At 41.0% G+C, this 143,136-nt stretch overlaps 6 protein-coding genes and 1 long non-coding RNA gene across 14 annotated transcripts in view; 3 read left to right on the top strand and 4 right to left on the bottom strand.

The window, feature by feature from the left end:
* The window catches only part of LOC146567192 (uncharacterized), a 3,805-nt gene extending 2,522 nt beyond the window's left edge, over positions 1-1,283 (top strand). Inside the window, exon 5 of the long non-coding RNA XR_014893888.1 lies at positions 1,120-1,283. This is a non-coding gene — a long non-coding RNA (uncharacterized LOC146567192). The remainder of the gene's footprint in view (positions 1-1,119) is intronic.
* Positions 1,064-8,225, bottom strand: cdv3 (carnitine deficiency-associated gene expressed in ventricle 3). 3 transcript variants are annotated; one of them, XM_085286870.1, is made up of 5 exons: positions 7,754-8,225; positions 7,070-7,146; positions 4,635-4,768; positions 4,294-4,459; positions 1,064-3,136 (listed from the first exon to the last, which is right to left on the bottom strand). In XM_085286870.1, the coding sequence occupies exons 1-5, from the start codon at positions 7,937-7,939 to the stop codon at positions 3,010-3,012; spliced, it is 690 nt and encodes a 229-aa protein (XP_085142996.1). In that variant the 5' UTR covers positions 7,940-8,225; the 3' UTR covers positions 1,064-3,009. The 3 variants fall into 3 exon arrangements, with proteins under 3 accessions (XP_085142996.1, XP_085142995.1, XP_085142994.1); XM_085286869.1 differs by having other exon boundaries at positions 4,294-4,462; positions 7,070-7,143; positions 7,754-8,224; XM_085286868.1 differs by having other exon boundaries at positions 4,294-4,462; positions 7,754-8,223.
* Positions 8,226-13,291: 5,066 nt separating this feature from the next.
* On the bottom strand, positions 13,292-71,804 carry tmem108 (transmembrane protein 108). The gene is made up of 5 exons (XM_085286867.1): positions 71,209-71,804; positions 39,359-39,442; positions 19,645-20,856; positions 18,465-18,616; positions 13,292-15,736 (listed from the first exon to the last, which is right to left on the bottom strand). Exons 2-5 carry the CDS (start codon positions 39,396-39,398, stop codon positions 15,620-15,622), a joined length of 1,521 nt encoding a protein of 506 aa, XP_085142993.1. The 5' UTR covers positions 39,399-39,442; positions 71,209-71,804; the 3' UTR covers positions 13,292-15,619.
* A 1,678-nt stretch (positions 71,805-73,482) lies between these two features.
* On the bottom strand, positions 73,483-87,434 carry topbp1 (DNA topoisomerase II binding protein 1). Its single transcript, XM_085286866.1, has 28 exons — positions 87,028-87,434; positions 86,756-86,849; positions 86,528-86,662; positions 86,292-86,435; positions 86,029-86,210; positions 85,705-85,898; positions 85,444-85,620; positions 85,180-85,349; positions 84,881-85,044; positions 82,417-82,661; positions 81,954-82,288; positions 81,703-81,875; positions 81,103-81,314; positions 80,423-80,739; positions 80,143-80,328; positions 79,853-79,968; positions 79,243-79,366; positions 78,489-78,647; positions 78,236-78,332; positions 77,826-78,018; positions 77,254-77,477; positions 76,814-76,956; positions 76,479-76,572; positions 75,340-75,503; positions 74,971-75,099; positions 74,799-74,888; positions 74,261-74,422; positions 73,483-74,105 (listed from the first exon to the last, which is right to left on the bottom strand). Exons 2-28 carry the CDS (start codon positions 86,840-86,842, stop codon positions 73,977-73,979), a joined length of 4,545 nt encoding a protein of 1,514 aa, XP_085142992.1. The 5' UTR covers positions 86,843-86,849; positions 87,028-87,434; the 3' UTR covers positions 73,483-73,976.
* Positions 87,435-88,027: 593 nt separating this feature from the next.
* Positions 88,028-119,518, bottom strand: dnajc13 (dnaJ homolog subfamily C member 13). 4 transcript variants are annotated; one of them, XM_085286865.1, is made up of 58 exons: positions 119,347-119,518; positions 116,520-116,600; positions 108,882-108,957; positions 108,401-108,550; positions 107,961-108,002; positions 107,104-107,304; positions 106,783-106,989; positions 106,509-106,604; positions 106,236-106,327; positions 105,041-105,207; positions 104,262-104,341; positions 103,994-104,163; positions 103,864-103,896; positions 103,066-103,165; positions 102,557-102,664; positions 102,249-102,404; positions 102,070-102,126; positions 101,855-101,976; positions 101,594-101,669; positions 101,324-101,419; positions 101,089-101,229; positions 100,105-100,122; positions 99,088-99,170; positions 98,544-98,697; positions 98,226-98,329; positions 97,970-98,129; positions 97,826-97,888; positions 97,634-97,735; positions 96,775-96,879; positions 96,228-96,430; positions 96,020-96,104; positions 95,774-95,928; positions 95,611-95,656; positions 95,366-95,520; positions 95,039-95,240; positions 94,833-94,948; positions 94,581-94,659; positions 94,348-94,483; positions 94,033-94,217; positions 93,813-93,887; positions 93,586-93,705; positions 93,092-93,487; positions 92,873-92,986; positions 92,663-92,779; positions 92,391-92,568; positions 92,210-92,301; positions 92,030-92,129; positions 91,855-91,929; positions 91,628-91,740; positions 91,334-91,503; positions 91,194-91,236; positions 90,936-91,109; positions 90,667-90,846; positions 90,405-90,545; positions 90,181-90,324; positions 89,989-90,088; positions 89,633-89,737; positions 88,028-89,180 (listed from the first exon to the last, which is right to left on the bottom strand). In XM_085286865.1, exons 2-57 carry the CDS (start codon positions 116,585-116,587, stop codon positions 89,682-89,684), a joined length of 6,777 nt encoding a protein of 2,258 aa, XP_085142991.1. In that variant the 5' UTR covers positions 116,588-116,600; positions 119,347-119,518; the 3' UTR covers positions 88,028-89,180; positions 89,633-89,681. The 4 variants fall into 4 exon arrangements, with proteins under 4 accessions (XP_085142991.1, XP_085142987.1, XP_085142989.1 ...); XM_085286861.1 differs by lacking the exon at positions 89,633-89,737 and having other exon boundaries at positions 119,347-119,517; XM_085286863.1 differs by lacking the exons at positions 89,633-89,737; positions 100,105-100,122 and having other exon boundaries at positions 119,347-119,517.
* Positions 119,519-123,287: 3,769 nt separating this feature from the next.
* Positions 123,288-130,911, top strand: lztfl1 (leucine zipper transcription factor-like 1). 3 transcript variants are annotated; one of them, XM_085286859.1, is made up of 10 exons: positions 123,288-123,557; positions 123,876-124,000; positions 124,136-124,330; positions 127,832-127,889; positions 128,303-128,374; positions 128,488-128,553; positions 128,646-128,723; positions 129,036-129,194; positions 129,621-129,724; positions 129,904-130,911. In XM_085286859.1, exons 1-10 carry the CDS (start codon positions 123,555-123,557, stop codon positions 129,920-129,922), a joined length of 879 nt encoding a protein of 292 aa, XP_085142985.1. In that variant the 5' UTR covers positions 123,288-123,554; the 3' UTR covers positions 129,923-130,911. The 3 variants fall into 3 exon arrangements, with proteins under 3 accessions (XP_085142985.1, XP_085142984.1, XP_085142986.1); XM_085286858.1 differs by having other exon boundaries at positions 129,018-129,194; XM_085286860.1 differs by lacking the exon at positions 123,288-123,557 and adding an exon at positions 123,624-123,772 and having other exon boundaries at positions 129,018-129,194.
* Positions 130,912-136,623: 5,712 nt separating this feature from the next.
* On the top strand, positions 136,624-140,379 carry LOC146567186 (C-C chemokine receptor type 9-like). Its single transcript, XM_085286857.1, has 4 exons — positions 136,624-136,668; positions 137,870-137,961; positions 138,158-138,204; positions 139,027-140,379. The coding sequence occupies exons 3-4, from the start codon at positions 138,163-138,165 to the stop codon at positions 140,062-140,064; spliced, it is 1,080 nt and encodes a 359-aa protein (XP_085142983.1). The 5' UTR covers positions 136,624-136,668; positions 137,870-137,961; positions 138,158-138,162; the 3' UTR covers positions 140,065-140,379.
* Positions 140,380-143,136: the final 2,757 nt, after the last annotated feature.

Genomic DNA, 143,136 nt, shown 5'->3' with positions numbered 1-143,136 from the left:
AAAGCTGTTTCTGTGCTGTGATGAGCTCTGAAACCTGACTGAAACTCTTCAGATAAGCCATTCCTCTGCAGATGATCTGTTAGCTGTTTGACAACTACTCTTTCAAGGATGTTTGATATGAAAGGAAGGTTGGAGATTGGCCTATAATTACCTAAAACAGCTGAGGCAAGTGATGGCTTTTTAAGTAGTGGCTTAATTACTGTGAGCTTGAAGGGCTGTGGTACATAGCCGATTATTAGAGATAGGTTGATCATATTTAAGATTGAAGAATTAATTAATGGCAGGACTTCTTTGCGGAGTCTTGCAGGAATTAGGTCTAAAAGACACGTTGATGGTTTGGAGGAATAATTACTGAAGTTAAGATCAATTGGAGAAATAGACTAAATAAATATTAATGGTATTGAAAGTAGCTGTAGATAATGTTACTTCTAGAGACTGAGGTTATGAATAATTTTTTCTATAAACATTTTCTTTTAGAATTTTATTTGCAAATAAATTCATCAAGTTATTAATAGTTAAGGTTAAATGAATGCCCCGCTCAGAGTTGTTTTTATTTTCTTCAATCGCTGATGAGTAGTAAGATGTTCTAGCTTTACGGGGCTTTTTACAAAAATACAAATAAAACAAATTAATGACACGCCAGTTCCACAGCAGCTTACGAGTCATCTGCTTTAAAATGCAAATTTAAGAGTCAAGTATGTCTGATTTATGGTTTTGCTTTGTTTTATTTTTTTCCTTTCAGAGTCATACGCAGTGTAGATGTAAAAGTATTAAGATAATCAACCTCTGTGGGAGGAGACTTGGGAGTAAAATGTTCGAGTTGTACGTCAAATCCAGACCCTGAGTGTGTTGGGTGGGGGGTGGGTTCTTTTAAATTTTGAAAGTCAGTTGAGTCATTTGGCTGTCAGCGGATGCACGATCCTATGAGGCGTTTCCTCATAGGATCGTGCATCCGCTTTAAAAGTAATTCTACTCCCTCAACAGAGGTAACAGACCATCAGCACAGATTTCATGTCTTACAACAGCATTTTATCTGAAATAACATGGACAAGACAGCTGAGACTGTGTGGCAATTAACTGAAATCATTTTATTTATTTTTTCCTCTGTATACTTTATAGACTGTTCATCACAACATGTCATTGGAAGCAACAGCGAAAGAAGACGTATCCAAGAGACGCTAAAAAGATGAAAACATGAAACCTCCCAGAGACAGACCACAAAATCTGTTAGTTTCACTGCCTTCTCTGAATAAACATTAAAAGGCTGTATTTAAAACAAAGAAGACGTTTCTCTTATTTGTTGTTATGCATGTATAAGGTCATTTAAAATGTGTTTTTCACCCAAGAGCTGGAACTTTTGTGTCGGGACAAAAAACATCTACTCTGACAAAATGAGACAATATAGGAATCGATAATCGAGGGGACATCAGATTAACACAAGTCAGGCGTTTACAGCTTCAAGGATTCAGACAAGACTAAATTCACAAGGATCACTTTATTTTTTTTCTGTGTTGAGGGTCTTTTTCATCACAAATATTACCCAGCAGGATGTCCCAGCAGGTATCAATGCTCCCTAACATATTCATGGGAAGAACATACACAACATAACTTCATTTCTTTATGTTTCTAAACACACTGCTTTAAAGCCCACTGGATATTAACTGGGTGTCGCACAGCTGCACAAGCTACCTGTTTTACATGAGGACTGCGATTTTTGGATTACCTGTGAGGAAAAAACACAAAAGCCTTAAAAATCGGGGGGGTTTAGTCAGTATGGTCAAACATCATCTAGAAATCAGCATTTGAAAGTGGTTTCCAATCACTCAGACCACAGGAAAGCATTTGTTACCAAAAGGCTGGTTTCAGATTAGAAACAAGCTTTAATGACTCGTCTGATGTTCAATGAGAAAAAGGGCAGCAGAATCAAACAGTGGATATGAAAGACAGTTAGTAGTTGTAATCATCAGGCAAACTAAAACAGCACTACATTCTTGAGTTTGTTTTTCTTTTGCATGTTTTTTGTGTCTTTTTTTTAGCAAAGTGGTGAGATCCGGAGGCAGGCAACAGCCCGTTGAGACAGCACTTCACTTCAGATGACAATGCAGTTTCTTTCTACCAGTAAGGCCACTTTATAAAGAAACATCTAAATGAGGACCGCAACCTATCGCTTCTTGTCCATTGCTCTCTGCAGAGTGTTGTCATCGTGAATTTAAAAGGAAAAGAGAAGAAGAAAAAGAACAATGTTTCAAGTTTCTAAATTAAAGAGCCTGATGGTCAGCTTGTAAGCAGAGGGAGGGGAAGGGGGTGAGGGGAGGTTGGTGTTCGCCCCTCCCCCCTTCCCATCTCCACCACAGTGAGGGTAGGAAAAAAAAAAAAAAAAAGAAGAAGCTCAGTCCACATGGTCACCACCAGCTATGCTGCTGAGGTAGTATCCCCGCTCTCAAAGTCCCAACCGCAACTCAAGAAAAAAAGAACAAAAATACACCTCAAAATAACCGCGGGTTATAGCGATCTTGCAAAAAAATAGATATTCTCACATAAGTTTGTAAAATCATCTTGCCTAAAGTCATCTTCGATCCTCTGTGGCTTTTCTCAAAGCAAGTCCAGAGAGAAGTTGCGCCACACAACCGCTGCTCTGAGTACAATCCACAAAGGACACCTGTGTCGCCTTTTTGTTGCTGCTGCAGTGCCGTACGTTTGGGTGTATTTCCTAATTCCGTTTCGGTGGTTCCCTCTTTCAGCCCCTTCAGATGCAGTCCTTCAGTTTTGCCAACCAAACGTATGTGAAGTGTGTTTACTGATCTTTTTAAAGGGCGTGTCACTGTATGTGCTGCAGTGGTGGGGTGTTGTGTGTGTGTGAGTGTGTGTATGGGGCTGTGTGTTGTGTGTGGTGATGGTGGCATCGTGAGCTCTGTCAGGACTGCAGTCCACACAGCTTTGGGATCAGCTTCCTTCAAAGGGGCTGGGCAGGACCGTGCTGGAGGGGCCAGGGGACAGAGGGACGCCGCTCTACTTATCCCCCAGGATGGCGTACTGGTTGTCGAGCTGCAAGTGCTGCATAGAAGCGCCACCGGTCTCCTCTCTGCCACGGTTCCTGTGTTTCACAACCTCGAAGGTCTTCTCCATTTCTCTGTCCCTGAAACACAAACATCAGGTCATTCAAGGAGCGAAAGCAGCATTACTTACTGTAATTATGGTGGCACCACAGTATAATCATTCCTGCATAACTGAGCCTTTAGACACTTTATGTCCAGTGAAAAACTAAGTACCCCTTTACTACTTTCGTAGCTATCGAGAAGATCAGTAGCAGCTGGCTGCTGCTAATCAAATGACTTTGATCAACTGAGCATCAGTAAGTGTGAGCACCTCTATAACATGAGAAGCTTTGGCAGTTTGCTGGTCTGGAGCATTCAGGTGTGTGTTAACACAAAGCCAAGGACGAAAGACATCAGCAATGATCTCAGAGAAGCAACTGTTGCTGCCCATCAATCTGGGAAGGTTTACGAACAATATGAAGTCCATCACTCTGCAGTTAGAATGATTATTAACAAGTGGAAAATATTCAGTTGCTAATATGGCAACTTTTCACTCAAAGGTCACCACACACCACACCTCAGACTCTACAGGCCTCACTTAGCTTGTTAAAAGTTCAAAGTTCATGAGAGCACAAAGACTGAACACGTTTGGCTTGTTTGGAAGGTTGCAAGTGAACAAACCACAAGACTTCTGGAACAATGTTGTTATGACAAAGTGCACAGAGCCACATTTGGCTAATCAGCACAAATGGCTCACGCACAGTGGTGAAGGGGTGATGATTTGGGCTTGTTTTTCAGACTGTGAGTAACCATGAACTTGTCTAAATACCAGAGTATTCTAAACATGAGGCCATGTGTCCAATAATGAAAGCATCAGGACAATGATAACAAGCCTAAGAACAAAGTTTAGTACATATTTAAATACCATATTGGAAATAAAAATTACAAATAAAATAAAGCCAGAAAATCAAAACAACTACTGTTAACAAAAATGGATTATGTGGCACACAAAGGCTAGATGCTACAGCACAAACAGGAGAAAATAAGGATGTGATGACTACAGCGCTAACATCATTGTGAGACAAGAATACACTGCCACGTAAAACTAGCACAGCAGAAGTCAACCCTAACACAGATGCGAGAGTGAAATAAGTGATCTACAAAGAATCGCCAAGCAGTTCCCAGAGCTGAAGAATATTTTGCCCTTAGGCTCATCCAGATACGTTATTATAACGGTTTTCCTGTAAACTCTGCTTACTTGCGTGTCTCAACGTGCTTGGCGGTGGCCAGTAGAGAGGGGAACTGTGTGTCACTGAAGATTTCAGGAGGGCCCTGGGTCGGGCCTCGTTTGGTGGTGGTAAGTCGAGCTCCCGGAGGGCGATATACACCAGCGGGCTTCGCCTCAGGTACCTCTACATTCTCTACTGCTGAAATGAAATGCATCAAAAAACAAAAATCACTGTGCTGCTCAAAAAAAACAATGGAAAAGCTGAATTTAGATGACTGAAACAAAAAAGGTTTTGAGGGTTTCCTTAACAAATAAAGGCCCTCAGGTCCCCCAGGAAGAAAAAAAGGTCGATTTTACATCGGTTTACTCACCCACAGGAGCAGGAGGAGGCGCGGCACCAGACTTGTTCCAGGGACCTTTTTCACCTCGTTCTCCACTGACGAGAATGATCTCTCCATCCTCACCAACCTCCTCCTTCTCGTACTCCTCTTCCTCTTTCTCGTCACTACAAACAACCAGGAGGCAGTAAAGCATAGGTGAACACATGCTGCTGATATAACTGAATGCATCAAAGCTGATAAGGTTAGGACAGAAACCTCCATGTCCTGTGTGTCCCTGTACATTTACTACACAGCAAAACAAAGATGCTTCCTTTTATTTCCATCACCAGAATGACAGCATTCAAATATGGCTGATTTAGAGTTTTGGGTTCAGAGCCAAAGACTCACAAAAAAAACAGATTTGGCTTCCATCCCCACTGCAGTGCACCTCCACGCTGTTTTAATACTATGGATATTGATACTTCTTGATCACTCTGTGAAAGTCCTGTTCTGGGCCATCTGGCTTGGGCCCTTCAGTGTGCAGAAACCTCCACCTCTGTGTCAAACTGACCTGTCATATTTAATCGCTGGTGATGCTGGACCTCCAGCTACATATCAACAAGCAACAAGTAGTGTCGACCGTGCCCAGGCCCAAAAGCGTTACATCGGATGCCTGTTCTGTGAAGTAGGACCAACCCAATCACTGCTTACGACCAACTCTACTCACCAGACTTTGTCTTCTTCCTCAAAATGAAACAGAAGATTAACAGTTGCTGTTTTAATACAGTGGAGGAGACATAGTGTGCATTGCTGCAAGAACAGGACTTCCAGGGAATGATCTAAAAATAGCAGGAACACTGGAAGAGGTCCAGAGGTGCACAAGGACATTGCCTGCTATCCCCTTTTAAGGTCAACTTAAATTGGGCATGATTTTTGGATCTTGAGGTTAAAGTTGCACCTTGCGAAATGTTCGGAACTGTTTGTGTGGACAAATTCGTCCATCCTATTTTAGAGAAGTCCGATTGTGAAATTCTAAGTCGGTACCAATAAATAACAATCAGGATGGCAGTGGAGAGGTTTTTTTGTGTGTTTGTTCTGTTTCTAATCAGCCACTGACAGTGGCGCATGTCAGCTGATTAGCATTTCTTTCACCACTCCCTCTGTTTAACCTCACAGCTAAAACAGCTGTTCTTTTATTTATTCACTCAAGGGTTCAAATTATTTATACTGTGGAGGTTCAGAACAGAAACTCTTAAAAAAATAAAACCAAGGCCCGGAGCCCAGAAACAGCCCGGCGGGGCTTCAGTCCACCCCGCAGGATGCCTTAACTCTTTACTCCTTGAAAATGTTCTAGGAGAAAACCTTGAGGCTCTTTTCTGAATTGAGTGGTTACTGGCATTTTTTCAGACCTTCTTGTAGAACAAAACTGCCTGTGAATCAGAAGTTAGAGAGGGTGGTCTCTGTCTATGCAGTTACCCCTGGAAAGACCCGAAAACTATTCCAGTGGTCGTCAAACCACGCCTTTAATGATATATACTGAGGTGTCAAAACTCGCCATTGAGGGTACAGGTGAGGTCGTCAGATGTCACCTTTACATCTCGTTGTGATCCAAAGTGATGATCTAACCTGAGCCAGAGGTCTGACTCAGAATTGGTTTTACTACCAAACACCAGCCATTGCCCGCTATACTACACCAATGTATATGAGTAACAGATTCGGCTCTTCACCTGTCACAGATTTATTATCGTTTCTATTTATTTAAAAAAAATAAATAAATAGGATGTTTTTGACAGTTTAGCACAATATTTCTGTTTTCACCTGCAGAACAAACTCCAGGTAACGAGTTTCTGATGGATTTCTTGGTGTTACCACAGTAGCATTTTTCTGTAATAACATTTGACTGAATGTTGAAACGGCACTAATTTTTCTTAGGACATAATGTTTTATGAATTAACAGTTATTATGAAATGTCTGAACTATTTTAAATCAAACTGAGCTGTTTGTGGCTTAGTAATAAAATAGTATGACATCTGTTCTACAGAGGCAATTTATTATAAGTTCAATTAAATTGTATTTATCTAGCAGCAAAAAACCCCCCACAAAACAGCTGTCTTAAGGGGTTTTATAATGTAAAGTACAGACCCTACAATAATACATAGAAAAACAACAATCAGATGAGTAAGCAGTTGGCGACAGTGGGGAGAAAAAAAACAACCCTTTTAATAGGAAGAAATCTCCAGCTCAACCAGGTTCAGAGAGGGGCAGCCATCTCCTGCGACCAGTTGTGGGTCTGCTGAGGGGGTCAACTTGTGTTTCTCAGCATTTAATCCATGAATTAATTCATTGAAAACAGGAAGGATGCGCTGTTGCTGTTTGAAAATTTGACTTCTCTTTCCACCCTCTGTCCCAAAAACATCTGTATGGGAGTGTTATCTCCTGCAAGCTTCTGCTGAAGCACAGCTTAACCAAACATGTTTTAACCTCACCTTATCTGCAAAGCCTGGAGTCGAAGCCCGCTGTAGTCCACTTCTTTGTGCTCAAATTCTTTCCACTCCTCGTCCTCCTGGGCAGAGGAAAACATTAATTCGTGCACCTCACAGTGAAATCACACTTTAACAGGCCTCTAAGATCACTGTAGTCCAGTCATCATTGTGTGTGTGACAAGTCGTCAAAGCTAATCGATAACACAGCTGTATCACCTGATCATATCCTGATGTTATTAAGTGCTAAAAAGATGCTGATCTGCTAACAACTTATAACAAATGGCGGCTCGGCCTTGTTGAGAAACCACGATACAAAGAGGAGGGCTGTCAGCTTTACCTCCTGCCGGCACATGATTAACATGTGGATTTAAAATGTTTACATCTAATCTTATAAGTCAGAACATATTTAAAAGATCGCACTCGAAGTCAGAGATCGTGAAAAAAAAAAGCTCAAAACGTGCGTCGTGGCACATTGTGGTTATATGCCGGCTTTTCCTTACATCATCCTAGAAAATAAACTCACGTTATTACCCCGACCTTATAAAACAACGTACGGAGGGGGGGGAGGCTGCCGCCAAGCAGGGCTTCTCTCCCAGAGGCTCTAATTCTGATCCGGGAGCAAACACCCGGCCGGACACCGGTGTGTGGTAGCGATGTGAAAAGTTATCGCAGAGCAGCGCCGGTTACCTTATCGATCTGAGCGTCCTGGTTCTCGTTTTTAGTCGATTTCTCCTTCTCCTTCTTGGTCTTCTTCAGTGCCGCCGATGTGGGCCCCGCGGCGGACTCCTTCCCCTTCCCCTTCTCTTTCTTCTTCTTTTTATCCCTCTTGGCAAAGAAATCGTCCAGGCTCTTCTCAGTTGGTACATCCGCCATTTTCAAAGAGCAGCGTTAACTAGCTTCAGTCAGACAACCGAGCAATGACAAACGTGAAAATAAGCACTCAGACCGAGAGGACAGCGGGTGAAGCGAGCAGAGGAGATGGAGTTACTCTGGAGTCCTTTCACTTCTTAGCTTCTGTTACAAGCTGACTTAAAAAAAAAGGTTCACTCCGGTCCTCTGCCCGAATCGTTAGCTATCCTGTCAACCATGCCATGCAGAGGCTATTTGACAAATCTGTACCGTCAACCGGAAGCACTTCTCCTCGCTTCCGCTTTCTTCTTCTTCGCGGTTAACAGCAACAAGGTGAATTAGCGCCACCTACTTGCCCAGCAACTTGCCTGGGAACGTTTAAGATCAAACAAAACACAGTTTTAAAAGTAAAATTGTGTTGATTTATTATTAATGGAACCTACTTGGCCCTATGTGGAAAAGTAAACGTCCCTTAAACCTAATAACTGGCTGTGCCACCAATGGCAGCAAGAACTGCAATTAAGAATTTGCAGTGAGTCTTTCACATCACTGTGGAGGAATTTTGTAATAATAATAATAATAATAATAATAATAATAATGCATTTTATTTGAGGGTGCCTTTCTTAATCTCAAGGTCACCTTACAAAGAGAAAAGAAATCAATAAAACAGTAGATTAAAATAGATTCTAATAAATTAAAATACAGAAACCAGCAAAATACAACCACAAACAACAAATAAAAATAAACCCCCCCAACAAAAACAGCAAGCAAAATCTGTATTAAAGCGAGTAAGCCAGTTTAAACAAGTAGGTTTTGAGTTGTGACTTAAACAAGGGAAGGGAATCTATATTTCTTAAGGCTGAAAGAAGTGAGTTCCCGAGCTGAGGAGCAGAGCGACTGAAAGCTCTGTGCCCCATAGTGGTAAGGCGAGCAGGTGTGGCAGATGAAGATCTGAGAGAGCGGGAAACTGTGGTGATATGAAGCAGATCACAGAGATAAGGAGGGGTAAATCTTTTTTGCAGAGTTGTTTTAATTTATCTACAATGGAAGGTTTTCCAGCATGAACAGCCTGTTTAAGGTCATGCCAAAGCAAGAAGTCCCAGACCATCACACTGCCACCACCACGTTTGACTGTTGGTATGAATTTCTTTTTATGAAATGCTGTGTTAGTTTTACTCCAGATGCAACGGGGTGAAAACCTTGTAAAAGGTTCAGCTTTTGCCTTGTTGGTCCACATATTTTTTTGGAAAACGTGAAATGACTCTTTGTGTTCTTTTTTGGTCAGCAGTGGTTTTCTCCTTTGGACTTTCCCATGGATACCCAGTCTCTTTCTTATTCTTGAATAAAACTATTGTTGTATTGTTGAATGCTGCATGGTCTTTAGACGTCTTTTGCAATCTCCTGGATAGGTCATCAGTGTACTCTTAGAGTAATTTTGGTAGAGCGTTCACTCCTGGGAAGGTTTACCACTGTTCCCCTAATTATAAAAAGCAGAGCTGGGCTCATATGTCAGCACATGTTATCCAGAAGCAAGGAAAGAGCTTAAACTAACCACAAGGTGTGTAACAAATGCGATCACTGGTGTAAATAAGTGCATGGGTGAAGAAATGATGTATGCAATGTTGTTTATTTGCACCAAAATCCAAAAGATGTCTCAGGGAGGGGAGCCACACAGCATCTGAGCACTGAGGGCGTTTATAAAGAACAATGGCTCACTGAGCCCTGGTTTAACCATTGTCACCAACTGGAAATGAGCCACACCACCTCTGCAGATGAGACCAGCCACACAAACAGGCCAATAGGAAAGCAGGGTGGAGTGTGGCATCACAATAGTTGGAAAAAACGCTTTAATTGCTTTTATTTGTCCTTCATTTGAGTGATGTAGAACCTGTAATCACAATAGTTTACCTCTTTTTTTTTCTTAAAGTTAGGTATATCAAAATGTCATGATTTAAACAAACTCAGGGCTCGACATTTAATTTGGTGGGATCTGGTCACCCCACAAAGTCTGTCGAGCGCAGCTTTTATTTGCAGTACCCTCACTTGCACTGTCTGCAACCCATAAAACAGAGGCCTGTCCTCTAGAAGCAAGTCTCAATACTGCTATCTTGGTAAAAGCTCGGGTTAAATATTTGGCAATTATTTTGAACGCTGTCTAAATTAGCTTTAATTCAGTTGGTTAACAGAACATAAAATCTGCATATCTGGAATAAAATTTGAACAAGTTTGATGATTTTGTTCTATGGTAAGGTTTAAAAGCTTTTTTTTCCCTCCACCAAATTTCAATGCCAACTCCTTGCTGTATTTTCCTTCCTTCCATCCTTCTTGGGTATTATGTCTCTTTCTTATAATGTCTTTGGCTCTAATAGCTTGTATGGGTTGGTTTCTATTATATAAAAATAATGTTTATATTTTTGCTGTACTGTATCCACATAATAGTAATTATAACTTGCTTGGATAAACTGATTGGCCAATTTATTCCTGGAAAATTGAAAGTGGCAAAATTAGAAATGAAAATAAAATAATGAAACAAGTAGTGCTGTGATTCCACTGGGACGACATCACAATGGATCGTATATTTTAACATTTTGTATTTTTTTTCCTTCCAGAATAATAATTTGGACAAAATAAAAGTGTGTGTTTTTGTCAAGGACCAAACCAGATCTGGACTCAAATACAGGAATAAAAGTTTAACAGGTTTATTGAACTCACAAAAAAGTCAATTGTTTGGTGTCTTCTGAGTGAAGCAGGTGGGTGATATCTGGAGACTTTCTCCCACACAGACTTCCCCTACATGTGGCGAGGGAGTATCTGCACAGCAGAGAATCATTTAAGCTCAAAGATAAAGCTGAAGTTCTCACAAAATCAAACACACTACCCATGCTGCACCTCATGTACTCCCACTACCACAGCAAGTGCAACACCCCAGCAATTTCTTCTGGGAACTGTTCCACCTTAAGTAGTCGCTGAGTAATCATCAGATTGCACCCAGGTGAGTGATTGCTCAACAGCTTGCAGGTGTGGCCTGCCAGCAGAGGACACACAAGAAGGCTCAGCCTCTGAAGCCGACAAGCAGAATTACAAACACACACCCCCACGTGCACACAGCGAGATAGAGGGAAATGTAGGTTGGCACAGGAGGACGAGGGGACCATGACAGTTCCTTTGTTATGAAGATTTAATCGTTCTGAAAATTACTGCATTTTCAAGCACGTCCTGAATGCAGATAACATGTTGTCGTGTCTCTTTTAGTTATAGATAATTCAGATAAGAGAACTGTTCTGGAAGTTGTCAGAGTGTTTTTAAGAAAGAGGCTATTCCAGCTTCACAGAACAACTCAAACTGGCTCCAACCAAACCAACCAACAAAACAACAAACAGGCCCTAAAGAAGTACACAACTGGCTTTGTTAAGTGCTACCTTCAAAATGCATGCAGTCACTGGCATATTTAAAAAGACAAAGCCCAACCAGACTGACCAACAAAAGGAAGAGATTACGGTGGGCAAAAAAGACAAACCCAAGAGGCCTTTACTCCAGAAACTAAACTAGCCAACAGTTTTCAGCTGGCCTGACATGAGCGGTGAATGATTGATTAGTCTTTTAATGTGCTGAGCCTGCATTAGGTAACACAGTCTACTGCTGGAAAACAGTAATGACCGTTTCTGGGTCTCTGATATGCCTACGCAGAATAATTATTAATGAGTATGATTCATATCTACAGTTATTGTTATGGTAATTTGGGGGCTTTGAAATGTTCCCTTTCCTTTTACATCAGTGGTTTTTTTTAAGGTTTTTGTGTGTTTCTATTTGATGTGACTACTAAGAAAAGCTGGGATGCAGTTCAAGATACGAATAAATCAGAATGCAGAATTAGTTAAAGCTTGTGTTAAAAAATGAAAAATGTTGCAAGGACAAAATATCAACCTATAAGTTTGCTTGTTTGTTTTAAATAAATTGGCTCATTTCGAATTTGTTGCCAACAACAAGCTGCAAAAAAGTCACATTGTGTCTTATTCTAACATTTTAGTTAAAAGTTTTCAAATTCTTGCTTGATATAAGATTTCAGCTTCTCAACGGATGAGAAAGATGAGAAGAAATGTCCTCCTGTGACTCACTTTTTGTTTTATATTAAGTCAGATGGGTGATTGTGGTCCATTGTTACCTGGACTTCTTTACATTAACGCAAAGAAAAGCTGTATTGTTTTAATTCAAGCAGAAAAGGTGTTATTAAATATTTTTGAGCCCTTGATTTGAGATTGATTTCTTGATTTTTGGTCAGCTATCTAGGTGTGCCGAGGACACAACAGAAGCTCAGAAGGAACAGAGCTTTTGCCTGTGACAGTGGTGGATCTTAGACGGGCTTCTTCACTCTCCACTTCTTAAAACCCGTCTCTTTTCATTGGCAAGAGTGTGAGAGCTGATTTTTAATTGTCCCTTTGGTCAGTACTTGCTGTTTTAAAGCCCTTTATGAATAAAGTTAGCTTGACTTTGCTCTTCTTGGCAGAATTGGTTCATTTAAATTGATTGCTTTTCTGGCACAGACCTGGCTTTTAAAAATAGCCCACACATTTTAATAGTGTTGAGGCTGGGGCTTTGGGGAGGCTATTCCAGAAGCTTAATGTTAGCTCCCAGTTCATGGCAGACTTGTGCTTTGATGGTTCATGGGTTGTTCCTGAACATCCCAACCAGTTTCCTCTTATCTAAGGATGACGGTTTGGGTCTTCTTCCAGACTTCGGCAAAGTTGTGACACATCCAAATAACTTGCACTTACATACTTGGCTCCAGGAGACCATCCCAAGTTGTGTAAATATATAATTCGCCTTTTAAACGTTTCTCCGAGTTCTTTGGACTTTCCCATTAATCTCAGTATTGCTCAAACCAGTGAGTGCTGTCAAACAAATCCTTTTTATTTGGCCAAGAGAAAGTACCAGCTGTAGTAAATAATGCCTATGTGTATGTGTGTGTGAACTTCTAACCCCAATTTTATATTAAATATCAGTAATGATGGTTAAAGTTAGAATGTGTTTTCCTTTCAAAAATAAGGATATTGGAAAAAAACTAGCAAAACAATTAGTCATTAATTAATTTACAAAGACTTTCTACAAAGCCAACAAATGGGTGAATAACACTGACTTTAAAATAAGCTTCCTCTCAGCAGTAAAGCAGGCTTGTAAACAGATTACCGAACTGACGTCAGCATCCCGAGCCAGAGGTCACTTGACCAGATGCAGCACCAGTGCACAAAGAGAAAAATCCAGCTCGCTGCCTCAATGGATGTGCTGTACTCGGCAAGACTGTTTACAGTGCGCGTTGCGTAATCAACAAACAGGTAGCAGCTAACTAGTCAGAACAAATCAGACAAACAGAGTAATCCATGGGTTTTTTCCCCATTGTTTTATTGCTCAGCAGTAAAAAGTACAGTGTGTATACGACAGTACAAAAAATACATAATGTTGAACACTGCTCCACCGTGCCACTGAACATTTTTGTAAAATATCCACTTTTTGAGCGTGCAAAAAAACAACAAGCCCGGCTGTGAGCATCCAATGCGGGAAATATCAATTAGCTGTGTTGTTCGCCATCACCTCTTCACCAGGTGATCTCAGAACAACATCATACAATACGGAGAATCTTCAGCGACAGTAGAGGCAGACAGCATTGATTACTGAAAAAAACGGCAGCGATGCAAAAGTAAAAACAAATGACAGAAGGACCACAGATTTAATAATGAAACTAAATAACGCACTTTTGATTAAATCGCCTCTGTACGTGCTCACAGCATTCTTCATTTGTCTCAGCATATATTTTTTTTAATTTTTTGTTTTTATTGCCTCTAACACAGCCTTTGACACGGTTTGCAATACTGGATAAACACGCCGTCTATGGAGGGAGACACTTACAGTAGCAAGGGTGGTCTAAATGTTTCCTACAGCAGCGAGGAACTCTTTCTCGCACATGACCGGTAGCTACTCCACGATATACACGAGAGACAAACAGACGGGACAAACGTACAGAGGCACCCACAGGAACGGACGCACAAAAACTGAGCTGAACGTCGCACAGAGTCTCAATTAAACTTTAAAGTAACCGTGACATTTGGTTAAAGGGGGCGGCACGTCGCAGCTCGCCTGCTCACACGCACGCCTCAGTGCACCTACATGCACACGCATACTGATATATAAAGGGCCAACGTAAGGAATTAAGACATCTATGTGGTCCCTCTTCGCAGAAGCTGGTGACGCATGAAGGGGAAAGGCCATTTTAAGTCCGCTCCATTTTTATTGAGAGCTGAAAGCTGCTATTCAAAACTGCTGGATGCTGGACTCCACATCGCCCAAAGACCTGCTCAGACTGACCGATAAGATCCAAGCCTGTATTTATCAAACTGCCGAGGGTTAAAATTCACCTAAAAACAAACTGCAGAACTGGTGAACTTGTGTGTTTCCATGCTATCACTGTCTGCTGCACAGCACAGCTCCGGTCTTCACTGTTTTTGACTGTTTTTCTGAGGCTAAGGTGTTTGGAATCATCATCATGCACTGCTGCCTGCGTCAAAGCCCCTTAGCTGCTATATAATTCCTAGAATGTATCTCAAAGTGTAGCAGCTGTATACCTGATTTCATCTAATGTTTAAATTTCTGTTTAGAATAATATTTTTTTAAAAACCAAAGTGAATCAGTGAATTCATAAAGGGCCCAGCTCCCAGAAACATCTTTTCACTTTAGCGAGTTTTTATTGCTTTGCTTAAATTGTGACCATGAGGTTTAATTCTTACTTTCACAATAGAAACGTATTGACTCTACAAATTAATTTGAATGTTTTATTTTATGTATGTTTAATAACCAGGATGCCACTACAGCTTTACACCGTCCCCTCAGACCCCCTAGTCCCCTCGATACCTGGCAAAGCTTGTCTGTCTCTGTGTTTTAGGCCTGTGATTGACTGGCTCCAACCTCTCAGTGAACCCGGGCTGGATAAATGGCCAAAAAAAAATAGATGGATGTTTAATCATCTTCTTAATTAGAACATTACCAGATAAAAGAACATACATTTTTAATATTAAAATCAATCTGTATCTGACTAGTCTGAGCAAACTGATCATTTGAAAGCCACTCTTAAGGGTTGAGTCATTTTAATGCCAGTCTTTACTTTTAGTTCTAAATGATCATTTTTAGTAAGTTTGATAAATACAGGCTCAGATTTCACAACCATTATTCCTCCACATATCCCTGCCTCTCCTCCCCCCGACTTATCTAGGTGCTTATTCAAGTTCAACAGGCTGTAAGTATTCAGGGATTGATTTTAAAGGAAAGTTAAACTTACAAAGAACAGCTTTAATCTTTTTTATAGCACATGTGTCTCTCTCTAAAGCAGATTTTGTGTGGCAACATCCACAGTGCACTCACCATCAAGCCACTGCAAAGAAACAAAACCACATATACTCTGTAATTTTATAAAGACAATAAAAACCTTTATCACAATTAAGCCTTTTGTAGAAAATGTACATCAGAAAAATACGCAGGTGCATCCTCGTAGTAAATAAGCATCTGTTTACGCCGCGCTTCTTTCAGGTTGCTCTTTGTGTTTGTGATATACAGTATAAAGTCGAAGTCTCTGAATATTTACCACATATATAAAATAGACAAGAACAGCAGGGGGAGAGGAGGACGAGGATCTGCAGAGCTTCTCGCCCCTCTGTGTCTCTATATGGCAGAAGCTTTGTCTCTGTTGATGAAGAGGGTCTCCTGGCAGAAAGGGTTAACCAGGACCACGCTGCTGCCGCTGTAGTCTCCATTAGGGGGTAGACAGGTGTCATGATCCTGCAAAAAGTACATGCACAAAATAAGACGTAGTGGAAAAAAAAGGAAAGGAGGTGTAACTGTTAAGCAGCAGCTCTAATTCATGATTCACGCTTCAGGGCTCACCGTTAGCGCACACACTACTGTATCTGAGTCTCTCTACAGGCGACGAGCAGCAAGCAAGCAGCAAGTGGAAGAGGACAGATAAAATATGGGTTTTGTGCACATCAGGGCTTTTAAGGAGATGGTGAACAAAGATATGTGGAAAAAAGCTCAGCGATCAGAGATACAAAGGGGAGGTGGTGGGGAAGATGTAAGAGCCTCACAAGTGGAGGAATAAAAAGGGAGAATGACTCAGAAGAAGGCAGCAGAGGGTGTTAATCTAAGTGTGCTGGGTGATGGTGAGTCAGCAGTAATGAGGTGGTGCAGGAGGTCGTTTTGAAAAAGTCCTTTTTCATCCAATCACATGGAACTACAGGAACACCATCATCATCACCATCACCATCACCATCATCAGGTTTACAGTCATTTCTGTCATTTTCCTATAGCACCAGGGAGGCTACAGTACGAGGCTTCTGCTCTACGGACACGTGCAAAGCTGGAAACAACACCTGGGTGTCACCAAGGGCATCCTACACACGATCCTCAGCTTCCCTCTCCTGACACCTCCGACAGGCGGCAAAGGAATGCAAATTGAGGAGGCAGAGAAATAAAATAAAGGAAACACACAGAGAAGATAATAAACATGCAAAGAGAGCAAGCAATGGTACATAAAAATATACGGTTAAAAAGAATAGAGGGGGGAATTTGCAGAGAGTATAATATGCCTCTGTTATATCCCATCTTTTCCAACAGATGGCGCTGCCATGCACCTAAAAACAACATATTACACTTTCTGCTTTGAGCTGGACTTGAGCCTACAAAGCCTTAGTTTTGCATAAATATGAATGGGTTAGTTAAAAATAAAATAAAATAAAATAAATAAAATTGCATGCTGCCTAAAAGTTTCCAAGCCCCCTTTAAAAAGCACACCGATTAGGGGAATGTGTGTAAAATTATCATCATTAAGTGCAGAATATTTCTAATTAGTGGGAGACAGTAGCTTAAAAATGACCTGGTTTGCAGATTTTACAGTGTAAAAGCCTCATATCACTTCATTAAAAACCTGGGAGCTTCTGGTGTGGAGCGTGATATCAGATATAATGATTTGCAGAAGCAAAGAGGATACACAGGATTTAAAGAGTTTAAAGTGTCAGATAAAAATCTTAAGTCAAATATGTTGGACATCTTGTTATATTTATAGGCAATGTCTGACAAATTATAGGAAAGTGAGTTTACGGAAACTTCATGTAGCTTATGGACGACGCTGTGAGGTGAATACTGAAGAATCCAGATTTGTCTTTATCTTGTGTTATGTGATTTGTTTTGGAATGAATAAAGACTGAATTCATGCCAGAACACTATTTTAAACAAATGATATAATACAGTTGGGAACAAGATGATTTTACCAATCCCAAAGCTACTTACAGCAAAAACTAAGTGGGAACACGTGTGCTGAAAGATTAAGCTGTGAATTTACTGAGTAAATGGAAACGCTGCCAATTAGTAGAATTTCTTGGTTCAGAAGATTTCTACCAGAGCTCAAAGTGACATGAGAATTAAAGAGACCAAAGTTTAGCTTGGATTATCCATTTGTTCACAACAAAACATAAAATACGTAACATGACGGAGAAGGAAAGATATGGAAGACATGTTATTTACCACAAGAAGATGATACAGACCTTTTAAAATGAAAACGCAGACCTCATCAGCTGTTGTTTTATTGATCTGTGAAGCCTAAATGTGTTTTTCTGTTCTGTAAAGCAATTTTTAAAATAATATAAACGCATCATTGCTTCAAAGATTTTTTTTATGTAGTCAAAAATCCTCAACCAGACCAAAAACATTATAAAAACAGCTCAGTGTCATTTTATTAAATACACATACCTGATCATTAAATTTCATCATTAAATGAGTCTTTCTGATAATTTGAGAATGACTGAAGATCTTTGATCTTTCTTAAGGTTTATTTATTGATTAAGCTTGACAGATTTTTGTCTTTTATTCACATTTTTTTGTCTGCAGTAATCTGAAGCACCTGCAGTGGGTCCCACCACTCGTGTTTATGAAACACTGATCTTGGCTTATTAATGCTTTTCTTTTAAACAGATTTAAATATAATGAATGCTTGTTGGATGCCTCAAAAATATCAGAAAATTAACTTTTAATCTTTGGATTTTTATACACTGGTTTCTATCTTTTGAGCATGCACAGACCGATATTATTGATAAATATAACTAAAATGATGCTTCACTGAAAGTTTGCAGTCTTGTATGTAATTAAACCCGCTCAGCTGAGGTTTATTGATTACTAATACCAAGTTACTAATAATGTATCAGTAAAGACTACTCAGTATACTGACACTGAAGCCAGTCTTTGAGATTCAGTTGCTGCTGTAAGTTTAAGTGAATACTTGATGTGAAGAACTGTCTAAGAATCAGATGCCCTGAGGAAAAATTTGAAAAAATCCTCGTTAATCGCAGCGGCACAGCGTCATGCTCATGGACATGGATCCTCTTGTTGTTTCCATATTCATTAAATGCATTCTGCTGACTGATAGCGAAACATCAAGTAAATGTGCGGCCTCTTTAAGTGTCTGCGGTGCAGAGCAGTAACAGAAAGGCAGCCTAACAGTGTCAGTAGTTTGTACCTCACTCTCCAGAGTGTGTATCTCTCTGGGCAGCTCCACGGCGTGTCTGCTGAAGTAGTCCATGGTGATGGCGTTGTTCCAGTAACTGAGGTTGTTCTCCTGACTTGAAGACTTTTTCTTCCTCCTCATGCAGCACACAGTCAACAGCACAGCTACAGCGGGCAGAGGAAAAAAACGAGGCTCAGCACAGAAACGGGAATAGCTGCTGCTTCAAAAAGCCTCTGAAATCACCCACACCTGCTGCTCAGCAAGAGCCTGTCATGTTTCAGGACAACATGCTGCAGTTGGAAATCAATACTGCAAATTCTGAGCTGCCAGTCGTTCGGTGAAAATATACGAGAAGGCTTTCAGGAACCAGAAAGTAAAAGTACTTCATTTTCAGTGGGCTGGAGTGCACAAAATTATATTTTGGTGGAATAGCTTTTCACCAGTGAAAACCTTTTAAACCAAATTAATTTCATAAGGAACGGCCCTGAAGTGTAACTGGAGGCAGTCAAAAGGGATTCTGGGAAATCTAGAAGCTGACTGAGATAAACAAAGACAAGAAAAGTCAAAACTTAAGAATGAATTAAACTCACTTCAGAAATGTAATAAAATTACTAATAATGGTTAAAATATGCATGTGTTATAACAATGTGATCTACAATATAAAATACTGTGACCTGGTGCGGTGTCATTTTTTCCAATAGTGAGATGAGAGGATTAACACATAGGCTGCTGCTAAACCATTAAGGGTTGAGCACAAGCACATTAAAAACCAAAAAACACACAAGATGTTACCTTTTAAATGATTTTCATGCAGCTTTTCTTAAACTTTTTAACTATGGCATGTGTAAACTTAAATTGGATGAAAGAAGGTGGAAGCTAAATCGATAAAAAACAGGTCACCACAAGCAGGTGAATGTAAAGAGGTTAAATATGAATCTCAAGCCACAACCAAACAAGGGAAACCCACTAACTTAGATATGCCTATCTAACTAAGCCCATTTCTCTTTTTCTTCCCACTCTTTATGTGAAACTACACGGTGGCTTCTGTGGCTTCTTATTAAATATACAAGTGTGAAGGTGGTATAAACTCTCTGCAGTGCAGCAGACGATTGAGATTTTTTAAATACCAAACCATTTCTTTCAGACAGAATGTGACTCTCTTTGTTTTCCAAGCTGTTCTGGTTTTACTTACAACACGAGGACACGAGCACACTGATGGCCAGCACGATCCACACGATGGCCATCCTGCTAAAGCAGATGTCCTTTTGGGATGACGTGGAGTCGATAGCAGTGCCTGGGTTGTGGCTAGGTGTCGCGGTGGTGATTGGCAACTGTGTGATCTGGAAGTTCCCGCTGGTTGTGGAAGTGGGCTCTGAGCTGTTTGCCTGCTGTTCCATCTTGACTGATGTGCTCTTGGAGAAGTGCTCCCCATATGCAGTTGCATTCCCTAGCAGGTCAGTGCTGTTACCTTGAACAGAACCTTGAGACTGACTTTCCACAGTGGGGATGTCGTTCGCTGCAGTGCGAGTGGCGGGCGTGAGTGTTGAATTCTGTGTTGTGACGCCCGTCACGGTGGACGGGGCGCTGGACGCAGTGAAAGTTTGATTCTGTGGTGGGCTCTTGACAGTGACAACCAACTGAGCAGTGGGGGGCTCGTCCACTCCATGCACCTCGCGAAGGGTGATGGCGTGGTGCGAGGATCCTACAGCGTGATTCCTGAGTTTCAGGCCTCGTGCAGCATCAGCATCGACTGAGAGTGAAGAGGGGGGCTGCAGGCGTGGAGCATACCGCTGCCCGAGTTCCTCTACACTCAGCTTCTGAGGCCCTGTGTGGTTTGCATCGAGTGCATCCCCTTTTTCTGCTCCAGAGCTGGACAGAGGTGCTAGGGGGTTTGGGGCCCCTATAGCAGCAGATTCCACATCTATATTTGGCCTCTCTGCATTAGGAAATTTAGGACTGCTGCTGCTGCTGGCCTGGTTAGTGCTGACTGTAACTGGGTTATGGGCCCTGACCAATTTGTGCATGAGACTTCTGTTTACAACATCAGAGCTGGGCTCTTTGGGGTGATTCACATGACTGCCAGTGCTCACAGTGTTTGGGGTGACTCTGTCATAACTGGGAGGATCCTCACGAGCTAAGTTGGAAGCTTGGGCAAGCCGATGCAAGTGTAAAGGGGGAAGAGCAGACGTAGGAAGGAGGGCATTTGTGGGTTGCATGCCTTTGGGTGACCATTCCCCGCTACTCGACCCCTCCTGATGCCAGTCCAGGGGTGGAGGTTTGGGTGAGGACAAGGGGCTGCTGTGTGTGACTGCCATGTAGACAGAGTCCTGGGATGTGTGGCTGAGGTACAGCTCCTGTGCTGATGACACCAGTCCTGCTGGCAGTGCTAGGAATGCTAGAACACCTGCAGAAGCAAACAGAATAACATAGAAATCCTTTTTAGTCTCACGAACTCTTGATTGTTTCCTGTAAAGTTGATTTTTTAAAACTCTTTTTTTTCTCCTGTGCATTTTGTTTAGCAAACCTTGATGAAGCTGCAGCCCTGCAGCTATAACTGACTGCTCGGCTGTTTAGTTGATAAGTGTGGCATTGTCTTGCATTCATTATGCTTCTTAGCCTTTAATCTACTGAAGCGTTATGCGTGTCAGTCACCTAGTTTAACTAGATTGCTTTATTAACTGCATTATTCACTAGAACAGCGCTACTGCGTGTATCTGTGCATGGATAAGGTGGCAGCTGGGACGGAGAGGATGCTTCTCTCCTTGGACACGCAGTTCTCTTGTAATAAAACAGTAAGATATAGCTGCAAATAATATTCTTAGCAATCCAGTTTCTATAAATGTTCTTGTTTAAAGCAAGACATCAGGAAAAAAACAAGTTTTCTCATGTGTAAGTCATTAATTTGTCCTTTCAGACAACATTTAGATTTATTTTTTTACACATTTACCATTGGACAGCCGCACAAAATACCCGAGTAACCAGTAAAGTACCACATCTATATTAGTTAGTCCATCAGTTAAAACTTGGTTATTTCCTAATTTATGAAGTGTTACAAACCTTTGAGTTTGGAATGTCAACAAGCTGAAACTAGAATTTTTAACCTTACTTTAACCAAAGTTTACGGGGAATTATGCACTCTGGTACATTAAATATATAAGGTCTCATTTGCATATTTAGACATGACATAAAAAAATAGAAAAATAGTAATAGAAAAAGATGATTTATCATAAAGGAAAAATGCTTACTCTGTTCACCTCTTACACTGTCCTTTGTCATCATAAAATAGAGTCAACAGTCAGATGGTGAAATGTGTCTTGTTAGTAGACATAATGACTTCTAATGATTTTCCTACAATTAATACAGTAGATTGATTTATGACAGTCTCAGTGTCAGTATGGCCTACTTAAAATGCTAAAGCCATCTCTAAGAGCTTGACAGATTTGCTTTCTCAAGCTCAATCCCGTAAGGAGGCTGCGTAGTGACAAGACATTAGCAGGTGCCAGCGGGGAATAGTGTTATCTAGACAGCTAGAAAGTCATAGAGGGAGGAATGTGAAAGGGCTTATTAATTTCCACATTAACTCTCTCCTTTCCACCCCTTATTTATACTTAATCACAACTAATCCGACACATTAGCAGAGTCCCCACTGTGCAGACTCTATATTCAGACATCAGACTACGCAACAATAAATATCATCTAAATTCTTGTCTGGTATACAGTCATAGCACAAAGAAAGCACAACACGGTCTTCAATTTGAAGGTTTTACATATCAAGACATAATAAAAACATCTAGTCCTTAGCTGGTCTTATAATTAGGTAAATATAAGCTCAGATAAATTACAAAACAAGACATATAACAGTTTCTGAAAACCTAAGAACATCCTCATTGCTTCCAAAGGAATTAAGAGACTAGGTAGAAGCCAGAAGCTGCTAATTAAATGCTCTTGATTAACTGTTAATCAGCAAGTGTGAGCATCTTTATGAAAGCAGAACATCTTGTCAGATGCTAAGGAGGCATGAGAAGCAACTGGTGCCGCCCATCAATCTGGGAAAGGTTAAAAGGCCATTTCCAAACAATGTGAAGTCCATAACTCTACAGTTGGAAAAAGATTATTCACCAGTGGGAAACACTGAAGACAGTTTACAATCTTTGCAAGAGTGCACATCCCAGAAAATTTACCCCAAGGCCAGACACTACAAAAAACAAAACCCACAAGAACTACATCTCAGATTCTAAATTCTTCAGTTAGCGTGTTAAATGTTAAAGTTCATGAAATTACAATTAGGAAAACAATAAAGAAGCATAGGAAGGCAGAAGAAAGCAGCTTTTTTTTCTAAGAACATGGCAGCACAGCTTAGGTTTGCAAAGTTGCATCTGAACAAACTACAAGACTTCTGGAACAATGGCCTTTGGATGGATGAGACCAATGTGGAGATGGCTGGCCATAATGCACAGCACCACACTAGCCAAAAACCAAACAGCATATCGGCACAAACACCTAATGCTGACTGTCAAGCACGGTGGTGGAGGGGTAATGATTTGGGCTTGTTTTGCAGCCACAGGACCCGGGTGCATTGCAGTCATTGAGTTGAAGTCCTTTATATAGTTAAGTGAGTAAGTAAGGCAAAAAATTATTTATAATTTTTCAAGACAAGAATCACAAAGTGTTTCACAAAAAAAAAAAAAAAAAAGAAAAATCCAGGGCATTTAAAGCAACACAGACAAAAAGTAAGACAAATGCAATTCACAGAGTCCACAGATCGTAGCTGTATTAGCAACGGTGTAAAATGCGAGTACGTAGCAGATTTGGTCAGAAGTCTATCTGCGGCGTTTGAACAACCTGCAGACGTTCCAAGGAGTTTTTGCTTAGACGTATAAACAATGAATTACAGTATGCTTGGCCCGATGCACAATGCACAGCAGCAAATCTGCAGAAAGGATGAAAACGAAAAGAATCAAAGTGCTGTGATGGCCAGTCAAAGTCCAGACCTCTGCCTGACTGAAATGCTGGGAACTTTAGAGACAGTAGAAAGTACATAAACAAATGCCTGCGAAGTACTGAAGCTATGGTGTACAGAAGAGCCGGCAAAATTCCTCCACAACTATGTGAGAGACTGATAAAGTAATACAAAAAAAGAATTACTTTAAATTACTTTTGCTAAAGGTGCCTCTACAAACTACCGAATCATAAGTGATGTTTAGTTTTTGACACAGTGCTTCTCCAGTTTGTCTTCGTTATTGTTAAATGAATATGACATGGTGTGATATTTCATCCGTGACTGATCATCTGAGGTTTATTTACCTTATTTTAAAATCTGTTAAGGGCTAGATCGACTATATCTTGATCATTAGGAATGATACAGGATGATTTCTTTTTAAAACGACTGCACGTTAGTGTGTTTTAGTCACGGTTACTGAAATAGGGAAGCGATTAAGTTAGTCTGACACCAATCACTGGCTTATTGCTTCAAGGTTAAGACCAGCATTACTTAACATTTATCTTAATGACAACAAATGCCACAAACAGACCATTATCAGTGTGAGATCACTCTTCAACTTCTCAGACCTGTCTGTGGCACTTGGGTCAAATGTCATTCCTTCCGTCTGCGGATGTCCAAAGTAGGAATGTCGAAAGATTCCCTAAACACTCAAGAAATAGTGTATTTGATAGAGGCCATATATTTATTTGCTGCTGATAAAGTGGGGTTCTATGTTGTTTTTTTTTTGTCATTAATAGGAAAGCATGTCAGCTTATTTTAGTGGCTCATTTGAATGTTTCTACCAGTTTATGGTAAATCGAGTGCTGTGACACATGCGAATGAGCTCTATCAGGCTTTAGTGGGATCAGATTTGACTGATTACACTAACGATCATCATTCACAATCTTTTATTAAAAACTGGCTTAAAGATTAGACGGAAAAAAGGAAAATACAAAATATTTATTCTGTTTAAATCTTATTCAATTTTTATGTCTATTATAACCTTAATAATATGCAATGGTCATGCTGATGACAAACGAAAACCTCAACAAATAAAAATGGAAAGGGAAAGAAAACAGCTTGTGTACACAGGCAGAGCTGTAGACCCTCAAACAAGTAAATTTGAGGTTAATTCATTAAAAAAATACCTCAAAACACAGTCACGAGGTACTAATATGACTGAGAGGTTATGACCATCATTAAGGAGCAATGGATAAAGACAGAAACAGAAATCTGGGTAGAACGTACAACAAAGAGCTGCAGTAAGAGATCAAATATTATTAGTAGTATAATTTATTCGCCACAGGAATATTTTTTCCATTTTCTTCCATGAGGGGTTTAAAATACACTCGGGCAGAACCCCAAAGCACTGACTATTTAAACTCAGCCTCTGAATCATTAATCATATTCCTCCATACTCAATCACACAGACTTGCAGGAGAGAGGGTCCAGGCACTGCCTTCCATTAACCAGGTCTGTCACGTCTCTAATCCACAGAGCCCGCTCCAGACCAATGTCTGGGGAGACAACACGCGGGGCCATTGTTGATTTATGGATGCTCTATTTTCCCTCAAATTATCTTTTAAGCAGGAGAATAAAATGCAGCCTGTCAACTGTAAGGTGTTTAGTCTTTTACTGATGCTGGGTAATGTGAATCGTGTGCATATTAGGACAAAAATCAACCTCCGAAACGAGGCCGAATCACTGAATCGGGACGAATTAAATAGTGACTCCTTGGATAGGTAGGTGTAAGATGTCTCCGTGCAAACTGAAACCACGTAGATGCAAGAAGGCTTTAAATAAGGAGATAAAAGAGGTAACGGAGGCCGATTAAGAGAGAGGATGTTTATCATGACGGGGTCTGGCTTGAGTCATGCCTTCAATCAGTACACAAGCCTGGCTGTCACAACCCGGCAACCTGACACTCTGCTGCTGAATAAAACATAGCGTCCTTTTATAAAGTTATGTCAGAAATGAACAAACTAAATGCACTGGCACAGATTCTCCCAGCTAGTTCAAACATGGGCTTCTCTGATCTGTAACCAGCGTGGAGATTAATATTCATTTAGGACTTTGCAGTTTAGTCGAATTATATTTTATTAAACATCACATCTAAAATGTGAAAAGGGCCAAAACTGATTTTTTTTTTTAAAGTTAGCATGCACTGATGTCTGACTGCCCAAATATTAATTAGTGCAGGACACAAAATGAGGTCAACCTTTAGATTCTGTTTTAGAGGTGTGGAGATTTATGATTTATTAGCTTTTCTGAGTGACGCTCTTTCTGATGTAACCATGACATTTACTTTTATAATTACTGGGGACCAGTATGCTTTTACACTGGTGGATTCTCATATTAAACGTGGCTAAAGGTTCAAATATTAAGGTCAGTGCAAGCCGACCTGCTGTAAACACTCGACACTTGGCTCTGTATGATGTCAAAGAGAGGATTCCCTTAATGTCGTCGTGTCAGGTGCAGAGCTCTGTCCTCCAGTGAGGGGCAAAGAAAGTTGGCTAAAATGGATCAGGTGGCCAAAGAAGGCGGCAGGCATGCTTCCAATTCTGTGATCATGTGAGATGAAAGAAAAAAAACATTACAGGACTCCTTCAAGGCTCTCTAATTGAAATTAGTTTTGTGTGGCAAGGTGTTTCAGTGGCTAGCACTACTGCCTCACAGCAAGATGGTTCCTGATTTGAGTCTGTGGCCTTCCTGTGTGGTTTGCATGTCCTCCCTCTGCCTCCATAGGTTTCCTCCAACAGTCCAGAGAAAATTAGGTTTAACTGGTGATCCTAAATTAGCCGCCATCGATGGGCAGAATCAGAGCTCTGAATGGTGCAGAGAAATGACACGTGGTGGAGTTTCTCACCGAACCAGAAGAAGTATAACTCAATAGAAAGGAAATAGATTTATTTGGAGTGACTGCATGAAGAGTCACTGCTGCTGAGTTTCTTTGAAATACATTTTCTGAACACCACAAGGCAACTTCAATTTAGTGGCATTATATTTAAAAGAAGACGGGCATCTCCACAACAGTTATCTCCAGATACCATAAATATCAAAACTGGACAGCTAGCAACAAAACAATTCAAGTAGTGCCAGAGGCCAGAGGAAAACAGATATTTGATTTTGTGGGGAGCAGTTATGAGACCCTCATGGCAGATAACTTATGCAATAACTTATGCTATATTGTGGCTGTAGCTTTGCCTGTGCATAATTAATACATTATTATGAACAAGGTGGTTTATTATACTGTAATACTAAGAAATCAATGGGCAGCCACCAAAAAGGCTTTACTGCACCTCAGCACTGATCATTGAACCTGCAGGCCTCTGCAGGTGGAATTCTTACATTATTCCCTCATTTTGCTTTGATGACTGTGCTGCCTAACACGTCGGTCAAATACAGTTTAAATCTGGGGATGTCCACAACACACTCATCAATCCATTCTGCTAGTTTTAAGGGTTAGTTTGCAGTGATCCTCACAGCAAATGAGAGCCAACAGGTCCCCTCATTGTTGACTGCTTTGGATTTTTACGTTTTGTGATATTTTTCTATGCAGTATAGCATAAACTGACTTTCTTATTAAACAGTGGTGTGTTTGTGGTTTGAAAAAAAAAAGAGCTGAGACATGAGGAGCACCTCCAACGTCTTGCTTGTTGCTGTATCCCTACAACTGACTCTTCTGTGTTCAGCTGAAGACTAAAAGTAGCAGCAGTTAAATATAAAAGCATACACAATGACACAGCACGGCTGAAGGAAAATGTCGGCACTCCAACTGATGGTTTAGCCTTATTGGGCAGATTTAATAGGAATAAAATAAATGGAAGATGGTGACGGGGTAGTATGTTTATTCCTTTCTCTCTGAAATAGACTTTATATGCAATGCACCCTCTGACGTCTGCTTTACATAAACCCAGATTGCACAGGAAAAGTTACGTGTTTAAAACCAGGAAATATAATAATATAATAGGTGAGTTATCGTGTTTTCTGCCCTCTGCTACACCTGCATCTTTATTTTTTTCTGAAAACAGGAAATCAACCTATTCCCGACCTGTACAGTCTGTGTTGTTGAATTTCTGTGTCTGCAGTGATTACATGTACCTGCTTGTCTTTACACATACACTGTGCTGCACACTGAGCCAAATGGGTGTAATTTGTCATGACGGCTGTGTGTCCGGCGAATGGAGAGAGAGTGTGAGCAGGCAGAGAGCCTGGACTGGCCTCCACAAAGACACATAGAGGGGTATTAACAAGAGAAATTATTGAAAAGACCAGGGAAGTATCCTGAGCTTCACAGACATCCATTACTGAGTAGAAGCACTGAAAAGAAAATGAGAAAACGGAGTGCAAAGAGGGGAAAAAAGGGTGGAAAATGTGCACGAGTGGGCCCGATCGTGCACCTTTTCCTGTGTGTTTGATCATGCTAAGACGTGGACAAAAGCAAAAAGGTTAGACATGAAAAACTGAGCTGGAGCAGGGCACACAGAGAAGCATTTGTCATAGTCAGCGGCACCCGTTTACTCAGCATGCTTTTTTTCCCCTCCCACCCTCGTGCATGTTGGCTGTTTTCAGTCTGACATGATATTTTCTCGCAAGCAGAAAAACCCCCACAAAAGGAGTCAGACCACTTTCAGTGGCGATGATGAAAGAAGGAGTGAGGAGGCGAGTGCGGAGTTTGAACCTTCGCTGGTGAACTGAGGCTTTTTCTCCTTTCACGAGGAGGAGCCCGTTTATCACTCGCACCAACCTGTTGCCTTCGCTATCTATGTCACTCAGACGATCACCATCAAGAAAAGCACATGCTAATATCATGAAGACAAATAACGGCCCGGCTAAAACTACTGCGAGACTGTGCCCTCGTTTATTTGACTAATGGTGTCAACCTGTTTTCCATTATAAAAGCGCAGGGTGTACAGAGGCAGAGAGGGAGGGAGGGGCAATTTATGCAAGAAAACCTGCTGAATTAGGGCTCTTTTGAGTGCATAGGAAAACCGGTGACATTCGCTGAAGTCCTCCATTGAAGCCACGAGGGACATCAATAAATCATGTTGCAAAGCAGGCACCTGTGCGCTGATCCAAAGCAGGCTTTGTCCCACTACTCATTCACAATTAGATTGAGAGGCCAAAGCCTCTGACTCCGAATCTAAAGTTACACTGTGATAAACTAACATTTGCTCCTGAAGCTGAGGAATCCTGCCTTATGTTTTGAAGCCACTCATAAGCTAAGACTTCAGTCCCACGGAACAATAATCTTCAGGTGCAGTGCATCATGAATCTTTTGGCTTAATCAATCATACCGATGCACTTAGTGTACGGCATGCAGGCTATCAGTGCTTATGCACTAGCCTGGCTGCATGATCAATCCTAAAGGGGGGGTGGGGGCTACTCGCAGAGGAGGCTGGGATATTTATCTTTCTTTCCAGGGGTCACCTCCTGCTACGTGCGACGGAGAATGATGTGGCTATGACGTGTACGGCGACAATCTGCCTATGAAGCGGGTTCTGGAGGCAGGCTGGTTGTGCCGTATCATCAGTGGGCAGCTGCCAGTGCCACTATTCAAACTGGAGGCTCTACAGGAAGCCAAAAATAGGAGCTGCAAAATCATCCATCAATAAGACTCGTGAGTCGTGGTTCGTCAGGCTGTACTTCTGAAATCCTTCTGTTCTGTCATCTCCCTGCTCAGCAGCATAGCGGGGAGTAACAGAACAGTACGCAGGGAACAAAAAGCCTAGATTCAATGAGAACCTAGACCAAGGTCAGGTTTATAAAGAAAAAGAACTGCAGCGCAAAGTTGCATTAAGATAAAATACCTGACAAGATAAGAGATAAGATAAGATAGAACTTTATTAATCCCTCGGGTGGGTTCCTCTGGGAAATTCGACTTCCAAAAAAAAGCACAGCAACGACCGAAGTTACAGTTACAGAATTGTTTTATATATATATATATATATATATATATATATATATATATATATATATATATATATATATATATATATATATATATATATATATATATATGTGTGTGTACATATACATACATACATATATATACACACATATACATACATACATATATATACACACATATACATACATACATATATATACACACATACATACATATATATACACACATACATACATATATATATATATATATGTATATATATATATATATGTATATATATATATATATGTATATATATATATATGTATATATATATATATATATATATATATATATATATATATATATATATATATATATATATATATATATATATATATACACACACACACACACACACACATATAAATACAGAGACAAATATAAATAAAATATACAAAGGGGATAAATAGAATAAATAGGAATAAAAAATAAAAATACAAGTGAATTGCACATTTCAAGTATTGAGTCTATTGCACTGTTGACTATTTACAAAAAGTATTGTACAGTGAGGTGAAGAGGCACTACAGCTTAGTTGTACATTTTCTGTCTATTTCTGCTCTGGGTGCTGTTAAAAATAACTGTATAAGCAGTCTGTCTGTTATCCAATAGAAAAATAATTTGGGTGTAAACTGAATCCTTAGTTAATCAGTTAGGATAACATCTATTGATACCAATACTATTTTAACTTCATTTCAACTTTTCTGTCAGAAAACATTTTCTGTCTCTAAACAAAGTACAAAAACAAACACCTGTGATGTGATTTGTGACTCTCAACGCTTTATTTAATACTTGAGAGGAAATAGATGAAAAATAAATATAAATATCAGCTATTTATATAAAATAACATCACGTCACAGACTATTTTAGCTCCAGACTGTGGTGGTTCTAAAATGTCTTATGTAGACAGTAGTTACCAAAATTATTAGATTAGAAAACTGTCAAAAACTTTGACAAAACTGAAAATAAGATTTTTATTTATTAGTCAAATAATGAAGTGAATTCATCTTTTTATACCCAAATATTGTGCTCAGTTAAAGTCAAAAATTAATCAAGCACAATATTTAACTAAATTTGTCTCTTCAGGAATGCAAGTAAATAACTCTAAGTTGACATCTTAATAAAAATAATAATAATTTGCTTAACTATACTATTTACAGTTATATATTTATATATTCATTTATTTATATTTTTCCATTAAAAGTATAATTTCCAAACCCTACCAACCCTACTTGTGGATTAACCATCACAGAAACATCAAAAATGATTTTGGTAATTACCAATACTGGTACTTTAGGGCAGCTGTGGCATAAACCTTACATTTTGTGCTGGTCTAATACGTTTGTTAAACTTTGTATTTTGATTTGTAAACCAATAATCTGTCTACATTTTCCTAGTTTCCAGCTTAGATAGCAGCTGTTTTACTTCAGAATTTCAAGAACTTGGTACATTTCAAAGGTTTTACTCCTTCATACACTGAACAAAAATATAAACGCAACACCTTTGTTACTGCTCCCATTCCCCACGGGATGGACGTAGAGACCTAAAATTCATTCCAGATACACAATATAACCATCCCTCCCAAACAGTGGTCACAAATCAGTCCAAATGTGTGGTAGTGGGCACATCTGCCATATTGAGATAATCCATCCCACCTCACAGGTGTGCCACATCAGGATGCTGATCTGACATCATGAGTAGTGCACAGGTGTACCTCAGACTGCCCACAACAAAAGGCCACCCTGGAATGTGCAGTTTTGTCTCACAGCAAAATGCCACAGATGCCACAAGCAATGAGGGAGCGTGCAATTGGCATGCTGACAGCAGGAATGTCAACCAGATCTGTCGCCCGTGCATTGAATGTTCATTTCTCAACCATAAGCCGTCTCCACAGGCGTTTCAGAGAATATGGCAGCACATCCAACTGGCCTCACAACCGCAGACCTCGTGTAACCACACCAGCCCAGGACCTCCACATCCAGCAGGTTCACCTCCAAGATCGTCTGAGACCAGCCACCCAGACAGCTGCTGGAACAATTGGTTTGCACAACCAAACAATTTCTGCACAAACTGTCAGAAACCGTCTCAGGGACGCTCAACTGCATGCCCGTCGTCCTCATCGGGGTCTTGACCTGACTCCAGCTCGTCGCCGTAACAGACTTGTGTGGGCAAATGCTCACATTCGATGGCGTCTGGCACGTTGGAGAGGTGTGCGCTTCATGGATGAATCATGGTTCACATTGTTCAGGGCAGTTGGCAGCTGAGTTGGCAGCTCCCAGTTCTTGCATGGCCAGCATACTCACCGGACATGTCACCCATTGAGCATGTTCGGGATGTGCTTGACCGGCGTATACGACAGCGTGTACCAGTTCTCACGAATATCCAACAACCTCGCACAGCCATTGAAGTGGAGTGGACCAACATTCCACAGGCCACAATTGACAATCTGATAGACTCCATGCGACGATGTGTTGCACTGCATGAGGCAAATGGTGGTCACACCAGATACTGACCGGTTCTGGGTCCCCAGACCCCCAATAGCGCAAAAAACTGCACATTCCAGGGTGGCCTTTTGTTGTGGGCAGTCTGAGGTACACCTGTGCACTACTCATGATGTCAGATCAGCATCCTGATGTGGCACACCTGTGAGGTGGGATGGATTATCTCAATATAGCAGATGTGCCCACTACCACACATTTGGACTGATTTGTGACCACTGTTTGGGAGGGATGGTTATATTGTGTATCTGGAATGAATTTTAGGTCTCTACGTCCATCCCATGGGGAATGGGAGCAAAAACAAAAGTGTTGCGTTTATATTTTTGTTGAGTGTAAAAACCTCTTCAGAGCTTTTTGGTGTCAATTAGAATAAAAAAGGTTGAGCTGACATGTTACATGTCGCTTCAACAGGCCGATGACACGTGCAGGTGCACAGTGCTGTGCACGTCTGAGGATTACCCTTTGATGGCTCTGTGATATACACAACTAGATCCAGTGCCAGTTTAGTGGATTTCATCCACCTCTCTCATTCCTGTCATTAATTAAAGACGGAAAACCATTTACTGTCACACCGACGGCCACTATAGGATCACCAGTTACACTGACAAGTATCTTTGGACAGGTTCAAAGATAGAGGCTTCCTCTGGAAGGCGACTGACGCACCACTGTGCTGCACAGCTATTTGTTATATTGGTTAATTTAACTACACTATTAAGGTTATTTAGTCTTCTCTGCTTTCTACCTTCTCTTAGTTTAGTCCAAGGTAAATGGACTGTAATTTATACAGCCCTCTTTTACTATCACTGTGAACCCAAAGCTCTTTTTACACTGCAAGCAGAATCCACACACACATTTCCAATCTTCACCCAGGTAAACATCAGAGGGTACTTAGGGTTTAATATCTTGTCCAAGGACTGTTTGACCTGAAGCCCCGCGGTGTTTCTGAGGTTCCTCCTTAAAAATGACAGGCCCAAAGTGAATCAACTGTTTCTCTGCGATTACAAGCTCTGTGTAAACTATATTGGTATCAAAATAAAGCTGACACTTGTGAGACTTCATCAGCAGTGCAAGCAGAGGCCATTCTGTCAAACTAACTGAGGATAAAACACAGAAAAGTATAAAGGAGTTTTTCCTGGCTTGGTCTTTTATAGCATATAGCTCTCTTGAAAATTTGATGCAGTAGATCCTTTGGGGTTCAACAGGTTAATACAGAATTTGGGAGCTGGGGATTGAACTGTCAACCTTCCTAATAGTAGGCAACCTATTCTAAACTCTAAGCCATCATAACTGACAAGCTTTTGGGTGGAGGTGGGAGCTCTGTGATTGGAACAAATAGAATTACTTGCACTATTGCACACTATCCACACATCTGTTAACCTATTTTTATTTACAAAAACAAACAAAGAAACAAAAAAAACAACAACTTCAGAGCAATTTCAGATTCTAAAGTCGACTTCCACAGTTGATTGTGCATAATTAGACTAGACTAGATTAGACTAGATAATTAGTCTTGATTAGACTTTATTGAAAAAGTGGTAAATGGGCTAGTTCTTTGCTGAATAACGCTTCTCTACTCTACTTGAACAATTTAAAGCACTTTATATAACATGCCTCACAAGCACTTTTTTCTGTCATCCACACATTCATACTCTGATGAATGCATCGGAAAGCAGCACAGGGTTCAGTATCTTGCCCAAGGATAATTAGGCATGGAGAGCCCGGAGCACTCTGGGACAGAACAGCCAACTTTCCAATTAGTAGATGGCCTGTTCCACCTCAGGAACAACAGGCTAAACCACAGGGAAAGTCACAAAAAGTGACGATAAAAGAGTATTGGTACCAATTTTTGGTACTTTTACCTGCTTGTGAACAATTCCCTTGGAATCACAAGTTCTTTACAATCAAGCTGAACAAGCAGCAAAAAGAGAGCCGTTGTTTTTTGTATTCAAATGTTTTTTTTAATACATGTAAATGAAGTAAGTTTATTACAACCTCCGTGTCCTAAAGAGTGACTAAAGGTTGAGATCTATCTTTCTTTATAAGAGGTGCGGCAAAGGTTTTTTAAAAGTGTTGTTAGTCAGAAATAATGCCCGTGCTGCATTAACAACCATAAATCCACAAGCAGATTATTTCTTTGTGATCTCACTGAATAAAATCATTAACCAAAATGTCTGATATGCAAATGTACAAGAACGAAAGGGAATTACTGTATGTCCACTATGTCTCGTAGTCTAATGGGATAAACATGCCAAACCGCTGGTTTAGAAGCTCCAAATCACTAAACCACAGCCCATAATTAAAGATGTCCTCCTCACCGCCCAGCCGACCCTCCGTGGATCATATTTAGCCTCATTTATGCTAATAAAAACCACTCCACGGTAGCAGACAGCCCTCTGTGGGATTCCCCTTCAATCCTCTGGGGCAAACGAAGATGGCTTTATCTGCAGCTCTCATCAGAATACCAATGAGCCCATATCACACCACGCCAGCACACACACAGCACGGCTCGTCTCCCCCAGTATAAAATCAGTCCATATCTCAACTTTTGAGGAATAAAAGCGGACAGAGCCGAATCAAAGTAATCATAAAGCTTAAGAGAAGTTTTGTTAAAGGTAGTCCAAGCCTTTAATTTAAAGCTTTGACGTGCTGTCACAGAACCACAGAAACAGATCGGATCCATCAGCTTCAGGCGGACAAAACCCTTTATCAGCCGAGAGCTGTCTGACTAACTGCTGCTAAGATTTGATTATCTCGCCTGGACAGCGAGCCATCAGCCCCGACTGACTTCAGTGGTCCCACTGCACTTCTGTAACAGTTTCTAGTAGGCCTGCTGTGGTACTACTTCAATGTGTGCCACTACAGCTGCTACCATTGGTTACTGTACCTATGATACCACCAATATCTGCTTTAATATAGTTGGTAATAATAAAAAACAAATAAAAAATAATAAAATAGAGTCTAAAACTATGAAGAAGTTTCACACCCCAGCTCCTCTGTGATTACTTCTTTTGAATTTGACCAAGTGGCCGCCTCTGAAGTTTAATAAGTTGGAGTTAAAAAGTGCCCGAAAGCTCCAGAATTGAGAATATATTCACAGAAATGTTGTAAGAAAAGTAAAGATCATTCCCAAAAGTGTGCTTACATTATATTAATAGAAGACAATAAGCATAAAAAAGCTGTGATGAGTATTGCTAAAGCATATAGTTAGGTCTGGATCAGGTGACCCTGAATCTTCCCTTAGTTATGCAGCAATAGGTGTTTGCTGCTGGGGGATTCCCATGATGCACTGAGTATTTCTTCTTTAGTCACCTTTCTCACTCACTATGTGTTAATAGACCTCTCTGCTGCATCACACTTCTTATTCATCTCTGTCTCTCTTCCACAGCATGTTTTTCCTCCTGTCTTCCTTCTCTCGCCCCAACCAGTCGCAGCAGATGGCCCCGCCCCTCCCTGAGCCTGGTTTTGCCAGAGGTTTCTTCCTGTTAAAAGGGAGTTTTTCCTTCCCACTGTCGCCAAAGTGCTTGCTCATAGGGGGTCATATGATTGTTGGGTTTTTCTCTGTATGTATTATTGTAGGGTGCACCTTACAATAGAAAGCTCCTTGAGGCAACTGTTGTTGTGATTTGGCGCAGTATAAATACAATTTAAATAAATTTGAACTGAATTAAATCTTTGTAAATCTTGAATTTCTCATAAATGACTGGACTCGTGTTGTGATTCTACCATATGACAAAATGCCTTCACAAATCATGGTTTAGTCGAGAATTGGCATCCATCAAAAAGTGAAAAGCAAGCAAAAACATCAAATAACAAACAAACCAATGAAAAGAGGTTCGTTAGCGCATTTAGAAGTCATGGAAGTTCACCAGAGGCTTCAAACCACATGCAATAACCGGCAGGAAATCACTTGGATCAAATAAAATACAATTATTTCCATAATCCCAGTGAGAGATGACATCCCTAATATAGCCATCTCACACGCACAGCTCCGAGTGTAAGTACAGATGCTCCACCCACCAGCTTTGTTTATGAGGGGCAGCCAATCAGAAGTAAGTTGGCTATAAAAGGATGAACTGTGAATTATGCAAAGCACTGATAGTGGAGTAGCCCAAGAATAACAAAGTCGAGCTGGAAATCAACATAATAAGGCCCCTCGGAGACAAGCTTAAGATCAAAATCGATCTGAAGTCTGTTTCATAAATGAGTGGAGCGGCTCAGCAGACAGATGAAATTGGGGTTGTACTGGGAACCAGATTGCAATCAGTGAAACGGAGTACAAGGAGGTATTTTAGAAAAACAAACCGCCACAGTATATAAAATTCCAAAGGAGAAAAAATGCTGATATACTCACTAAATGCTAATATCCTTTTACTGCATCTATTTGCCCCTAATAATGCTGCAGTCCACCTCCTGCTGCCGTTACACCTCCTTCTTCCCTTTAATATGTATGGTACTTCTATTCAGAGTTGCACTGAGACGTTTTCAAAATGTTTTTTTGTTCTGCAGCCCTCCTTTGTATCCGCAAGATACTTACTTTCACACAAAGGCAAAAAAAAAAAGGCACATGCCATGAGAGGAATCATGTGCCTAAAGCTGCTCAGTTAATCAGGAAAGCCACTCATTTTAGAATTAACATTTCTGTGACTCACAATAGAAGCTCAAACTTAGTATGAGCATTGAATTAGCTTGTCAGTTTGAATCTGTGTGAAAGGGCCTTTCAACTGTACTGCTGGGAAGCCGTTTTTATTGCTACAACTGCTAATCTCGCTCGTGACTTGGAAAACAAGAAAAATCCCAATATTCTTCATTTTGGAACGACATATGCATGCGTATAAATAAAGTGGCATCCTTACAGTAGCACAAAGAGCCTAATTCCTTTGGTTTGCTTCTGGGTGTGTCTCAGCAGATAGATGAGGCACATCCTCTGGGACCTGTGGGACAGTCCCGGAGAAGGCTTCGATATGGGCAGGGCGGTGGAGAGGCGGAACAGGGAGGTCTGCAGATGTGGGCTCAGAGATAAGCGGCAAAGCTTGGGTAACAGGATAATGGCTTCCTGTTTGAATTTGAATTGTTTGTCAGCTTATAGCAGCTTTGAACGGGGACGTGTTTATCTGAAAATCTGGTGGAGAGAGAATGCAAAAACAAGAACAACAAAGGGTCCTTTTGCTGTTTACTGGGATAATGATTTAGCTTCGTCGAGTGTGACAGCAGCACCGCACCTGACAGGAAGACAAGAGATTAAACAGGAAGTTGTCTGGAATCTGGGCGGAGCGCTGAGCAGCAAATCTGCAATTACACAGAGTCACAGACGCTGACAGCGTCTTCGAGAGAATTTTGGCATATTCACTTTGATAGTGGCTTTATAAAGATGACAAAGTATCCAACAGCACGTTTCAAAAATACAAGACAAGAAGAAGTCAGATGGGAAGATTTCTCAAGCCCTGTGTACTCATTTACACATTGCACCAACTGGCCTTTTCAAATTTTTATTTATTCTAGCTTTGGAGGCAAAAACTCAATTTTCTAAAACAAATTGTGACACTCACTGTCCCGTTATAATATGGGATTATCTGTCCCAGTTCTTCTCTATCTGAAGCATCCCTGTTCATGCCTGCAGCCTTGAGATGTTAAGGCACATCTGTCTCTAGCAGATGGCTCATCCAGAGAGAGAAATGAGAAACAGATACAGGTGGGTCTCTCGTCTCTGCACACTTGATTGGGGAAACTAATGGAAAAGTTATGCGCCCGAGGAAATTCAGGACTGGACTCGATCTCCAGCTGAATGCATGACAGCAAACTGAGCTTTAGATTTACCAGGACAAATTCAAAAATAAAATCCACACAAACCTAGACGACAACTTCAACTCAAACTTCTGCAGGGTGACCTCCCTCCACCTCTGCACCAGCTTAAAGCACTCAGCTCACAGTGGTCTAGTCCAAGTTTATCACTTCTGAGGGATTGAGACAGACTTGTCAGACAGCCTTGGGCTCCAGCGCCCTGAGGTGGAGCTTGGGGGTGAATACCAGATATCATCAGCCCTTTCAGCTAACAGTCCTGGAGCCTGGTGGGTTTCAGTGTGACCAACATGTTCCATATTCATGTGACATTCTGCGGCGGTAGCCTGCCAGAACTTTGTACATCGGGCCTTGATTCTATCCTGTGAATTTAAAACAGCACGGACCTAAACTGACAATAACGGGGGGTCCAGCACTGTATGTACAGCATCTGATGTCCACAAACAGGGGATCCCTGACGGAATGGCCTTCAGCTATAGAGGAATTTATATAAATAATTTTCTTTTCTTTTAGAAGATAAGTTGCCAAGAGATGCAAGACTTAAAGTTAGAGAAATTATGAAAACACTGGAATAATTTACTGGCAAACGATGAAGAAAGCTGCCTTCTGGTAATTACCACATTACAACAGCTAACATCTGGAAAACTTAGATTTTCTCTGAACACTCCAATATAACCAATTTGGGAATAGCAGCATAGATATAAACTGTATATCAAAGATGGACGTAGCCCCCTTGACATTAACTGTTGGTTAGTGAATTCGAGTTTTAAGGATTTTTATTTTGTAAATTCGCATTTGCTAAATTGTCCATAAGTCCACATTTGGATGATAGGGTGAAGTGGTGGTGAGGTTATCAGCTAACACCAGACTCCAGACTATATAGGGGGATTACACAGAAATGAATACATGTTAATTAGTGGACTGGACTGCTTCTTGTATAATGCTTCCACTCTTACTGAGCATGCAAAGTGCTTTTGGACTATGAACCAAACTCAGCTGCTCACACATATACAGACATCAAGCATTTGCATAAATTGCCAACCAACAACTCAGGATTGAGTATCTCGCTCAAGGATGCTTCGACATGCAGACCAGAGAAGTCTGAGAGTGACCTGATTTTTGTATGCTACTTGGTGGTAGGATATAAATATTCAAAATGATATTTTGAATGCTATTTTAATTAAAAAGGTTCCAAAAGCAAAAATATAGTGAAGAAGTCAAATTCAGTCACTTGAGCGGTGATGTGACTGAGCAGAGAGCTAGTGGCTATACCCCTCTGTACTTAATAGAGGCTGTAAAGCTTTGATACACTTTCAATAAATTAGTCTTTTTGTGAACATTCAATGTCCATTGAAAATGTTAACATTGGGAGTCTATAGGGAGAGCCTCTAGTGCCCACTCAAGCAAGTGCAGCTTTAAAATGGCTTAATTTTTCAGTCCTCTAGGTTAATGCTTGACTCTAAACCATTTTTTGCTTTCATTTTATCTTCACCTCTATGTTTCTATGTTAATGCTCCATATAAATCAAGCATGATAAAGCTGCAAATAAATAACCGGAATGTTTTAGAACAATTTAAAAAATGGTCGCTTTCTTCAAAACCAACCAATCTTTCTGTTTTGCATGTGAAACGTCGACTGGCTTGCTGGGCCTCCCTTTTAACCCCCCACAGGCTTTACTCACTCAGCAGCTGGCAGCGCAGGACCTGTAGGCTTGTCTTCATGGTATCATGTGATCCGGCTCCTCCTCCACAGTGCTCATGGTTCTCTGAGAGAAACACAGCAAAAAGAAAGCAAGGTGAGATGAAACTCAGGGCTTGGATATCAACTCGCATTTAAATGATCGTTAAACGCCAGTGTGATAAACCGTGACTATGTATGGAACGCTTTTAGCAGAACAGACAGGGGAAAGGACGAGATCGCAGACAACATCGTCCAGCTTAACCTTGACAGCTTAATCCTTGTAATGACTGCCACCCAGCAGTTACACCTGTGAGAGCAAATGAATTACATATTTCACAAATCCAGGTAGGACTGCAGTGGTGGTCAGCCTCAATGGTCGGGCTGCAAATCAGCATTGGCATCCTGCAGGCTGTGCTGGTCAGTAAAACCAATTATGGGGCATTAAACATTGACCAGTGAGCCTTGTTCTGAGACAGCCACTGCGTGTGTGTCAGCGAGACCAGTACCCAAGGGCACTCTTTAGGAGAATGACTCACTGATGGCCTTCTGCTAAATAAAAGGCCATATATACACACACATATCTCTATTCACCCCCGGAGGAGTGTGCGTGTGTTCATGTTTGCCTCCTTTTGTGGATATGCCCCCTCCAGGTTTAGGGCTCTGCTTGCGGGCAACCTGTGCTTCTGTGGGAGACGTGTGAGATAAGAGGGACAGATAACAAAAGCACACTTTATTTCCCATAAATGTAGTCCCACTCAGAGAAATGAAAAGAGACAACACATTACATCTGAGTCATCCAGTTTATCGCTGTCACTGGAGAACATTTTAATGCTTGTAAACTAGTAGAGACCATAAATCTGAATGCAACCTTAAGCAATTTTATAATTTATTAAAAAGACTGTTAAGTAACAGGTAAGGAAGCAACAGATACATAAAATAACAGATACATAGATGGATGTTTTTTGTAATATATTATATGACATTCAAATATTTAAATTGCATTACAGCTGTGTTGCTAGAAGGATGCTTATATTGATTGACAGCCGGGTGCTGCTAGCTGTCTGCTAGGCTAGCAAACAGCTAGCAGGTGTAATATCTTAACTGTGTTTGTTGGTGTCATTTTGAGTCTTTTTAATGCAATTATCTGACAAATAGCATGGTTTACCTTGCAGTCACTGTTGCTAACAGACTGTTTAAGAAGTCTGTGCTTCAGTTTTATTTGATTATTGTATTAACTAGCGTCAGTTAGCAGATGTGATGCACCTGTATAGATGGACACAGCTTGCTAACCAAGCCTGCTAGTGTTAGCTAAACATTAGCAGGAACAACATTTACAGAAACAATCCTAAACAAGAGAAATCAATGGCTGGAGCAGTATGGCTAAAGTTTTAAATAGAGCCTATATATGGGATCAGAAAATAAATATATATTGTAAAACATACACCCTTAGCATTAGTACTCCAGTACTGTTAAGAGACTGGAGGATTAAGAGTAGCTCCTGCAGGTACAACTGCCAGACACAAAATGTGGCAGGAAAATGTAACTTGTTAAATTTAACAAGGGGAAGTCATAAACATGAAATAATGGAGACAAGCTTCTATCAAATTACAAACGAGGAAAACAACTGCAAAACTGTAATTCTCCCGGCTCTATTTCCATGTTACAAAAGACAAACATAGACTAAAATGACGGGTAAAAAGAACATAATAAAATACGCAACTAAACAGGCTATCGTGACACATCATTAGATGACATAGACTCTCAATTTTGCTCTCTTTGCTCTCAATGTTTAGAAAATGAAAACAGAGACGCTCGCTGCTTCACTGCTCTTAACTCACAGCTTTGACTATAATGATATGAGCTTGGTTGTAATGGGCTGCAAGAATACAGTAGTAGAAGCAGCAGCAGCAGAAAATGAGTTTTTCAGATATACACGTATGAAGAAATGGAACTAGCTACAACAGTCCCAAACCCATCTTCACTTTCATATGACCATGAGGATGCTGAGATGATAGCATCTCACCACCATAGCTCCCTCATGTGCTTTAATTTGTTAGCGTCACGTTCCCGGCCTAATGAGCTCAATGGAAAGGTGCAAAGACAGCAGCTGAGCCTCTCTACATTAATTACGCTTCATCAGTGCTGCCAAACCGGTGCAGACTCATATTGGTGATCCTTAACTTGCAAGCCACAAGTAGTGAGGCTATGGGTAGGTGGATGGAGGAGACAAGATAATGCCAGGTGGTGTTTCATGTATACTAGTCATCACAGGGGAAAGGAAGTTTTTGTTGAAATGCGATTCAGCTCTTCTGGCCTCCTGTTGTGGAGCTGGCTCATGGTTCAGCTCTGTGCACACCAGCAGGTAAAAGATAATAGCGCATGACAGTCAAGGTCACGGCACTGCCAAAAATCCCAGACAGGATGAGAGGTTCATTGGGAGCTGTTGACAGATTTGATGCTTAACACTCGTTCACCAACCTGGATTCAATATCACTACCTCAGACTTCTTTGCAGCTGGGATTAGAAGGGATTGCAGGGTGGCTGTAAGTCACAAATGCAAGCAAAAAAACAAAAAACATCTGTTTGCAGAATACAGTATGCTTAAGAAAGCATGTCTGGTTTAAATCACTCTTTAATTAATTCAAGAACCAAATAATGGGGCAAACTAGAGCAGCAATCAGTGACAACAGCCATGATTTTGGCCAGTGAGTCTCTGCATGAAAGAAGTAGCTGGGATGGAGGTGGGTTACAAAATGGCTTGCAACAACTGTAGGCACATCATAGATTAGATTTGTAATGTGGGTATGCAGAAAGGTTTGGCACAGAGAACATAGCTACAAGTAGCGCTTTCTGCTGTGTCATGTCATTGGCCCAGTCCAAACCCAACTCTGTAGCTTATTTTTTGTATTTTTACTTAAAGCAATACTGAAAGCCACATAAAGGATGGATGTACATTCTGGGGTCTAAAAAGCGAAGACAGTGGAGAAGAGCCTTAAAGCCTGGACTTTTTCTAACAGGTGGTGACTCCACTGGTTGCAAAACGGCTGAAAATGAACCTAATCCTCACTTGACATATTGTCATGGTCCTGGGTCATTTTGACCCAGCGTTCTTAGTTTTCTTGTGTTTTTGTATTCATTCTATGGTTTCCTAGGTTGTTTAGTTTTTTGCATTTCCTTTCGTGTCTCTACCCTCTATGTGTATCTGTTTTTATGGTGATGTGAGTTCTTGTGCCATCTTGTTTTCTCCAGATTTGTTTTCTCTCTCTCTCTCTCTCTCTTTTTCCAGTCTACCTCTTCGTGTACTTCCTGTTTTACTTTGAAGGTCGGTGTGTTCAGTTTTGTGTTCTCCCTGTCTCGTCTGTGTAATCAGCGTCAGCTGTGTCTCCCAGCTGTTTCCTCTCAGTCCTGATCTCCTCTTGTATTTAGTGTCTGCGTCTTCCCCTGCTCGTCGTTGCATCGCTAACAACACACTTTAGGGTCCTAACTCCTTGTAAGTACTGCAAGTAGGGACCTTGATGTGAAGCATGTTTTCATCGGTTTATGAAAAATGCCTCTCCACGTGCATCTGATAAGCAACATCCATTCCCAGTTTAAAAATCCAATGTGTCCTAAACTGGTGAAATTGGGGGAAACATACAATCTTTGTCCAACTCTCAACAAATAAAAAGCAAATCAACAAAAACAATTCACTGATATACACTGGGATCTTTGCACATAGCCACCTAGCTATGTGCTTCCTCTGAAGAGGGAAAAAAGTTGCATGGCAACTGACATGCACACAGCCATCACCATAGCAACCCTAATGGTAGATTATATTGAAATTCATTCACAAGGACATTTTTTTGGCTCAAACACAATTGGGAAAAATGTTAAAAGAGTCAGATTTGGAAATTCTCACTCACCACAGGTAGAATGAGAAATCCAGTAGCAACCTGCTTGTCTCTGGCACTCTGCTTTGTGCTTGCAGCCCTGCTGACAGGACCAGGTCTGAATAGTGTGTCTGGAGGGGGTACAGACTAGAGGCCAAAGCCAAGGTCACCCGAGACGGCACAATGAAATAAACCTGTCACTCCGTTGCACTGTGGCCACCAGCCGCAGGGATAACAATGCTTTTAATTTTGGACTTCCCACGATTCTGCGGTTATGTATAGGGGCTGTGATAGCAGGCTGGCTGCTTGCCCACAGTGGCTGCAGCCTGGCAGCTTTTCCACAACACGAGGAGGGAGGGATGAGGAGGAGGAGAGGGAGGGAGGGAAGTGTGGGAGTCGATGATGATGGTGTGAACCACACTGTTGGCCTCTCTCAGACAACTGATAACAGGACTTCCAATCACAACTCTTCTAACTGATGCCTTTTTTGTCCCTCCAGTTTTGATGCTACACCCTCACGGTTTGGGTTATCTCTTTGTTGTGAACTGCAGGGAGCTTTCACATAGCTTCTGCTCAGGAAAGAGATACAAACACTAAATGTGGAAGCTGTGGTTTGAGAGTACATCAGTGTACAATTCATTGCGTCAAACCTCCTCCTTGGTGTGATCTCAGCGGGTTTAGCTTCATCTTAAATCGTGCAAAATCAACTTCCCCTCCACCCTGCCCTTCCAAGGCATCCCAGGGGACATGCCCAGTCAGAGGGCGTCCCTTTTCCCTTTGATGCTGTTTTACCCTTTGATGGAAATCAGCAAACTGCTCCTGATAGCCGAATTCGTGTTTCCTGCATTGCCCCAGCAGAGACTGTGGCTGCGCCTGAGGAGCAGTGATGGGAGTAACGCCTTATTGAGTGTTACTGTAATTACATTTTTCTGTAACACAGTAATGGAACAGATTGCTCTGCTAAATCTGGTAATAACACTAAAGATACTAATGAAACAATTATGCTGTTTCGTTTTGCATTAAATAAATTCTTTGCTTTCTTTCTTGTGCTCTTTTCAATCCAAAAGTGATGATGGCACACTGGCACCAAAATGACCATCTACGTGCCAGCATTCGCACGAGTTCAAGCCTGACTGTGCAAGCTGATTAGCGATTACAAGTTCTGTTATAAAACTATTATTCATCAGTGAGAAGTTTTAAAAAAATAACAGTGGCAGTGACTAAAAAACGAGAGACTGGCTTACCACTGGGACTTTGAAAACGTAATTATCCAGCCTTTATACGCACAACAACTGAATGATTACAAGTATTGATTGGAGGCAACAACAGGACCAAATTGAATACAAGCAGCAGAAGGAGCTGATTTCCAGGTATCTTTTTTAATCCTTCGATCCCTGAATGCACTGCCGTACTGCCGAGTCACTGTGCTGTGCTGTGCATGAGCGCTGCCAGTCATGGCTCTGGATAACGAACCTGGCAGGATGAGTTGCCGGTGCTGTGTCATGAAGGCTAGCGGAGATTGTGCAGGTTATCAATCAGCACATTCACTTCTCTCCAGGCCCTCCTTACAATAAAGTAACACAGCAGCCATTAAAAGAACATTAGGCTCCCAGTGTGTCGTTCAGCCTGATGGTAAACTACCAACACATTGTCTTCCACGTCCTGTCCAGTCTCGTGGTTATAACTTTAAAAGAAACATGCATGTATGGTGCTCAGACTAACATTTTTGGACTATCTGAATCATGTTGAGGATAGAAAGCCAGAGACAAGATGTTTCTTCCCTTTTTGTTTGAGAACTCTCATTGGCATTTATTCATTTATTTTCCTTTTTTTTTGTTTTTTAATCTTTTGTGGACTTTTAAAAATCAGCTGTATGCATTTTTTTTTTAAGAAATTCTATTTTCTGCACAGAACTAAAGTAGCCGGCTTCTAGATATCTAGATCACTGCTCTCATTTCCTGTTTCCTTATCAGTTTAAATAGGTCTGGTGTTTTGCTCTGATGGTTGTTCTCATGTTTGGAAAGACATCTTGTTTTGTGAAAATTACCACAACTGGTGCATCCGCTATGCAGTTCTGCCACGCAGTGCTATGACCTACAGAAAAAGCATCTTTCGGATCACCAAACACAGTTAGGTCCCTAAGTACAGCTATCTGTATACATAGTTCCCCATTATTAGATGCTCAAAGGTGACTGGACAGCTGGCTGACAAGCAGTCTTATGGCCATGTGAGGAAGTTTTCTCCAGTTGTTCAGCAGTATATTTCACATTTAGACTGTGAAGATACTGCTTGATTTTGCATCACTGTCAGACAGCAAATGGTAGAATCTGAGCAGCTCTGCTGGATAAACTACTCTTTATTTTTTAAATTGCAAAAAAGATCTGTTACTGTTTTTTTTCTTTAATAAAATATAATGGTACTGAACATCCATCTGCTCCACGACAAGATCATGATGTCAGAAGCCAAAGAGTATTAAGCTATAAATAAAGAGCTGTAAAGCCCCAACATTTCTTGATAGTAGTTTGAACAGTTACGAACTAAAATAAAAACAAAGCCCAACAACAGAAACGCTGCATCGTGATTGTGCACATTGATTTTATGTTTTTAGTGAGCAAGCTGTCAGCTCGTATCCTTGTCTTAGCCATCTGCAAGTTAACATACTGTATATGTCAGAGCTGAAAGGACAGTATAGCATTAAAGATGACATGCCTGTCAATGATCATTAATATAGAAAGCAGCACAGCACAAACGTGTCTTTGTGGGTATGTTATTACAGATGTGCCTCGTTGTCATGCGTGCCAAACACACAGAATGTCAGCGTCATGCTCGCTTCACGTCAGCAACGAATAAATGCGCTGCAGCTCTCGCCTGGATGAATGAATTGAAAATTGAAGAACTCCCACTCAGAAAGAGCTGAGCACCTGTGCTCAGGGGCAACTGAGGAGGAGTAGAACAACATCACCGGCCTCTTCATTACTCAGCACACACACAGACAAACACACACGCACACACAGCCTGGACCAATGACTAAAGCAATTCATCAGAGGACTTGTGTCCAGAGCCCTATCTGTGGGTGTGTGAACACATGTGAGACACAGACAAAGAGATAAATGGTAGTCGACCAGAATCCCTGCCGATTTGTACAGCTGCCGCAGAGTCCAAGTCAAAGTCTCAAATCTGGTCTTCGAGGAAACACGTCAAATGAGCCCGGCAACAATACAGTCCCACTGCTTTGTTTTTGGGACTTACGCTGCCTGAAGCCTCAAGTCTTCAAGTAATTATTTCTCCAAATTGCTTCTCAGATCCTAATCTTCCATTTTTAAACTGTGTCCTTGTCTAACATCTCGAGTTAGATCTTTCAGGACTAAATACTCAAGTGGATCAATTCTTTAGTAATCAGATTACTGTAAATGACTATGCAGTATTTGTTATCAGTATGTCTGAATCTGTTTGTAGACCCTTTGCACACAGAGTGCGAGGACAGAGGGATCGAGTTTATTTGAGGATGAATTAGTTGGGTTGTTTTTTGTCACATATCAGGACACCTTTGACCAAATGTCTCATCGGTGCTATTTGGATATCCAAGCTACACAGGAAGCCATGAAAATTCCCACAATAGGCAAAGTCAGCAAACTAACCAACAATTTCCTTCCTGATTCGTCAAAGTCAGGGTTTAAGTTTAATTTAGACTTTTGATCAAGTCTCAAGTCGCCATGCATTTTCCACACTTAAAGACAATCTGGAGTTGAAAAGCCGTCAATCCATTTATTTCATGGTCAGAGGGGTGCTGGAGGCGGGGAACACCCTGGATGGGTTGCCAGTCAGACAACCATTCACACTTGCGGCCAGTTTATTGCTGCTGTGAGGCAAACCACTGCACCACCGTGCTGCCAAGAAAGCAGCTGATTCTCAAATTCAAGCCTTTGGTAATAAAGTCTTAAAAATATTAAATCACGCTTGAGTCAAGTCATTAACTCTCACAAAGAGTGATCTTTACTCTTCTCTTCTCCCAGTAGGATGTCGAATTTTGTTTGTATATTTTATATTTATGTGATGTTACCTCAGCGTCAACACTTCCAGACACATCATCTTCAATGATGTGTCTGGCACGTCTTGTTCATTTATTTAAAAATCAATAAATAAAATATTTCCAAATTCTTTCTCAATCAAGTTTAAATCTCAAAGCAGTCAAGTCTACAGAGCAGCTCAAGTTCTCATTTTGTTCACATAAATCCAACCTGAGCTCACGTCTCAAATAAGTGAAAACTCACGTAGAGCTAAATAATCTGTATTCTGTAAGAGAAGGTGTCAGCCCAGGCAGCATCACGCTGGGAACTGAGGGAAGGCTAGACCCGCCTGACATACTCCGGCACACAGTGTAACACACACCTAAGGTCGGGCTTGGTACAAAGAGTGAGACAGGTAACAGAGCCCCAGGGAAGAAGCTGTGACAGACTCGTTATGTCACTGGAAAAAGGACACTGCAGACTGAAAGGCACTTGGAATGATTGAGAGCGCTGTCAGTGGAGGGATTTGATTAAGTCAGACCTGACAGACTTCAGTGCAGAGGAAACACTTTATTAGAGATGCCCCAGCGTTTCTGTGCCCAAAGTTTTTGGATATTACATCTTTACATACAAATGAGTCAACAGACAAAAGCCTGATTTGATCAACCACCCTCTGGAGTGCAAAGGGTGGTTGATTTTGGGATGTTTATAACATAACAGCAAAAAAAAAAAGGTAAATTACGAAGAACTTCAGTGTACTAAACATGATGCATATAGCACAGTAGCTGATTTGATCTACTATAAAATCTCCCCAGTGGGTGATATTTGGCTTTTTTGTTATTTATAGTGCTCAGACACACACACTCCTGGAGACCTTGACACCTGCAATACCTGCAAATGTCCGCGCAGGCATATACCTACTCTCCTGAGAGTTATTGAGCCAGGCAGTAAAGGAACAGACATTGGGATGCAGCTCACCCTCGCCACTGTCTGAGTCGTAAATATCCTTCTCTCCGTCGCTCGTTTCTTCTTCCTCTCTTTCTTCTTTTCGTCCTCACGTGAACCACACACTCCCCCCCCCCCCCCCCCCCCCCCCGACTGAGTGACTGACTGATTGCTGCTGCGAGCGGCTCACTGATGATGAAGAGTAACGTGAAACTACAACGTGTCGTGTCCCGCTACGCTTGTCACAACCGGTGAGAGAATCAAAAAGTAACATCGCTGCAAAAAAAAAAAAAGGGGGCTTAGGATGACAGTGAAATTCACCACACTTACTGAATGCATAATGACACTTTCATCCGGGGTTTGAGGCTTCAGTCTGACCAAAATCCAGACACTCACAGAAATGCATGAAGAAAGTCCCCACAGGAAATAGTGACACACCTCCTTGCATGTAGATATTTAATCACACGCGAGATAATGTGAATGATCCGATTGATATTCATGAAAAAGGACATGAAAGACATCTAAATAAACTCTTAAAGATGGATTTCTAAAGTAAATTTTAAAGCTTTGCATCACATTTCTTTATTCATCTACATGTTTTCCTTTGAGGTTCTGCACTAATGAAGGAAAAAGGTTTTTTCAACAATAAGAAAGGACAAAATGGGACAGGTCGGATGTCAGGTTGACTAGTATAAAAAAGTAACAAGGTGTCTGATTGGCTGCTTTGAGAATAAGCGAATAACCAGCTGCATATAGAGCTGCCTTACTGAGTTAAAACGCTACTCTTTGCCCCTTTTTCTCTTTCATATCTAAAACACTCGAGGAAAAACATTTGATCAAAGACTCCTTTTTGCCTTCTGTCTCAGAGCCTGCTCTCTAGGCCGTTACATCTCACAGCGTGGCTGTACGTGTCGGGTCAGCAGACAGACTGATATGTAAAATCTGTCTCTCCTGCCCTGTCACATTGATTATTGGACCTGTGTCACTCGGTGAGGCCACAGTAACGGATAACAAGCACATAATCCTTCTCGTAATGACTGTCTAAATTTATACCTGGAAAATAAGCAAGGAGAGCTAATCAACCAAAGACTTTTAATTTCTCTAAATCCTAAAGAATTATGGAGAAAAACAACTATTTGGATTCAAAGAGTGTGGTTGTTGACTTGAGCTTTTTTAAATTTACCTCCCCGGCAGCTGAGACAAACCATTCGCTGGCGATAACATTCCTACCTGTGTGTCCTCCGGCACACATCTTCAGCCATCTGAGTGCCTGAAGCTGGGAGACATCAGAGGCGGTTACGTGTCTGTAAAGTGATCTCCAACAGCAGTTTCAACACAGGCCTAAACGTAAAAGATCAGGGAAAATAAACCCTGAGCTGCAAGCACTTTCTCCTCGTTCATCTCCCATCTCTTTCTGCTTCCCACCTCTTTAATGTCATGTCATGCTTCCATCCAAATAAGTATCTTGCTCTTTCCCTTCTCTCATCTTTACTTTAAACTTGAGCTTCATGCTCTAAGTCCCTTAAAGCAAAGAGGGCGTTTTAATGCCGACTCTGGAAGCTGGAAAATGGGATTTTTAAATGATGAGGAATAATTTAAAGACTTCCATCCAACATCTACATGAAGAGACAGCTTTTATTTTTATTTATGTATGCTCTGTGTGCTCTCCTGTGCACAAACCGAGTTTACACACATATATATAGATATATATATATATATATATATAGATAGATGTGATAAAGAAAACATAGCTTGAGTGGCAACTTAACAGGTAGTTGGTCGCATCTTTAAAAAAACATTTTAATACCATTTTTACTTTGTATGACATGTTGAAAATTGGCATATAATGTGTACCCAAAGATATTCTGCATTAACAGTTATCCTGCAAATGTCAGATCACAAGAAAAAAAGCCAAAGTGTTATTACAGCTGAAAAATTAAAGGTAAATGTCAAAACTCATGTTGTATCAAATGCTCTAAAGACAAGAAAAAGCAGACAGGAAGAACCACAGGAGATTTATAAGCTAAATCAGATTAAAATTCAGGGTCCTTTGCTTGCATAACAAAAGGCTGACTCAAGAGCAGTGCAAGAGAGCGTTAGCTTTCCCCTTGAGTACATGTACTGTCCCCCGAATTCCCCGGGAAAGCTCCTTAGACAGTAAATGGATAGAAATTTAATTTGAGGCTATGCCTGTTGTACGTTCAGCTCAGAAAGCATTTTTACTGGCAAAAACAGCAAAGCTGGCATTGTTGTTGTCACCAGGTGAGTTCGTCTGTGTGTGTCATCCTGGGAAGATGGGGTCCTGGTCCTCCACTGAGATGTAACACAAAGGCAGCTTAAAGCACTTTCGCTGGTATATGTGTGTCTGTCTATGAAAAGATTTTATCACCACAATAGCATCATAGCAGTGCATGATACAATAATTAAAGGTTACAGATGTATTCACTTTAGCTTCTTAGGATCACTGTTAGTTACAGTAATGCAGTTCCTGCGGTTCAAAAGAAACTGAAGTGGACTGTAGTGTCAGATCCAAATGATGAGTGAATTTGGAGATCGGTGTGGTCTAACTCCTGGAAATAAAGCAGCCAGCATTCCTGTCACAGCTTCATTATTTAAAAGCATTTTGCATTTTTGACCCTTCAAGTTTTACTTGGAACTATTCACTTTTCTTATCTAAGAGAAAGCGGTGCAAAACTTTTGATTGGCAGTGCTAATCCGTCAGAGTGCACAAGGTTGTATGTGTGACTGTGGAGCTCAGCACTACATCAGATTTCCTGTAATGCCAGAGATGTGGTTGTCCTCCATCTGACAGCTCATCTGCAGCAGGTCGAACACCTGTCACACTTCACTGTCTGTCAGGGAAGGTGATGGCAGACCAGCTGGTGGCCAAACTGCACTTCAGGGCAAGCTCACATAGTTTAAAAGGTACCCATCGGTGGACACAGAGTGACTCAGCTGGAGGCAGAATAAAGTATTTTTTCCCAATGTTAGACCTTTTTACCAAAACAATCTTTTGAATTTATTCAAACCGTACAACAGAGAATTTCTGTATGGACATATATTCACCTTTTTTAAATCCACATTAGAGCTGTTCGAGAAAAGAGCCGGTCTTTCTGAATACGATCCTGCACATTTGCCTTAACTTTTGAAATAAATTCAGCACATGAAAGGAAGAAAGGGACAAAATCCCCACACTGGAAAGAAGTTGAAAATTGAAAGCAGAATCTTTTGTAAAGCCCGATATGTGGTCTGCTAAATGAAATGTCCTTTTAGGTGAATACATGTAGGGAAAATGAGATTTAAAAATCAGAATCTTTGAACATAAAAGTAGCACAAGGCATAGAGACGAAAGATCCCCAGTGGCAAGGCATTTCGATTCAACTGAACATGAATCTTATGTTCCAAAAGAGCAGGCAAAAGAGGTTTGTTACAAAGGTACACCTGTTTAACTGCTCCTTTAGACAAATATCTAATGAGCCAATCACATGGCAGCAACTCAGTTTTATGTAGACATGGTCGAGACGACCTGTTGAAGCTCAAACTGAGCATCAGAAATGGAAAAAAAAAAGGTGATTTAAGTGATTTTGAATGTGGTGTCGTTGTTGGCGCCAGATGGGCTGGTCTGAGTACTTCATAAACTGCTGATCTACTGGGATTTCCCACACACAGCCATCTCCAGGGTTTACAGAGAACGATCGGAAAAAGGGAACATACCCAGAGAGCGCAGTTCTCTTGAGGAAAATGCCACTATTGCAGTATCTGAAAACACTGATTCGTGGATTATTTTGTCATTGGTTTGGGATAGTGTGAAATGCCACAAAATATTTCAGTATTGTTGCAAACATGGTGTGCCTAACAATCTGTCCAGATTCATGAACTCTAAAGGTTTAAGACAAGAAACTAAAGACCTGTCATCCAGTCATTTCTTGTGTCTTACCGTATTTCCTTTAATACATTGTCATTTTTCTCATTTTGTGGGATTTTGTGGCTTTTGGTGGCTTAAACTTTTACTTATTATGTTGTTTACATAACACTTTCTGTATTGCTATCGATAACATTCTGGTGATATTAATATACTAGTACAATTTTTCACATTTTCTGTAGAGCATGGTAGTATTTACAACTACGTTAAACCATGACATACTATCTTTTTTTATTCTGTCATGTTTTGATCGGTCTCACTATACATGTTTGAGATTGTAATTTGAGTATGATGCTAAATTTGTATCACATTAACAACAGGAAAGAGTAAAATGACTGGCAAAGAGGATGAAAAATGCAAACTAATGAAGACTTTACAAAGGAAGCAAAGTCTACAAATGAACTATGAACTTACAAGGTGTGACTTTAAAGCCTGTTTTTCATGTATAAAGATACTTTTTGCATTTGTCAGACAAACGTTAGCAGTCTCCGTGGGACAAAACATCCAATCACATCTTACCGTAACATCTGTTTTCTGCTCTGATTGTTAAGGGAGAGGGTATTTTTAGCTCCACATATTGAATAACAGCAGACACTTCTCCAGAGATTTAAAATTGAGACAAACAGACAAGCCAACAACAGAGCAAAATAGCATGACACAGCAGTAGTGCTGCAACACCGAGGGTGCTGTCAGCCGCCATCTATCCTCCGGCTACCCAGTGGACATCACGCTTCCCGCAAGGCCTCCCTGAATGCACCTTAGCCTTTTATACTAAGCAGGTAACTCAGAAAAATCAGCATTTAGGCAAGAACACAAGCTTTGATATAAATGTTTGGCCCTGCGACAGCAGAAACACTTTTTTGTGCACTGCAGCACAACTTGCTGCGACATTAAGCAGGACCATTTGTCAAAGTGCTTCCCACCAGAGATCCCTGATGTGACGCCGCTTCCGAGGAGTCGACACTTTGTAGCCTTAAAACTTCTTCCACAGAAGAAACGACGACCTCTGCGTCAGCAAAAAATGCCTTCGCGTCCACACAACCTCTGCAGAAAACATTGGTTGTTAAAAGCCAGCTCTCATATATAAGGACACAATTTGGTCTGATGCTACTATGTCCAAATGATTCGTGTCATCTAACTAAGTGTCATGCATGAACATGAAAGCTATTTTATTTGCCTTGAGGCTTGCAGATTAAAAATGCAGCGGTGCAAGATGACTAACCAAGGGTTGTGCCTCCAGGGTATGAGCCACTTCCTACTCTTCAAGTTTTTACTTAACGCAGAACAAAAGGCTCAGGGTAGCTACCATCACAGAGGGAATAATACCATAAACATGCTTAATCCCTTCAAATAAACATAAGATGTAGCAGAGTGGGACAGTGTGCTTATTTCAGCATCCTGGGGGGTCGAGGACAAAAAACAAAAGATAAATGTAGGTATCAGTGCTGCTTAACAGATGGCGAACTGCTGAATTTTTAAGGGTTGCAACCCACATAACTGATACTTGAATGCAAGTCAGGAAACTGATGTCACCACTGAAGGAAATAACTAACCTCGGAAATCCTCTTCATCCAGTACTATTCAGTAACGTAGAATTTAAAGATGTAAGTGAGTAAAAATGTGACAATAGGCAGCGAAGTTCACGCTTTCCTGTGGACGTATCATCTGATAATCCAACTGCGAGTATCTATGAACCACACGGCAGCTACGTCTGGAGAATGGCAGGAAACGGGGCCCTTTGGCACATTTAGGAATGTCCGTGAAGTAGACACAGCAAGTCCGTGTTGTACCCAAGAATTTGCATCGCAAAGCAGGAAATTCATAGTGTTTCCACTCTGTCTCAACGCTTCCTGTCTCAGTTAATGGGCCCCAAACACAGTTTCAGGAGAAACAGCAGAGCATACACCTCAGAATCTCCAGGACTTTCCACGCTCTGTACACACATTCCTGATTTTACCTCTTGACGCAGCCTCTTGTATCATGACAATGGCAGGAACGAAAAGCAGTAGGGATGTTTTTTGGAGGCATGGAGGGGGGTTGGGGTGTGTATTGTACCTCGTTTCCTTGAGTGGTGCAGCAGAGATTGCTGAGAGCCAGCTGGGACGAGCGAACAAGAGGAGCAACATCCGTACAGAACATCCAAGGTCCCCAGATTTCCCGCCGGGTGATGACCACGTGTCCGGAGCCCAAACAGCAAGAGAGACGGAGGGAAAGATGTCGCATTGTTCTCCTCTCTCCTCCTCCTCCCCCCCCCCTTACCCACCACCATTAGTGAGACGGATTAACTCCAAGAGCTTCTAGTGTAGAGTGTGTCTGGCTCGCTGTATGCTGATACACACACAGACACTGCATCAATTAGACCTATTGTTATTCAGAGTGACAGGCGAAGGCAGATGCGCTCTACAACAACACGGCCAGGACAATTGGCCTGAAGCGGGAGAATTTACTTATGGATGAGCACCCCGGTTGCTCAGTTCACCAAACAGACTAAAGCTCTAATAAGGCAATTAAAGACTAAAACTGTGCGTACTGCAGCACCCAAACATGCCCGTGAAGGGCACACCCTGAGAGCGCCCTAGAGTCCTCACAGGGGTGACCTCCCCCTTCCAGCCACTACAGGAGCAAGCAGAGCAGCTGTAATGACTTGAATCAACATCTCCTGCAGCTCTGGGGCTGATGTTCACTCAGAGATGACAGACGATATGATGGCTTGGAGGCCTGACAGGGTTGACATTTTAAAGTGAGATCCTGCTGATGCTGGTCTGGTGGGACTCCGGTTGCAGTGCAGGAGGTGTCAGAGAGGAACATGTTTGACACAACATTTGGATCAATATCACTGAGCAGAAAGCGCCCGATGATGCCGGCGCTGTAATCGGGAAAGCAGCAAACGACAAATTAGAAGTGGCGGAAACTGACAAAGTATCAAGCAGGTGTTTTCTCTCTCTCCAGTCATGGGAAAAGAACAGATCCATGATCCATCACAGTTTGCAGATTTCTGCCCACAAAAGGACAAACATGATCCTGGCCTTGCAATTTGAGTGAAGACCCATTAGGTGATCATCGTGTACAGGTTTCACTGAAATCTGTACACAATGAGGGGCAATCCATTCATCAGTCTTTCTTCCAATTGAGCTATAAATGACTATTTTCACTAACAAATAATGAAAAATGGAAAAGACGTTTACCATCTTAGTTTATCTAACTGCGCATTTGTTTGTGCGGGAGTTTAAGTACCTCAGGATCTTGTTCGCCAGTAAGGGGAGAAGAGGGCGAGAGATTGGCAGACGGGTTGGGGGCACAGCTGCAGTGATGCTGATGGTGAAAAGGCAAGTGAGCATTAAAAGTAAAGCTCTCAATTTACTGGTCGATCTGCATCCCTCACCTATGGTCACGAGCTCTGGGTAGTGACCGAAAGAACAAGATGGCAGATATAAGCAGTGGAAATAATTTTTCCCTGAAGGGTGGCTGGCTTCTTCCTCTTCCTTAAAATACCTGCCTGAAGAGCTCAGTCATCTGAGAGGGGCTCAGAGGAGAGCCACTACTCCTCCGCATCAAAAGGAGCCAGTTTAGGTGGTTCGGGGATTTGATAAGGTTGCTTCCCGGGCACCTCCTGGGTGACGTGTTCTGGGCATGTCCCACACATTACATCTCTCTTAGTGATCCCCCAGATAGACTGCTGCTCCTGCGAGTCGTTCCCAGATAAATGGAAGAAAATGTTTATATACAAGTTGTTTAAAAAACAGATGTTCCTTGAATGGCCACTTGAAGCTGTATCTAAATGGAGACAGTCCATTCCCATACTGAAATGGATTAATTTTTTACATGACTCTGTATAAAATCTTAAAGAATACAGGGTCATGAGAGGACTGGCGCCTATCCCAGCTGCCAGAGGATGAAAGATGGCTTCTCCTCTAAAAATCCAAGTCGCTAAATTGGACCTCTCAACAGGATGCGACTTTTTAGAAATATTTTTATCCAATTATCTGATGAGTCACATGACTTGCTGTGCGGTTTGCTGTACTTCCAGGAATAAGTCTGTGCTCTAGTTTGTTTAGTGAGTGAAATTTAATGTTTATTTTATTTGTACAATAGTGTGCAAAGGTCTTGAGCCGCCCCTCATTTCTTTATACTTTGCTTCCAAGGAGACAGACTTTCTTGTTGTTATTTTAAAAGTGTTCTCGAGCAGCAGCTCTCCAGGCTTTCTGAAGGTCTCTCAGAGTTTTGACCATTTCAGAGGAATATTTTTGTTGGAAAGCTGCTTAGCACGGACCTATGAAATGCTCGATCTTTAAAAAAGTACCTAACTCAAGGGATGAACCAGTGATGTATCTACAAATAAAAGACAACTTAGCAAATAACCCATTTTAAATAGTATCTTTAGGCACTTTGTTACTCACAAAAACACAATTTGTTCTAATTCCTTTATATGAATCTATATAAAAAGCCAGTTTGACAGGCATACAATTGTGTTTTTCCACCAACAAAATGATTCCTAAAGAGCTTTTAGCTGAATACTTGTCATTTCTCCAGCAGAAAAATATCAGAAAGTCGTGTTCAGTTGATCCATCTACTGTTCACTGAAGCCTGATCAGACATGGTCTCAGTTGGTGGCTTCCAAGAAGCCAATCTTAAAGAAGGGAAACAGGAAGTAAACTTAAGGTATGCCAGATATGCAATATAATATACAAGAACTGGACTGAAAATCAGTGGCAACAGCGCTGATGGAATGATGAATCCACATTTGAGATATCTGGTTGAAATCTGTAGTTGGCTATATATGTTGAGGAAGTCAGGAGAGAGGTACAACAATGAGTTTCTACAGCTATTTGTAAAACACAGTGGAGGCTTTGTCTTAGCTTGGGGCTGCATTTCACCCAGTGGTGTTGGAATTATGAACACAGAAAAGAACCAACAGACTTTGATCCACCATACAGTACCATCTCAAATGCATCTGATTGGGAACAGCTTTATTTTTTGTATGTCAATGTCCCCCTCAAAAACCAGCTGCCAATGGAGAAAAGCACAAAGTGGAACAAAATCAGTCATGGATTGGCCTCCCGAGAGTCTGCACCTCAGCATCACTGAAGCAGTGTGGAATCATCTTGACAGAAAACAGAACAAATGACAGAAACAACCAGAAAGAAGAGCTTTGAAGGTCCTTAAAGAAGCTTGGAGAAATATTTCTGAAGCCTGCTTAAAGAAATGACAGGAAAGCTTGTCTAAGAGATTTCTGGCTGTTAAAGAATAAAAATGTTCCAAATACAGACTGTCAAGCTTGTTAGAAGTGAACACATTGTTTTTGCTTTACATACTGTATGTCCTGTATGTATGCACATTTTAACATTCCCAATTCTCCAAAGCAAAATATAAGGAAATGAAGGGTGGTTCAAGACTTTTGCACAGTACTATATTCTATCCCCGGTTAGTAGCAGATATTTCTATCTGTGTTGCACACATACTTTGTGCATTTTATTAACCAGCTAACTGGCGTTAGCTAATAACTTGACATTTAACCTTTAAGTTAAAATGTGTTCAAGTCTGGGTCCAAAAAACAATACTGCAATGGCCAAAATAACACCCTTCAGGCTTCAAAACAGTTGTCCACAAATAAATGGGTGATGTTACCATAGAAACCTCTATCTTGCATTTATTAATTGACTGTTTTTGATCAACAGTCTATTAGATAAACACTTAAGCATAAAATGTACTGCACTAAAGCCTTCATGAAACATCTAGCGCCTTATAAATTCTCAATTTTGTGTGCCTAAAATGTCCAATTACACGCAGCCACTATTTTCTTCGTAGACAAAAATAATCCTTGCGAAACTGGGTTGATAATTGCTGTCCTGCTTACAGTGTCAGGCCGAACTGCTGTGAACAAAACAAGCCAATTATTCTGAAACCATTTTGATTTTTTCTTCAGAACACACAGGATCTGAGCCTTGCTAATAAGCCTCGCTTTCATAACTCCAACACCCCAAACCAAGAGAGCACAAGTTATAACATGATCCGTGTGCTGAGTAACACAATGATGGTGGTTATTTTCACTGAGGTTTGGAGCTCCATTTAACCTGACGCAAGAGGATCAAGATTAGGGTGCAAGCGCCTTAGAGGAACATTTTTTAAATACATGGGCTTGTTCCTATAGGTGTGAAGCAACATCAACAACTGAAGAAATTGATGCACGTACTGTATAAGTGGCTTTAGGATGGATTACACTCAAACAATATCCATCATATATCTCCCGCTGATGCCAATCTGAAAAATAATGAAGCAATCAGTGCAACCACTCAGCATGCTAATTACCAACGCCAGCCCAGGACACCCACTGGCAGCTTCTCAGAGTGTGTGTATGCGCACATGTGACAGTTTTAAAAATCCTTTCCAGGAGAAAAATGTCTCACCAATAGACATTTAATTACCAGAGGATGAGGTGCTTTGGTTCTCCCGTGCCATTATTCACGGCTGAATTAATGAATAGGTAAACAGCAGAGGAACAAGGCAGACTCTGCGTGGTTTGGATGAAATCTGCAACACCCCTGCTCACACAGTCAGCAGTGTTTATTATGAATGAAGAAGTGGTTAAAAACAAGAGATGGAGCAAGAACTGCGGGTGCCTCAGACAGTTTATGATTAAGTGATGAACCACAGATGGTCCACGCCTCTTAGTTTTTACATGAAACAGGTGAGAAAATTAACAATGTTTAAAAAATGATTTCTGTTTTCATCGGATAATTACACGGGATTATCATAAATTTTTAAGACTCCCATCGGGGGACAAATAAGGAACGAGTGACAAATTACGGAAAAATCTACACGAAAATAGTTAACAAGCGACTGTAACTAAGTATCTGGAGGAATAAACAAGATTTTTAATCAAAAAAATTATACTGCGATAAATTTGTCATTAAACTTTGAACTCAGAGGTAGTTTGGATCTGGAAAAACACCCAAACTGTGAACAACAGAGGAACCGCCAAGGCTCAAGCCTGCCATGAACTGGTAGAGTATGGACCAAGAAGGAAGATCTTGCTTCAAAATACCTTCAAGCTTACCTAAAATGTGCAGCTGCTCGCTTGGACAAGTCAGATCCTTCTGGAACACCGTACCAACTGTTAAGCATGGTGGTGGTAGCATCATGCCGGTGGTGTTGCACCATTGCACAAAGTGGAGGGAATAATGAAGGAGGGCGACCTCCAAATTCTTCAACTTAACCTCAAATCAACAGTTAAATGGTTAATGGGCACAGTTGGGTTTCCCCATAGGACAATGATCCCAAACACACATCAAAACTGGCTTTGGGATGGATGAAGCAGGTTAACATGAATCAAAACCTAATTTATATGATTCATAGTGATTTCCCTCCACACAAGATTTAGTTCAATACATTTTTTTGTTTTCAGCTTCAGGATCTTTGACATCCAGTTTCCAGTATTTATAGGCCAGTTAATTAATCTAGTAAAGTATCGGTTTAATAAATGATACATATACAGCCAGTACTTTAGTCAGTGTACTGGCTTACTCTCTAATTTACACTTTTGATTAGACAAATTTAAGGTTTTTCCTTTAGAGTTGCTCAGATGTCATTCTGACCTTGGATGAGGTTATGTAAAAAATTTACATAAGTGCCTCTCATCCATGCAGTGGAGCTGGGGCAGCAGTTGCTTCATTTTAACAATGATTTTGTAAGTAGAGATTTTAAGTTAGGTCAAGATTTCTGCCAAAGTAATGACATAAAAACAGCAAATCTACAGTTTTTTTTTAAAAGTATGTTCAGCTCACTCCACATATTTTCAGGGCTGAATATTGTGAAAAATACCTATAATTTACCAGCAAGTAGGTGCTTGAGTTCTGATCTCTGCACACCTAAATCTAAATGTATAATTTTTGGAATAGTATCAGTATATATTTGTCTTTATATGTACACAACAACCAAAATAACTCATGAACTCCTTTGATGACCAGTGAACAAAATGATTGATATTAGTCGTTGTTAGCTGCTCTCGGCTTGCATTTAATTTTTGGAAGAAAATTCCAGGGCTTACCAATGAGGAGAGTGACAAAAGCAAACAAACTGTTTCAGACAAAATGAATGTCAATGGCATTCCAGTGGCCTGTTTACAGCTAGCGTAGCTAAATGTCAGATGGTTGGCCCCGCGGGGAAACCGAGCTGGCTGGGAGCAAATTTGTAGGTGTCTCCGTGTCTCTGCCTCCATCATTCCACCTCTTCTCTCTTCTCTGTGATGCCGGACATGGGACAATATGGCGGCATGAGCGGTAGCATCTATTATTAGTTGAAGAGTGAAGAATGGAGCGAGTCCCCAGGGGAAGGCAGAGGTGGCAACCAAACCTCACGGACATTATTTTAAGAGTTTGTGTGTTGACAGTTGTGCGGGAGAGGAATTGTTTGCCACTAATGACAAAGCTTTGTTTGCGTCTCAATTTAAAGGACCATTCCAGTGGTTTTTTTGCACATTGTTTCTGTTGATAACTATAACAACACAGCTAACCATAATCTAAAACATGCAAACCAAACTATAAATTTCTTACACATTCCAGACATTCACTACAGTCTGTAAATTACATTTACGTGTTTTAAGCTGTGGAAGTCGGCCTCAGCAATATCAGCAATGCAAATAGTCAATGGATGAATAAATGTCATCTGCGCTTTGGAGTGCAAACACAAAAAATTAAACCCAGGTGGAAGGAGAGGAGGCAGAGAAATGGTCCAGCTTTTATAACCTGGAAGGCCTGAGTGAACTGAATTACTTGACAGGCCTCCCACGTGAGCCAGTTGCCCTCTAAGGTTGGGATTATGCTGTGTACACACACAGCTGCAAAAACCACAGGTGCTTTGTTGTTCTTGTTATAATACCTTGTTCTTCCTATGCTCCTTAGCATGCTACTTAGTATAACTGTGTTGTCACAAAAAGCTGAAGAGCTTGCAGGCGTCCGCGAGTCTAATCACGACCCTCGCATTCTTCTGGATACAGAAGACATCCACTTCACACTACCAATGCAGAATGGCTTCAAATCATTTTCGATAAAGTCAGTGACATGAAGCTACAAACGGGCAGCTGACCAACTATGTTCAGCAGTGCAAAGATGCAAAGAAACTTCAGCCATCAAATGCTTCAATATTCACACACAAGAAGCCCAGGGATGATGTTGAGAATCGCTACAGCTGCAGGGACTTGGTGCCAGCGTAGCTGCTGGTTGTTCTATAATTTTGATGCTTGTAATATAACTTTAGCATCGCATTTCAGAGGAGGGCTAGGACCATAGACTGTGTATAAAAGATGCTGCATCTTCCTGGTCTGAAAGGAGAAGCCTGTGTGAGTGGATTTAGCATGCATTTTTTTAAATGGCCAATTAATTGGCTGCAAAAAAGAACTCGGACTGTCTATGAGAAAATGGCTCTCGGGCCCTTGCTCTTTGACCTCAGCAAACACTTTCCTGACTTCCTGGGCTCATTTCACTAGTTTAAAGTCCTACTAAATAAAACATGCTGTCTCTGTCCCCACCGGAGACATCAAAGCAGCATCCACCCTGGAAGCGATCCACAGCGACGGAGCGTCCGGAGACTGTAGAAAACGAATAGCATTCAACAACGGGGCAAATAACTGCTGGCGGCGCAAAGTGGGCGGGACCTGAGATAAACTCTTCCTACTTCAAAATGCTCCCACAAGTGCTTAGAGGGGATTTGGGATGTGTGCTCATAACATACTGATTTAATATTTATTTTAATTTTACCTTTTAAAATTGCATCTTAAACTTCTGTGCTGCTATATCTCTATAGAGAAGGAGATAAACAGGGTTTGCTCATTGGCTAACAAATGTTCATTAAAATTGTCATCGTCAACGCCCGGACCAGGACTTCATTAACCAATGGGAGACATCATAGAGCCTCAGATGTTTGGAAATGAAACAGTCATGTAAAAATACTATGAAAATGAAGGAGCCAAATACTTGTTTATATGGTTATTTTTGTTGTTTTTTAGCTATGTCTGTGCAGCTCAGTTCAAATAAAATCCCATTGCGCATTCACTAGCAGTTAACATCCAGACTCAGTGCAGAAGACAGTACTATACAATTAACTTACTGTATAATGGATTAGATGTTTGCAACACACAGGGGTTCGAATGCATTAATTTCTAAAGGAATGTATAACTCTTGTTGATATCTTGTTATCTGTATTTACACGTGCTGCCTAAGCCAATAGAGAGATTTTAGGATTATAAAATGACAGAGCCTACATTTACAAAAACATACATATGGTCCTGCAAGAGCACATTATGCAGAGGAAACAAGAAAAATATGGTTATTACAGCAGCAGCAGATGCATAAACTCTCATTACAGCGCTGAAAGGGAGCAGAAAAAGAACTGCAGTTACTACAGCATGTTTGACATATCGAGCTGCAGTGTGTTTACAGCCCAAACAGCCCGTGGAGCGACCAGTGAGTCCAATTTATTTGCGGCTTCTGACAAACCCAAAACGTCAAGTCATCCCTTCTACCCAAAGGACACCCTCACTCTCCTCTTTTGCGAGGGAGCAGAGGGGATGAGAGGAGAGGAGTCGTTCCAGCAGCTTCAGCGGCAGTTTCATTGGGCTCGTGCTGCCTTTCATTCACTGCACTGCTATTCTGTATATGAGATAATCTGGGTGTGAACATGGATCTTGTGGGCGAGCGGTCCCGGGCCTTCAATTTGTCGGGGTGGAAATGTGAGAGACGGGCAAGGCCCACATCAATTTTTTTTAAACGGGCCTTGTTTATAAAAAAACAAAAACAAAACTGATATCTGTCCAGTTGCTGTCCAGTCAGACTTTGCTGTTGCTACAACGTTGCTTCTGTCTGCTGCCAGCTCCAGCATCAACATCCTCCCCACACAATAAAACCACAGTCTCCATGGTGATGTACCTGACACCGTTACCAGCATCACAAACACATTCACAAACAAACACAATCACAAAACAAACAAAATCCCACTGTGTCACTTGACAGTTTGTTTGTTTTTTGCCGCTCTGTGTATAGTAATTAATTTGTGGGGTCGCCTCGCTCCATCTTATTCTCTATTAATGCTGTCTCAGATTACCAGGCAGCTTTTTAGCCTCTGAAGACACAAATCTCCGAGCCTAGAGAGGCAGACGGGGGAGAGAATGGAAGGAAACTGTATAAGCCTCTCTGTCTAATTGTGGGTGACAAGTGCTGATATTTTCATATTTGAGGCGTTCTCCCAGAGGTGGTTAATGACTAGCTTACAATGAAATGTCAGCTCCTGTGACACCTTTGGATAAGAGGACATCAGAGGCATACTCGCCATAGTTTTGTTCAAATTTTGAACTGTTTGCTGTCTGTATAAACCAATTCCAGTGTTATTCTTACTGATTTTCATCAGTTGTACAAAACTGTAAAAAAGTCTTGAGCCATCCCTCATTTCTTTAAAGGAAGGAGGACATGCCAGACTTTCTCCTAATCTTTTTAAAGGTCTTTTATGGTTTTCCACTCTTTTTCAGTCCAGTCCTTCTACATGACCATTTTCTACATGCTTTTTTGTCTGATTAGCTGCTTAATCCTTACCTGTGAATCATTTCAAAATGAAAAACGCACCTGATTCAAGGGATAAACCAGTCATATCGCTACATATAGCATATAACAGTTTTACATTTTGAATTGTATTTTTAACTGTATATTTTGTAATTTTGAAGATGATTTGAAAAAAAATATTACTTGAAAACTTGAATAAGTGGCAGATTGTGAAAGACATGTTCTTATGAAAATGTACATACCTGGATAGAAAAAAAACACCATGAAATACTATGAGTCATTAGGATTACTGAAGCAGTGTGGGATCATCCTGACAGAGAATTGAACAAAAGACAGCCAAGATCCAAAGAAGAGCTTTGAATGTCCTTCAAGAAGTCTGGAGAACAATTCCTGAAACTACATAAAGAAATGACAAGAAAGCTTGACTAGAAGAGTTCAGGCTGTGTTGAAGAATGAAGGCGGTCACGTTGACTTTCAGGCTCATTAGAATTGTACAAACTCTGCTTTTGCCTTTTTGACTGTATTTCATGTTTCAATAAATCGCTGCACCTATATAAAGAAACAAGGGGTGGCTCAAGACTTTTGCACAACAGTGTATTTCATGTACTTAACCATTAAATGTAGCCACCTTGTTCTCTTGCTGATCTGTAGCCAAAACATTTGATAGTTAATTCTTCGCACATTTTTTAACAGATTACAGATATACTGTTACCAGTGTTGGAACTGTATTAACTGTTTTAACAGTACTGACTAGTATTACTCATGTATTTTAATATTTGTTTGTCTTTTACTTACCATTGTTTTTCGTTAACTGTTAACATTTCTGCTGAAACTTTTTAAGGTCCACATTTTACGATTAGCTGATTTAATGTTTTCATATACTGCTTAGCTGCTGCAAAGGTGCCCCCTGGGGTACTTGTACGAAATGGTGGAAATCCCTGATATAACCTTAAGGTTTCTTTGGAAAGAAATCTTTCCTGTTCTTTTGTGCCGCATTGTGCTTCGTGACAAAGTGCACTCTGTTACACTCGAACAAATCATTTTCCTATCTCCTACATATTTCCTTTTACCTCATGCAACCTTGCTCCGGACTTGGCTCCCACTTTGCTAACTGTGTATAAAGAACATCAGTTCTGCTCTTCAGCCCTTCAATCAGACTCTCCAGCATCCATGAAATGAGCCATATGGGGCATGGTCAGGGCATAGAAAGAAAGCAACGGTTTTATATACTCCGGAGCTTTTCTTTTCCTGGCTCCCTCTGCTTAGATGCAGGCATTTTGAACAAGGGTAGTGTAAGTGCTAGGCCTGGCAGCTGGCTGTAAATACACATATTGTGTGTTTGGACAAGGAAATGCTTTGATTTGCAGAGCAAGAAGAGTAAAGATGACCCGGCATTTAGGACAAGACAGGGGAGTTGTTCCCCCTCATCACCTCAATCCACAAGAACAATTAGCTGCTGACAGTGACACAGGGGCCCAGTAATAAGCTCTAGCATGGCAGTGGGGGGGGGCACATCATTCCCAAGCATATGGTGCCACTTTAATCTGCAGCCTCTATCAGACAAGTCTGGCTGGTAGACAAGGTTTCTTTTAACTGATTACGTGCTCAAAAGCTTTGAGGCGAAGATAAGAAGCAAAGGACACACAATGTAAGAAATTCAAAGTCAGACTGACACGGGTTAGCAATTTCCAAATCAGAGGATCTTTATGCTTTTTGGTGGTGCAAGAAGTTCAGAGCTGCTTTTGCACATATTCAGATTCAAGAAGTTGCCAAGGAAACTAGAACCTCCGTTTTTTTTTAACCTGATGGAAAAGCATTTTCCACAACGACAGGGCTGCGATTTGCTTCCTTGTTATCCGTGGTCACAACCTGCCATCCATTAGAGGTTCTGACTAATCCTCATAGGTGAGCCTCACACCTGGTAATCACTGGGCTGACACCTTCTAGTATTGTAACTAACATGCAGCTCCCCCAGGACTTCTCATAATCCTATTAGCCCCAGTCATCTGAAATGCATTAAAAAAAATGTGCTGATTGATCCTAAGCCACAAACCTTCGGCGTCTTGATCGCACCTCTCGATGTTTCACTTTTCACATGTGGGTTTAACAAAGTGGGATCCTTCTTCTGCGTCTAGTTTATTTTGCATGTGACAGAGAGACAGTTGGATTAAAGAGGCTCTCAGATGGTACCGAAGAAAATCAAACGCTGTTCAAACAGGATTATGTAAGAGCAAAATATGCTGAGCAACTGCGTCGTTTAAAGAACTTGACCGTTGAAAAAATAAAACACTCGTATAGACTGCAGGGGTAAAGAACAGAGTTATGAACCTTATGAACAAATATGCCTCATTTCTTAGATTTCTTACAACTTTATATTGACTAAATCTATATTAAATAACCTTTGTGGCAAAGTATGGGGAAACACCAACAAGACTAAACTCATCAGCCACTTTATTAGGTACACCTTGCTATTACTGGGTCTTTTTACCTTCTTAATTCTGCAAACATGCTGCAAATGCTCTTCAGAGATTTTGCTCCATGTTGACATGAAATCATCACACAGATGTTGAAGATTTGCCTGCTGTACCTCCATAATGAGAGTCTCCTGTTCCACCACATCCCAAAGGTGCTCTACTGGACTGAGATCAGGTGACTGTGGAGGCCTTTTGAGTACAGTGAACTCATTGTCACGTTCAAGAAACCAGGAGATGGATATACTGTGGTCATAAAGGGATAGATATGGTGAGCAACAATACTCCCCAGGTGGTACTACCACCAGCAATGTGAACCACTGATACAAGGCAGGATGGAGCCATGTTTTCATGTTGTTTATGACCATAATATTTGAATGAGACAGCAGAAATCAAGGCACTTCAGACCGTGGAACGCCTTTCCACTCTTCCATTGTCCTATTGTGGTGAGCCCACGTGAATTGTATCCTAAGCTTCCTGTTCTTAGCTTTAAGGAGTGGCTCTAAAAAAGGTCATATTTTGCAAAATGAATATAATGTTGCATTCAGCAGGACTCAAAACCAAAAACTGAGATCATAAAACTCATAAAGAAAATATTTACAGATCAGCTGAGAGGAATGATTGTTTTCCTTTAGGCTTCTTTACTATTAGACTTCATTTTTTATCCCCTGCAGGATGTTTAGAAGAATGGAGATTTAAGCAAGTTCAGAAATGGCTTCATTTTTTAAGACACAAAACCTACGTCCATCATTTATTACAGATTATGTGACACAGCACTTTACAGCGTTTTTTGACATACAAGACAAAATTCATTAGGTGCTAGAAACACTGGAGTAAATAGCAGGACATCTTCAGAGTGATTAGCATGCATCTGCTGAGAACAATGAATATCTGAACTCGATTTTACGACAACCCTTACAACAGTGTTGGATATATTTCAGTCTTGAGCACTGTTGTGGACTGAAAAACAGACCAACATTTTCATCCCTAGAGCCAATCTGACAGCTGGTCTAAAAATAGCACGTTTGCTGTTGGGGATGTTAAACATGCAGAGCTATCAAACAAAGTTGATCAAGCTAAAACCCCTGAAAGCACCATCATTTTGCAGTAGACTGACTGTGTGGAAAACAAAAGATTTTGCCATTATTCTCTCTGTCGTTTTTCGTTTATGGAGCTTTTAGTGCTCCGGACGCCATCAAACGCTCCTAAAAAATCGTTAACCCCTCTTACACAACACATTCGCAGCAGCTTTTAACTTTGATAGAGCTTATGGACCCTTTTACGCCCCTTGGGTCCCTCTTGGTATGGAGGGTGACCATCAGTGGATCAGTGGGTGGAGGTCCAGATTGGAGTGGCATGACTGCAGATGGGGAATGCGAGGAATTCCTCTTGTAAACACCTCACGCTCGGACGGTCCCCACACACTTATCTCCCCGTGCCCATCGCCCCCCTTTAATCATCGTAATGGTTAGTTATTCATTACCATTCTGTTTGAATTTCCTGTGACCTCTGCTTGCTGTGGGCAGGTGGGTCTTCTGCTGCTGCCAAGAACTGAAACCCTTTGTTTACCTGAGGCACCACATGGTATATTATTCATTTTGAACCCCCCCAGCGGGCAAATAGAGCCTGTTCTGATACTACTGTATACAGTATGCTGGATTTCAAATGTCAACACCCTGAAAGAGAGCCGCTTTTTCTTTCCTTTCTTCTTTTTTTATTTCGAAGTCAGGCTGTTTTTCTCGAGCCCCGTCTCCTTCTGGTCCTATGGGAGCACTCTTTAACCGATAGGATCATAACCGGCTCTGGGGTAAACTTTATTTTTCTTCTAGGTTGAATAGAGCCGCTTTTGGTTTCTTTCAGCGTGCCACCTTCCCCTGCAGTTCCTGTTTATGAATCCCCCTCTTGGTTTAATGAAAGTAATTTCCAAAGCAGCTAAGGGGCCTTCGTTAATACTGGATGGCATTTAGAGAACACAGGAAAAGAAACACAGGCGCAAGCTGGCTGGCTTTCCTTCCTTTGCTAAGGTAAAATCCTATTTTGGCCACTTGCTGTTTTGTCAGACTGGAGGAAGGTGCAAAGTCCATTTAGAACACATAATGTGCAGCATGAGGGGGCCCATGAGGGCTGCATTCCAACTCATAGTGTACCATTCTCTACCAGTCATGAGAGACGCCTGCTTACAAGTACAGGACCAGCTCACACCGTCATAGCCACATTCCCTTAAAACGTTCCCATCAGTTTGACTGCAGTTTGCAAGAGTCAGAAACCAGATGTCCCTTTCCCAGGAAACTCCCTGATAAATTTGTGTGCAGCTCTGGATGTGATTGCTGATATTTTCTGGTTGTTTTTCGGTGTTAATGTTGGCTTTTCCTGACATTTCTGATAAGAAAGTAGCTGTGGATTCTGTTCAGCTCCTGGCCACTGCAAGTTCCTTCTAAAGTTGACAGCAGATAGGAGTAGAAAGGCGTTGAAATGACCGACACTTTGACCTTCATAATAATACAGGGATCAGAAAGAAGTGGCGGGATTTGTGGGCGGTAACCTGTCATGTAACCTATTGTTTGCAGTTTATGTATTTGAACAAGTTTCTGGAGGCTTTCTACCTTTGAGCAGTCGCATGTGACAGAAACATGAATGACAGAGTAAAAACAGAGAACAGATGGAAAAATGGCTAAATTTACTTCTCAATATTTGGTGTTTTAGCAAAGATTGTACATAAAAGATGTACTGTGACATTACCCATTATAGGCTCTGATTTTAGAGCCCCAATCAGGCCATAACTATTTTGTCTTCTGAGTAAAGATACGGACTGAGAAACAGGGCTGTGCTATATCATATCACTCATAATAACCATTGATAAAGGTTTCATATGACAACATCAACGATGTAGCGATGCCATACGTTTACTTTTTCTTTGTTTTCTGTTTTATTATGTGATAATATTGTGCATCTCCTCATTATGTACAAGGTTAAGCTACTTTAGTCACTGTTAAACTAAAGTGTTAAAGTTTTCCATAAAATTTCCAAGTAAAATACTACGTAGGCTACTTTTGTGCTTAGATTTCACTTATGCTGTGTCACTACTACTGCACTACAATGCTGCTGCTGGTACCCTGATAGACTCGCACTTACTAAGTAGTCTATCATCAATCACAGTAGCTCACTGTAAAAGAATGGAAAATGTACTTTAATTTGTTTAAAACACCCTTCAGTCCTTTTCCCCACATAACCATAAAAATCATTATTTCCTTTAAATACCTGGATATAATTTTAAGTCTATATCACCTCCTAGCCAAGAACAGAGCAAACTCAGTGCAATATTAGCATAAGAATTACTCAAACCCTAAAACTGTATGTTGACTAATCATCTATTTTACTTTAAAAAGAAAGTATATCCTGTTGTGTTAAATAAGATGCCAAACTTGTGATAGCATAAACTCACTGGAAAGGTGTTTCCTGAGGTCTTGATCAAGTGAACACCAGAGGAATTTTCCTGTAAACTTCTAAACAATGACTGCTTTTTGTAACCAGAGTAGTCGCCACTCTATTGGCCAACAGAAATACTGCAGATTTAAGACACTTACTCAATTCAGTTCACAACAGTGATCACTTCTAATATTATAAGACCTGACAATACCAGGCGAAAAGAAAAAAAGAAGAAAGCTCAAATATCTAAACAACTGTTCCCCAAATTGCTCAAAACAACAAACAGTTGATCTACCACAATGCTGTACTAATAATTCAGGTTATATGAAAGTTAACAGATCAATTAATTACCCAGTTTGAGCACTAGATTTGGGATACTGTGACTAAAACTTGAAGTTGTTTTAACATCAACCTCTAACTACAATCAATCGGTTAATTAAGTCCAAAATCGCTGAGAAATAAAAGGTCTCTGAACTCTTGATGCTAAATGAAGCCAAGCTTTAAACTGAGTGACCGCGTGACACGAGTAACTGTCCTTACTTCTAGTTACATTAGACAAATGACAAAAACAGCAGTATTGTGTAAAACTGGTGCCCAAGCATCGTGGACAAAGAATAAATGTCCTCATTAGTGTTAAGTGCTTTGCTCATATGTTTCCTAATACCCATTCATGGTATCACAGCATGTCAGCTCGCTCCGAGGAAGCTGTCAGCCGCAGATGTCAATACCCCTGCTGACCCTGCTCCCTCCCCCCCAAACCATTGCACACATGGCACTGGAGGATTGTCCCCCCAGAACAAAGGAGTGGGGGGTTTCTGTGGAGGACGAGCAACCAAACATTCCCGTTACAATGGGGAGAGTGGCCGGCAGGTTCAATTAGCACACACTTTAAACTGTTCTCTATACGAACCCTCTGTTCTTGAACAAAGCTGAACCTTCACACTCCAATGGGGTATTTGGTGATGCAGTTTGTTCTTGGCACTATGGCATTTTAAGAGAGTTTCTTCTATTATCTCCTTTGTTTCTGTCCATGTTGCCTGACAAATAAAGCACTCGGGACAAAGATGATCAGACTGGAAGACTCATGGCTTTTATTGTCTTCACAAACTTTATCCAAGAAAAAAAACTGGACAAATCAGTCTGTACTCTCTTCAAGAACTAAGTGTCACCAAAAGTCCATTGAAACCCTCGAAAGATGTTTTATTAGGTGGTAATGTTCATTCATTTAAGATGATTTTCAAGCCTCTTAAGCCCCCTAAGATCACACTGAATAAAATAAATAAATAAAAACTATTCCTCAATTACATGATGATTCTTCCAGAAAGCAACGCGAGCTCAACTTCTGACGATGGCATTTCCCAGTCTTGATATCAATATTCACATCGTGCAATGCATTATTGATGCTCTGAGCTTATAGGGCATGGATGAGGATATCTTGCAGTGACATGTTCTGCAGCACTGACAGTGATTTGAAGCCCAGACCTTCGTGTCTGTCACCGCTGCTCATAACTGCCCGGAAACCCTGAGCAGATTTCAACAAATCGGACGTTTAACATAATCAATAAGGGAGGTAAGAGCGATCAATAAAACTCGCCGGATGCGCAGAGCAGCTGGAGGGTGATGTGTGTAATCTGAAGTACAGGGATGAAGATGTAGCCGACTTACCTACTGCACAAGGTGCGCCGTAACGTCGGGCAGCCTGCTCGGCGTATCCGAGTGAAATGCAACCCAAAAGCCGCCGTGTCACACTTCACACCATCCGGGCGCACATGTTGCCAGTCCCCGCACAGAAATGTCCGAATCATGAGCTGCAGCGAGAAGCCAGTGGAGCCCAGGCAGCGGACTGCAGGAGCCGACCGTGTCGCTGTGGGTCCCCCGGCCCCTGGGAAGCGGCACTGTGCGTCCAGGCGCTGGACTACAACATGCGCAGGGCGCCACCCTTAGCTGGACCCCTGGACCCCTCTGCGTCCACCTTTCCTCTCTCAGCCCCAAAGCCGTAAATAGCGGGACGTGAAGCAACCCCCTCCCAGCCTCAAGGCAGCGTAATCCGCGGCCACGGGTAATGGAACTGTGATCCGTGATCTCCCCTTAATGCTTGATGCGCAATTAAGAGGCGCGCAGGACGCCGGTGCCACCCACCACAGGAGGTTCTCGTGGTGAGCGTACGGACGGGGAATTTTAATGAGGACTGCTGCAGAGTTTTCCTCCCTGATCGCAGGGTCGCGCTGAAATCCCCCGTCCCAACACGAAACCCACAAAGTTAGCATATAGAAAGAGGACCGCGTGACGCAGTGAAACGTCAGTGAAGCTGAACTCTTGGCCAATTGCCAGTCAGCAAAGTGGGACGTTAGTCCACCTCTGTGGGACACCTGTTGATGGAAAACTGTTTCAGACATCCACACTTCCTGGAGCGGGACCTGTGAATATTAATATCGTTGTCGTGTCCAGCTGCAGAGCTCCGGGATTTTTATGAGCTGCAGTGGTTTAAGAAACGATGCGTTAACTCCTGAACAAAGTGTAAAAGAGAGAAAGAAACACTTAAAATCCTGCCTTCATTACTGGTTTAATAGACTTATTAGCAAACATTGCTTTTTAATGATTCTGTTGTTTACAGACAGATAAAATAAGTACATTACAGGCGTGATTTAGCTCTGTGAGAACATTTAGTTAATTAAACCATAACTAACTATTAATTTGATCTAAATTGATACAACACATAAAAACTAATAAATAAGCACTGAAATGTTTCCCATCACTGCTGAAAGTGTGATTCAGTGCAGGACTTATAGTGGCTCTCCACCTATTGAGGGCTATGCAAGCTTGTTCCCACGCTGATTGTTTTTTTTTAAATTTATTTATTTATTAATTGATCGATTACCAAGTAGAAGTAGGTTAAAATTTCGTGTTAATCTCTCAAAAATCTTTTTGAAATAAAAACCCAAAATTTCCACTTCCACTGGCATTTATCTCCAGCTTGCATGTTCACAAAACTAAGACTCAAAATATGAAAATACAACATTAAATAAAAAGATGTAAGCATTACATAATTTATATATCGCTTCTATATTTAATTTTTATTTTTTAGAGGGGGGGGGGGGGGGGGGGGAGTTGCTTTATCTGCTTTTTTTTTTTTGCTCTTTTGCCAGATTATGTTTATCATTATCATGTTTTTTTTAAACTTTTGTATTATGTTATTAGTTGTTAAACATCAGTGCAAAGCTACATTATACATGCCTTCCTCATACATTATAATTTAGCTTTGTCATTCTTTTATTAGTTGGGGTTTTTATTTTGGCAGTCTTCATCTTCCATATCCCTGATATTTAAGTCGCATATTGGCTATGTTGGCATAAAATTAACAGCAATATAAATTATACGATAATTTAACCCTTGCCTTTCCTGTAGGAAAAACTGTTCAAGGGTGGACTTGTTCACAGCTCACAGGTATGTGCGGTGTGCAAGAACAGGTCCTTTGCCCTATAATATGCAGCTTAATTAAATACGGTTTGGTTGTTACCATTAAAATTAGTTGGTTGTAAAATTTGAAACTTGCCAAACTTTGTGAGTGACCTTAAGCTGCCCTCTGGGATCTGAGTCATGTTTCCCTTCCTGTCAGGATTCCTCCTCTAATCCCACACTTCTAAATACTGAACCTGTGGGGAGGCGGTCAGCTGGTCCATCTATTACGAGGTTAAACCACTTAACCATCTTATGAGAGAGAACCGAGGCCTCAAACCTCAGCTGGCACGCTGGTATGAAGCAACACATCAGTGTACCAGAGGCCTACATGAACAGCGTAAACAAAATCTAGTGTTTACTAGACTGGAGGGGGGATCGACAGATGATGCAAATGGGCTATAACCAGTGAAGGGCAAGAAACATGTCAATTTGACCAAATTTGTCAGAGACTAAGTTAATAAGCTGCCTTAGGCAGGATGATTTCTCAATAAATACACAGGCAGGTTTTATTTTGCAAAAGAAAGAAAGTTAACAACACACACTTAAACAGGACATTTGGAAAAAAAAAATCATAGAAGGCTTGGTTAACCCCCCCCAAAAAAATCCTAAACAATAAGTAAAGTTATTAAATATATAAATGTTAAAACAGCACTTGGGAGACTTGAGTTTACATTCTGCTGCTGAGAAATCAGACCTGAGGCATGCACTGACACACTACTGCCCTCTACAGGCCAGAGAGTAGCATCGCATGCAATTACAAAACGTGACTCAACATTTTCTGCAGACGTTCATTAACTCATCCATCACAAGCAGAGTCTCTCGGTGCAAGCAGCAGCTCCAGGGCGCTCTATGAAAAATGCAGTATTACAATACAGGTGCTACATTTATTTTATTTTCATACAGGTCATAAAAAATAGGGATTTTTTTTTTTACAATCATCTTCACATTGTTGAAAATATTTAAGATATTTAACTTCAGTTCACACGGCTCTTTTTCAGCCTGGAGGTCTCTGCTGCTGCTTTACGTTTACGTGACGGTGTGCCTGGAGCTTCTTCAGAGGGAGCTTCAGTCAGGTGGTACAGCTCGATGGGTGGTGTTGGCTCCTTAAGCAAAGATGGGAAAAAAAGCCATTGCTAAAAATCCATCTTTAACATTCAATTTTGTGTGGGCTGCAACATGGAAGACATCAAACGTCTTTCAAGTGAGAAATTCAGCATCAGACTCAGCTGAGAATATATAAATGAAGAGCCCTGCTAACCTGCATGAGATAGTCTGCAATGTATTCTGGCTTCAGGCATGTGACTCCTTGTGAGGTAGCCTCTAAAACATCAACTCTGAAGTCTCCGGGTTTGAGTCGACTGAAGTCTGCAAAAAGATGTGTGGCCTCTTTGTACATGGATGGGGAGGGACCAGGAAGGACCTGCAGAGAAATGACAGACTGTGTGTTTGCTGTGTTTGTGGAAAGAAGTCAAATGAAGCAGACAAACGTAAACCCGCAAACAACACAATTCTTTCCTTCAGCATACTGCTGTGATGGTTATTTACCTCCATCTAAAACAACAGCCCCATCTTCTTAGCTCTTTTTTTTTTCTCCTCGCTTTCTTTTGACTCACTAGCTCAGTTTTATCAAGGATTCCAAATTTTACATCACAGACATTTCTAAAGATTATATCAAAAAATAAATATCAACCTACTGAAGCTGTTGCTGTTTTAAGACACTTTTAGGATGCTAATCTATCTTGGCTAAAGACTGCATGCTCCTGGATGTGTCTCAGAAAAGAAAAGCACTGAGAAACCTTCGCCCCGCCAGACTGCAGCAACCGCCTGAATCCCGATTCTCTGCTCTGGTCGATGTTCAGCATGACTGTCCATCCACTGAAGGCGCCCTGAAAAATACAAATGCCTGTTTATAGAACACAAAATGCCTCAGAGCCGTGGTTTTTATTGTGTGTATGAGCCTGCTCGTACCTCGTGTTCAGAGTGACCCTGCAGGCTTTTTCTCCAGCGCATGCCGGCTAACGCTATTCTCTTTTGTTGGGAGGTGATGGAGGGCAATGCGTCAAGGATGGAGCTATTGCCCCACTCAAACTCCTCCTCCTAGATCACAGATTTGGAGATTTTTGGGGACAAGTCAAGAAAACCTTTTTTGTGGTTTTTATTAGAAGTGACCCGTTCCTTGTCTAGTCTAAAATAACAGCCTAAGATGACGGCTGTGTGGTGATACTTGCATGAAGGACTCTCCTTGAAAGTATTGGTGTTATCCGAGCGCTTATATTCCACATTCCCAGACTTTCTATCATATTTACGTGTGGCAAAGATTGCTCTTCGGATTCTGACCTGAATGAAGAGACCCACAGAGCGGCACGCCTCCAGGTACGAGCGGTGCAGGATCCATTTCCCAGCTGCCATCGCTGCCAGGTACTTCTCATTACGCAGGGGTGTCCCGACGATGATGTGTGTGCAGCTGGGGTCAAAAGACTGCTTATCCAAGACTACACCACCTACAGCAACAGACAGAGACAGAAAACTACACACATGGTACACTTGGCCTGTGCAGGGATTATGGCTGCAACACTGATAACTGAATGGCATGAAAATGCAATATAAATATGAAGTTTATCCTATTCCACTGACTCTATCAGACCCTCTGATAACATGTTTCCAGCACCATGGATATAGTCACCATCTGTGCACCTATTTTAAACTGGTAAACTGGTTTGGATCTTGAAAGGTTGGATCACAGCACATTTTCCATGACCTCACATGTGATCGCTGACCCCAGTGAGTATTTTCATATTCTACAGGTTGGAAAGAGAAGATGTGCAACTCAAAAACGGTGGAAACAGACTGGTCTTTCAGCATTTATGGCTGATGAAGTAAATGCAACATTATCAGTGTAGCAGACATTGGTTGAATGCAACTTTTTGTTTGGTTGAAACAGGTTTAGTTTTGGATTACGGTTTGCCAATAATTAGTGAAGATTAAACTCATGTGTAAGAGGACTGAGAATGCTTTACTGTTAGTAAATGACCTCACAGAGACAGCCAAACAAACACGTCTTGTAGGGGAAATGCTGGTAACGAAGTGAACTTTTAGCCAATATATGACAACCGTTTATTCTAACAACCTCAAACTCAACGCTGCACTTATTTCAGTTCCCAGCAATACACCCACCAAGTTTAAAGCCTAGCAGATGAACGGCTGTCAAGCTATTAAGCTAGTAAGATGCGCTGAGGCAGAAATACAGTGTGAAAGTTTTAATAATGATATAACTTGTCATGACCAGTGAAGATCTGAGTCATGCTTTTTTTGACAGAGGAAACAGTGCTGGAGGAACTACTTCCATATCCTGGAGGCAGATCCTCAGTTATAGTCATCAGGGATTAGCTCCTCTGACTTCCAGCCTCTGATGTGCTGCCTTTTGTACTGCAGCACGATGAAACAGCGTTAGATCGCTAATTAGATGGGAGACTCACCAAGCTCCTCTATGAGGTGACTGTAATCAATGCGCTCCTGGGGGCTGAGGGAGGACAGCTGAAATCTGGGAGGTTGTTTTTCTTCCTTCTTCTCCTGAGAAAAATAAACAACCTTTTAGCACTAGTACTTTGCTTGAAAGAGACGTACAGATTGTACACTGCGCAGTACAAATGATCAGTTCATTATTATGTAACTGAATAAGCACCAGCATGCAGCTGTTTGCGTAACGCAGGAAAGTGGAGAGAAGTGTTACACAATGCTGAGCAATTAAATTTCATTTAGACCAGATTAAAGCTTCACGTGTTGTTGTCAGTGCAAATTTCGAACCCTTCACCTGTGGTTCTGGTGCTACTGCGGGGTTGGCGAGAGGAAAAGCAATGCTGGGAGCTTTAGGAGTGAGGACGTCATTCTCTGGCTCCTCGGGAGGAGGCGTCAGGACTTTCTTGTTCATGTGCTGCTCAATGACGTCACAAGCAGCTGCGGGTGCGACAACGGTGAAATGTTACCAACATATCAGAAACAGTGTTTCCCTATTATATGCATACACAGACTTTAAATAGACCTGAGACTAACTTGAGAGCTCTATACTAAGATGCACCACTTCTTCACCGTATCGCTACATCCTCCCAAAGCTTAGACCTTTCATTTTCATTTGCATGATTCACAGTTCAAAATCTTCTTTATCTGTCCAGGTAGGTGTAAACCCCTCTATGCATTAATTTAGCCCATTGTACGCTTTCAGACAGTTGGTGCAGCTGGATCCTCATTTCTTACCCATCTCTACCAGCTCTGAGTCCGTCATGGAGTCCCTTAGCTGTGGTCCGCTGTCTGCAGTTGGAGGAGGAGCGAGGGGCTCAGAGTGCTGCGATGGGCTTCCAGGCCACTGTAAATTATCAGCGAGCTTGGCCCTCTCTTCTCTGGCTGTGGGGTCATCCCAAACTATCTGTTCACTCTGGGATGGCTCTGTGTTCATGTCCATAGCCGCTTCTCGAGGAACCCTGAAATCACAACAGAGCAGTCAGCTATGTGAAGCCAAAAGAATACCATCTATGGTATTTATATGGTTTAGATCCTGAATTTAACACAAAAGGACTTTTCAAAGCTCAACGCGCCCCTACTGCTAACATAGTTCTGTAGGTAAAATGATGATATTTACTATTTCTTCTGCTGTCACCACAGCTCTGTACCCAAACATGCATACAGCACCTTCCACTTTTTTTTTTAAACAAATAAAAAAGCACTTTAAATTTTTTATAGTGGACTCTGCAAAACGCCCTGAGCTGCTGCCAGATTCCTTAAGAGATTCAAGCTTCTTTTAGTTTTAACATAAGCAGCTTCTTTCATACCTCAGAGCTTCTAGAGTCCGTCTATTACCGCTCCGTCCAACTCTGCTCCCTTCGGGTGTGTGGGGGCCCAAGTCTGCCCCTCCGGATCCCATCCTAGCGAGCCTGACTGAGGTACGCCTCCCTGTCGTCAGTTTAGTGGCTGACATGATCTCCTGCAGTTGTCTTTGCAGGTTCTCTCTCATCTCTAGCGTTTCTAAAATATCAGGATAGCAAAAAATATGTAAAACCTCATATACAACCATGTATACTGAAGACCTTTTACTTCTGTGACAGGCTTGGTTTGTCAGGATTACTCCAGAAGTTATGGACAGATTTGCAGATTGGTGGTGAGCCTTGAGAGTCTTAGACTCGTTTCAAGTACATGCAGAAGCTCAGTGGATTTAATTACCAGCAACAGAAAAGACACTCACCCCTCCTTTCTGTGCTATCATTCATCTCTTCTTGGTCTGTGCTTCCATCACTCACACGGCGTTGGGTTGCAGCTTCTTGTGTGGGATTGTGCACAAACTGCGACAAAGAAAACTAAAGATCAATTAAACAGGAAAAGAAAGATAATTGTGACATCCCAGCATTAATTGAACAATACATCCTGATTTTCCTGAGAAATTCCATCCTAAACCAACACAGGTCCCCCACTAACTCTGACTTTCAAATCAGACCCACCTCGTCTTCCTTCGTCTCCCTGATGTCTTTGCGTTGTGTTCGTGTTACAGGTGGTGACCTCTGAGAGTTGCTGGGCACCTGGCTCAGGTTTAAACTCATCTTAGGGTTGTAGGTGAAAGGATAGAGAGACTCCGGGACGTGCCTTTGCTCATCAGCGCACTGCACAGGATGAAAACAGACACGTTACTGCACACAGTATTTATCTACACACCAAAACGTAACTAAATAAAACAATTATGAGGAGACACACCACTGAAACGACGATGCCTCTGAATTTACACATCAAAGACGTTTTTCATTTAGTATTCTGCTTTTGTTGATGAGATGCTAATTGCTTCCCCCGGGTGAAATGTTGCAGGAGAATACAAATAATACCCAAATGAAATCAATTGCATCTTAATGCAGCTTTGTGAATCTTTATGAAGACGTAATTTCTCTAAATGCTTGTTTAAGCAAAGGAAACAGAAGCATGTGGCTTGAACCTTTTATAGGCATGGTTTATGTGCTCAGGTTGAAAGAAACTAAAGACTGAATTGTTTCCTAACATGTGTGTGTTAATTTTCTGCAGATCAGCTGATGCCTGCCTCTTACCCACTAAATACTGGGATGGGCTTCAACAGTGTACTGTGTTTTACACTACCTTATATCACTTCAAATAACACGAACACAGCATCACTTTCACACAGCAGACTTAATCAGCTGTGACAAATGATTAGAAATCAGTGAGAAAACGCTACACTACTGGGAAACCCACCGCCTGCAACCAGTACTGGGAGACCACATGGAGCCCTCTCTCCTTCACTCCTCTGTATTCCCGGGTGTTGTCCCCCACACGGCCCTGGTAAATGTAGTGTGTTACTGTATCGTCACAAGCCCACCTGAAAAGAAGTTAGCAAAGATATGTTTGTACCGTTTGCATCATATTTGCAAAAAATAAAATCAATTGATAAAGTGTTACTTTCCAGGACTTTCTTACAACATTGATGGGTTACTTTTTGATAATTCGTGATCAGTAAGCAAAACATTTCACCCATTCTTTGTACAGGTGTCATGATGATTTAGAAGCAGTATACTTGGACTTTGGCCTTAATCCTTATGTAAGCCCAGTTTATGGAACTGATTTATTGCTCAGACTTGAAGGAAATCAAAGTGAAAAACTGTCATTTCTAAAAGTCATATGATGAAAAAATAAGAACAAACAGGTAAAACCAAACATTAATTCTCATTCTGTGGTTTTAAAATGCTGACACTGGGAAAGCATGCTTAGCTCGAAATAGAGGGAGAGTGGCGACAGATAGAACCAGGATTTGAAAGGTTTAAAAAAATGAAATACAATAAAAATCTCTTAAGTAAAGTTTACAAACCTGAAGTCGGCTCCAAGCGAGGCAGCGATGGCGTTTAGTTCACTCTGCATTTTGCTCAGTTTCTTTCCCACGCAGACCACAACACCATTCAGGGGCCCGGCTTCTTTTCGTGGACTCTAACACGCAAACACCATATTGTTTTTGTCTGTCTTTCTTTTGAGTTGTTATGTTTGTGACTGGGAAATAAAAACCTGTGTGTACTTCAATCTAACACTGATAATCGCTAAGATGTGCTGTGGCTCTGTAACCACCAGGCTCTAACACATTTGTATAGCAGTACTAGTGTTTACCTCCTTCTCAGCTGTCTTTGCAAGCTGGGGACTGGCAGAGACTGCTTGCATCTCTGAGACATTATTGCGGGTGCTATTAGCCAGCGCTACTTTCAGGTTCCTGTTGATGACATCAGTGAGTGGAGTCTCAATCCTCTTCCCTGGTTTCGATGCCCCACCCGGAGTTTCCATAGCTCCAAGTGCATCCTAAATAATATAAATACACATATTTAGAGAAACATTAATCAAATATCAGCAAACATGAAATGCCAGAAGTGTAAGCTGCTCAGTGAATCCCAACCTTGACATTAAAAGAGGGTCTGAAGAGCTGGTCTCGGTTGAGGAAACGAGAAGGGGTGTCCAGCTGCAGGGAGGCCTCGTTCTGTAGTGGGTTCCTTCTGCCACCCTCCTGGTTTTGTTTTGGGGTGCTGATGTCCTCTTTGGGCTTCATCTCATCCAAAACAGATCGGAACACTTTGCTCTGAAAGCGGCCTAAATCCAGAGGAGTGACAGCCTTACCGCTCCGGGGACCCAACAAAGGGATTTCTGGAGAGGAACGAGCCGCTGGAGGCATAATCTGTTTCTGCGAACCACCTACAAAACTCTCTTCATCCCTCTCTGTGGAAGAACAAAATAAAAACAGCCAGTCTCATTAATAAGCAATGACACACTAGACAAACTTGAGTCTACAATTACATTTAATAACAACATAATGAATTTAATAAATTAAGCGAACTGGAACTAAAACTAAACTAAAATTAAAAACCAATAAAAACTAAACTATCGTTCTTATAAAGACCCATCCCAAGCCAGGAAAATCTCTGGTGGTAGTCATTAGCAATCAGGTCAAACTGGTGCTACAAATGAATGCCTCTTAAAACTCCAGCCAAACTCCATCATACGGTTTAATTTAATGTAATTTATATCGTGTGTTGAGAATTACAGATCATAAAACAGATCTAGCAAAGTTAGTTATCTAACCTGGTGAGGGTGGCAGATCAACTAAAAATCTTCCCTCCTCTGCTCTCTTCCCAGTTCGAGCAGACTCTAGTATCCAGTGCATGGTAACAGCAGGAAGCCCCCACTTCTTTGCTGCCTGGTACTTTGTGCCCTCGGGGCTCTGCAGCACCAGATGCGTGCTGGCCAGCATGCCTTTCTTCTGGTTGCCCAGGCGCACAAAATAATCCTGGACGCTGCAGCAAGGAGACACAAAACAAATTTAAAGATTTAACACACATATCTCCTAATGAGCAGCAAGACTGGGCTATAAAGTATGCAGCAGAGCAAGTGAATTTAAGTTACAGCAATGCACACAGGCCAGGGCAGCTTCTTCTTTTATTAAACAGCTGTATCATCCTACTGCTCAGGAGCACATACAGATAGAAAAATGTACAGAAAACAGAAATTCATCCTCATTACTGCTCTGAACACAAAGCAACTGGCTTCACATTGAGTGTTCATGCATAATAATGAATGCAAATACCAGCTAATTTAAAAGTTTAATCAAACGTTCCTGCAGTAGTTAATGTTTATGGATATTATGCCTAAACATAACGACTGGTGCATGTAAGGTAGTCATACTCGGCTCCAAGGTGCTTGGCAAGCTCCACCAAAGACTCCCTCTCTGCTCCGGTGAACTGGCTGACAGAGAGGACGCAATCTTTGAGAGGAAACTGTCCGTCCATCACTGGGACAGGAGTGAACAAAGGGTGGGAGGACAGCTGCAGGACACACTCCTTCTCCACACACATGACCTGAGGTTTAATGAGAGAAATAGGTCAATCAAAAGCATAAGGCACTCTCATAACATGGAGCACTATTAACAAACTTACCAGCCAGGTATCAGTGACCACCTCTTCCACTGTGGCCTCCACTGAGCACCCCAAGAGAGGGACCACAGCATAGTCTGCGACAACCCGGGAGCGGCCCATCAGCACTTTGCCTCCATGTTCTGTCACCAGCAGAGAGAGCTGTGCCTCTGCCTCCGTACCAAACCCCACAAGAAGGAAACGTTTCCCGAAAAACAGTCCTGCCTCGCTGGCTTCCTGCAGGGTGGATTCTGTCCCATTAGTGCGGTTTGGTACCCAGGATTCAGGTTGGAGCTCTGCAGTTGTACTAATGGACTTCCTGCTTTTACTCTCTGCTGGTGGTGGAGGCGGCATATCAACTGGAACACAAACGGATATGAGCAGCTGTACCAATATGTAAAACTAACCTAAGTCTGAATCTTATTCATTCAGCTGTCTTATACAGACTCTTGATCCCATACGAACACCGTCAGCAACAGATACTTACTCACTGTAGGGTCATCATCCATGTACTGTGACAGTAGATCCTCGTCTGCTTTCTTTCTCCCCGGAGTGCTCGGGCTGCCAGCAGGTGGACCAGTTGAGATCCGGGATTTGGGAGTGTGGTAACCCGGCACCACTACATCAGCTGGAGCAGGAGGCAGACAGTCAGGGTGGAGGTAGCTGGCTTCTGGGAGCAGAGTGCCCTTTGAGAAGCTGTCTATTAGCCACTTTACTGTTACTACATGGGGCCTGTGAATTACAGAGAGAACATAAATTATATATTAACCACATTATGTCTTAATTAGAGATGGCACGATACCACTTTTTTATGTCCGATACCGATACCGATATCATAAATTTGGATATCTGCCGATACCGATATGAATCCGATATAGTGTTTTTTAATCAACAAAACTGTTTTTTAAATATCTTGCTGCATTTTGTATAAGTTCGTACTCAAGTTTAAAACAACAACTACACTAAAGCTATTCTGTTATACCTGTATGCAAAAAAATATATTTCATAGTTCAGCAATACTGATCAATCTAATAAACTTAAGCCTACACCATCCTCCCTATTCTGGTATTTTAAAGAGTACTTAGCGTAAATATTAAGCAACCTAACTAATAGGGTTCCAACTCCCAGCAACAACAAAAATAAAAAAATAGGGAACCACCCCTCACGCTCCACCTCATGATGCTTAATCGACGTAATCAACCTTAATTTGATGCAGTGTGAAAAAAAATGCACAGAAATCAATTATTTTTCAAGAAATATTAAATAGATTCAACATCTTTCTTCAACAAAATTGCAGACTGCACAGATGGTACCTTCCCAAAGGAAAAAGTACTATAGCTTACTAGGGTATATATATTAGACTTAACAGTTACTATATACAATAATGGACTTCTATACATTTTACATCAGATTAAAACTTTGGGTGTAAGATTCAGATAAATATTAAATAATTAAAAGCTCGACATTTTAAATGAGAATAAGAAAGAAAAGTATGTCTTTGTGCCCCCTTTTCCCTGTTAATGCCCTATCGGCCCCCCTGGCTAAACTTTGCTAGATCCGCCCCTGCACAGTTACCAGCGTCAGCTACGTAAAAAAAGATCCTGGTGTAGAAAGTAATATTAAATAAATTCTAACAACAGCTTATCAAGCTTAAACGCGCTGCTGTTGTTCAGCCGCTGGTTTCCTCTTTCTGGTGCAAAGTGGGCCAAAAACAAACAAGAGACACGGACTTGCGACAGAAAAGCCGATCAGCTGATCATTAAGCAGTTTCATGATTGAAGTAGCAGCCGGAGAGCGAGAGGCAGTCGCTAGTTAAGCTTAACGCAGGAATGCTTTACAAACATTCAGAGATGGACTTACACACTTGCTTTACTTCTCTCGGGGATAACTTTGTCAGAGATGAAATGCCGGGTTGCTAGCGAAGCTCCACATGCTATCCAGACCACCGACAGGTCCCGCATGCCACAGCCGCTCTATCACGTGATGCATACTGCTCCGACGTGCTAACGTTCTGAGGTGAGTTACGGCGTGTTGCAAGTTTTGTGAGGTGCTTTCGTGATATTTAATGGATCGGATTACATTTTTTATTTTTCTCCGATATCCGATCCAGTAATTTAGGTCAGTATCGGACCGATACCGATACGTAATATCGGATCGGTCCATCTCTAGTCTTAATCCTTGCCTTTCTTTTTTCATATTTGTGTTTTAAATTTTTTTGAGAATGCTGACATCCAAAAAGCTGGGATGTAGTTGAAGATTTAAGACCCTGTTCTAATGGTCATCAAACCACATTTTTATTGACCTATGATGACAAAACTTGTCATTAAGGGTACAGGGAAGCTCATTAAATGTCATCTTTATGGGAGAAAGATTTAAAGGCTACATTGAAAAAGTGTGTGTGGAAATGTTAGACAGATAAAATATAAACTTTTTTTTTTTAAGTTTCAATTTTACCTGGATGATTGAGCATGCATCAAGACTTTTTTTTCCAACATTCTGTGTTTAAGAGCTGAGACGACCGACTATTTTAAAGACAAATGTTTCAGATTCTTGTTTAATATAAGATTTTAGCTCTTCAATGGTTACTTTGACTTACTTTTTGTATTATAATGAGTCAGTGGGTGATGGACCCATTTGCATCTGGACTTTTTTACTATAAAGCTGCTGTTTCAATACATGCAGAAAGGATATTAAAGTGGGCAAAAAGCGGCCACGATAGAGCTTTCACTCCTGGATCAAAGCACGCAATTCTCCCTGTTGCTGAATTCTGTTGAGAATTGGATAAACCTAGAATCTCCATTTCTCAGTGTGTAATAGCCTTTAGTCTAAATTATTTTGCAGTCCAACCAAACATATTTTGGTATGAAAGGAAACATTAGAATCTCCAAGTTATTGTATTAATACAGAGGATATAAATATCATGAAGGTTATTAAAGCTCTTTAGTTCAGACCTGTGAGTTGCTTTGGAAAGAAAATTATTGAGGTCCTGGTCCAGCTCGCCCATGACCACATGAGAGAGCTCCTCACTGGGTTGGTTGAAGCGCAGACCTCCTGCAGCATTTACAAGACGCCGTAACTTCTCCAGTTTATTCCCTGGCAGGCCACACAGATACAGCTGTGTGACATTTAACACAAAATGACAGAAAGCCTCAAGTTTATCATTTATAGACTCAACTAACTCCTACTACAGAATTGAAAGAGGAAATACATAAAATCTCTATAAAAAGAAAACTGCAGACCATCTACTTACCTTACAGCCATCCAATAAATCATCAGCAGGGCACACAGTAAGATCCAGACTCTCTATGGGGTCTGGAGCTTCCAGGTGGCTGACAGTGCTGTTATTGGTGAGAGCCGTGTCGTTTATTGTTCTGCTAGTGTTCACAGAAATGTTGCTCAAGCCCAACAGTGACGGACCCTCTGGAAATGAAAAACATAACTCTTCAATCATTAAAGACAAACAGGTTCTGAATTACTGTGGAAAACCTTTATCATCTTATCAAATGCGACTCACCATCCTTCTTGCTGGTAGCAGTAGGTGTGGAAGTGTGTGGTCGAGTGGTTTTTGAAGCATTGCGCTCCACAGTGTACCTGCTCTCATCTTGACAGTAGCCCTTCTCTATGCTGTCAAAGAGCCAGTGCAAAGACACGCAATACACATTCCACTTCCGAGCACACTCGTACTTCTGACCTAGAACCAAGTACGATCGATGACAATCAATGACGCACAAATGATGGCATTACATCATTTTTTAAAAAAATACTGGTGACTTACCTGTTGGTTCATTAACAATGAGGTGTGTACACTCATTCATTTTGAGCTGACCGGTGTAGTTGGCCCCATGCTGCTCACAAAGTCTTTGTACTTCTTTGCGTTCTGTGCTGGACAGACCTGTCACACAAACACTACAGCCACGCAGCACAGGGCAAAGGTAGTCCTCTAAGGGCAGGTCTGTATATCTGAAAAGACTGGAAAAGCAGTACAGAGACACCATTCATGTTTTTGTAAATGTACAGTGATTTAAAATGTGAATTTGTATCAAACAGGAAACACAAGTCTTCATTTAATAGTTGTAGCCATGTAAATCACAGTACATACCTATCCTGTGATTTCTCCCAGCAGGCTTTAACCCACGTAGGCAACAAGATGGGTTTACTGAGGCTGGCTGCTACCAGGTACTTTTTACTGCCCACCTCTTCTGCAATCAGGTGTGTAACAGATACGTTTAGATCCGAATAGGCCCATCCACCCATGAGCTGCACCAGATCCATCAGCTCTTCCTGGAGTGTGAGAGAAGGTATGGACATAAACATGTCTCAGTGCTTCATATTTTATTAAAATGTATATAGCAGATCTCTTACCCGTATTGCTCTGTCCATACTGGTGCAGCAAATGGTGACATCAGCCATGGCCATGTTATAGACAGGCTTCTCTGCTTTGGGGACACAACGCTGTTGCTGCAGGCAGTACAACACCACCAGTGGACTCACTATTCTGCAACCAAGCTGCACAAGAAATAAAAAAAAACAAAACAAGAGTCAATCTCTGATAGAGCCTCAGGAGTGACATTTCACTGTTTAAAAGTGTAGAGTTCAACCTTCTTGCAGTGAAGAAAGGCTGGAGATGTAAAACTGGTGAACACAAACAGAGACTTGTCCTTCTTATCCATGCGCAAAACATCATCTTCTGTGATGGTTTTCAAATATTTTTCAGATTGCAGCTCCAAAATGGCCTGAATAAACCGGAGACAAACATGATTACCAATTTGTAAAACAAAGAGACAGTAAACACTAGAAGAAAGACTGGACCAGGCAGTAGAGCTTACCTCATAAGCTTTGGCAGCACAGTCTTTTTTTGATCCTTCACTTTCCACAAACTTCACAATGAAGGCTACTTTTTCTGCCTTAGACATGGTGACCCTGTACCAGCGACAAGACCTGGCATTTATTATAATGGCTGTGGCTGGCCTTAGCAGTAGCATCCAAATATAAAATGATCACCTACAAAGATTAAGTTATGACTAAGCACCTTAAGCACCGCCATACATTCAACACAAGCCTGCTATTAGCTTAAAATAATAACTTACTAGTTACTTACCTTTAATAGAAGAGCGCCAGTAAAGACAGTCTGTGTATTCCGACGGGAATCAGTATAAACTCTGATTAGTCATATGAAGCTAGTTTTACCTTAGTGCGGCTTGTCAGCGAGTTGACGCTTGTGAAGTCTGTTGTCACTTTTTAGAAAGCCTACACTGACTTTATGTTAGCTGCGCAACATAAACTTGCGAGCTAACGTTCAAACCTGCATGTAGCTCAGTTACAACATAAAAACATCCAAAAACTACCACTGCTCATGTTATCGTAAACCAACAGTCCAACCAACAGTCCCGAGATATGGGTTTAACTAACTGACATACATTTTAAAACAATTTAATCGTAATAGTTTAGATATATAAATTGTGATCTTTGTTGATAGTGTTCGCGCCTTTGGCGCAACTTCCGGCGTTACCTGCTAATCTGACCGACTGGAGTGAACGTTTCAAAGGTTCCGCTACAGACATTAGAAAGCGAATTGGGGGTGATAAACTATATATTAATGTTTTAAAAATTAGAAACTTGAAAACTTCACTGAAGGGACCGTGTTTTTTTTTTAAATTCTGACATAAATATATTAAAACCGTTTTCATTTTTAGCACATTTTCCCTATTCACATTGCCCTCAATGGCAGCTGTATGAATTTCCTTGACTTACGGTCAGGCTTATGAGGTGAGACCTAGTCCCTAATTCATGGCATCTATGTAGCTGGTGTAATCCACTATAAATTCAATATCCACATCCGTGAAAAGTTATGGTTCTCAAATAGATTGACATAATATAAATGACATAACTCTATGAAACATTTGCACTTATAAGCAAACAAACATATTGCCTGAGGCCTCAAGTATATCACATTGATTCTTGTATAAAAACATTTAACTGCAAAAGTGATTGGATTGAGAAATATTTTGATACATACCCGCCCCCCTTTTCATCTCTCTCTCTCTCTCTCAACAGACTTAACATCTATAATTATTGTGAACAGAAAAAACAAGTAGAACAACACTGTGGGTTCCCTTTTATTCTTAAAATTTTATGTACAAGTGTCAACTGATTTTTTTTTTTCAATGTACATTCAATATAAAGTTTATATACGTAATATTACATTGAACATTTCACAAATTGCACTAGTCTTTCACATAGATTGGTAATCAGAGTCAATGTCATTCGTCATGTCAGCAGAAGCTCATTTCAGGTGGTTATTATTCACTCATAAATATTCTAGTGCTTTTTGCATTCTGGGGGAGAGTTACTTTAAAAAATATGAGGCAGAAAAGGGTAGCCTTCAAAGAGAGAGCAGAATGAAGTATGAATAAGATCAGAGGAAAAAAAGGCTGGATATTATGAGAGCTCTGTGTCATCTTTGACAGAAGAGGACTGAAGCTGACCTGATCAAAGCAGACCAGAGGTCAGCAGAAGTCTAAGGGGTTAAAGTGGCATTTTCTTTTGGAGAAATAGGCCAGAGAAATCATACACATCCATTTCTTCATGTCCCGTGATTTTTTTTTTCTTTTCCACATGAGAATGCGTTAATATAGACAAGTAAACAAAATGTTTATTTCAGTGGTGGATAGGTCCTGTGCGCTTGTTCGTCACAAATGAGGCCTCAGAGATGTAAGGTTAAGGTAGCCAATCAGAATATGCCAAAGAGAAAAAAAAATTAACAAAAAAGAAGCCTCAGTCTTCCCATGACTGTCTAATGGAAAAAAAAATCAAGAGTAAAAAATATATTCATACAAAAAGTAAACTCTTCTCTGTCATTAGAAGAAATAAGAAAAGTAGAACAGAAACTAAACAAATGTGGTCATCCATTAAAACAAAGCATTTCTGAAGACTTGAGTGTCATTTGTAAGGGGCAAAGCAGAGTGACGCTGCAGGAGGTGTCGCAGAGGTTTTGGTGACAGTCAATGACGGCCCGCTCTCTCACTCGTCTTTTTTTCAGTTGTTTTGTTTTCCTCTCAACATCCCCTTCATGTGGGGAGCTGAACAGTCCCTCTCTGAGCTGCGGCCGTGAAGCTGCACTCTGGGTGCCTGAGCCTTTCAGTGTGCGTGTCCTTCAGCCTTGGTCTCCAGTGTCATTGTCCACAGGGGGTGGGACGTTGGGCATTACTGTGGTGCCCGTTCCTGCTGTAAGGTAACCTGCTACTCCTGGACCTACAATGACAGCAAGGCAGAAGAGACAGTTCAGATGTAAATTACAAGGATAGATGCAGGGCTAATGGGGAGCTAGAATGATGTACTACACACTAAGACACCAAGCATGGATGGGATGATCGCTACACTGGCTACAATGTTTTCCATGGGCTTAATTTAGTTCGACTACTGTGTAAACAACTAATGGATAATTTTCTAGAAAATCTGATTCTATTTTCTATGTTTTTCACTTGTAACTCTACATTTCAGCCTTTTAAAATGTGCTGGCTACATATTGCATACATAACACAAGCTGGCTGTTTTCCAATACACTGTTGAGGATCCAGAACGGGTGTTAAGAGGTAATGAATTATTTTCAGTGTGAGTAAGATGAAATGGGTGGGAATGGAGAATGGCATGTGCAGCCAGGATGGAGGTAAAGAGGAATGACGGTAGGAGCCAGGACGGTCTACCTGCATCAGAGCAAAAGAGAGGAGGGCTGTGAGGGCCCAGTTCAGGAGTCTAGAGCCCACCTCGCAGTGGGCTGCTGGCGGCCAGGAGAGAAGGAGTGGAAACCCCTGAGGAGGAAATGTGGAGGAAAAAAGAGGAAGGGAAGGGCCAGGAAGTTATAGGACAGCTGGGTTTAAGCATAAGTGAGGAGTCAGCCATAAGGTGTTTTGCCTTTTTAGGGTAAAGCAAAGCATTAAGATTCATCATCAGCTCAGAGAAAGATGCAGAAGACTTACCTTTTAAAGCACTTTATATTTTAACAGTTTAGCTTGTTATTCAGGTTAATCACTCTTCTAATATGCAAAAAAGAAAACTTTACCTGTCAGGTAACCTGCAGTCTGAGACTCTGAGATGAAAAGATCGTGTTTCTGGTCTTTGAAGGCACTCCATACTGAAGACTTTGCAAGAATTTCATTCACCTATGGAAAAAAAACAAGCAAGAGTTCAAATATTTGATTGTTAAATAAACAATCATACCAATCATTCGATGACTTTAATAATTCGATCATACCTGCTCTCCATACTGTAGACTACGAGTCATGGACTTCAGAGCTTTAACTATCTGGGCCTTAGTAGCTGAAGGGTTTTCTAACGTCTCCAGGCCGATTCCTTCCAGTAATTTCAAGAGGTATGGAACCAGCTCCACCCTCAGAGCCTGTTAAGTTGTTATAGAAAGTTCCATTAAGGACACATGAAACATAGTGAGGGATAATAACAGCAAGGGTGACAGTGCACCTGGGCAACTAGGTCTGTCTGCTCCTTCTGGAACATGCGGTTGAGAGCTTCACAAGCCAATCCAGCCATGTCCGCCCGAACCTTCATCCCTGTCATCAGAGGGCCAATAGTCTCCAGAGAAGCCATGGACCGTACACACAGCTACACGAAACAAAGCATATCTTAGTTGATGTGGGTGAGGTGTCACTTTTACATAAAACATTTAAACTGGCTTAAGATGGTTCTGATTTTTTGTAGTCTTGCATTAAAATTAGTTTCTTACCTCATTATCTGAAAGTACATGGATGAGGCGGATGGAGCTCTTGGGCACGGCATTGTTCTTGTGGTTGAGTGCCGCCAAGATCCGAGGCAGGTGGCCCAAAGGAGGGACCTGGTCGGCCAGCTGGCACTGTGTGCTGAACAGGCAAACTGCCGCCGTGGTAACCGTCTCCAGGGCCTCACCCTGCAGAAGATAACAGAATAAGACAGAAAAAGTCTAACTTCTGCATTCACTAGAAATTTGTACTGTTGTTTCTCAGTTAGGAAGCTCACATTGGGATTGTTCTTCTCCAGGAGCTCAGTCAGGGTTTCCAGAAGTGACACCAGGAACTCTCGAGGCTTGCGTAGCACCCACCCAGGCTGAGCAATAAAGATGCGCAAGAAGACTCCACCAACTTCAAGCTCGCCCTGTCCGGCTCCATAAGCCACTGTGAAGTCTTCTGGCAACTGAGCACACAGATTAGGAGTTTAGTTTCACATTCATAGTTCCTACAGATACACCAACTTAAAATAATGACTTTTCATACTTACTTTCCAGTTCACATCAGGATTATCTTTCTGCTGTTTAAAGTGCCTGGAAAAGATTTAAAGTGATTTAGTACAAGACATAAAACATCCTATTAGAGTGTCTAACTATTCTTTATCTGGTTAAAACAGTGTTTGTCACACACTCAAGCATCATCTCCCGGACAGTAGTAGACACTTTCTCCCTTGAGCTGTCATTCCAGATGAGCTCAGGGTTTTCGTGCGTTCCCTCAAATATGTGAACTGCTGCCTCAGCATTGTCCCGCATGGCATCCATGAATACACCAGGGAGGAAACGCATCAGTGTTAGACGCACCTAAAAGAGAAAGCAGAATATGAAACAGCAAAAGTGAGTTGAAGATATGTTGCGACACATCATAAGGTAAAAGGGAGAGGAGAGTGATTAAGTCTTTTATTTATTTTTTTAACTCCAATCTGACCTTTGGCCCAACCAGCTTGTCTGAAGTCATCTTTGAGAAGAGCTCTGCAGTCTGTGTGCGAACCTGGGGGTGTGTGCAATTACAGAAGAGGTCCAGCAAATAGATCAGAGCACCTGCAGGACATAAAGATTAACAGAAACATCTGTGATTCAAAATTCAGATAAATGTAGCCAGCAATCACTAAAAAACAAACAACAACAAAAACAAACAAACAGTAGAACACGGACCTTTGGCCATTGCCTCTTTGACGATCTTCGTGTTAGACGTGAGTGCATAGAGGGTTTCCAGCACCATTTGCCTGCCTGAAGGACACAAAGGAGTATTTCAGTGTGTGAAGATGCATTACAGGGATAGGGAGAAGAGGAAAGACAAAGAGTATGACAGTCAGTTGTGTTTTCTCACTGGAAGGAAGTGAGTGCAGCAGCACCAGAAGGTTGGACAACACTAGAGATTCAGCGATGTTGCTCACACACTCTTGATTTGATGTCACTGTATTCACAACCTGCAGAAGACACCAATATGATAACAATCCAGGGATTCACAGTAAGTACATGTAAGGACCCAAGACCTGTTGATCTCTACCTCCAAAACCAGCTGTTGCACTCTACCAGCTCCATGAACCCGCAACAAGGAGAAGAGCAGCTTGAAGTGACCGATGCACTCCGACTCTGATCCTGTAATTACACCAAGAGAAATACTTAGAAAGAAGCTCCAAACTCACAGCACTTAAATAAACATAACGTCAGTCAGTCTGGAAGCTCACCAGGGTTGTTCTTGATGACATTACGGAGGGCCTCTAAAGCCATTTCAGCAAAGCGAAGCCTTTCAGCGTGCTGCTGGGACTCTACCTTGTTACTCTGACTCATGGCCAGCAGAGTGTTGAGGTACTGAGCCTGGGAGCCAACATAGTCCAGCAGACTGGCTGCAAATGCTTTTGGGTACTGAAGACAGAGATTGTAAAACAAGTTACTTATGGATTACTAAAAGTCCAAACCTGAATTTGGTCCTAATTGTCTAATACTTTCTTCTCCTCACCTCCAGTGGAAAAGATGGCTGTTCATTGTAGACTCGGACAAAAATCTCACCCACTATGAGCTCCTTGCTGTGATCACTGAACACAAACTCAGCACCAAAGCTTTTATCATTTTCTCCCTGCCAAGAAACCAGAGAAGTTGCGTGATTCACTCCAGTTTTGGATCATTTATCGTGAAAGGCAGTCTGAAAGCACTTGTAAGTCATTCCTACTCTTTTGATGTTTCCCTCCTGCTGAATCTCTAGGAACTCCAGCAGCTCGGCTCGTGTCCCATTGTTCCAGATCAAGTAGGGATTCTCCGAGTTACTGTTCAGCAACTTCAAGACCTGAACGCAAAAAAGAGAAGTTTGCTTTGAGCACAGCATTTGGCCTCTGCTCACTGATGCTTAGCAACGTCCATTAATGTCTACTTAGCAACATATTCAACTGACCTCAGCGGGAGATGTCGTGCCCAGCTTCCTTGAGATGTATGGAGTCAGCATGGCTGCTAAGCTCTTTCGGATAGTGGGGTTCTCTGGAGGCGTACCCTCTATGCCATTGGTCTCTGAAACAGGGTTGTTTCCATCAGGGCTTTGTGGCGTTGGTGTGTAGCCTGCCAGACGGCTCAGGGCTATGAGGCTGAGTTTGGCCAAGTTGTTAGCGACCTCCTGCTGGTTTGTGTCCTGACTAGCCTGCACGCCACTCTCCTCTAGAGTGTAGTCGTAGTTGAACAGATAGACCAGCAGGTGCCAAAGCACACCAGCGTGGTACAGATGGGTCTGTAGGAAGAAATCCACCGCAAAGGAGCTGACGCACTGAACCGCCAGGGCTGCAGTCTTTGAGAGACTCTGAGAGGAAGCGAGGAAAATTGGAAATTGCTATTTTTAGTTCAAACTGCTGAAAAGAAAAAGAAGAATAAAGCACACACAGAAGATGCAAGACTGACCTTTCCATAGTACAAGATGTGACAGAGGTCTCGGATGATATTGGGCATTTCGATGATTTTTTCCCTGCATTCCTCAAACTGAGCTGCTACACTGTAGCACTTACAGATGTGCCCACACACCTGTGGTACGATTGGCATTTAGAAAGCGTGATAAAATGACAAGATCAAAATGTGCACATACAGAAATGTGACTGCAAGGAAAGGGAAATCATGTGTTTTGTCATCACCTGTACAGCCATGTCATCAGGCTTGCTGGACGCAGTTAATACAGCGACACACCGAGACAGAGCCTCCAACAATATCTGAATAAAAACAAGCACAATTTCATTATTCACATACCACAGCTTCTCCACATGCCCCAGCATACTTACACATAACCACATGAAGTACATTTTTTATTTCCCTTAAACTGCCTGATATTTCACAGCTTTTTAAGACGTTTAATACCTCAATGCCGTTGTCCCGTCGCAGTTCCTCTGCATTAAGAGCCGAGCAGTTTACAGTGTGGAAGGCGAGTTCAGCAGCAGCCGGGAGAAGAGGGGACGTTTTTGAGAAAAGCTGATTATCTTCCGTCTCCATTGTGATTGTTTTGATGAGCATGGGATAACCAGCATATTTGTAAGGCTCCAGTTCTGAGGAAGTAGTGAAAGAATCAGCAGCATTAGCTGAAAGACTGCAGCTGAAGGAACTCTCACTCTCTCTTCTTGCATACTGCGAGGCTATGTTTTACAGGAGATAGAATAAACAGCAATAAAAACAAACCTTGTTTATGCCGGTTGAACAGGATGCTCTGGGCTTTGAGGATGAGAATGATGTTTTCTGGGTCGGGGCCATCCACGATTCGCGCAGTCTTTGTGCAGAGGAACTCATAGGCTTTGTTAACTTTTTCAAACATATCCTAAAACACATTAAAAAAAAGTTGCTGAAATCAAATTCATAATTACTTTTAACCTAAGCAAAGTCATTTTTGTAGAGCTGGTGATGACTGTACGCACTCTGCCCTCTGGGTTTTTGTCAGGATGGTACTTCTGTGCCAGCCTGAAGTAGGCTTTCCTGATTTTACTCTCTTCGTGCCTAAAGACAAAAAGCCAAAAAAAGAGGGTGCATTTAATGACAGCAACTCAAAGCATTCTCTATATATCTATACATCTCTCTATATACCTGTATCTATCTATATATAGACATCTATGATTATAGTAAAAAATGTAATGCATGTTGCCTGCTACTTTGAAAACAACAACACTCACTGCCCCTGTCCTTTGGGGAGGTTGAGGACTTCAAAGGCATCGTCCACAGACATTGAAGGAGGTTTCTTCTCCACTTCCCTCTTCCAGGCTTCAAGAGTGTCTTTAAGCAGCTTCACCTGAAGGGACAATCAAATCATGATACTTTTAAAAACCAAACATTTTAAACACAAAAAAGAAAAAGTAGAAAATTTTCAATATTGACGTACGGCATCTCGGATAGGCCAGTCAGGGAAGCGGGTGCTGTCACACAAATGTCTGAGGTAGTAGATGTTGCAGAAGAGCTCATTGTCCAGCTGAGGGAAGCTAATGACTGGGATGGGACAGTACTGGTAAAGGGCCCGCGTGTTGCTCTGCAGCCTGGGGCTAAAGTCAGCAACATGGGCCGCTATCTTCTCTATCATCATCCGCCTGAAACAGAATTCAAAAAGAAACTTTTAAAACTCTCAGAAATTAGACAATGTCTATTGTTGCTGCAGTTATCTGTACATGATCTTTAAGTAAGCTAGTTACGCAAGACAGAGACTACTTCTGACCTCATCTCGCTGCTCCAAATTGCCTCAGGCGTGTCAAATTCTCCCAGAAAAATCTCAGAGAATCGCTCGGCCTCGTAGTTCTCCAGATAACACACCATGGCTTCAGGCAACACAGGTCCCAGAACACTACGCTGCACAATGTCCTGACCCTTAGACTGTAAAGACAGCGCAACAGGTCAATGCCATTTTCAAAAGGATCTAAGATTCAAAGGATATCATCTATTGTAAAATATAAGGAACTTCACCTCCTCTGATTTGAATGCTTGTTTCAGATGAGTGTACTTCAGGAATCTGAAGACATCAGACAAAAATCACAGACATCAGTATCAACACTACATACATACACAAAACTGTTATAAAACTCCTTTCTAGAAAAGATTTTGCCAGCTGACTGCGCCGTGCTTTCACCTTGCCACAGGAAGCACGTTGGAGCCTGTGTACATCATGATGAAGAAGAAGACACCAGTCAAATAGAGACGCTGCAGGTTGGGGTTGTCCTGCATCACCAGGTACAGAACATTGGCCACCTTTTCCACCAGAATGGGGTCAAAGGTTAGGAGCAGCTGCAGAGGACAAAGACAAGCATTTTATTCAGTTCAGTGATGAGTATCATCTGGTCATGTGACACAACTTCAAGACGAATTGTGCAACTACCTGGACAATGTGTGGGAGACAGGCATTGTCAGCAATCATCCTTTTGATCTTAGGTAAAGGACGGATAATGGCATTGTCTTGGTCCCTGAGTAAAGAAAAACAATTAATAAATCCTACTGTATATAATACATAAAATAAAGTTGTAAAAGAGGACAGGTGGTTTATTTGGCGCTCACACAACCATAGAGACAATTTCAATGGGTCCCACCTGCTGGGATAGTACGAGCACATCGTGATGAGCATGTTAAGGATGAGGGTTGCCAGGTCAGACTCATTCATCACTGCCTGCCCTGTAGCCAGGAGGCACCACTTCAATTGAGGAATGGCCTGCAGGGGGCGCCATCCGTCCATCCCCTGAGCCCAGCAGCGTGTCTTTGCTGTCAGCACACCTGTACTCCAAAACTCCTGCATCTGAAAAAGATAAATAAAACACAATGGTGAGCAGAAATAGAAGCTGAAAACTAAGCAACTCAAAACAAAGACAAAACCACACAGAAATAAATGTAGACAACTGCATGAGATCAACAAAAATGAACAAAATGTTGCACTGCAGTAACTGAGGTAATGCACTAATGTTATATTCAATTAAATTTATTTAATAATTGTACTTTGTTTTATTGATTTAACACAAATGATAAAAACTGATGGGATGTTTTTCAGTTCACTGAGTACTGTGGCATTTTCTTCTCTGTATAAAATGACTTTACAAATAAAATTGAAGTAAAATTCTAATGTTATATTTTTTAATTACAAACCTCCTCAAAGCTGAAAGGTCCTCTTCTCTCCTTGTCTGCATTACCAAAGTACCACTCCTTCTCGCTTTCCCTCTTCATATCTGGTGCTGCCTCCAACACGTTGCTCTGTGGAAATTGAAGACATCCTTTGAAACTGCGCAAACATTAGTTACGCAAGAGTCAATGCCATTTTAATTCATCTGAAAACATCTGGCTGTGCGGTTGAGCTCATCAAACAAATTAGAAAAATGCTACAGCCCTTTTTTAACAAGTGTTGACCTCTGGGGCTGAAGAAGCTGACGTTAAAGTGCTAAAATGCCATTCTCTCTGTAGGCGACTTGTAGATGGTTCAAAAATGGAGTCAATCCCAATTGTCGTTTTTACAAAGCCTTTTCACAGCCTGCTACAAAAATATTTGTCCTCTATGGATACTCTCCTCCTTCATAACAACTCTAAGGGAATAATGGAGTTAGGGGCACTACTGCTTTCATTGACTGGTGTCACAAAGCCTTCTGGAGACAATCCCTCTGTGCTAGGCTTAACTTCTGCTAACTCAAGTCTGTGAACTAAACCTCGACCCTGTGCACTTGCTTTTTTGACCATTTCATTGAAACTATAAGAAATAAGGTAGCTTCTTATGTGGCACAGCCAGTCTGTTACTGAGCACGTATAATCATGTATGTGCATGAGCGCATCACACCCATACATTTAGACAAGCAGCTTGATAATCATGCTCGACAGTGGTAACTCGTCCAACTTCTTTTTTAAATATGGTTATTTCTGGCACAAAAAAAGACTACTGTCGCATCTAAAGTCAGAATCTAAAAACAAAACGAAGTACAAACAGAAACCAATTAGCCTCTTTCTTTTTTCTTTTTACCTGTAGCGGCACGGTAGCTCTGCTGGTGTGCAGATGTGCCAAAGTGAGCAGGTCCACCAAAATACGAACTCCATTTGAGTCCATGACATCCTTCACGTTTTTCTATAGAAGAAAGGGGAATTAATGCACAGAAAAAACAAAACGATGGGTTAAATTAGCATGCAACGCAAAGAGACTAATTGTATAGCTTACCTTGTGGAGAATGAGCTTGTAGAGGAAGAGTATGAGTCTGTCTCTTTCCAGTCTGTCTGTACACTTTAATGACAAACGTGTGTTAGATTTCAGGAGTAATTAAACAACACAAAAGCAGAGTGAAATGAGTTTGCCAGCATTTACCCGGTCCAGCATCCCCACGATGTATTTTGTGTCAGTGAAGGGGCCAATCTCTTCATAGCACTTGCCGTAGACTATTGCGAGTGCCTGCAGGCACAGGCACTTCATTGTAACTTTGGGTGTAAGCAAAAAGCGGTGGTAGAGTTCGTTGAAGAACTCGTATCTGAAAACACAACGAAGGGGAAGCATGACTCCTCTTTATAGATTTGGGAGGGAATAATGACATGGGCGTAGCTCGCTTGGAGGTTAAAAATCTTACGATCTCTTGATAGCACTCGATTCTTCGTTTTCGTCCTCCTCAAGCAGCAGTCGCAAGTAATAATCCCCAATTTTTATCTCATCTGAAAGGCACTCATATTTCACCTGTAACAAAAAGATGACACATAGGAGCACGGATTTGAATAATGACATGTTTATCTGCATACCACTGGAATAAGACTGGATTACAATTTTCTGGTTTTACCTTACAATCTACAGTTTTCTTTTGATTTAAATATTATACAAGTTTACTATAAAATGATTTTCTAAAGTAAATGACAGCCCAGAGACTGAACCGTACTAGTAATTGAGCACAAACCTCAAACTCCTGATGGTTCCAGGAGATAACTGTGGCACTGCCCAGCTCGCGGTCCACGCCAAAGGAACGCATCTCCCCCTCCAGGGCATCGCGAAGTTCCTCCCTTGTTTTAAAGTTCCAGATGAGGTTGGATCGCGCATGGTCAAGCTGGAATCTTAATGAAAAAACAGGACCGAGACGCTTGATCATGTCCTTTTAAAAATGTAAGTGGATCATACCAACAAGCCAAGCTTTATGATGCCTACATACATCCTAACAACGGTTTAACGTTTCCATATATAAACTTACTTGCTCATCACTTCAAAGATGACAGCTGGCCACTAATAAGCATTCTAAGCTCTGGTTGTGTAACCGATATTTCACTCAACAGTGAAAATTCTGCCCACTTCACATGGTTAGTGGTTATTTCTCCACATTACTGCTTGTTACTTCCTGTGTGGGTGCCCCTTTATTGTGCAGTATTGGCACAATAAAGTACAGCAAAAGAAGGTCCCATACTCACATCTGATTGCAATTTTGGGTTACCATAGTTAGAAATTTCTACCTGTAGTAGAAGAGCTCCCAGTTTGCTTCAATCTTTATCCTCTGCCTCCTCTTTCTCAGGATGACAGGTTTTTGGTTTGGATTCTGAAATTAAATCACAAAGGGACATCTTTGTAAGGTATTCCACATTATTCACAGACTTCAGTGTTTGCTCTGTCACATCACGGCACACAGAGTGGTAAAGACAGCGACAACATGAGCAACATTTTAGACAGAAAAGAATAATAAAGTGAAATTCAATGAATGGATAATAACATGTTGGGGTGGTTTTTTTTAGAATGGAGGAAGTCAGATATTAGAAAAATTAAACACAAATATTAAAAACAAAACAAAACAATGAACCGTACAAACACAGAATAAAACAAACACAAAAAACCAAGGTGGGATCCCAAAGTTGGGTGTGTTCAGGAGAACCAGGTCTGTGGCATGTTTACGCTCTACATACCTATGTGAAGCTAATTTATGGTTTCAAAATTATGAACACAGTTCTCATGCATTTGATGAGTGCCTTTTCACAGCACTACCGCCAACTCCGAGTTTCAGAATGCAAAACATTGTAGTTTAGGTGCTAGAAAGGATAACAACAATTTTTCTGAAATTTCATCAAGGATATTAAAAAACACTGCTGCATGGGATATTTGTAAAGGTCTTATTGTTTAAGGCTGTGTGTGGTCATTATTTATTGATAACTAAATATGCAGGTAAGCATATATATAGCTACAAGCATACTTATAGCTGCAAAGATCCAGTTCAGCCTGTGCTCCACCCTGAACATGCCCTCTGTTGTCAAAAGGAGAAGAAAAGACATGACGTGCTCTTTCATCACACTTTTTTCCTGGGTTCTATTTTAAGACTCCTGGAAATCCCTTTTGGATGTCAAGATGCGACTGCCCGACTAAATAACACGAAACCAAACAAAAACACGCCTGATGGGTCTCGTGAAGATGAAAAATGGTTTAATCGAGAGAAAGAACATGGAGAGAATGGAAAAAGGATCCCATTGGTCAGTCCTACTTACCAGGTTATTTCTGTCCTGCTGCAAATTTTGACAGCAGAGAAACCACACAAGACAAGGGGAGGGAGGAGTGGAGACACACAGAGAGATTATTGTTCCTCAGATCAAACAGATGAATTGCAGCTAAAGGGTCACAAGATCACGATGCTACTAATATACAAAGTGAGAGTCATAAAAGTTACAACTAAATCTGTGATTTAATAGATGACTTTACACAAGATTTCTGTAGTACTGCATGACTAATTTTGTAATTATACTCATTTGAAAAACAGTAACAAATCCAAAAATAAAAAGGTGGCCGTGATTCACAGAGAAAGCAAACCAATCATTGTACTTCTCTGTTCAGTAAATCTGGGGTGATTATCATGCAGCCAGAGAAACAGAAAGAGAAGAAACGTAACTTCATTTTATTTTTAAGGGAGTCTTGATTTAGGGTGCACAAGGAGCAGGCAATACCTGATATAGCTTGGTGGCTGTCACCACCAATCTTGACCCACCCAAATATTTTTTGGGTGTACAAAAACAAAACAAAACACCTATTTGTGTTCAGACTGAAACACCACGCATCCAAACAGAGGTTTTCCTTAAGAGTAAGCGGTAACCCTTCGCATTCTGCACCTCGCCATACAAAGAGTTAAGCAAAATTTTCTCCATACCTAAATAAAAGATTTATGGCAAACACATATGAAAGGAGCACAAGCAGTGTATAGAGCATATAACTGAGGCACATATTTTTCAAAGAAAGGTCAAATGTGATTGCAGCAAAGCTCTAACTGCCATACATGCAAAATACCAGCAGCACGTGGAAAGTCTGCCATTGAGTTTGTCTTTGGATTCTGCAGCACTATTCAGCATCAGCACGAGAATAGAAAAAGATGAAAGTTAAAGCAACCTGAGCAGAACACACTTGCAGCAGCAGCTCTTTTGATAGCTCAGAGGTTAAACAGCCATGAAGTCTTTTTACAAATTAAAAGATATCATTCTCACCTCCTTCTGGGCTATGCCCATTTTATCTCTCCAGTGCATCAGCACGAGATCAGCTTTCTCCTTGGCAAACTTCTCCACTTCTTTGGCTGCTTTTCCTGCTATCCGCTGCCATTCAGGCACCTTGTTTCGATTCAGCTGGTCCTGTGGGAAACAAAGATATAAAAACAATTACAGATGGCAAACATTTTATTTTTTACTGACTCCATTACATTAAGGTGCATGTCTGTCCACATACCGTAGCGATTTTCAAGTTGTCACGGACGTGCATTCTGTCCACATCTTTCTCTGGGACAGGGTCAGGACTGTCCAGGTATGCCAACAGGCCTGTTGGCTACAAGCATAGAGATGAACAAGCCGAAATGAAATAAATTAAGACTTTAAACAAGCTACCTCAGCTGCCAGCAAAAAGTACAGGCTATTACCATCATCACACTAAAAGCTTCTGGCATGAGTATTGGAACGGCATCAATTTTTTTTTTCTTCTAAGAGTCTGAAATCGGCTTACCAGTATCCTCTTGAGAAGGTTTATTGCTACAGGGTTCTCTGCTGTCCACAGTCCCACCAAGTGACGACTGAGTTGCCTGAGAAACATCATTTATTGGCAGATATTTATCACCAGTAACAAGTAAAATTCTGTCCTATGATGCTTATCTGCATAGATTTTTACTGAAATACAAATACAGTAGAGGAAAAACCTGCAGCAGCAAAAAGATAAGAAAAAAACGACATTACTATGTGTCAGTGTTCATGTTTACTGAGATCAGACCTGTTGGTAAGCATCCGCTGGTCTGCACTAATGGTGAACAGAGATGTGTGCAGATGTCTCGGCAGCGCCCCTTCACTCAAGGCCAGCTCCTGCATCTTGGTGGCTATTTCCTTGTCTCCCTCCTGAATGTAAATAAAGCTTAGTTGGTTATTATCATAAATCCTGAGGTGCAACACATCCAGACGTCACTGTATAGCACCTACAAAAAGACTTACCTCAATAATAGCTTTCATCACCAGACCTGCTCCCTTCACTATAGCCATAGAAGGATGCTAAAGAAACGAACATCACCATTCAATATATTTTACATTTTTGTCTTAATCAGACTAATTGTTGACAGTATTCCTAATTTACTTTCCTCTCCATTTAGTTTCTTGCTTGTCAAGTTACCCACCTGGAATAGCTTGAAAAGTGTTCGCCCATTAGAGGCGACCATCTCAAGCAGCATGTCAAACTGCTGCCCCTCAGTGGTTTCACTGTAGGGGGCGCAGAGTGCAAAGGTTAAAAAGTCCAACAAAGAGCTGATGACCAAAGCTCCTGTTCCATGGTCCTGGAAAATATGAGAAAAAGAGAAATAACATTAGAAACATAGTATATATGATGTGATTTTTTAAATACAAAAAAGTTATGAATGTCCTTGTATGCCTGAGCTTCAGAAAAAAGGAGAGAAAAACAGCTTGCTGACAATAAAAAGACATGTACCACATTAGTAATGAATTTTTCAAGAAGGTTTTCAAGGAACTTCTTGGAGGATAGCAGCGAGGCCTTGTTCAGCTGCTCCTGCCTCAGGTCATAATCATCATGCATCGGCTGGAGAAAAAGATCAAAGAAAAAAAAATCTCAGTCAAACTGCAAACTCCATGTCCCTGTACAGTCATAGCAAAAAGAAAGTGCACCCTCTATCAACTCTAATTTTTTTATGTAACAGGACACAGTGGGGGGGAAAAAAAATCATCTGGTCTTTACAAAATTTTAAATTATTTAAATGTTGTGGAGGAATATTTGCTCACTCTTCTTTATAGCATTGTTTCAATTCAATGAGCTTTACGGGCATTTGTGTATGCACAGCTCTCTTAAAGGCCCGCAGCAACATTTCAATCACGCTAAGGTCTGGACTTGTCCAAAACCTTGTCCTTAGACTTGAAAGACGAGTGCTTTCTTTTTACCATGGGTTTAAATATGTTTGACATCTCCATACTTAGGTGACTTACACACATAAGAGCACAGAGCATGTCTATAGCAGCATGTGTCACGCCATTGTTGTTCCTTTTTAAAGCTTTTACCGTCTTTACTCCCAACTTTTCCCTGAACCTAAAACACACAGACAAATTAGCAGATTTAAAAACACAACTAAACATTCAACGTAAAGTTAACAGGAACAGAAACAGTATTATTTTTGTGTTTTGTTTTTTTTTTACATACATTATAAAAACAGGTCTGGGGTTGGATACACAAAGAATTCATTGCTTCAGAGGTGGCTTGTTGTTTCTCGTGCTTTTCAGCCATCTTTCAGGAAAGAGTTTATTGTTTATTTAGCACAGTGTGTGTATTGTGAATCTGGCAGGGAAACACCAAGCTACGCTAGCAATGAATCTCTCAGGATAACCAATTCTGGCTCATTTGCTTCACAGGGAACAAGGAATAAACAGTAAATACAGTTCCTCTCATACATCTCAGTGACCCCGGAAGACTGCAAGGCTCCTGGCAATACAGAAATGTAAAGATCAGAATGACCGAAGCCGATAAAGGGAGAGAGATGAAGGCGCAAAAATGAGAGGAGGACATGGGGATGGTGGAAGGTCAAGACAAATCGAGGCAGACAGCTCGACTGAACAAAGTGAAGCAACACAACCTCCCTTTAGAAGTGCTCATCGTACAGCCTGAGATGAAAGCAGAACAAAGATAAAAGAAGAAGGCTGATAGACAGCTAGGACAGACTGTGGAAAAAGATCAAGAAGGATATGAAATACAGAGAAAGGGCAGACTGAGATGTATGGATTCATATTTACGTTGCATCTGTGAGTCCAGACCCTTGACCAGACCTTGGAATGACAGAGCATGCCTGTTACCAGCAGCTCAAATGTATACTTTCAGCAAGTAAAAGGAGATGGGCAAAAGTACATATGTGGACAATCTTACTTTGGCAGCTGGGTGAAAGCTTGAAAGCCAGCCTTAGATGCCACCAAGCGTCGTATGGCCTGAAAATGACTTTCCAGTTCAGTATTAAGAGCCGGCAGCTCTGTATCCTGGCTTAAAAGAGCCAGGATGGCATTGTTGATGAGCTTCTCTTTGTTCTCAGAGAAAAGACCCTGGAGAGAATGAAAAAGGAGACATACAAAGAAATTACTGTGACTCCTGTTTAGGCAAATGCATAGAGATTAATCATACAGAAAATAAATCCACTCACATCTTGGGTTACTGCATGCAGCACTCCACTGTAGGATATGTTGGCATTGAATCTGAATACTGCATCTGCAAAATTTCCATCTAAGCAAAGGGAAAAGGGAGGAAGCAATGTTAAAGAAATTAATAGGATGTGCTGTCTGACCAAACAAAAGTGTGTCTGTCTATCTCAGCAGCAACGCTGGAAGGCTGGCGATCATAGAGAGGCGGGTGAAAACAAGAGTAACCAGAACACTTTTTCTCACAATCGCTCCATGGAGATGTTAACAGTGTCATCCTCGGTTGTACAAATAACAGTGATCAGAAAAACCAAAGAAATAAAACGGACTCAATCACAGTGGGACGCCAGTGTGAATACAGGGATGCAGGTTCAAGTTAGAGATAATGTGTGACACACGCAAAACCAAATATCTCATTTTGGAAAGGCGTGGGGGACGGGAGGGGCATGTGATAAGCAGTTTGGTCAGGGAACGTTTTAAAGGTCTGTGTGGCTGTACTTAAGACACCGCGTGGTGCCGGTTTTTAACGTCATGTATAATAATTCTGTTAAAATTAGTGAGACAAGGAATTAGTGAAAAAAAACATTAAGGGGAAAAAATGTAATGTCAATTACATTTTTCATAAAAATCAAAGAGGTTGAGGAAAATATCACCAGTGCCACCGAAGAAGCACCACTTACACTACTGTGTAAAATATTAACATTTAAATATGACTGTAGAGCAGATCAAAAACAAGATCCATGAATTTGTATCAGATTTTATGAGACAAAGGGGTCTGACTCACTGGGAGGTGCTGCCAGGAACCTGAGATGCAAACTCTCCACTTCTTCATCCACAGGCATGCTCAGTAGCCCCCATCTCTGTCCTCGCTGGGTGGGAGCCATCTTGACACACACATCTCTGTTGCCTGATGCTCTGACTCCATCAAGTAAGCTGGCTAACAGGGAGTCCCTACAAGCGCACGTACAGACAGACTCAGCAAAATGCACTAATGATCAGAGGGAGTGGCACCGGAAAAATAAATTAACTTAGAGATCACGGATAGAAAACACGGATCACACATAACATCATGGCCACCTGCTTAATATTGTGTTGGGCCAACTTTTGCTGCCAAAACAGTCCTGAAATGTCGAGGCATGGACTCCATCAGACCCCTGAAAGTGTGCTGTGGTATCTAGCACTAATATATTAGCAACAGATCCTTTAAGGTGGAGCCTCCATGGATCGGACTCGCTTGTCCAGCACATCCCACAGATGTGCGATTGGACTGAGATCGGGGGAATTTGGAGGCCAAGTCAACACCTCAAACTTCTCGCTGTCCTCCTATTCTGCCACCTTTCTATCGGAACAATTTGAGCTACAGAAGGTCATCTGTTGGATCAGACCACACCGGCCAACCTTCACTGCTGGGGAAGACCCCAGAAGAGCTGCAGTTTTGGAGATGCTCTGACCCAGCCATCTAGCCATCACAATGTTGCCCTCGGCAAATTCACAAATCCTTAGTGTTGCCAATTTTCTGGCTTCTAACACATCAGCTTTGAAGAAAAAGAAAAACATTCACTTGCTTCCTAATATATCCCACACACTAGAACAGGGGTGGGCAACTCCAGGCCTTGAGGTCCGGTGTCCCTGCAGGTTTTAGATGTGTCCTTGGACCAACACAGCTGATTTAAATGGCTAAATTAGCTCCTCAACAAGTCCTGCAGTTCTCCAGAGGCCTGATAACGAACTAATCATGTGATTCAGGTGTGTTGACCCAGGGTGAGATCTAAAACCTGCAGGGACACCGGCCCTCGAGGCCTGGAATTGCCCACCCCTGCACTAGAAGGTGCTTTGATTAAGAGATAATTAATGTTATTCACTTCTTCACTTCACCTGTAAGTGGTCATAATGTTATGCCTGATCGATGTGCCATTACGGTTAAAGAGAAAAAAATTCTAACTGAAATTTAGCGTGACAAAAAACACTGTCGAACGTACCTTTCTGTGGAGGAGAACTTCCTGATCTGACCTCGGATAAATTCTACAGTAAACACCTGAGGATTTTCCACATCACAGATGAGAGCAAATATCTGAGGGGAGATGAGACAGAGCGAGAATGCCCAAAAGAGAGTGGGAGGGGATAGTTTAGCCTAATAATATATAATGAAGCAAAAAAAACAACATTTACCTCTCATTACAGCTGCACACAATATGCTTTTGAGTGAGTGACTTTTAGTGCCAAAATTATTCCAACTTTTTGTTAAGGCTCACCTCTCCAAAGGGTTTGATGGTGACTATGTTGTACGAAGCGGGGTCTCTCTCCACTAGACACGTCTCTGTCAGGGCCAGGATGCGCTTAACGGGTTCCTGGAAGAGACAAAAAGCACAAACATCTTAACATGAATGATACTCTCAAAAAATCAGCACATTTTTCAAATAATCCACTACATAATCAGATTAGAAACCTAGTCAATTTTTGGATAGAATGTTCACAACCACCACCCTACAACAATGAGAAGAGCAAAATAAACTAGAGCGTTCTCACCGGATGTCGAGGGGTGATCTTCTGCACCACAAACTCTGCTAGGGAAGTTATGCTCTCGTCTGAGCTGTATTTCCCCAACCTGTCTGTCATGAAACCCTCAAAAGTTAGAGCCTCCTTCCTCAATCGAAGAGTGATGCCAATAAAGTTCCCGGCATGCTCTATGGCACTGCGAATGATTTCATCTCGATGCTCTGAGGCAAACAGATGCTGAAAGAAAGGAAAAGGAAGGTGAAGAGAAACTTGCTCATATGTTTTTAAAGAAATAATGAATTTTTAAAAAGCTCCTTAATATACAAAAACACAAACTTTATGAACACATACCAGTCTGCTGAAGCCACCGTAAAGGATGCAAAATCCTCCCTGGTAATCGGAGACCTCGACAAAGCCCTCTACATTTCGGTAATCATAGGAACACACCACTCGGTTAGTGTGGGGGTCGATCTGGTCGATGCCGCCTGGTGTCACCTCTAAACTCACAGGCTTCCTTGTGTCACTCCAGTGGTGCTTGTAGCAATTGTAGCGCTGCCAAGAATGTGGCACATGTGTTGTAAGACATTGAATATAATGACCCAGCAATGGTACACCTACGCTATATGGACAAACCTGGGCCACAACTCTTAATCTTTGAATTGTGGGTGTTTTGATTCCCATTGCTACTGCTGCATAAAATCAAGCAGCTAATTTACTCATGCATTCTGCCTTTACAAACAATTGTGAAACAATAGGTTGTTTCAAAGAGCTCACTGAATTTGAACACGGTACAATTACAGGATGCCACCGTTGCAAAGTCATTTTGTGAAATTTCTTCCTTCTTAGATATTTCATTATCAGCTGTAAGTGGTATTATTGCAAACTAGCGGCATTTAAGAACCACAACAACTCAAAGTGGCAGACCACACAAGGTTACAAATTAGGGTCACTGAGTGCTGAGGTACACGATGTGTGCAAGTCGCCAACGCTCTGTTGGCAAACTGCAGAGTTCCAAACCTCATCTGACATTAACATCAGCACATAAATTGTGCACCAGGAGCTTCATGCCATGTGTTTCAGTGGCTGAGAAGCTCCTGTAGGTTTGACGTGTGGGTGGCCCAGTACTTCTGTACATATAAATGTATATTCAAACTTTCATTTTGATCTTTATTCTCTTTTTTTTTTTAAGCACAAAAATAAATACTTACCCTTCCAGTTATCTTCCCCTCAGAAAACTCTGTTCTGAATCGCTGTGAAAAAAGAATAATAAGGAAGTCAACAGTGTGCAACCTTACACAGCTAACTGTTGAATCATTGACTAATAATTGTAAAACACAACTTCAACGATGGAAAAATACAACTCCTTCCATAGGAAATACTTGTTGCTGCTTAGTTCAGCATAATGACTTTAATTCTTTACAAGAACAACAGTTCCAATGATTCATATCTTTGCACAACACTGACAGCACATCAAACGTTGTGACTTCCAAGTGTTGCATTTCTTAAAAAAAAAAAAGTGCATTGCACATTAAGTGACCTTGTTAAGACACTACAGCTACAATAGGCTACATCAAAACACCTCAGTCAGGATGTAAAGTCTATTCAGTCAATGGTGGTACTATAGTACTAGCCATGTGTTTATCCTCACCAGCGCTTCTGTGAGCAGCTCTGTCCGGTGCTCTGTTGAAAACTTGAGCGTTTCCGACTTCTTGCCGCTGCCTTTACGGAATGTGAGGCTGAACTCTGTGCCCTGACCTTTTCCTACCGGGCCAATACCGCAGATGTCTCCATAAGTCCACTACAGACATAGACAGTGAAAATACAGGATTAAACACATGTTAAAGCATCAAAAGACCAGTTCAAACATTTAAAAAGTTTCCAAGTGCTTCCAAATGTACAAGAAGCATAAAGATAAATGTCTTATAAGATGCAATGATGCAGCAGTACAGCAGGATCAAATTTTGTGCACCGATAAACACAGAAAAATATATTCAGAGCTGTGATACTAAACCGTTTAGAAAATGTGGGCCACAAAGTGCCAAGAGCAGCACATCCCACAAGCATCTGTGAGGCACTGGAGGTAGAAGAAGAGGTTCATACATCATGAAGACGTTCTCATTCATACTGACCTGATTTGTTACTTCTAGCGTGGTTGGGTTGTAAGTGGTAATGCCATGTGTCCCCACTGAGAAGACTCGCTTGTACCTGGAACACAGAGATGGAATGAGTCAGAAACATAGCCTACCCATCACCAACCACACATCGAAGCAACACCTACACCAACCCAGGCAGTCACATAATATTCGCTGAGAGTGTGGGGAACAGGGCGAAAGTGTGGTGGTTTTTTATTATTATGCGAGATCCTGATAATCTTGACAGCCTTGAAAAGAACCACATTAACTTATCTTAAAATTCCCACTCCGTTACATGTGAGAGGGTAAGAATAATGTGAAATGAAAAGCTCTATTTTTGGCCCTCTGTAAGCCAATGACGACTCAACCAAAGTAACTTTATAAAGACTGGGTTACCTAACGGCATCAACCATATTCAGGTTGGTTAGGTCAGTTCCCCTTTTCCCCAAATAGGAATACAGGATACAGCAGCATGATTTCCCATACCATTTGGGTTGCACTTCATTCCACTCCTTCAGGGAACGGAAGTTATAGTCATAACATTGTTTTCAGGTGTTTTGTGAGTCACAGGAAAACCTTAACTCCTAACAGTATCAAGCTTCACTGGCCCTATACGACAGTGAACGTGAACAATGTGTAGTTTCCAAACATTTACACACTGCCTTCAGTGGGTTTTGATTTTTGTCTGTGTGAGTCATCAAGGTTCCATACAAAACAGTGAGGCAAATTTTGGTTATTCATTGAATTTTAGGGCAGGTTTGCGCATAGGCAATACACAGAATGCATTTAAATTTTAAGGGAAAATCCAGATAAATCTCTTTAAATCTGTGATGCGGGGATTGGGCTCGATATAGGGCATGTCACGTCTAAGCGCACGTCCTCCGAAATCGCTTTTGTTCTAAGAATATTATCTGACATATTACAACAAAAGGTTACAACCTTTTGTATCTCAGCAATTCTGTGATGACTCATTGTTAAATAGTGATGAAAACACAAATTCAAGAGAAGTTATGAGTGGTGCTTTCTAACATAACAGGAAGGAAGTGCTGAATTATGATTTCTCAGTATTCTAGTATGTTACGCTGACAGTGTGCACATGTCAAATGTGGCAGATCAATATGTGCTTGGTTGGAGTTTTTTGGCAACAGCAACATTTTCAGCTGTTTTTGCCCAATTCATACATTTTCATTTTTAAATTAAGTTATTTATGCTGTGTTTATTAAGAGAAAGAGTGCAAACACAGTGTGTTTACATATAAATTGTACCTGGTATCGATGTGCTTTCCATAAGTCTTGAGCTACCCTTATTCCTGCATATTTTGCTTTTAACACAGGAAATGGGTGAAGAGACTAATTTAAACCTGCACACATACATGGAAATACACAACATAAGAAAAAAAACAAAAAAACAGAGTTTGTACAATTCTAATGACCTTTAAAGTCCATATTTGGAACAAGCACCTTGATTCTTCAACCCAGCTTGAACGTTAAAAGTTTTCTTTTAATAGTTCTCTGTGTTTCTTGAAGGACATTCAAAGTTCTTCTTTGGATGTTGGCTGCCCTTGTTCCATTTTCATCACTGTGTTTTACCGGTGAGAAATTGTGACTGTAGCGTCACCTCCGGGCCTCTCGTGACGGCCGTCTGTGTGCAGCAACATGGCGATGGGCATGCCCACGTTCTTGGAGCGTCCGGCAACCACGACATTCTTCCCAAAAGTAGGAATACCTGTGCGTTTAATAATTTCCCAAACACTGTGTTTTACCCATGGCTGCACATACTCACTGTCTTACTGCTCCTCTGACCTCCTATGTACATATATGCAAGGATTTGAGTCAAAAACTTCAAATTTGTATTCATCACTTCACAAGATTTGTTGTCACTGATTTTAAGTCCAGCTCTTGTGTAATCTGGAATATATTAGCCTTTACTCATCATTTTTGTACCTTACAAACGGCTTCTTGACAGGTACCTGAGAGCATTTCTGCATCTTTGATTAGGCTTCACTAAATATATAATGGCTCAACGGTCTTTGCTCATTTTTTTTCAGTTTCATCAAATTTTTACAGGAAAATTACAAAAAGTCTGGTTTCTTTGAACCAAAATGTAAAGACAAGAGTGGTAGCTCAAGATATTTGCACAGTACACAGTACAGTGTGCAGACTGAACATGCTGACTTAGTTCCTTTCCTTTTTGTACATCCTCATTAGGTCCCGTTAACATGAGCTAGTCCAATGAGAAAGCCGAGTAAGAGGAAGTTAATATTAGTGGTTACTTTTACATAATCCATTTGCAATTCTGTATGAATGAAATGACTAACACAAGTTGACAGGCAGTTGCTTTAGGCAATGCCATTAGGCTCAGGCTCATCCCTCAGGCTGTCCCACCCCTTCTCCTTTATATACCAATGTCATGTCCTTCTTGGGAAGCTTCACCCTTAGAAAACTATATAAATTGCTTCATCTCTCTTGACACCACTGCCTCTTTTGCATCATTATGTTATTTTAAGGAATGAAGTCTAAAACCATGAGTCTGCCCTGATCTCAGGGTTCTGGCTCTCTACATGTCTTGACCTTGGTGCCAAATGGCTTGAATTGGATGTCAGCACAAACTTCGTTAATTATTAATTCTCTGCGGGCTGATAGACTAAAAAAACAACAACAAAAAAAAAAAAAAACAATCTTGGTACAAAGGCAATATCCAGTCTTCTCTATCTGGTATACACGTGGAGGAAAAAAAAAAAAGCCAAATTTATGCCTAATTTTCTGATTTAACAATTAATTCATGTCTTTAAATTGAACCTGTGTTGAATAGTAGAATGTAGCTGCTAATAAATAAACTTAAACTTAAAGAACTTTATTGTCATTGTAGTTATACAACGAAATTTGTTTGGTAGCTCACAGAGGCCAGCAGCATTAAAACGAGAAACGGCATAGTAAACCAAGTAAACGTCAATGCCATTATCTTAAATGAAACAATAAAGACTTAACAAGAACTGACTTTCAGGATGAAGCACACAATAACAGGAAGAAATGAATACACAATGTAAGATGAAGTACAACTCAGATCAATTTAGGAGAGCAGATTATTAGAATGATTATTATGCAGTACTATGCAGAGATTATGAGAATGATTATTCCTATTATATTAAACAACCTTTAAAGCACTTTTGCAAGAATCCTTTAAAAACATTTTAAACATATGCTGTTGAATTTCAGATTTACATTCATACAAAGGTATGAAAATCAACTGGCCAAGACCTGGAACAATCATGTGTTTAGCCATCCATCATGGTAATAGAAGCAAAAACAGGTACAGTTTACACCACAGATATAATCACCATTCTCCTCTCTCCATTACTAAGGTTTCATAATCTTCCCATTAGGCAACTTCCTGTACCGTATGTGACTGAACACTTCTCAACCGTCTCTCCTTAAAACGTGCTTCATTTCTCACGAAGACATCTGAGCTTAAGAGTTGTTAGTAGGGCAACACAAAATAATCTTTCGTACAAGACTCAACATAAACACTGGATAACAGAGATGCAGAAAGCAGTGAATAGAGTGCGCTCCAAAACTATAATACTATGAAGGGAGGCAATGACAAGACCCCAAGTATAAACACAGAATTTTAACGGTGAAAAAGATGCATAGCTGTACTAGCAATAAGAAAATGACTGCTTTAAACTGAATAACAAAAAACAGAGATTGTGGCACTGTATTAACACACACCAAAATGATAACACTGTCAAAACGGTGCTCACACAGCTCCTGGATGACATTTAAAATTTTAATTCCTGTGGAAGCCGTAAGGGTGAGCCTAGTTTTTCAAAAGACTGAATAGAGGTGCTACACTTGCAAATATAAAGCAAGCTATAAAAGAAAATCAATTTGTGTAAAAAGTCAGGGAAACATCTTAATCTAATACTCTCTAAAACTAGTCACAAGATTTGACTAAATCATGTTCACAAGCATATTTCAGTGGAAAACTCTACAGCAACAGTGAGTGAACTCAAGACTACGAGATTTTCATCACTGTTAGTAAATCTGAAACTGAATCTGAAATGTGTAAAAAAGGAAGCGGGCAAAAATACAGAAACAAAACCTTTTCTTTTTTTTTCTTTTTTTTCCCACCACCATCCCTGCAGAAAAGACCACAAATATTGTCTCTGGCCCAATCCCTGTGTCCACACTGGAAAGCGAATGCCTGATTTATAGTACTGTGTTGAATCCCTTAAGTAATGAGCGACATTTATGCTAGTGTGCTGGTGTGTTTGTATCGCTCTGCCATCACAAGCGAAACTGAGCCATTCACACTGAACTTTGAGAAACTCTTGAACAGTTACTTTTACTGAAATGGAGGAAGGAGAGACTCTGAACAACCGGCCCTGCGTATATGGACTGTTAGAGCTATTATGAGGAAAACCTCCATCTGTCTACACTGGCAGAATACAAAGTATTCCATTTGAGGAAGTCGAGGAAGTTGAGGAAGACAGATACAGTAATAGCTTAATACATTTTGTTTCACTGCGAAATCATCTTTGTGCTAATCAATAAACTGTGTTTACTACCAAACAGACCAATCACAGTGGAGGTCTGCATCACTGGGATGTACAGTTACATTTCTGGGAAGGTACACATCAGGTACAGCATATGGTACACAGCTAAGCCATAGCCTACGCTGTAGATTTACTGCAGTTCTATAAATAAAACATAAGGGCTGTCCTACTGTAATTGGTAAAGTGCATGAAGGCTCTCTTACAGACAATTTGAGCCATTTATTTATACTTTCCTTAAGTCTCTATTTCTGCAAGCTTTGCCTATAGGAAGTCAGTTTGTAGCACAGTGCTGTTAAAAAAGGGGTTGATGGAGATGATTTAGTAAAGTGTAAGAAAAAAAAAAGTTAAACAAAAAATAGAAAACCAACCAAAAGTTATAAGAAATAATTAAAGTTCTGAGAAAAGGGTTTCATTTGAAAATGGATAAATGCAACAACTCACATATCTTCTTTATTAAATCTTTTTTTAATTTTATTTTTTTCCTTAACTGTGATGTTTTGGCAAAAACAAACTGATTAACTGACAATTTGTCCTTTTATTCCTTCTGTAAGGCAACTGGCAATGTCACATGACATGTCACAAAGTCTGTCTCTATCACACATTAGAGTGTGACTCTGAGGCACTCCTGTGGCAACCTGAAACAGCTTCCTCTTACTGCGGGTATTGCAATTGCATAATTAAATAAAACCAAGAACATCATTCCTTGGCATGCTTCGTGGTGTGGCAAAAAAGTGCTTAATTGGTTGGTTAAAACCAAATGGTATAAGATATTTCTCACTACCCACTAAAGACAAAAGCCACCCACAATAAAGCTGGTATAAAGCAAGATGAAAACCTGCACCCTAATGAGAATCTTTCTCTCTGCTGATCTATCAAAGCCCTGTGTGGCAGATCCTCTAAACTGCGTTTGACTTGCACCAGAGAGACTGCTCAACTCAATCTCAGGTTGTCTACGTTTTCTGTCTGAGGCACAGAAATGGGTTACACAAGCACCAGCTCAAGTTTCATTTTCATTTCTCTGTGATCACCCACTCGCATAATTCTCTGCCGCCCTACTCTTAACTTTCTGTCACTTTCTCTCACTCTCCTCAGTGAGTCAGTAAAGTGACCTTCAAATGTTGATGGCAACAATTTATGTTTACAAAGGCCATTACATGTGATTCACATACTTTTCCTGCTCAGAAAACCATTCCCGTATGGATGGGAAGAGACTATAAGGATAGAAATTCCTGTTCACTAAAGCATTGACCTAATGACCTGCATTTAACTTGGGTCAGGAGGGTCATGACGTGAGCCTTGCAAGTCCGATAAACCACTAAAAGGACCTTAAATTGGATCCTCGTGTTGCTCAGGCATAAGAAGGGTGAAATCAGGAAAAAAAATACTTAAGAACATGTAAACAGATTTTTTAAACCAACAATGCTTATGGCTCACTGGTATGCTTTAGTTGCAGCTTGACAAAATTATATGAAATCTAAAACATCTTTTATTTTTTGTTTTAAAGCCATTTGGCTACTATATGTTGCATTTACTGTCAAATTGCAGTAGTACAAATACATTTCATTCATGTTGCATGAAATGCCCTGCCTAACTTCACAGTTACTCCATTTCAAAATAATCCCAAACATGATCATATTTATTTTTTACCACAACTTCAAAATTGTTTCATAAGAAAAGTAAACATCTTATTTTATTAAATTTCTATGATTTCATAGCTGCGATGAAAAGTACCAAATAATCATAACAGGCCAGTCACAAATAATTTTCTGGTCAATGTTTTCTTTTTTTTTTAAAAAAGCCTCTTCTAACAGATTCTTCTATTAGAAGAAGAGCTGCTGACCTCTGGTCTAGGATTGAGTTTAAATCATATCTGGGAAAATGAGCTCTGGCTTTCTTGTGATGGCAGTGTAGAGCACTAGCAAACATATTCGTCCCAAGTCTCCCATAGATGTTCAGCTAACATGGGATGAATGAAAAGGCCATTACATACGATTCAAATTTTCCCTGCTCAGAAAACCATTCCCAAAAAGATGTGAAGAGACTATGAGGATAGAAATGCTCAATCATAGGATATTCACTTATGCTTCCCACACCAACAAGATTCCTCAGAGCATAAAAGAGCCACTGGATGTGTTCACTGTAGGGGTCATCGTACATCAACGCGCGTTTCTGCCGGACACTTCAAGAAGCATTAGTGGATGAACCTCTGACGATGGCTAATGCTTTGCAGCCCTGCTTAAGTTTCCCAGGTCAATAGCAGGCCTTAATGGGACAAAGGCATTTAGAAAGCAAGTATTGGTAATGTGATCCCACCTCCTGACTGCTCAAACTAGGACTTGTCCTTTCTATTAGCTTTGAGGGCTTCCAAGTACAGGGCAGCTACTAGTTTTACACATTTGCCGGTTTAAGGGTTCAATTTGCACACTGACACAACTTAAATGCTGTATAATGTCCCATAAATCGGTGTATGATGGACTTTGGGGGCTAATCAGATACATGTTCACAGATAAGTACGTTGGCTTCATTGTATTGTATTACATCATAACCGTTTTTAATCTCCTTTTAAAAATGCATTAACATAGCTCAGTTAGTTCCTAAAGGCATAGTTAGGATAAAAATCAGTTGGGTATCTTAACTTTTCTACACACATAAAACACATTAGCTTATAATTTTTATAAGGTAGGCAGTAAACATGAAAGAAGGCATGTTTCCCCAGTCCAATAGGCTCTTGACATAACAAAAATGTTTGATGTCTTGTCCCAGCCAAGATATAATACAGTGTTTACTGTTGTTTAATCTCCTGATAGGCACTCATTACCACCTACAATGTTTGACAGAAAAAGAACACTAGCTCTATCATTTAGTAAAGCAGCTTTTCATGCATGACCCCCTATATTTTCCCAAGATAAAGAAGCCAAAAATAAAGAAAGATCTAAGTGATAATTTGGGGACATTTCCGCTTTAGATCCACTGTTTTGTGAAATTATACGCATAACATCTGAAACAAAATATACCGAAGACACTGAAATACTATTTGTGAGTCTAAAAAAAGAAAAACAAAACAAAAGTTGCATTCTTACTTTCCCCTCCAGGAGTGTTTGGTAGTATAGAAACAGGCCAGGTCTCTGTTTTCTTTGACGACATTCATCTTTTCACAGGACCTAAAACACAGAAGGAAAGTTACCATGACAGGAATTTTTTAAAAAGCAAGTTTTTCACCTTCAACAAATACAAAAGTCAAGGAAAAACATGTTTTAAAGATGTTCGTTTAGGCATTTCTTTAGGGTAAGTATTATATTTCCAGTTGTCATATCAGCTGTTACCAAAATCCTTAACCCAGACTTTTGTAATTCACAACCATACCATGTTTACATAACACACATTCCAGTATACCGTGACACACATGTCACACAGTCTCTGAACATATTTTGCCTCAGATTTCCACCAGATACCGAACTAATACAGTGCAAACAGTGATTATCCATTAACAGGGAAGAGTCTTCTGCAGCTGGGAGTCCATGACTGAGTCATTCTTCACTGTTATAAGCTACAGCAGGGACAACCCTGTCTCTTCATGCTCTACTTCTATCCTTTATAGTTGCATTCTTGCAGACTCGCTTTGAAAAGTGACACCCCCAAGGAACCAACTGGGATATTACAGCTTGCTCAGCATAAACAAAGGGGAAGCAAATGTCTCCATTCCATGCTGATAACCATAGGTGCAAAAACAATACAGCAGTTCACGAACTGAGAATGTGTCAATAAAGTCTGGCATGAAGCCAGCATGGATAATTGAGGCTACGTAAATATACAGAAGTTAGATGGTGTCTTAGGGTTTGGCCAGGCTCCCAATTTGAATTTACAATGGGAAGGAAAAATAAATCACTGTAATTTTACTTCCAGACTAGGACAGGTGCACAAGGATTAACAGGTTTGCTTTTCCAGCTGACAATAAAAACAAAACAGAACATTACTTTAAGTAGCGGACAGTTAACGATAAACCAGTCACCAGAACACAGTAGAGAAAAGGTGGGAAAAACTGCCTCTGCTATCCTTAGTGCAGTAAATTGTAAGCGACTGCAATGTGACAAGGGGAACCTGTGTCAGCATTCTGCCAGGATCCTGGAAAAAAAAATCTGACTCCAGTTTTCCTTCCTCTCCAGATCGGAGTGCAAATAAAGCAGGGAGCAGCAAAATTATTCATCTATGCATTTATCACAGTTTCTTGTTTTTTACCGAGGACCAGACACAATATTAGGCAAATTTTAAGTATGGCAACACAGGATGAGGATCTTCCAAAGTTTTAAAGGTTTGACATCGCTGTTTCAGGAAGAATAAAGAAATAATTTATTTCCCTCCGAATATACCGTCATGTAACTGTATAATCTCATACAGGCAGATGTTAGCATGAGGGACTGCATAGACTGTGCTTTGCTGCAGCACAGAGCAGAGCAGTTTTATTACATTACTGGGATGAGTGTGCTGCTACGACTGTGGAAAAGAAAAAAACAAGGTAGATTCCAGTGCTGGGTCATGTGATTTACCCCTCCCTGTACCCATCTGTCCCTTTTTGCCCTTATCAACAGCAAATTATTCCTGGTCTATCCTCAAACACATTTTAACAAAACAGAAAAAAGAAATATGAGATAGGCGAACCCAGCACACTGCAAGCAAAGCACATAATCAACATGACAACTTGATCCAAACAGATTTTCACAACTTTTCCTTTAACAAATACAGTTTTTAATAATCAAAGGTCTTGTTATGTGGCTGTCTGTGACAATTTCCGCAATCCCACAGAGGATACTGGGGTGTCCTTTTTACCAAATATCTTTATCTAATACCATGTTACTCACAAGGAACTACCCAACTAGACTGCAGCCACAGGTTGTATCCATCACAACAATTTGATCAGGTAACTCTCAGTACTCTACATACTATAAAAATACTATTTAGTTTACAAGGCTAGGTCACCTGTTTCCTTTGGAAAGCAGATGGCTGACAAACTTTAGCATCAGAGTGGGTGCAAGGGTCAAAATATCATGTGCTATGACATCACTATATGGCTCTAACAGGTTTTTTAAATACCTTTAGTTTAAATTCTCTTCTCTGCAATGATATTAGTGAAGCTCATGTAAATTAAAAGGCGCAATGCTCGAGTAGGGAAACACATGAAGGATGCAGACCTTCAGAACCATATAAAATCTTATATCTAGGCCAGGCCAGGCCAAACACATAATATGAGCTTGATAATCTTATTTTCACCTGTTTTGGGTTTTTTGTGCCCTGCAGATATATTGCAACACACACCGACATTAGCCAACTATATGAAACAATCTCTAAACCGAGACGGGAACTTAGTTTGCATTATCTTCTGTGGATCTGCAAGGATTTTATGCAAATATCTTCTCGAAAACTATCATTTCTTCTCTCTTTTTTAAAAAACAGCTAACTAGAAATATAAAACTAACAGTTACACGAAATAGGCTGAAATGGCAAACAGCAATTCTTAAATTGTGTGCAGGTTGTGCGCTGGCTGCTGATCTGTCAAGTAAATCCATGACAAACAGCATTAACGTTACCAAGCAGTTAGCCAGACTGGTTCATTTCAGCAGGCCTACGCGGTTCACTGTCAGGCTAAGCACGGCGGCATAGTTTTGCGACGTCGACACTTGCTGTTCCGCTTAACTACAGTGACCAGCCGATATACTTTGTTATCAGCGTCTGTTTGACAAATGCAGAAAAAGGGGCTGTGGCAGGCCAGTGCTTGGGTTAGCCACCAGCTAACGGCTAACTAGCACATCACTCAGGTTTTACGGACGAACTAGCTAGTCGCATTAGCGACAGGGTTCAATCAAGCAAACATTGGAGAAGCAGACAGTGGCAGGCGCTAACGGCCGCGTTTACCTGTAAAATCGCTAACGGGTGTTATTCGTAGCCGTCCCTCAGCCCCCCACCCTCCTCTGACTGTGCCCGGTGCGTCTCAGTTTTCCCAGTGTGATGCTGAAGGTGCTCAGTTACGCCGTATTCCCCCCAACTGGACTCAGGACGCTGCCATATTCCTCATACCAAAAGTGTGCTACTGCGCAAGCGTGAGGCCTGCCTGTCATGCGGCTGTCAGCTGATTGGTTTGTCAGGAACCAACATTGTGAAGATACCTGATACCAGATCGGTTATTACGTCGAATCATTCTATTTTTCAATTGGTACATACCTTCGAAACTGACCTCGGAACAGTTCAGCGATGCCATATACTGCGGAAGGGGTTTATTACTGGAAATCTCTAGTTTCTTTTAGAGAAGAAATGACCGAATATGCGACCACAGACATAATACTTACATTTCCCTTTTCACCAAATAGTCGAGCACATACAGATTACACACGTAAAGAAGTGAAGGTACTATTAAAAAATTCAAGTAAAGAGGTATAAATAAGAATAAGTAGTTTGCAAAATTATGCACGATCAGGGAATGAAAACGGAGTACAGCTCCTCTACTTGCAAGTAGCCTGTTGTATAATTATTACTCCAAATAACCTTCATGACTAAAAGTGTCTGCTTATTTTTCATCAAAGTTATGTATGACGAAAATATAGGGATAGTCGAAGGGATGCTTGGTAAACTGGACAGCAGATTAAACCTCGCTGATTCCTTTATATTTTACTATTTACCTCTTAATCTTACAAAAAAAAATTTGCAGAAAGAGAGGGGAAATAGCTGGAAAGAACATATTTCTGAACAGTAGCCTGTTCAATAAAACGCAACTCCTGGGATAAATACAACTATTCTGCCCCCTAGGGACACTTTCCCATCAATGCAGCAATTCCTTTTGCTCAGGCATAGTATTCATACAGCCAGTTTCCCGCACATGGGTTAAGCCTGTTCCTAAAGTAGAAGAAACATTAAATGAGGATCTCCACTTAAAAACACTAGACAGAGAAGTTCCAGAGCATAATAAAGGACACAGATATGTCAGGCACACTCAAACAACTTTAAATAAACACGTAGAAAACAGTATTTTTCATCCTTCCCCAGTAATCCTAACATGAATCTACACACTGCTTACTGCACTGTGTTATTTTTACATCATTTTATGTATTTTATTGCCCATTATATTTCATTACTTTTTTTGCATTCATATTCATTTTTTTCTCTTTCCATTCACTTTCCATGCATTTGGTCTTGAAATGACTCACATTTGTATAATATTACATTTCTTTTTGACACATTGTTCATATTTCAGCTGCCCATCAAAGTAAACTACCTGAATACAATGTTAAACTGTGAACAGCCTACAAAGAAACAACTGAGATGTATAACAGGACCATCATAAAGGCCTCTAAGAAAAAGTAACAATTTGTTACTCTTTAAAAAGTTACTCTCGCGTGTAACTTTACTGTTTTTCAACCCCTGTCTGAATTTTTAAGTAACTCACCGTGACTGCAGGTAAAGAGGAAACATCTTTGCCTTGTTACTGACTGTTACTGACAGATGTTGCAAACTAAACTTGAGCAGAGCAGCAGTCACGTTATAAGCCATCTGATTAGGTGACTAACCATGCGCTGCCCGTTAGTCTAATTTAATTAGAGCTAGAGAGACATGAGGGGGAGAAAAAAAAACATTTCCGTCTTTTTCCATGGAGTCAAATGGAGGGTGAAGTTCTTGAGGATGAGAAGACAGTGCCAATCAGTGAAGCTTTTATTTGGCTCAGATGATGTCCACTGCATTTGACTGATGGAGAAACAGACCAGACGATCAACAGAATCTGAAAGACTACAAAAAGACTAACTGTCTAGTAAATGAGAAATTAAAAGCATTGCAATCTGTTGCTGAAAATATTAAAATTTGATATTTAGAACTTTATGGTCTTTACAAAATGTATAGCTGAGAGTTTGGCTTTGTTGTTACAACCCTCTGGGTTAGACTGGACAGGGTTCCTGTGTTTGTGGTTTGTGCTCCTGTCATACTTTTTTTTCTAGCCAGATGGTGCCACCTACTGCTGTATACTGTGCAATGAATGAGCTCAGGCAGGTACTTGCTGCATAATAAATACTTTGGTAGTGAGACTTGATATTATGTGTGATTTGGATATAAAGGCAGGAGGCCAAACTGGAGGTGACAGAATTGAAGATGTTAAGATTTTCACTGGGCAAAATGAGTACATCACAGGGACAGCTCAGGCTGAGTGCTTTGGAGACAAAGTTAGAGAAGAAAGGCTCAGATGGTTAGGGCATGTGCAGAGGAGGGGTTGTGGATATACTAGGGAAAGGGTGTTGAAGATGGAGCTGCCGGGAAGTCCACATAGAGGATTAATGGATGTGTGCTAGGAATAAGTGGAGATGGAGGCAGGTAATGCGGTGTGGTGATCCCTAAAGGAAAAAAAACCAGAAGAAGACAATTTAGGCTTTTTGCAATCACAAGACAAGAGACGGAAAAATAAAGTTGAGACGAAATGAGAGGAAAAAACAAATTGCATGTAATGATCGAAATGATTAATTAGTATTTCAAACTCTTACTTGCTTTCCTGGCTAATTTTCTATTAGTAAAACATTTTCAGTTCTCAGTGCAACACCTCCAAAGATTTTTACACTACATATGTAGTGTTTGGCTCATAAAAGTGTGAAGGTGCTGTGTCTCTTCACACTGTCCTCCTCTTACATGGTCTGCTTTTATTCTCTGTGTGTGTGTGTGGGGGGGGGGGGGGTTGTGTGGGAGGGAGTAATGTGATTCTGTTCCTATTTTTCCCGCATAAGGCTTCACTATTGCAACATTTCTATGACATACATCTGTCTGTTCCCACAGTCCCACACATTTTATCCTCTGTTTTCTGGGAATCACCCTATATTTTCTCACAGCTGCAAATCAGTGATGAGACACAACAAGTAGCAAGATGGTGAGAATCTCTACTCAGAGAATCTCAATGAGAGAGAAGATTTGAAAGATGAAGGGGAAGAGTTGTCAGAACATAAATCCATTCTCTCCCCTTTATAGCACAGTGCAGCCAATAGACAGCAAGGCAGGGAGAGAGTGAAGGGGAATGACACAGGGAATGGCCTGGATCAGATTCAGACCCCTGCAATGAGGACTCTAAGCACACCGGTGCTCAATCAGGTGTGCTACAGTAGCGCTGTCAATTCAGTCTTATAATGAGTTTATGACTGACCATCAGTCACATTCAGTGCAAACCCATCTGCAACTAGAAAGGGTAGAAATGTGGATGCCAAAAAAATGGTGAAACTGAATAGTCATATGATCGCCAATAGTCATCCATTTAGAAAATCATCCTGATCGGGAGATGTTCGATATCTAAATACTGCTCTAGATTCAGTAGCACCAAAAATAAGAGCTGCATTATGTGTATGTGTGTCCAAGACAGACATTAAGACACAGTATACATGCATTAATTGAATGTAGACTGGGTATATATGTATATGGAACACACACCAAAACTCTGCTTCTCATGTGTTTATAGGCTTTCACAAATGGGCTAGTTCTTTAGTGGGGCTGAAATTTTGACTGGGATGAATCTTGTCAAAACACTGAACTGCGAAGCAGACAACTGAATGACTTGATTACCGACTACTTTTGAGGCAGTTAAAGGCAGATAGCGTGTTCTATGTTGAGATCGAATTAACGTAGAACAACAACAAGACTAAACAACTACCCTTAAATTAAAACCAGTTAAAAAAAAATCTTATAGTGAATATCACACACGTGTGTATATGAAATGTTGTTAAGATGAGGCAGTTAATGCTGTTTTGGGATTCACTTTTTGTTTCAAATCTTTACGTAGCGCCATTGAATGCACCTCTGGTAACCAAGGTGATGACGCTCTTTTCCGTTACCAAGGCATTCTCAATGCAAACACTAGCTGCTAGGAGGCTAGCAAATCTGCTTGATAGTCTTATAGCTGTCATATAACCTTTGTTTAGCCTCGTCGAATGTAATTATAAGAGATTTTCAACAACACTCGATTCCAGCATTTCACCGCTGGTTTTCAGTCTGCTCACTGAATGATCTAAATTATAGCCAGAAAAACCCATTTTTTCCCTCTTTTGGAGCAGCTCAGTCTTCAAGCTAGCTAACTTAGTTACGTTAACGTTAGCTGCACAGCCATCATGGTAAGTAGCTGAAATGATTTGCTGTACAGGCCACCTGTTCGCTTTTAGGAGTTTAGCATGCTAGACGCCTAGCCCTGTGCTCTAAAGCTGAATCAAAAGACGAGTGAACCGCTAATGTTAGCGAGCAACCCTTTATATACATAAATAGTACGCTGGATGTGCAAGCCCATGTGAAAAGGCCCTGCTGCATATTAGCAAGAGAAAATCCTCTTCAAGTTAGCTAATTATCTGCTTGTTTATGTACACCTTATTTGTGTTCATTTTTTATTCTGTGTGCCGATCTTTGCTTAAAATCAAAATTCTCTTATCTTCGTGTAGGCTGAATTTGGATTTAATGAACACCATCAGAATGAAATCATCAATTATATGCGATTTGCACGTTCAAAGAGAGTTCTAAGGCTCAAAACTATCGACTCATGCTTCGAGGAGCTCAAAGATAGCAGGTGACTGGTCATTTCTTCTCTTTTCTCACGTTCAGTTGTCTATATAAAGTAGATATGCAGGGAAAATGAAATTAGAAGTGCTTTTCGGTTCAGATGTACCTGAAACATTTCCAATTTACGTGCATTTTTGTGAAGGCTTGTGGAGGAAACCTTCACAGTGGACGAGGTGAAGGAGATGCTGGACGAGCTGCAGGCGGTGGTGCGTGGGGAGGTGGAGATGGAGCTCATCAACACAGCCCACACCAATGTACTGCTGCTTAGGCAGCTTTTCTCCCAGGCGGAAAAGTTTTACCTACGACTACAGAGTGATATCTCGGAGCTGGAAAACAGGTGGTCTATCTAGAAATTGCTTATCAGATATATATAGACAAACGGACATACAGTGCTGTGAGAAAATATTTGCCCCCCTTCCTGATTTTTTTATATGTTTCAGATCATCAAACAAATTGTAATACTAGACAAAGATAACCTGGATAATTACAAAATGTACTGCAGGTCTTACTTGCCTCAGTTAGGGTCAGTGTTCATTACTAAACAATAAGAAAGATGCTGGGCAAAAATGGCATCCATGGGAGAGTTCCGAGGTGAAAACCACTGCTGCCCCCCCCCAAAAAAACCCCCAAAACAAAAAAAACCCCACAAAGGCTTTGTCCTACATTTACCAAAATCATCTTGATGATTTATGACAACATTCTGTGGACTGATTAGACAAAAACTGAACTTTTTGGCAGGTTTGAGTGCCGTTATGTGTGGCATAAAAGTAACACAGCATTTCATAAAAAGAGCATCATACCTGTGCAAACAGTCAAAAATGTTAGTGGTGGTGGTCTGGAGCTGCTTTGCTGCTTCAGGACCTGCATGACTTGCTGTAATTGATGGAATTCTGTCGTCTACCAGAAAATCCTCAAGAAGAATATCTGGCCGTCAGTTCATGCCCTGAATCTTAAGCACATTTAAGTTATGCGACAGGACAGTGATCCCAAACACCATGACTTGGATTGGCCAAGTCAGCGTTTGGACTTAAATCAAACTGAAATGCTTTTGCATGACTTTAAACACGTCATCCATGCTGGTAAACTCTCCAGTTTGGATGAACTAAAGTAATTCTGCAAAGAACAGTGGGCCAAAATTTGTTACACTGAAGCTGAAAGAGCCTCCTACTTGAAGTCAAAGGAGCTTGCAAAGAAAAGTGTCTGGACTTCTTTAAGTTACTTGAAGACGTTTCACCTCTCATCCGAGAAGCTGCTTCAGTTCTACGGTCAAATGGTGGAGAGTCCCAGATATAAACCTACTTGAAAGCACTCTTCTGTCTGACCACTAGGTTGTGCAGGGGATGTGAAATGTTATTCATTATTCTGAGGTCTTTGTTCAACACCCTCCTCTCATACACTAACTGTGGGGGCAGCAGAGTAGTTCACAGTGCCAACCTTCCTGATCATGGCATTTTTTTTAGGCATCAATGGAAAGATGCCTAAAAAAGATGCCTTTAAAAAAAAAGGAAGAATAGTCTTTGTGACATTTTTAATGTCTACATTTTTATTATGTTTATTGTGGGATTATTTATCATTGCGTGCTGAATGGTTGGCTTATCTGAACAAGCCTCTCAGCAGTTAGGCCTTTTTACATAGACAGGAGGTAGTTAAAATGATGTGATAGGGGTCATGTCACAGCAATGTAAAAAGTAAGCTTCATGTTAAAGAGAAAGGTTCCACCACACTGTATCATAGACCACTTCCTCTGCAGTGCTGCTCAGATTTAGATCGTGTACATGTTACATGCCAGGTAAAAAGGTCACTGCCAGCCCTCGCTGTCAGTTTAACCCTTTTTTTCCATTACGCTTGTTTCTCACTTTTTTTTTTTTTTTTGCAGGGATGTTCAGTTAGCCTGAAAACCACAACATGCACACGCACTATGCAGTGTGGGTAAACTGAGCTGTGAATTTAGATAAGCCTTAGCATTAAAAGTAATATTAAAAAGCATAATGGAAACGTGCAACCTCAGAAAAGTGCATGACCTATTTTTATATAATTTGCAGAGGAGACCGTTAGGCCTTTTAACATTTGAACATTTTTTCAAGGCTATTTCTGGATATGTTTAGTATCAGAAACAAATACAGATATATTTGTAGTGTTTTTTTTTTTTAAACTGTGAAACTATTTGCAAAAGATTTGAATTACTTAAGTCTGCTACTTTAATTTCACAAAAATTACAACGCTAATATTTATTGACAGTAATAATCATTAGCAAGTGGCACAAAGCCATTTGCTTACAATAACATATGTATTAATTAAACCTGAAAGATAATTCTTGTGTTCTTCTTTAACAAGTGTGCCAGATGTTCTTCAGAGAATGTTTTTTTTCATATTACAAGCCCAAACATGGAGAAATGAGGGCGTGCACATGTGATACCAGAAACAAAGCTACATCACATGTGAACCGTTGTCAGAATATTGCACTCTTTGGCACAAAGGTATCAGGGCTTTCTGGCTCAAGTATGCCTATATCTCAGAGCAACAGAATTGGGTATATGAAGGGTGCACAATGGTATGGAGCCGCGGGGCTCCGTAACTTTTGTCTTGTTGCATGTGCATGATGTCCTCTTGTGGGACCTCTCTTGACCGCAGGAAACGCTCTAAATCCTCCTCCATGTCTACTCTCGAGGGAGATCCCGAGTTACTTTTGTGAGATACCACAAATGTAACTCGGGATCTCGCAAAGCCTTTTGCGAATCTTGCAAAAGTTCATTTTCATTTTTTTTTGTCCAAGTTCCCATGCGAGCCTCCGTAGAGGCCCCAACCCTCACCCATCATCCCTCACTCCATCCCTCTCCAAAAAATAAAAAACAAACAAACAAAAAGTTCAGATAGCAAAAACTGACAGTGCCACAGGTTGTAGGCTTCACTTCTGAAATGAGCAAGCTTTTGATTTAAAATTCAAATTTCATGGTCACGCTTAAGCCCAAACCGCACGTCGACCGGTCCTTTTTTTCACGAGTGAGGATATGAAGGCAACTTTTTTTCTTTATCTCAGTCAGATAACATCAGCTTGCTGTCCAAATGTCCTACTTACGATGACCTAATGACCCAGACCCGGGGTCCAGGTTGCTCAGTGCAGCGCCCCATGGCTCATACACAAGTATAAACGCACCGCCTGTTTTCTGTGACACTCTGATGAACTTCATAAATGAATGTGACCTCTTCTCACCTTTCACCTTGTTAACACACTGTGTGTGTTCTTTGGAAAAGTAGTTTTGTAATATGCGAACAGTGGGTGGATGAATAACCTCCAAAGCCTTTTTTTCACAGGGCTCAGCTGTACGTGACTTATACGGTGTCTAAAGCTAGGAATACGCCCCATATCACAGGCTACGTGTCTTCATCTGCTATTTAAAACCACATTACAGCTTTTCAGAAGCCTGATCTGCTCACCACAAGCGTGCATCTTAAAACATGAGTGCTAAACTGCCACCAAGAGATAGGGTGTTAAGTTTCCCTGCCAAACATTTAGATGGTAGATCGCTGTAATGTTCAAAAACATAAACATCGACATTGTGGTGACAAGTTAGCTGATGTGAGGAGATCACACAGATTGTCATATCAGTGCACCCAGTGTAGCATCTAAGTGCTGTTTACAGTAACCCTACATTTGTCATAATAAATAAACTGTCATAATTTTTCTCTGCATGTAATATTTTTCATTTTCGGTCTTATTATGCAATATCATGTCTTCACTGTTGTTCAGCACTTTGTGACTGTTAGGTCTGTGAAAAGCACTATATAAATAAATGTTACTTCTATCGTCTAATGCTTTGTTATCGTCTGACCCGTACAGGGAGCTGTTGGAGCAAGTGGCTGAATTTGAGAAGACTGACTTTAAAACCACCGATAAGGTGAGCATAAGGTGCAGTTTTGGCACGTGTGAGAGCTTCAAACATTACCGCTGAGATATTCGTCATTGATCATGTGTCCCTAGCGTATTTGTACCCACAGTTAGTAACTAGAGAGGCGTGCAGCTGCTTCTGTGCATTTTAAATAGTTTTCTGTACCTGTCTATAGTAGCCTGGTGGTTACTTACTCACACATCACTGAGGTTGACAAGTGGTTTTATCACATACCGTTTTATGACAAACAAAATGAACTGCTCTTTCATGACTCTGACGAAATGATCACATTTATGGGAAAGTGAATGACTTGCCTAAATGGTGTTGATTTTTTTTTTGTTTTGTTTTGTTTTACAGTTACATACCAGTTAGATAAAGAACAATTGACCATCTAATCTTTGTTATTTAAAAATATCCCCCAGATAAACAAAGAAACAAGCAAACCCAAGTTGGCCCCTCTGAATGAAAGTGGAGTGTCTGAACTTCTCAACAAGGTAAAGAAATGTGGTACATTATATGGATTGCTTCCATAGATTCACTGGGATGTTGGATTGTCCGCATGTTTACATAGTAAACCACAGCTACTGTATCTTTAATACTTCTTCAGGAGATAGTGAGACTACAACAGGAAAATGACAAACTGAGAGCGAGGCTCCGGACTTTAGAATCCCAGGTACACAAATAACAATTTAAACAACGTGCTATCTTACTCCTGCTTGATAGCGATAGTTGTGTTGTTAATTCTCTTCCTGCTTGATTGTTTAGGCCATGAGTGCACTAGATGAGAAATCCAGGGCAGAGAGAGCTCTGAAAGACCTTCAGAGAGTGCAAGGGGAACAGCAGGTACGTTTCCAAAAGTGGCTTTCAGTCAGCAAGTGTCATCTTCTCACTTTTTCTTTTTTTTGGGTCTCGGTTTGCGTTCCATTTCGCTACTTTCGTTTGTTTAACTTTACAGTTTTTCGTTTTCATATAAATGTTTTCTGCCATTTGCTTTTATCTGCCAACTTGGACCTAAATGGTATGTATCCACATGGTCAAAGTGTGTATTTTGTCGTCGTTAGAAATAGATTTTTTTAGTCTTGATGTCACAACTCATTCAAAAAAAGGTGAGGTAACGGTGTTGCCATTCCCTTTAAGGTGGCTGCTCAATCCAAGGAAATCAACAGTCTAGAGGACACAGTGGCAGCTCTGAAAGAGGACTACGAAAGGTCTCTCAGCGCCAACGTGGCAACCCAGAAAGATTTGCAGGACAACCTGATCTCTTCCAAACATGAGCTTCTGCGAGTGCAAGAGCAGCTGGCCTTGGCAGAGAAAGTGAGCAACTTTGGTCTCTTCCAGGAATTGAAAGTAACGAGCAAACATATAGTTAACACCCACAAAATGTCAAGTGTTGTTGTTGCTGTTCTACCCAGTTATTATTGAAGTTGTGAGACAATGAGGGTGTCATGAAGTCTGCGAACATGACACGCAAAAGGCCTTTCTTGCTGTTTACGAATCTCTCCTTGCTCTTCATCAGCCAGTTCCTATTTTGCAAGTGGCACTGCGGAAGCAAACGTTTTTTCATGTTCACTTTCCTGTCATGAGTTTCTAAGCAAAAGGTCATGCAATTGAATGTTGTACTCGCCGCCTGATGCCATTTGGACAGTTGGTCAGGTGCACTGAGCAATCTGTGCTGTTTTTCTCACGTTTGAATGTGTGTGTGTGTGCGTTTGTGTGTGTGTGTGTGTGTGTTGCGCGCAGGAGCTGGAGAAGAAGTTCCAGCAAACTGCGGCCTACCGCAACATGAAGGAGATTCTAACCAAGAAGAACGAGCAGATCAAAGAGATTAGGAAACGATTGCAGAGGTGAGTCTATGATTGTGAGATTATCCAAATCTAGTAGGTAAAAATGAATCAGCACCCTTGAAAATAAAATCATACGGCATCCCAGTGTAGTCATAATATATAATACTAATAAGCTAATTGTGAGATTTTCCTTCTCTTGTTCATGTTTGACTAATTTCAGATTTTGCTCTCTGTTTCAGATATGAGCCTAATGAGTGAGCTCCACCCCGGACAGCTGGTTTAACAGATGTTTGCGGGTATAAAGTGGGACCAAGATTTACGACTGTGGTTTGGATACGAAACCATCTGATCTTTTGCTGTAAGACAAGAGAGACAGAAAAAAAGCTCTTCCACAAGGAAACTGTTATTCACGCTTTGTCTGGCATTTTCACTAGTAATCGGCTTTAGTAAAGAGTAGGAGCTGGAAGCACACACACACACACACACAAATGTAGTAGTGATGGCCGAGCTTTCTTTTTCCGTGTCTCAATTCAGAGCTCACTTACAGTAGCTAGCAGACTTCCCTCTGTGCTCTATGCAATTACCAACACGTCCCAGTTTGAAGAGGCCTTGTCTGTTTGCTGAATTTGACAGATACGTTTTTGTCTGCCGGAAGCTTTGCAGTCTTATTATTGTGTGATCATAGGTTAAAATATTTGGCATTCATGCATCAGGTGATTACTGATATCCTGCTGATTAGTCTTAATCTCAGCAGCCCCGTTTTCTAGTGAACTTGGCATCGCTTTTGAGTTACATGCAGTTTCAAGCAAATCCAAGCCACAGAAAAAAGTTTATTGATCTGTTGCGGTTCATCTGATTTGTTACCTAAGCATTTAATAGTATTTCACACCAAATACCTACAGTATTTCTTTTTTTTGTTTTTTTTTCCCAATGCGTGAAAACCCGGAGCTTTTACTTTTCTGCTCTTGCCTATTAAATGACATGAATAATGATTTACAGTGATTTCCCTACTTCCCCTTCAAAATCGCATAGAATATTTTTGTGTGGAATCTCTATCCATGTACTTTTCGTATTGCTGTGGGCGATGGAGTGTAAGAGGAAAAAAATATATATTTACATGATGTTCATGAAGTAATGCTCTTGTAGAGTATGACACATCTACCCTATATTACACTAGATGTGTGTTTGTTTGTATTGTGCAAAGTATGGGGTAATAAAAGCTGGTACTAAAATATGTCGTCGGTTTTATGAAAGTTTCTTCTTCACATTTAACTTCAGCTGATATCATACACTAAACAGACACTTTACTGCATGAACATGTTTCTAGTGCACTAGTAACCTGACCCTCGTTTTGCCTTCAGAACTGCATAATTCTTCATGGCACAGATTCAGCACGATACTGGAAACATTCCTCAGAGATTTTGGTTCATATACATGATGTGACTATCTGGTTCCACCACATCCCAAAGATGCTCTACTGGATTGAGGTCTGGTGACTGGAAACCATTTGAGCACAGTGAACTCAGTGTCACGCTCAATAAACCAGTTTAAGATCACTGGAGCTTTGTGGTACACTGATGTCTGTGGTCGTAAAAGGATTGACATGGTCAGCAACAATACTCAGGTAGGCTGTGGCATCTAAATGATGCTCAGTTAATATTAGGGAGCCCAAAGTGTGCCAATTCAATATCCCCCACACCATTACACCACCACCAGAAGCCTGAACCACTGATACAAGTAGGTCGGATCCATGCTTTCATGTTGTTTATACTAAATTATGACCCCACCATCCGAATATTGTAGAGGATCATCCGACCCAGCAACATTTTTCTGTTTTTCTGCTGTCCAATCTTGGTCGTGCTATGTCAATTACAGCCTTGGTGTTCTGTCATTTAACTAACAGGAATGCCAACTTTAGCCCATTTGCTTCGACGTTTGATGTGTGCTGCATTCAGAAATGCTCTTCTACATATTTTGTTATTTGAGTAACTTACCTTCCTTTCAGCTCAAAGCATCTGGGAATTTTTGTCTGACTGGGACTCACTGTATATTTTCTCTTTTTATTTTTTTTCCTTTGTAAACGGGAGTGGAAAAATCCCAGTAAATCAGCAGTTTCTGAAAATCAGATTTGATGATTAGAGATTCCCCTTAACAAACTGTTGAATAGGTCCACCTAACAACGTGGGAGTTGAGTGTGTTTGATTAAAAATACTCACCCTATTCATTTAAAACAAAAAAAAAGTCGATGTAGTGAATGCCATGCCACACACACGGCACGTTTGTGTAATCTGTACCAGGGGGCGCCACAATGCAGTAATACAAAAATACACATGCACAAATAAATGTATCTCATTATAACCTTGAAAAAACTCAGTTTGGGCAACAGGTGCTTGATGTCAGTGACTTTGCAGCCTGTTGTCACTGCACTGGTTACTCACAAGTACTTAAAATATTTTTTCTTTTCCCTTTTTTCAAGTTACAGATGCAATTGTGTTTTGTGTGTTGACCCATGTATGTTTTTTTCAGGCCAGTAAGTAAGACTAGATGCTAATGCTGCCACACTAAGACACCCAGGAACAACAAAGCACAAAACTACATGTTTTTAACTACAAATCTGTGGGCAGGAGTATTATTATGTTTATGGATTCTGTATTATTTCATGCTAAATCAGCAAGGGGTTTTAGTAAAGTACCACCAAAAAAAAAAAAATTACCTGTTAAGAAGATTCCGGGGGGTAAAATGACCATGAGGTAAATCTCTCTGATGATACTCGTAATAATAGTGCTGACTGATATTATTTGCACAAAAGAATTGCTGTTGTTGTAGAGTTTACCATATCTAATCTGCTTTGCTTATCTTGAGAAACATGTGTTTTGTTTCCCTGTTTCTCCTAACCAAAGTAGACCAAGATAGCACCAAAATAAGAAACAGTGGTCACCAGCAAGTCAACCGTCAAACCCTTTTTGTTTTCACTGAAACCCTTAAAAGCCACAGCGTCCTGAATTAAACTCATGTGAGTTATGCATCTTGCACAGAACTTATGCACATGAGGTGGTCCTCCTTTCATACGTGTTGAAGGAGGGAGTAGGTGAGAAACACACTACGTGCTTATACGAGCTGTAAACTCATAACAATGATGATGCTTTAAAACCCATTAGCGCTGCTCTGATTCAGAAAGATGGCATCTACATTATTTCTTCTCCACCACCTAATGAAAGTTGTGTTTAGCAAAAAAATAAATAAATCCTTTCCCTATATTTGCATGTAGTCGCGTGCTTGTGGTGCAGCTAAAGAGTAAACAAGACGGGGATTGAGAACCGCTGGTTGGTTCGGATAGGATGCACAAGCTAAGCTGCTGTACAACAGACTGACAATAAATCACAGCAGCAGGCACAGGAAGTGGTGACTTGTATGTACCAAGCAGAGTCTCTTGCACTGCTGAGAGAAGTCACAGCACTTTCCCACAGTATGGGGCAATAGTTAATTCAGAGTAGTGAAGCTGGTGAAGAACAGCTTCCTGCTCACTGACAAGGCATCAAAGGGGTTTTCTCAGTTTCACTAGCAACGCAGAAGCTTCTGGTTTTCTACAGAATCATGAAGCAGACATTTGCTGGTGCTGGTGGGGAGAGTTTCAGACTGTAAATGTCCTAAAACAAAGATGGTTGGACTTTTAGTGGAAGAAAAGACTGCGGCAATCTACGCTAATCTCAGGTTTCGATGTTAGCGCTGGCATATTTACACCCACATGGCATTCAGTAACTACAGAGCAGTGTAACATTCCTGTTCAATCTTGCCCTGAACTTGTACTAGGGTGATTTAGCAGTCACGTATCACAAGCCATATTTGATCACTATTTGTCCTGCAGGTGATGTTAATGTAAGTGTAAAGGTGTATGGCAGTGTATTGATAGCTGAGATATTACATTTGTCTGTTAATCCATCCATGTTGCTTGGATTCGTTAAACAAAAGACAAACTCAACAACGCTGCCGTCTCTCAAGATTTCTGAATCGCCCCAGTAACCATAATGTGGCAGAATCATAACACCGTGGAACCAGTAGGTATGTTTTATTTGACATTGTTACATCAACTGCTGCTTCCAGGTTGGTTCCCTTCTCTCATATCCTTTGTCTCTGCCTTTATCTCTGTGACGCCGGCTACCTCACTATCACTGTGGGAACATTGTTGTAAAAAGGTTAGGCCTGCATATCTCAGCTTCCCGGGCCCGCTCGATGTCACTCAGTAACTGGCAGTTGCTAAGAGATGAGACAGATGACGACAAAGAGATACTGGAAGCAGCTTTTAGTCACTTCTGAGAATAACTGCTTAAAGCAGTTGTTTTTTATCTTGCTTTTTCTGTGAAATAAAATGGCACATACATGCTGAGTTCACAAAACGACTCAAAGTTTGCCTCTCTGTGCTACGAGGATCTCCAGTTGTAAGTGTAACACACATAATCCGGGTTTAGCTGAAGTGATTGGGATGTTTTTCCCCCTCTTATTCATTCTGTTGACTAATCTCCCCCATCAATCAGAGAGAAGTCAGGTTGTCATATGAATCTGTTGCTTATGTTTTGTGACTTTGTCTATCACAGTGGAAATTCATTTCACGCTACAAAACTTAACACAGAAACTACACTGTTTACTTTGCTTTTACAAATGGGACAATCCTTTGTTTCTGGACTTTCTGTGATTTTTCATGCCTTTTTGTTATGTTGACATGAATAGGTATCAAAACAACATGTTCAAAGTCTTTTATTCCCACAAGGGATGATTGGGTTGAGAGATCTAGTATTTTTTTTGTTTCAGGTTGTATACATGGTCATTCCAGGGTGTTTTCCCTGCTTTATATTCTTCAGAGTTGGAGATTTAGAAAAGGTAGCAGAATATGCCACGTCTGGTTTTCTGTTCTACGCCTCTCCCACCAGATGATGATGGGAATATCCCACAGACTGCAGCATGACATCAGCAGTTGACTTCTAGGCACATCTCAGAGCCTCAGCGTTTTGGCATGTGGGTTTTTTGTTGTTTGGAATTGCAAGTGACCACATATGAATGAGGAAGTGATGCGCTGTGTTGGTGCAATATGCAGACACATGAGCAAACGCTTGGTGACAGTGAGAAGTAAAAGCTCCTCCAGCAGAACTAGACCCAAGGAGGGGCAGCCATGAGCAGTTGGGTGATGGAAGGAAGACAGAAAAGAAGGCACACTGTGGAAGAGAGCCAGAGATGGATAATAACTAATAAGGAAATGCAGAGTAATGTGTAAACGAATAGAAAGTGAAAAAGGTAAGTGAAGAAGAAACACTCAGTGCCTCATGGGAACCCCCCAGCAGACTGGGCCTTAAAAGTCGAGAAGTGTCTGTCTCTGAAATCCAGTCTGGGAGCTGGTTCCAAAGAGAGCGGCCTGGAAGCTGATTTTTTAGGGCCCAGTACAATAACTTCAGTTTTATCAATCACTAAAACTAAAACACAAATGTTTCTCTGATCATTTTGGATAAAATACTCCGCAAGTGAAAACATGGATGAGAAATCCAGCTCAGTGGCTCAGATTGGCACAGGTAAGGCTGAGCTGGCAGCTGCTGGTTGCTCCTATATTCAGCACACCACTGAAAGTCAGCCTTGGAGGTTTCTCCTTTCCATTTGTGTGTTTTTCAAAAGCAGGTCAGTACTGACGGTTGGCCTGAACAAATGCCACCACACACACACAGCTGGAAGACCTCTGCCTGAACCGCAGTGCCACCACATCACACCTGATACGGCTGAAAAGATGTGTGATTGGGCGAAGTGTGCCGTCACAGGTTAGATTTTCTAAAGCCTGAAAACAGAGCATGGAGAAGGTTCATAATTCTTATTTTGTGCCATCGAAATTCATCCTTAATGTTCAGAAACAGATCTGTTAGTTTTATTGGTTTTTCCTGGACTTTTAAAAACAAAATCTCCTTTGCATTTCATGTGCATTAAATAGTTTGATTTATTGGTTCAGTCCAAGCACAAAAAATACAAATACAGTTTAATTAATCAGGAAACTTGCTTTTTATTAATTTATTATTTTATTTATTGTTTTAAAAGACTCTTGTAATCCACAGCTAACGGCTCAGCGCAACGGTTCCTTTATGACAGACATTACTATCAACACACCACACAGGTTGAAGAGCATGGGCCTCAGTGAACAAAACCTTCACCACACACACACACACACACGTGTTACACAACAACGAAAACACAAAGCACGCCCATGGCTACAGCAGCAGTGAGAGCTATGTCATAAGATGTCATGAGATGCATGAAGCCTTAAAGTGTGTCATTCAGGCGGCAGTCTGCAGTCGTGTTGGGTAAACTACCTCGTTTAGTCACCTTTAAATATGCATAACCGTGGTTACAATCTACAACAGCTGCATGGAACACTGAAACACTGCATGATTGCGTTGTCATTCTATGCAGCATTTTTCGGGGGGAGTGAAAAGACTCTCAAAGCAAGTTTTTTGTTTTTATTATCTATGTATGTGATTTGTGGTTCATATAGTGGCGCAGTGGTTAGCAGTTTTGCATCAAGGCAGAAAGGTCCCGAGTTTGAATCAAACAACATTTATGACACAGACTTTACGTGTTCTTCATGCATCTACATAGGTTCTCTCTGTTTACTCCCACTTCCTCCCGCAGTCCAAAAACACGAGTAGGTTAACTAGCAAAGCTAAGTTGACTGCACTTGTTAAATGGTTGTCTGCGTCTTTGTGTTGACCTTACCTGTACCCTGTCTCTCACTCTATGACAGCTATTGGAGATTGATGGATTGCGATGTATGACTTCGCCATTTTGACCCTGATACTGATACTGAAAGGGCACTAAACTTTGATTACGCACTTATTATGTCCACTGGTTTGTTTTTCATAGAAAGTTCCCAATAAAGCCACTGCATCAAAGATTCGAAAGGTGATCTCATCTTCAATTTGGAGCCTGATGTGGCGCCGTCATCAACCGATGCCAACAAAACTTTCCGTTTGACGGTATGTAATGGTCTCTCTGCTATGGTGCTTTTCATTCCCACAGATCAAAGCCATGCAATTAGCCGCACTTTGGCAGTTGGTAGATGGCAAATAGTGAGTGAAACCTCTCAGGCTGCTACACTTTCAACAGTCTGTTCCCAGAAGGTAAATACTGATCATGACATATTCATTTCCTCGTGCCTCACGCCGATCAAAACCGAGAAACGCAACCAGTGAGCAATTGGTAGAAATTTGAAGAGGTAATGGCTCGCACGCTCATCCTCTTGATTCAAGTGCTAAGGAATCCAGGCCAGGAAGTGAAACTTTGAGAATACAACACACTCAGTCATACGGAGGGCCTTCTGAGAGGTCAAAATAGCCCCCCAAGAGAACCCTATAAGGAAGCAAAAACAGATGAACTATTTCAATAATTTGATCTATAATCATTTTCAAAGTGTGTCAGGCTCTTGTTGATGAGTGTGTCACAGTGTGATCATCATCTTCCATCCCGGGTCACAAGATGACTTTATGTTTTCAGTTTTGTTTGGATGTCAGGTGGTATGTCAGGGACTTTCTTCTTCATTTGTTTTGCACCACTGTGGTCAGCATCCAGCATGATCATGTTTTTTATTAAACTCCCTTTAGCCTAGTCTAGGCATTACCAAACGAACTTTTTACTTCCCAGATTTGATTTCCTCATACTTCAAAGGGAAATCACGGTTTCTCTCATGCAGACAATGAGTTGTTTACTAAGTAAGAGCACATGCTAATAAGAAACAAGAAGGCTTACACATACTGTTATTTTGACACAAGCCCACATCGTCTGAATTTCAGACCACTGAAACTGCAAAGAAACAGCAGCGCCCACGATCTTTTAGCTTTAGGCTTTAATCGCACTTTGGTTTTCAGTTTCACGCATCACTCATCTCCTGCTCTAAGTGCTCCACACCTGTGTGTACAAAATGGGCCACGACTCGATCAAACCCAATCAGCTGTGGAGAGAATGTGCTTTGGTTCCGGCCTGATGGTCAGGGTTCAGATGGTGCAGCCTAAAAATCACAACTTCTCCTTTAAACTGGTGCAACGTTGTCAGTGTTTGAAACCATGCATGTCTGATGCTAGTTTTTGAAGTACTGCTAGCTGTAATAAAGACATGCGCGTGCATCAACAAAGGCCTAGAGGGGAAATGAACTGATATCGTCACGTGATTCTGTGGTTGCAGAGAAACCATATAAGTTAGTGAAGATGAGTCGTGCTTGGTAAAAGTGACAACCCTGTGACTGTGAAGTTGCTTACTACGGCCTTACTGAGCGGGTAAGTAATTTGTTGGTCTGCTGAAAAGATGTTTCCATTTAACATTTAGTTCAGCTCCAGGTTATATTTAGTTTGTTCTATTTAATGTTTATTTTATTTATTTATTTTTTACTTTTTATTTTATTTTTGCAATCTATTTTTTTAATCTTGTTTTTAATCTTGTTTTTAATTTGAACATTTTCTGGTTCCTTTGTAGCAATCATGGAGGATTTCAGTGATTTCAATGAAACAACATATTCTCCAGTGAGTATTACTTTGAAAAAACTCATAAACACTAATGTCTGTATTCTATATATAGTAGACTTGCCATTCTTAGTATTGCCTGCTTACACATGGAGTGCTTAAGTGACATTTTGTATTGTTTTGCTGTATTTAAAGTATTCCAAAATACCGTAAAACTTAATTTAAGATGCTGTTTAAAAATCTGTATGTACACAAAACCTGAGTTTGTTTATTTGCCATTATATATCTTTATTGAAAGTGTAAAAGAATCCATTTAGTGACCCAAGTGTAGTCGATTTATCTAAAGCAGACATCTCTAGAATACTAAATTACCACAGAGAGCCACGGCTGTAGTTCGCATCAAATTTTCCATTGTATCTCAACACCAAGACGCCGCTTTTTATCTTTGCCCTATATCTAAATGCCATGCTTCTGGGGGTCCTGAGTTCTGCAGGGGGCCCCTTTCTGGAGCCCCTCGGGATCGTTCGCACTCCCCCCCCTTCGCCTCAGGGTTGGATAGCAGCAGGAAACTGTGCAGTAGTGTGGTTTCTCCAGTACAGACACGGCACCTGCACCTGACGGCAGTTTTTTTTGCATACTCTGGTTAGCTTGCACGTCACAGACAGTGTTTGATGTAATTTCACTGTATTCCCATTGTAAACATGTTATCTTATGTAACCACCAACGAGTAACCAAGAGAGAGTGAGTTGGGTTTCAACGAGAGAGAGAGAGATAAAAAAAAAAAAGCATGACAGGAAACTCAAAGCAAGACAAAAAGACAGTGCATCTGTTGCAAACAGTTGTCTTTAATACCTCACGAGAAAACCTGCTTTCTGATTTCAGACCGAGGACTATTCTCTGCCAACTGACGAATCAGGCATGTGTGACAGAACCTGGGTCAGAGAGTTTCGTGGGCAGTACGAGCCGCCGCTCTTCTGGATCATCTTCATCCTGGGTGCTGTGGGTAACCTGCTGGTGGTTTGGATCTACACCACTGTGCGCAACCGCCTGAAAACAATGACCGATGTGTACCTGCTAAATCTGGCAGTGGCTGATCTCCTTTTCCTGTGCATGCTTCCATTCTGGGCAGTCGATGCCATTAAAGGCTGGGATTTTGGCATCACTCTCTGCAAAATAGTGTCCGCTGTCTATAAGATCAACTTCTTCAGCAGCATGTTTCTTCTCACCTGCATTAGTGTGGACCGATACATTGCTATTGTTCAAGTTATTAAGGCCCAAAACCTAAAGAAAAAGAGGCTGTTCTACAGCAAACTTGCTTGCCTTGGTGTCTGGTTTGTCTCTGCTCTCCTCACACTCCCTGAGTTTATCTTCGCCGAGGTGAAGATATCTCAAGAAATGCAATTTTGTACTATGGTCTACTGGAACAATGTAAACAATCATACAAAGATCCTCGTGCTGTCCCTGCAGATTTGCATGGGCTTCTGCATTCCTCTACTAGTCATGTTCTTTTGTTATTCTGTCATCATTCGCACACTTATGCAGGCCAAGAGCTTTGAAAAGCACAAGGCCCTCCGTGTCATCCTTGCTGTGGTGTTTGTTTTTGTCCTCTCTCAACTGCCTTACAATAGCCTGCTGATTGTGGAAGCCAGACAGGCAACTAATATGACTTACACAGATTGTGACACTGTAATTAATTTTGATATAGCTGGACAGGTTGCCAAAAGTTTGGCATATACACACGCTTGCCTCAACCCCTTCCTCTACGTCTTCATTGGAGTTCGGTTCAGACAAGACCTGCAAAGGATGGTGAGGACTTGCATTGGAGGTATGAGCAAAGGAGGGCTCAGTAAAACGCAGGCAGTTCCCAAACGCCCCTCTCTCATGTCAGACACTGATACTACTCCTGCCCTTTCCATATAACTGCCCATTTTCCCTAACCGTACCTGAGATCTGAGCCCAATTCATGTTTTCCACTATGTTCTTCATGCATTACTCCACATTAGAGGAGCAACAATGGCATTTGCAACTTCAAAAGTAACAACAATTAAAAAAAAAAAGCCTTTACATTAATTTCAACCACATACTGACAGTAACAGGCACATTTTTATCTGAAATTACTGTAAAAACTGTACATTACTGTAAATACTGTTTGTATTTTTTTTAAACATTTGTTCCATCATGTATTTGCTGTGTGCTGCTTTAAATGACTACGAAACATTAAAAAAACGATTCATACTCCAGTTTATGCTGCTTATGTTCAATACTTCACCGCACAACAACAAACAGGATGAGTCTTCAACGGTCGGTTCAAGTACCCCTTTCTGCAGGGGCTAAGTGATGAGATCAGCAGTTTATACCTGGGGAAGTATTTAAATGCTTTCACTAGTATAACGTATTTAGTGTGGTGGGAAACATACTCGAATGTGGCAAGTTCACTGTTTTCGATCTGAGTACACATCCTCATATTAAAAGTCTATGCCATCCTGTCTGCTGACACTGTTTTATGATTGAACCTTGTTTGGGTATGACTTGGCAGTTTCACAGCGAAAGCTAACGTTAGCCATTCATACTGCCATGAAAGACATTTCCCACAGCGGTCTCACAACGGCTGTAGCTCAGACAGGTGACAGACATCCGTGCAGGCAGGTGTCACAGCTTGAAAAACTTTCCAATTCTACTGCAGCTCCACTCTTATGCAAAAGGTAACGTTTCAGCAGGGTGCACTAAATACACATATGCGCAGTTTTTAATGGCACGTGCAAGTCAATCCCTGCATAGTAGTGCTTGTTTCTAACTTATCTGGCCTGAAAACATCAAGTCATTCAAGTATCAGTAAGCTGGCATTTAAATTTGCTGCTGATGAGCTACGAGAGGTTTGTTTACTCTTCCCGGCGCCCACAATCAGAAGCAGCAGATGTCAGATAACCTGATCTTAAATTTTTAACCAATACAATACAAATTCCTGTGCTGGAAGACAAAAACAAGAGACAGGTGGTAGAAGCAAAGCACACCACAAAGTACCTGTTAGCTGCAGGAAACAAAATATGAGGTGTTTTTGTGGTCACCAAGGTGACCACAGAGACTGCTGCATAGTTACATACCTGCTGGATTCAGGTGAGACCACAGACACGTTCTTTCAAGTGCCTCTTTTGTGCTGTTTCTTCATCTCACGACAGGAAACCATCAGTCAAGTCAACAACAAGATGTTCCCGCTTAAATGCAGAGCTGAGGCCTCCCTACAGATGTCCTCAATGTCCCGGTCATATGAATTCAAGGGAAAAGAATGTTACGCAATAACCGAAGGGGCGCGCAGCACTGTGGTAAGATGAAGTGCTTCGTTATAGGTTTTTCAGTTTCTCAAGTCGGGGTCAGTCCCACGGTTTGTCTTAGAAGCAGAAGTGAAGATCTGTTTTTTGCATCAGTGTTTTTATTTCATAACTGATCCAGTGAAAGATTACACTGGGCTTTGGGTTACAAGGAAAAATAGTTGTTATAGCTTATTAAGGTAACATCTAATGCATACACACGCACAATGAAATGGCATTAGATGGGCTTAAATGCCCTGTTTTAGTTTCCTGTTACTGATTTAAACAAAACTGCAGAGCTAACATAGGATGTGCTGACTGTACATGTTAGTCTACCCTCACTATCCACTTTATTACGCACACCCTGCAACGTAAGGTTATTCCGACACAGATTCAACAAGGTGCCGCACATCCATGTTGTGAATCTCCCGAACCACCACATCTTAAAGATGCTCTATTGGATCGACCTGTGATGGCTGTGGAGGCCAGTTATCACGCTGACATGTTGCAGAAACCAGTTTGAGATGATTTGAACTTTGTGTCATGCTGCTTTATCCAAGAGGAAACAGCCAACAGAAGATGGGGACACTATGGGGTCAAAATGTGCAAAGAAAATATTTCCCCCGACACCATTACACCACCACCTGAACCACTCATACAAGGCATGCTTGCATGTTGTTTATAGGAAATTCTGACCCATCACCATCTAAATATTGTAGCAGAATTCAAGGCTCAGCAGACCAGGCAACATTTTTCCAATCTTCCATTGTCCAGTTTTGATGAGTGTTGCTGTAGCCTTGGTTTCCTGTTTTTAGCTGACAGGAGTAGCACCTTCTGCAGCTGTAGCCGATCTACTTCAGTGTTTTATATGTTGTGCGTTCAGAGATGCTCTTCTGCGTACCTTGGTTGTAACAGGCGATTATTTGAGTTACTGCTACCTTCCTATCAGCTCAATGTCATCTAATCACTCTCTCCTGATATTTTCAAACAGAGAATTGTCGCTGGATATTTCCTCTTTTTCGGACCATTCTCTCTAAACCCTAGAGATGGTTTTGTGGGAAAATCCCAGCAGATTAACAGTTTCTGAAATAAACCAGTTTGTCACCAACAACCACAGCACACTGACAGCAATTTAAATCACCTTTCTTCCCCCATTCTCAAGCTTAGTTTCAGCAGCTCGTCTCGACCACGTTTACATGTGTACGTACTCTAAGTTGCTGCCATGTGATGGATGATTAGACATTTGTGTCAACAAGCAGCTGAACAGCTGTACCTAACAAAGGGGCTGGTGAGTGCCTGTCAGGGATTTGCATGTTTTTAGGCTTCATGTCTTTTTTCCTTCATAGCGTTCATACATTCTTACCAGTTGATGTTGCAAAACCCTGATCTTCCAAAGGTTTACTGATATATCTGAGAGGGTCAGCCAGTTAGTGTGAGAAGAGAAAAGAATTACAGTTTTTACCGAATGCCTAAACACTAACTGTGAATCCTGTAGCACAATTTCTAAAACTAGTCAGACTTATAGCAAAACCACTCACTGAGTGTGCAAAACTAAAAGCACAAAAACTGCTTTGCACTCAGTTTGCAATTTTGTAACACACACTTTGCAAAACTGTAGGCACAATTCACTGCACAACACTCAATTTCCAAATTTCCAACACACTCCTAGCAAAAGTATACACATGTA

This window comes from Mchenga conophoros, linkage group LG9 (genome assembly GCF_057382185.1).
Source record: "Mchenga conophoros isolate Kocher_MC1m ecotype Shallow Benthic linkage group LG9, M_conophoros_male_GT1.1, whole genome shotgun sequence".
NCBI lineage: Eukaryota > Metazoa > Chordata > Actinopteri > Cichliformes > Cichlidae > Mchenga > Mchenga conophoros.
The sequence above is the reverse complement of the archived record's forward strand: the minus strand, read 5'-3'. Positions and strand labels throughout refer to the sequence as shown.

What these genes read in the sequence shown, in the direction of transcription:
- cdv3 (XM_085286868.1), bottom strand. Translation starts at nt 7,939, where the DNA reads ATGGCGGATGTACCAACTGAGAAGAGCCTGGACGATTTCTTTGCCAAG. An exon ending in CTCCAGGCTTTGCAGATAAG is followed by an intron (nt 4,769 to 7,069) that starts GTGAGGTTAAAA and finishes GGTTGTTTGTAG; the next exon opens with TGACGAGAAAGAGGAAGAGG. An exon ending in AAGCACGTTGAGACACGCAA is followed by an intron (nt 3,137 to 4,293) that starts GTAAGCAGAGTT and finishes TTTGTGTTTCAG; the next exon opens with GGACAGAGAAATGGAGAAGA.
- tmem108 (XM_085286867.1), bottom strand. Translation starts at nt 39,398, where the DNA reads ATGAAGACAAGCCTACAGGTCCTGCGCTGCCAGCTGCTGA. An exon ending in CCTGCGCTGCCAGCTGCTGA is followed by an intron (nt 20,857 to 39,358) that starts GTGAGTAAAGCC and finishes TTGCTTCTGCAG; the next exon opens with GTGTTCTAGCATTCCTAGCA. An exon ending in TACACACTCTGGAGAGTGAG is followed by an intron (nt 15,737 to 18,464) that starts GTACAAACTACT and finishes TACTTTTTGCAG; the next exon opens with GATCATGACACCTGTCTACC.
- topbp1 (XM_085286866.1), bottom strand. Translation starts at nt 86,842, where the DNA reads ATGTCTAAGGCAGAAAAAGTAGCCTTCATTGTGAAGTTTGTGGAAAGT. An exon ending in TCGCTTGGAGCCGACTTCAG is followed by an intron (nt 79,367 to 79,852) that starts GTTTGTAAACTT and finishes ACTTCTTTTCAG; the next exon opens with GTGGGCTTGTGACGATACAG. An exon ending in CGGACTCTAGAAGCTCTGAG is followed by an intron (nt 77,478 to 77,825) that starts GTATGAAAGAAG and finishes TTGTGATTTCAG; the next exon opens with GGTTCCTCGAGAAGCGGCTA.
- dnajc13 (XM_085286861.1), bottom strand. Translation starts at nt 116,587, where the DNA reads ATGAATGTCGTCAAAGAAAACAGAGACCTGGCCTGTTTCTATACTACC. An exon ending in GACCTTTCAGCTTTGAGGAG is followed by an intron (nt 96,431 to 96,774) that starts GTTTGTAATTAA and finishes TATCTTTTTCAG; the next exon opens with ATGCAGGAGTTTTGGAGTAC. An exon ending in GCACGACATCTCCCGCTGAG is followed by an intron (nt 92,987 to 93,091) that starts GTCAGTTGAATA and finishes TTTTGCGTTCAG; the next exon opens with GTCTTGAAGTTGCTGAACAG.
- lztfl1 (XM_085286858.1), top strand. An exon ending in TGTCTGAACTTCTCAACAAG is followed by an intron (nt 128,375 to 128,487) that starts GTAAAGAAATGT and finishes ATACTTCTTCAG; the next exon opens with GAGATAGTGAGACTACAACA. An exon ending in AGCTGGCCTTGGCAGAGAAA is followed by an intron (nt 129,195 to 129,620) that starts GTGAGCAACTTT and finishes TGTTGCGCGCAG; the next exon opens with GAGCTGGAGAAGAAGTTCCA.
- LOC146567186 (XM_085286857.1), top strand. Translation starts at nt 138,163, where the DNA reads ATGGAGGATTTCAGTGATTTCAATGAAACAACATATTCTCCA. An exon ending in ATGAAACAACATATTCTCCA is followed by an intron (nt 138,205 to 139,026) that starts GTGAGTATTACT and finishes TTCTGATTTCAG; the next exon opens with ACCGAGGACTATTCTCTGCC.